This window comes from Pinus tabuliformis, chromosome 8 (assembly GCF_031772625.1).
Source record: "Pinus tabuliformis cultivar Carrire ecotype Pingquan chromosome 8, CPIR1, whole genome shotgun sequence".
Taxonomy (NCBI): Eukaryota; Viridiplantae; Streptophyta; class Pinopsida; order Pinales; family Pinaceae; genus Pinus; species Pinus tabuliformis.
The window spans coordinates 1,146,285,332-1,146,429,510 of NC_142294.1; positions in this window are offsets into that span (position 1 = coordinate 1,146,285,332).

Here is a 144,179-nt window from a genome sequence, read left to right on the forward strand (position 1 = left end):
TGTACTGAGAGCTGGCTAGCTGTGAGAGCTAAGGCTTTGTATAATTCTGATGTATTTCCACCTTGTATGATAATACAGATAGTGGGGTTTTTAGCTGAGGCTTTCCCTTGAGTATTTTATGTGTTTCATGTGCATTGATTCTTCTTCTTCTGGTTATATGTGTTCAGCTCGATCTTGCTCAATATTTAAGCTTCCACAAATTGATAGTAGAAGTAGATTATAGTATTTTTCTTTGGTATATTGCATTATCGGGTTAATCTACAGTCAAATTTTCTACATGATATTAGTGCGAGATTTGTAGAATTTCTACATAGTATCAGAGCTAGTCGATCTATAGAGAAATTTCTACATGGTATCAAAGTTAGATGATCTATTGAGAAATTTCCACACAGAGTGGTATCAGAGCATGGTTCACCCCTTGGATTAGATGGGCAGAATGTGGTTGTCATGCACGTATGTAGGTTGTGTATGTGGTTGATGTGTACGCATGGTGATGGTCACTATTGCAGTTGCATTGTCATGAAGAAGTGGAAGGTGTTGTTGTTGGGACGTGTTGTCATGAAGGCATGTCGGTCAAATATGCATTTGTTGTGTATGACTATTGTCTAAGTGGATGTATGCATGTATTGTCATGGTTATAGTTGTCATGCACGAGGCCATGGTATGTGTTTGGTTTGATCATGCATGGTAACTGGATGATGATTGAGATGATATTTATATACTGCTATGGTTATGTTTATACATGTATTGAGATAATTTGGTTGATCTTGCAGACGAGAAATCCTCCCCTGAACTATACTGAGGTATGTTGATTATGTTTATATTTTGGTTAGCTGAAATGGTATACTTGCAGGAAGAATATCAAATATGACTAGCAACATTGCAAAATACAGTTCACGAGATTCTCCCTATAGATCAAATGAGCAACATGGTGATGGTCACTCTCCTGACATAGCAGACACATTGAGAAGTTTGAAGGCAGAAATAAGAAGTTGCAAAGAAGATAATGACAAAATCATTCAGGCACAAGAGAAACAAGCAGAGGTTAATGCAATTATCCTTCAGAGTTTGTCATAATTGCAAAGACAAGGACTGTTTAGGATCAGCCATGGGCAGGAGGATAGGACTATTGGGGAATATGGAAGTAGGTCTGATGGTGGGCATAGGTAGGATAGGATGACATGATCAGAGATGGCAGGTTATTGGAAGCACTTGAGATGAGAGGTGATGGACATAAGTTCTATTCTATTTCTGGTTTTGACAGGTATCATGGTCATCATTGTTATCATCCTTACAGGAGGAATGACAGGGGATATTTTCCAGATGAGTTCACGAAATAAAAATCACCTACCTTTGATGGATATTTGAAGAAACCGGAAGATGCAGAGGCATGGTTACTTGGGATGAAGAATTTATTCGAGCTACATGATTACACAGAGAATATGAAGGCCAATGTAACTATCTTTGGCCTTAAAGGGAAAGAAAAATTATGGTGGGAAGATGTGAGGTAGGTTAGAGATACCAGGACATAAGATTTGAGTTAGCATTAATTCAAGAGACTTTTCAAGAAGAAATATTTTTCAGAGAGGTACTATGACAATAAATCCAAGGAATTATATGAGCTAAATATGAGATCGATGACAAATGAGGAGTATACGACCAAATTCCTAGAGCTTTTGAGGTATGTACCGTATCTTAAGGATGAAAAAGCCAAAGTTCATAGATTTGTTAGTGGATTACCATTAGCATTTAAACATTGAATTGAGTATGATGAAACTCGGTCACTTGAAGAAGTCATTGGTAAATTGAAGCATTGTTATGGGCAATCAAAGTGTAAGAAAAAATCTCCGCAAAAATGACAAGGGAAAGACAAAGCTAAAGTTAAATGGTAGCCGAAAAGAACAAGACCTCAAGATGCAGGTGAGAAAGAGAATGTTTCACTTTACAAGAAGTTTAATAGACCCCAACTTGGAGGGTAACAGAATAAAGGTGATGGTAAGGGACAATTGCAGTGTTGGACATGTGGTAAGGAGCATCTCAAGAGGGATTGTCCACAGAATCAGGGTGGTAGGCCTCATATCTATAGTGCACAGGAAGTGTAGACAGTTGGGGATGCTGGGAAGAGCATTCCACGGATCTAAGCAACATTGGATAACAAGCAGGTAGATCACCAATCGTCTATTATCGAGATGGACGATAATATTTGTGATCGAGTTATTTCTATTTTGATTGACCGAAGATCTAATTATTTTTATGTTAATCCATGCAGAATCTTAGTTAGTGTAGTTGACTACAGGTACAAATTTCATCATTGGGTAAGAACTTGTGCATTTGAGTTGAATGGTATGCCTATATTAGCGCATTTGAATGTGCTTTCATTGGGATCATATAGTATGTTGTTGGGTATCGACTGCTTGTATCTTCAGAGGACCAAGGTGCATTGTTATGACAAGGCCGTTGAGTGCTTGGATGACAATGAGAACAAAGAATCTTGTAGGGTAAGAAGAAAGCTACATAAATCATAATGGTTGCAACTATGCAGGAAAAGCACAGTCATAGGAAAGGGTGTGTGTTATTTGTAGTACATATTTCTAGTGATACAGGTAAGGATGTTGAGGATGCAAAGGTATTGAGCAGGTACCCGATTTTACAATAATTTTAGGATGTATTTCTTGTTAAAATATGAAACTATGGTCAAATTCCAATTTGGAAAACTCATTTGATGGAGATAATGATTGCATTAAATTCCTCATTTTGATAGGACTAAAATCGACCTAAATATCACTCAAATTGGATAAGGGAAAGTGTACTTATGAAGAAAAACCCACATGTGCATATTTTATAAGGTTGGTCCTAAAGTAAATTGGACACCCTTGGAAGGCTATAAATACAAGTGTCCTCTACCTCATTTGGAAATTATCATGAGACACTCTTCTATCTTCACTTTTGGCTCGCACAGGTCTGAGGCTCATCTGTAAAGGAACAAGTTCGCTCTGAGATGAAATTGTAGGGTTCGAAGCTTGCATCTTAGTTTTATGGATTTGGACCTTAGTCATTGGCACAACATAGGAAGAAGTCGACACAGTCGCTCACACAAAATCTCATATGTGTGATTGGAGCCTTCTAGTTGCACAAACAACTCTCCATCCATACAACTAGGAGTTAGGGTTTCAGAATATCAGTGGCTTGCTTGCCACGGTCCATATCTGACCCCAATGGCTCGCATGCTAGGCTTAAGGGGTCAACTGGGCTGCTACAGTCACTCAGATAACTCCTCCACCATGGGACTAGGACCTAGAAGTTGAAGTTACAGTCTTCCAAAGTTTTCACTCGTTGACCACAAATAGAGATAGTTTATTACAGTCTTCAAAATCAAAGTTTTGAGTATAAGCATTGTTGGGTTCATTTCATGAATGTTGTGTTTTAGTTGGATAGTTGTATGGATGAAGATATGGATCATTTTACTCTCTATTTCTTAATCATTTGATGACAATATAATAAGAAGAAGAATTTGAAAGGGTTTTCCCCATAGTGGATTTTTTCTGTGGTCTCCGACCAATCTTGGTGTCTCTATGTGTGAGGATTTTCTTCTATTTCTCCTTTATGTTCCACTACATTGATGATGATAATATTGTTCTTTCTATATAGTTTCATATGCTGTTGAATAATGATGTAAATATAAATAATGTTATGATGTTATGGGGTGAAATTAATGTGTTAATGGAGAAATGCAATTATTAAAGAAAAGAAAAAGAAATCCCTAAGAAAAATTAACATTTCCCGTAGAGATTTTAGAGTTTCCACCTCACGGAAAATTTAGTACCAAGGAAAATACCAACATAAAATTCACCATACATGATGAGCACAACAGAGTTAGTAGAGTTGAAGTTGTAGTTGAAGGAAATGTTTGATAAGGGATACATTAGGCTAAGTGTATCACCTTGCAGTGCACCAGTGTTGTTTGTGAGGAAGAAGGATGGTACTCTCAGGTTGTGCGTCGATTACAGGAATTTGAAAAAGGTAACCATTAAGAACAAGTATCCCTTGCCGAGGATTGATGACTTTTTTGCTCAATTGAAGGGAGTAGCAGTGTTCTAGAAGATTGATCTGAGATCAGGATATCATCAACTACACATCAAAGAAGAGGACATATATAAGACTACTTTTAGGACCGGCTATGTGAATTATGAGTTTGTTGTAGTTCCATTTGGTTTGACTATTGATCCATCTAATTTTATGTGCTTGATGAATAGTGTGTTGTGTCCTTATCTGGACAAGTTTGTTTTTGTGTTCATTAATGATATATCAATGTATTCTAAGAATAAGGAAGAGCATGCCGAATATTTAGCAGTAGTATGAGGTTACTAAGAGATAATCATTTGTATGCCAAGCTTAGCAAATGTAATTTATTTCAGAAAAAGGTACATTACTTGGGACATGTTGTTTCCAAGGAAGGCAAAATAGTGGATCCAGAAAAGGTAAGAGCTATAATGAAATGTGTGACTCCTAGGAATGTGGATGAGGTAAGGTCATTTATGGGGTTAGTAGGTTACTATAGGAGGTTAATTAGAAACTTATTGCAGATTGCATATCTTATCACATCATTGCAAGAAAAAGGGAAGAAATTTGAATGGATAGAGGAATGTGCAACAAGTTTTGAACAATTGAAGCAGTTGTTGACAAATGCTCTAATTCTTAAGGTTGTAGACCCAGATAAAGAGTTTTTAGCGTGCACCAATGCTTGCAAGAGAGGGCTTGGTAGAGTCCTTATGCAAGAGGGACATGTGGTATGTTGTGAATCAAGGAAACTGAATGAGCACAAGCAGAATTATGTTACACATGACCTTGAGTTGTCAACAATCATCCATGATTTGAAGATGCGGAGGAACTATCTTCTTGGCAAGAGGTTTGTATTGATGAGCGATCATAGTGGATTGAGATACTTGTTTAAACGACCGAATATGAATGCTAGGCAATCTAGATGGTTGGCCGTGATCAGTGAGTTCGAATTTGAGATCAGGTACATTAGGGGAAAGGAAAATAGGGTTGCAGATGCTCTTAGCAGAAGGGTGAAGGTGAATCATATAACAACTATGAGTTATTACAGGACAAATTTACATGATCAGATCTTACAAGTAGGACAATAAGATGACATGTACATGGAGCTTAGGCACATGTTACAACAAGGTACAAGTGATCAATGTGTGGACTATCATCTTAAAGTAGATAGTTTGATCAGATTTAGGTATAGGATATATGTGCTAGACAACAGTGAGCTCAAGAAACTTTTCTCTAGGGAATTTCATGCTAAGTCATATTCAGGTCACCCAAGATATTAGAAGACATTGACAGTGGTGAAGAAGTTCTATTATTGGTTGAATCTGAAGAAGGAAATAAAAAATTTTGTGGCTAGATGCTTGGATTGTCAACAAGTAAAAGCAAAGTGTAAGCATTTAGGTGGATTACTATAACCGATTCTGATTCCATAATGGATATGAGAGGTCATTTCCATGGAATTCATTACAGGTTTGCTGAGGAAGTCTATGTATTTAGCTAGTGATCTAGAACAGGTCTTGATCAGAGATATAGTAAGGTTGCACGGTTTTTTGAAGAAGATTGTGTCAAACAAAGATGCCAAGTTCACTTCTAGATTCTAGAAAGAGTTATTTTTAGGTTTAGGTACAAAGTTGGCCTTAAACACAACTTATCATCTGCAAATAGATGGATAGATGGAGAGGGTCAACAAGATTCTAGAGGACATGTTGAGAATGTACATTATGCATCAACACCGAAAGTGGGAAGAGTATCTTCCACTAGTATAGTTTTCTTACAACAATGGGTATCAGGAGACGTTGAGGATGAGTCTATTTGAGGCACTATATGGGGGGAGTTGTAATACTCCCATCAATTGGAGTGATCCAATGAAAAAGGTGTTGATGTGACTGAACATGTTGGTAGAGATGGAACATGAAATGCAAGTTATCAATAAGAATCTAAAGGTAACACAGGACAAGCATAAAAGTTATGCAGATCAACATAGGTTGTTTAAGGAGTTTCAGGTTGGGTAACATGTGTACTTGCGCATCAAGCCCATGAAGAGATCCTTGAGGATTGGGTCATGTGCGAAGCTAGCACCTTGGTATTGTGGGCCTTTTGAGATCCTTGAGAGGATCAGACCAGTGGCTTATAGACTTTCACTACCTCTACAATGAAATTCCATGATGTTTACCATGTTTCATTGCTTAAAAGATATGTAAAGGATGTTGATCATGTTATTGATTGTTTTTTGTTGTGGGTGGAGCCAGAAGGAGAATTCCAGCTGAAACCTCAGTGTATTTTGTAGAGAAATATGTTCATGCTACGGAACCGAGCAATCAAACAGGTTAATGTGCAATGGAAGCACTTTGGCCTGATGAAGCTACAAGGGAGATAGCTGATCAGACGTGGGTTATGTATCCTTCCTTATTTTCTAATTGAGGTAAAGTAGTTTTGGTATATGTATATATGTATATGGATGTAAATACCGCCATGAGATGTGTTATACAGCTCCAATTAGCGGTATGGGTGTCATGTTATTATGTTTGTCACATTGAATTTCTTTTCAGCATGTTGTTCATTGTAAATACTGCATCGAGCTAAGTTATAAAGCTCCATGAGCAATATGTTTTGCTTTTCAGCAGTCTTGCTGGTTGCAGGTATCATTGAACACCGAGGATGGTGTTCGCCTAAGGGGGAGGGGTTTGTAATAGCCCCAGGTTAAAATTCCATGTAATAAAGTTAATAAAGGCAAAATAATAACCAAGGTCATGGGACAATTATTCCAAGATGAATGTTGGGCAAAACATCCTAGTGTGGGTGTTCATTTGGTTTATTACGGCTAAGGAAATTGGCAAAGGCATTGGAAAAGGAATTGAAAAGGAAAAGTGGCATTAACTGTCATTTTATTTATGAAAATAATGATAAATAGGAGAAAAGGAAGGTGAATTGTCATAGGTTGCATGTGAGGATGAAAATGAATGAAAAGTAATGTAAATTGAAGAAAATAGGGGCCTCATTAATAAAAAGGCTTCTGAGGATCAGTTCACAACCTTTTGTCACTTTAGTGTTGGAGCCCTCTTTCTATTATTTCTACTCTCTCATACTCTTGGACACTTAGAGCGTTCTTGGAGCACTCTAGCATTGGAGGAAGGAAGGAAAATGAAGGAAAAGAAAGCAAAGGGAAGCAAAGATCAAACAAGGAAGAGAAGAATCTAGCGTCTACAACAAGATTACTTACAAGCACCGAGTTGCATGTATGATTTCCTTACTAGTTTTGGCATGAACGTTACATTCATGTGTGTATTTGGTTCTCTTGTTGCCATTGGTATGGGTTTTTCTAGGTGTGACAGTGGTTTTTAGCCTTGCCTTGCCATTTTCGGATAGCCATGGTGTGATGGGATTTCTTATTTGGTTGAGCTAGATTGGCAGATGGTTTCGAAATCGATTGGGGTGGTCTGAGGGGAGAAAGACAAGGCCTAGGAATCCTTGGACTGGTGAAGGTGGGATTGCGGTAAATCTTGATTGTGTATGCCCTCGTTGGGCCTAGGAATCCTTGACCAATGAATGGTGAGATATATAGTAAACCCTAGAGGGTGGAGACAAACAAATTCCTCGCGGTTTAGAGATCTGGAGGAATCCATGCTTGTATGGGCCTAGTGATCCCTGGACCGGTATGTGGTGGGATTACTGTAAATATTGGTAGTGTGTGTTTCTTGTTTGGGCCTAGGATCGCTTGGCAGGATGGCGGTAAGCCTGGTTGTATAAATGAGGGCTTGGAACTAGGAATCCCTTGGTGGACTGCGGTAAAGCCCAAGGAAGCCCTGGTTGTTTTTTTGTAAGTCCCACATTCATGCTTGGAATATGGCGCGGGGGTGATTGACTAAAATAACTATTTGTTTCAGCCCAATTTATGGTTGGGTGGTATGTGGAAGTCCCTGACTTGGATGTCTTTTGCATATGTTAATAAGAGCTCTTTTCCTCTTGTGTTCCATGTGTAAATTTACTTTTTATTATGTGGTTTTAATGGGTGTGATATCATTTTTATTCTGCTAGTTATATGATGGTTATAAGCATGGTTTTATAACATTAGTCATGTCTCTCATCATGTTTCGATTAGTAAATGAATGAATAATTAATGTATGACCTAATAGATAATATTGCAGCTATTTTGAGAGGGAATCAATCCTTCTTGGTGAATACTCAGGTAAGCATGAGACCCCTATGTTCAGATTTGTTATTATGACTTGTAGATTACATGTTCATGATGTATTTGACAAAAAGTTTGTCATGGCTGGTAGGGATTAGGTTAAGTCCTTGTTCTAGGGTTTTGCATTAGTAGCCTTGTCTCAATGTTATTTATCATTTCTGGAAGTTTCATGAAGTTCTAGGTAGAGGCATGAGTCCTAACCCTGAAAAGGTTGCTCATAATCTAGGGTCGCTGGCACAAAATTTCCTGAAAAGGGCCACATTCGCATGGAAGCCTAGTTGTGGGAGTGATTGGAGGGTCTCACTCGTATGGAGGGCTTGTCATGGGAGAGAATCGAGGTCTAGTTTAGTCAAGAAGCAAGTTATCTTAGGGGTTGGATAGCTAGAGGGGTTGGTTGGCTCCTGAAGGTTTTGTAGCTCCTAAGGAAGGTCATTTTGGTTTTGTTTTGTCAATTCCACTTTATTAACTGTACTTGGGGAGTTGAATCATGTCATAGTAACTCTTCATCACATGTTTATCTCTGTGGACCAGTTAGCCTGGGCAAATGTGGGAGGAGGGTGTTACAAGAAGAGCACCGTGCAGAAGAGTCGACTAAAGATCAATGCATGTAATGCGGAAAATAAGGAAAGACTTTAGACTACTTTGTGGGTTTTTTCCCATGGTAATAGGAATGTACCATAGTAAAAGCATTGGAATTGTAGTAAGAAAAGGATTCATTTGTCTTGTGCCTTAGTCAAATAGATAAATTCAATTTTCCACATCAATAAGATGACTTGGATTGCAGTTAGCTTGATTAACATGGCCTTGTCACTTATTTAGATCAACAAATTCGAGTTTGTAGGCTAGAAGTAACGATTGTGCATGAGTTGATTGCCAAGATCTAGCAATATAGTTGAGTTATTGTTAGTTGAGCTAAGTTAATTGAGCTCTAGTCATTAGTTGAGTCAGTTGAAGGTCAGTTGAGTAGTTATCATTGTTGTTAACTCATTGATCTCTCAGTTAACTAGTCAATCAACTAAAAATAGACCCAGTCATGCATGGAATTCAAATTTCCTAGTTGAGTGGATGGAAAAGGCATATAACAATTTCCTAGCTCGTTACCATATTGAAAAACTAATTAAAATATAATAATGATTTTTTTTAAACAATTGAAACTAAAAAACTATACTAAAATAAAAGAAATATTCTACAAATCAATGAAATATGATCCTATTTTGCTACTCTTACACTAAACACATCATCACATTCACAATTATGTGAAATCATAGAGCCAATGTAATCATTAAAGGATACTTATATTTCCATGATTGTTAGTGCCAATTGTTATTGTGTGAGATTGGTATATTAAGAAATGGATCATTGAAAAGATTAAAGCATCTACAATTCTTTCACAACAAGAAGTATGAGATTCGTACCACGATGTAAATACATTCAATGATATCATATGCACTACTATTGTAATTCTCAAAAGAAAAAATGGAATTTGAAAACAACTCGTTTACCTCATCACCATCTTGTTTGTTTAGATACTCTATGGTTATACTCAACGCAGTTACCTTTTGTCTAGATGAAATGTTTCTCTTTCCATAAGTTCTAGGTGTTTTTTATTTGCATTGTAATCCTCAGTAGAGAGTAAAGATAAATATATGTTGGAGCAACAATTTTAAGGAGGTTTTTTGGGATTTGTGTAGAGGCGCAACACACAAAAGGATTTCATGTGAAAGAGTCATCTAAAGATCAACGGAGAAAATGTGGGAAAGAAGGAAGGACATTAGAATAGTTTGTGGGTTTTGCCCAAGGTAATAGGAATTAGCCATAGTAAAAGTAGGATGTTTGTCGACTTTTTTCCCTATTGTAAAATTATAAATAACTAAAGTCTTTGAGCAAAATGGAGCAGTTAGATAGAAAAAAATACATATATGTGTGTTATGTAAAGATTCACATTGTAACTTGATGGATCATGATAGTTACAAAGTAGTGAATATTTTTCTGATGTAAAAGAAAAAAAGGAGGGGGGAGTATTTTTATAAGAAAACAAGAAATCACGCATAAGTACAAAGACAAGAGCACAACACAGGCATGCACTGAGCTAATCGATTGTTATTCAACACGAGTAAAACTAGGGAGCAAAAAATAGATGAAGTACCAAGAAATGTCACGTTAATCCATGTTGGAAGGACACCATGCATGTGGCAGGAACAAAAGGCCACTTCACTATTGGTCAAATGAGCAAGCTATCATGGAAAGGATATACTCAACGCAAAAAATCTAACATAAGAGGTTGCAAATAGGATGTCTGATGGCCCTAATATGCATATTAAGGTCATACGTATCGGGGAAATGAAATGCCATAGAAAATCGAACCAGATTGGACATATTTCAAATTATACTACAGCATGGCAAGCAATTTATAAATTTTAGAGAAATAGTTGGATGATTTCATTGTGTCTCTGAAGAATGGAAAAAAAAAAAAACAGCGACTAGAGAAAGTTAGAATTTTATGAATTTTAGAGTGAGAGAGCACTGTAATTTTCAAGTAGGAGCTATCAGGAGAGGAGCATCAAAGAAGAAGGCCAAAACTAAGCCATCAGGGTTAGTCGTAGATCTAACACAATCTATAGGAAGAGCAATAAAAATTCTAGTTCCAGATAATGAAATGCATAGAAGGGTTTTAAAATTATATGTATCACCAAATAAGTTGAGCACAACAATAGTTCAAAGAGTTCATTGGGACCTACACTAGGCCCGCAATGGAGTATCATTATCAAAAATCAAGGTTGAGATGACCAAGTTGTGAGGATTAAAATATTTAGAAAGAATAGACCCTGAATAAACTGAGAAGAGGCATGCATATCTTTGTGGAAAAGAGAGGTGCAAGATCTAGTACTTGCAACCTCAAGGGAAAGTGTCACAAAAAAGGAAAATAACTGAAGAAGGATTAGTGCACCAAATTTTGTAGCTAGTATAGAAGATGTAGAACAGACTCATTATGATGGTGGAAGCAACATGGAATAGTAGAAGTATTGAGTGGCTCCAGATGAGCCACAGGTGAGAGTTGGGGCTTGTTGGAGCAATAATTTTAAGGATTTTTTTGGGATTTGCGCAAAAGTTTAACAACCCCAAGTTAAAAATCCATGTAATAAAGCTAATAAAGGAAAAATAATAACCAAGGTCATGGGACACTTATTCCAAGATGAATGTTGGGCAAAACATCCTATTGTGGGTGTTCATTTGGTTTATTATGGCTAAGCAAATTGAAAAAGGCAATGACAGAGGCATTGAAAAGGCAAAGTGGCATTAATGGGCATTTATTTATGAAAATAATGGAAAATAGGAGAAAAGGAAGGTGAAATGTCATAGGTTTCATGTGAGGAGGAAAATGAAGGAAAAATAATGGAAATTGAAGAAAATAGGGGCCTCATTAATAAAAAGGATTCCAAGGATCAATTCACAACCTTTTTCAGTAAGTGTTGGAGCTCCCTCTCTATTCTCTCTATTGTTTGATACTCTCAGACACTTAGAGCATTCTTGAAGCACTATAGCATTGGAGGAAGGAAGGAAAATGAAGGAAAAGTAAGAAAAAGGAAGCAAAGATCAAGAAAGGAAGAGTAGGATCTAGCGACTGCATCAGGATTACTTGTAGGTATCAAGTTGCATGTATGATTCCCTTGCTAGTTTTGGCATGCATGTTACATTCATGTGTGTATTTGGTGCTCTTATTGTTGTTAGCATGGGTTTTCTTGGTGCGACAGTGGTTTTCAGCCTTTCCTTGCCATTTATGGATAACCATGATGTGATGGGGTTTCTCTTACATGGTTGAGCTAGATTATCGGATGTTTTTGAAATTGTATGGGGTGGTCTTAGGGGAGAAACACAAGGCCTAGGAATCCTTGGACCGGTGAAGGTGGGATTGCGGTAAAGCTTGAATTTGTATTCCCTCATTGGGCCTAGGAACCCTCAACTGGTGAATGGCAGGATATATGGTAAATCCTAGAGGGTTGAGACAGACAAATTCCTCATGGTTTAGGTGGAGAGATCTGAAGGTATCCATGCTTCTATAGGCCTAGTGATCCCTAGACCGGTATGTGGTGGGATTGCAATAAATCTTGGTAGTGTATGTTTCTTGTTTGGGACTAGGAATCCCTTGGTGGGATTGTGGTAAATCGTAGTTGTATAGATGAGGGCTTAGTCCTAACAATCTCTTGGTGGATTGCGGTAAATCCTGAGGAAGTCCTTGTTGTTTTGTTGTAAGTCCCACATTCATGCTTGGAATATGGCATGGGAGTGAATTGTTGGAAGAAATATTTGGTTCATCCCAATCTATGGTTGGGTGGTACATGGAATTCCTTGGCTTGGTTGGCTTTATCATATGTTAATAAGAGCTCTTTTCCTCTTATGTTCCATGTTGAAATGCACTTGTTATTATGTGGTTTTAATGGGTGTGCTATCATTGTTATTTTGTTGGTCATATGATGGTTATAAGTATGGTTTTATGAGAGATCTTGGTCATGGAACTCATCATGTTTGGATTAGTAAATGATTGAATAATGAATGTATGACCTAATAGATGATATTGCAGCTATTTTGAGAGGGCATTAGTCCTTCTTGGTGAATCTCAGATAAGTATGAGACCCCTAAGTTCATATCTGTTGTTATGACCTGTAGATTACATGTTCATGATGTGTTTGACAGAATGTCTGTCATGTCTGGTAGGGCTCAGGTTAAGTCATTGCTTAATTTTTTACATTAGTATCCTTGTCTCAACGTTATTTATCATTTTTGGAAGTTTCATGAAGTTCTGGGCAAAGGCTTGAGTCCTAGCCCTAAAAAAGTGTCTCAAAATATGAGGTTGCTGGCACAAAGCTGCCTAAAAAAGGCCACAATTACATGGAAGCCTTGTTGTGGGAGTGACTGGAGGGTCTCAGTCACATGTAGGTATTTTCATGGGAGTGATTGGGGGTCTAGTTCAGTCAAGAAGCAATTTCTCTTAGGGGTTGGACACCTGGAGGGGTTGGTTGGCTCCTAAAGGTTCTGTAGCTCTCGAGGAAGGTCAATTTGGTTTTGTTTTGTCGATTCCACTTCCTTAACTGTACTTGGGGAGTTGAATCATATCATAATAACTCTTCATCACATGTTTACCCTGATGGACTGGTTAGCTTGGGTAAATGTGGGAGGAGGGTGTTATAGAGTGGTATCAGAGGATGGTTCACCCCTTGAAATAGATGGGCAAAATGTGCTGGCCATGCACGTATGTAGGTCGTGTATGTGCTTGATGTGTATGCATGGTGATGGTCATTATTTCAATTGTGTTGTCATGAACAAGTAGAAGGTGTTGTTGTTGGGGCGTGTTGTCATGAATGCATGTAGGTCGAATATGCATTTTTTGTGTATGACTATTTTCTATGTGGATGTATGCATGTATTGTCATGGTTATAGTTGTCGTGCACGAGGCCATGGTATGTGGTTGGTATGGTCATGCATGGTAAATATATGATGATTGAGATGATGTTTATACACTGCTATGATTATGTTTATACATGTATTGCGCTAATCTGATTGATCTTGCAGATGAGAAATCCTCCTCTGAACTATACTGAGGTATGTTGATTATGTTTATATTTTGGTTCGCTGACATGGTATACTTGTAGGAAGAATATCAAAGATGACTAGCAATATGGTAGACTACAGTTCACGGTATTCTCCCTATATATTAGATGAGCAACATGGTGATGGGAACTCTCATGACATAACAGACACATTAAGAAGTTTGAAGGTATAAGAAGTTGCAAAGAAGATAATGACAGAATCATTCGAACACAAAAGAAACAAGCAGAGGTTAATCCAAATATCCTTCAAAGTTTTTCATAATTTCAAAGACAAGGATTGTTTAGGATCAGCCATGGTAGGAGGATAAGACTAATGGGGAAAATGGGAGTAGGCCTCATGGTGGGCATAGGTCGAATAGGGATGACACGATCAGAGATGGCAGGTTCTTGGACGCACTTGATAGGAGAGGTGATGGAAACAAGTTCTATTCTAGTTCTAGTTTTGATAGGTATCAAGGTCATCATCATTATCATCCTTACAGGAGGAATCCGAGGGGATATTTTCTAGATGAGTTCAAGAAAGAAAAGCCACCTACCTTTGATGGATATTTAAAGAGACCGGAAGATGCAGAGACATGGTTACTTGGGATGAAGAAGTTATTTGGGCTGCATGGTTACACAGAGAACATGAAGGTCATAATAACTATCTTTGGCCTTAAAGGGAAAGCAAACTTCTGGTGGGAATATGTAAAGTGAGTTAGAGACACCATGACAGAAGAGTTGAGTTAGAATGAATTCAAGAGACATTTTAGGAAGAAATATTTGTCAGAGAGGTACTATGACAATAAAGCCAAGGTATTATATGACCTAAAGATGAGATCGATGATGAATGAGGAGTATATGACCAAATTCCTGAAGTTTTTGAGCTATATACCGTATCTTAAGGATGAAAAAGCAAAGTTCATAGATTTGTTAGTGGATTACCATTAGCATTTAAATATTTAATTGAGTATGATGAACCTTGGTCACTTGAAGAAGTCATTAATAAGTTGAAGCATTTTTATTGGCAATCAAAGTGTAAGGAAAAATCTTAGCAAAGATGAAAAGGGAAAGACAAAGCTAAAGGTACATAGCAGCCGAAAAGAACATGACCTCAGGCGAGAAAGAGAATGTTTCACTTTACAAGAAGTTTAATAGACCCCAGCTTGGAGGGTAATAGAATAAATGTGATGGTAAGGGACAATTACAGCGTTGGACATGTGGTAAGGAGAATCTCAAGAGGGATTGTCCGCAGAATCATTGTGGTAGGCCTCATATCTATAGTGCACAACAAGTGTAGACAGTTGGAGATGTTGGGAAGAGCATTCGAAAGATCTATGCAACATTGAATAACTGGCAGGTAGATCACCAGGCGTCTATTATCTAGATGGACGGTAATATTTGTAATCAAGTTATTTCTATTTTGATTGACCGAGAATCTAATTATAGTTATGTTAATCCTAACCCTGTGGATAAGTGTGGTTTGAATAAATAAGTGCATGCAGAATCTTAGTTAGTGCAGTTGACTATAGGCACAAAGAAAAAAGTTCATCATTGGGTAAGAGCTTGTGCATTTGAGTTGAATGGTATGCCTATATTAGCGCATTTCAATGTGCTTTCATTGGGATCATATAGTATGTTGTTGGGTATTGACTGGTTTTATCTTCATAGGACCAAGGTGCATTGTTATGACAAGTCTATTGAGTGCTTTGATGGAAATGGAGAACAAAGAATCTTTCAAGGTAGGAAGAAAGCTACATTAGTCAAAATGGTTACAACTATGTAGGAAAAGCACAATCACAGGAAAAGGTGTGTGTTATGTGTAGTAAATATTTCCAGTGATAGAGGTAAGGATGTTGATGATGTAGAGGTATTGAGCAAGTACCCAATTTTACAACAATTTCATCATGTATTTCCTGTTAAAATATGAAACTGTGGTCAAATTCCACTTTGAACAATGCATTTCATGGAGATAATGATTGCATTAAATTCCTCTTTTTGATAGGACCAAAATTGACCTAAATATCACTCAAATTAGATAAGGGAAGGTGTACTTATGAAGAAAAACCCACCTGTTAATATTTTATAAGGTTGGTCCTAAAGTAAATTGAACACCCTTGGAAGGCTATAAATACAAGTGTCCTCTACCTCATTTGGAAATTATTATGAGACACTCTTTTATATTCGTTTTTGGCTTGCACAGGTCTGAGGCTCATCCATGGAGGAGCAAGTTTTCTCTAAGGTGAAATTGTAGGGTCCGAAGCTCACATCTTAGTTTTAGGTTTTTGGGCCTCAATCGTTGGCACAACACAGGAAGAAGGCGACCACAGTCGCTCACACAAAAGCTCATCAGTGTGACTGAAGCCTTCCAGTTGCACAAACAACTCTCCATCCATGCGACTAGGAGTTAAGGTTTCATAATATCAGTCGCTTGCTTGCCACAATCCATATCCGACCCTAGTGGCTCTCATGCCAGGCTTAATGGATCAACTGGGCTGCTATATTCACTCAGATAACTCCTCCTCCATACGACTGGGACCTAGAAGTTGAAATTTTAGTCTTCCGAAGTTTTCACTCGTTGATCACAGAGTTCGATAGTTCACCGCAGACAAAGATAGTTTATTACAGTCTTCAAAATCAGAGTTTTGAGTATAAGCATTGTTGAGTTCATTTCATGAATATTGTGTAGTTGTTTTATTTGGATAGTTGTATGGATGAAGATATGGATCCTTTTACTCTCATTTGCTAAATCATTTTCCCCATAGTTGGTTTTTCCCTGGTCTCCGACCAATCTTGGTGTCTCTATGTGTGAGGATTTTCTTCTATTGCTCCTTTATGTTCCACTACATTGATGATGATAATATTGTTCTTTCTATATAGTTGCATATGTTGTTGGATAATGATGTAAATCTAAATAATGTTATGATGTTATGGGGTGAACTTAATGTGTTAATGAAGAAATGCAATTATCATAGCAAAGAAAAGGAAATCCCTAAGAAAAATTAACATTTCCCGTAGAGATTTCAAAGTTTCCGCTTCACAGAGAAGTGGAATTTTCCATTGATTTAGTACCAGGGGAAACACCAACATCAAAGGCACCATACATGATGAGCACACCAGAGTTAGTAGAGTTGAAGGAAATGCTTGACAAGAGATACATTAGGTTAAGTGTCTCGCCTTTGGGTGCACCAATATTGTTTGTGAAAAAGAAGGATGGTACTCTCAGGTTGTGCATCGATTACAGGAAGTTGAACAAGGTAACCATCAAGAGCAAGTATCCCTTACCGAGGATTGATGACTTGTTTGATCAGTTGAAGGGAGCAACAATTTTCTCAAAGATTGATCTAAGATCAAGATATCATAAACTACACATCGAAGAAGAGGACATATATAAGACTACTTTCAGGACCAGGTATGTGAATTATGAATTTTTTGTAGTTCCATCTGGTTTAAATAATGATACAGCTAATTTAATGTGCTTGATGCACAGTGTGTTGCGTCCTTATCTGAACAAGTTTTTTATTGTGTTCATTGATGATATATCTAAAATAGATATAAATATCCATATTCATATATAATTTGGATATTTATACCTATTTTGTGTCTATAAGAGTTCTATCTTATATCATCTAAAATAGATTGATATATTTTAAGAATGAGGAAGAACATGCCAAACATTTAGCAGTAGTATGAAGTTAATAAGAGAGCAGTAGTTGTATGCCAATCTTAGCAAATGTAATTTATTTTAGACAAAGGTACATTACTTGGGACATGTTGTTTCCAAGGAAGGCATAATAGTGGATCCAGGAAAGATAAGAGCTATTATGGAATGCACAAATCCAAGGAATGTGGATGAGGTAAGGTCATTTATGGGGTTAGTAGGTTACTACAGGAGGTTCACTAGGAACTTATTGTAGATTTCATATCCTATCACATCATTTCAACAAAAAGGGAAGAAATTTGAATGGACAAAGGAATGTGCAACAAGTTTTGAATAATTGAAGCAGTTGCTAACAAATGCTCTAGTTCTTAAGATTGTAGACCCGGATAACGAGTTTTTGGCATGCACCAATGCTTGCAAGAGAGGGATTGGTGGAGTCCTTATGCAGGAGGGACATGTGGTATGTTGCGAATCAAGGAAACTGAATGAGCATGAGGAGAATTATGTTACACATGACCTTGAGTTGTCAACAATCATCCATGATTTGAAGATGCTGAGGAACTATCTTCTTGGCAGGAGGTTTGTTTTGATGAGCGATCATAGTGGATTGAGATACTTGTTTGAACAACCGAATATGAATTCTGGGCAAGCTAGATGGTTGGCCATGATCAATGAGTTCAAATTTGAGATCAGGTACATTAGGGGAAAGGAAAACAGGGTTGCAAATGCTATTAGTAGAAGGGTGTTGGTGAATCATATAACAACTATGAGTTCTTACGGGACAGATTTACATGATCAGATCTTATAAGTAGGACAATAGGATGACATGTACATGGAGCTTAGGCACATGTAACAATAAGGTATATGTAATCAAGATGTGGACTATCATCATACAGTAAATGGTTTGATCAGATTTAGGCACATGATATATGTGCTAGACAACAACGAGCTAAAGAAGCTTATCTCTAGGGAATTTCATGCTAAGTCATATTCAGGTCACCCAGGATATTAGAAGACATTGACAACAGTGAGTAAGTTCTATTATTGGCTAAATCTGAAGAAGGAAGTGGCAGAGTTTGTGGCTAGATGCTTGAATTGTCAACAAGTAAATGCAGAGTGTAAGCATCCAGGTGGATTACTACAACCGATTCCAATTCCATAATGGAAATGAGAGGTCATTTCCATGGAATTCATTACAGGTTTGCTGAGGACATCTAGACAACATGGTTCTATCATGGTTGTGTTGGACAAGTTGAAAAAGGTAGCACACTTCATTCCAATGAAGTCTACGTATTCAGCTAGTGTAGCACAGGTCCTTATCAGAGATATAGTAAGGTTGCACTGTGTTCCGAAGAAGATTGTGTCAGACAACGATGCCAAGTTCACTTCCAGATTCTGGAAAGAGTTATTTTCAGGTTTAGGTACAAAGTTGGCCTTCAACACATCTTATCATCCGCAAATAGATGGATAGATGGAGAGGGTCAACAAGATTCTAGAGGACATGTTCAGAATGTACATCATGCATCAACACTGAAAGAGGAAATAGTATCTTCCACTAGTATAGTTTTTTTACAACAATGGGTATCAGGAGTCGTTGAGGATGAGTCTGTTTGAGGCACTATATGGGGGGAGTTGTAATCCTCCCATCAGTTGGAGTGATCCAGTGAACAAGGTGTTGGCATGACCGAACATGTTGGTAGAGATGGAACATGAAATGAAGGTTATCAAGAAGAATATAAAGGCAACGCAGGACAAGCAGAAAAGTTATGCAGATCAACGTAGGTTGTTTAAGGAGTTTCAGGTTGGGTAACATGTGTACTTGCGCATCAAGCCCAAGAAGAGCTCCTTGAGGATTGGGTCATGTGCGAAGCTAGCACCTTGGTATTGTGGGCCTTTCGAGATCCTTGAGAGGATTAAACCAGTGGCCTATAGACTTGCACTATCTCCGACAATGAAATTCCATGATGTTTTCCATGTTTCATTGCTTAAAAGATATGTAAAGGATGTTGATCATGTCGCTGAAACCTCAGTGTATTTTGCATAGAAATATGTTCATGTTACGGAATCGAGAAATCAAGTAGGTTAATGTGCAATGGAAGCACTTTGGGTCTGATGAAGCTACATGGGAGATGACTGATGAGACACAGGTTATGTATCCTTCCTTGATTCTCGATTGAGGTAAAGTAGTTTTGGTATATGTATATATGTTTATGGATGTAAATACCACCATGAGATGTGTTATAAAGCTCCAATAAGTGGTATGAGTATCATGTTGTTATGTTTGTCACATTGGCTTTCTTTTCAGCAAGTTGTTCATTGTAAATATTGCATTGAGCTAAGTTATAAAGCTCCATGGGCAGTATGTTTTGCTTTTCAACAATATTGTTGGTTGTAGGTGTCACTGAACACCGAGGATGGTGTTCCCCTAAGGGGGAAGGGTTTGTAACAACCCCAGGTTAAAACTCCATATAATAAAGTTAATAAAGGCAAAACAATAATGTTGGGCAAAACATCCTAGTGTGGGTGTTCATTTGGTTTATTATAGCTAAGGAAATTGGCAAAGGAAATGGAAAAGGAATTGAAAAGGAAAAGTGGCATTAACTGGCATTTTATTTATGAAAATAATGAAAAATAGGAGAAAATGAAGGTGAAAGGTCATAGGTTGCATGTGAGGATGAAAATGAATGAAAAATAATGTAAATTGAAGAAAATAGGGGCCTCATTAATAAAATGGCTCCCGAGGATCAGTTCACAACCTTTTGTCACTTCAGTGTTGGAGCCCTCTTTATATTCTCTCTACTCTCTCATACTCTTGGACACTTAGAGCATTCTTGGAGCACTCTAGCATCAGAGGAAGGAAGGAAAATGAAGGAAAAAAAAGCAAAGGGTAGAAAAGATCGAGTAAGGAAGAGAAGCATCTAGCGTCTACAACGAGATTATTTGTAGGTGCTGAGTTGCATGTATGATTTGCTTACTAGTTTTGGCATGCATGTTACATTCAAGTGTGTGTTTGGTTCTCTTGTTGTTGTTGGTATGGTTTTTTCTGGATGTGACAGTGGTTTTCAGCCTTGCCTTGCCATTTTCGGATAACCATGGTGTGATGGGGTTTCTTATTTGGTTGAGCTGGATTGTTAGATGGTTTTGAAATTGAGTGGGGTGGTCTTAGGGGAGAAAAACAAGGCCTATAAATCCCTGGATTGGTGAAGGTGGGATTGCGGTAAATCCTGATTGTGTATTCCCTCGTTGGGCCTAGGAATCCTTGACCAATGAATGGCGAGATATACGGTAAATCCTAGAGGGTGCATATAGGAAAATTCCTCACAGTTTAGGTGGATATATCTGGAGGAATCCATGCTTGTATAGGCCTAGTGATCTATATACCTGTATGTGGTGGGATTACGGTAAATATTGGTAGTGTATGTTTCTTGTTTGGGCCTAGGAATCCCTTGGCAGGATTGCGGTAAAGCCTGGTTTTATAAATAAGGGCTTGGGCCTAGGAATCCCTTGGTGGATTGTGGTAAATCCTAAGCCTTGGTTGTTTTGTTGTAAGTCCCACATTCATGCTTGGAATATGGCATGGGGGTGATTGACTAAAAGAACTATTTGGTTCAACCCAATCTATGGTTAGGTGGCATGTGGAAGTCCCTGACTTGGTTGGTTTTTTCATATGTTAATAAGAGCTCTTTTCCTCTTGTGTTCAATGTGTAAATGTACTTGTTATTATGTGGTTTTAATGGGTGTGTTATCATTGTTATTCTATTGGTTATATGATGGTTATAAGCATGGTTTTATAATATATATTAGTCATGTCTCTCATCATGTTTGGATTAGTAAATGAATGAATAATGAATGTATGAATGTATGTAATAGGTAAGGTTTAGGTTAAGTCATTGTTCTAGTTTTTGCATTAGTAGCCTTGTCTCAATGTTGTTTATCATTTATGGAAGTGTCATGAAGTTCTAGGTAGAGGCCTGAGTCGTAGCCCTGAAAACATTACTCATAATCTAGGGTCACTGGCACAAAACTGTATGAAAAGGGCCATAGTTACATGGAAGCCTAGTTGTGGGAGTGATTGGAGGGTCTCAGTTGCATGGAGAGATTGTCATGGGAGAGGCTCGAGGTCTAGTTCAATCAAGAAGCAAGTTATCTTAGGGTTGGATAGCTGGAGGGGTTGGTTGGCTCCTGAATGTTTTGTAGCTCCTAAGGAAGGTCAATTTGGTTTTGTTTTATCGATTCTACTTTCTTAAATGTACTTGTGTAGTTGAATCACATCATACTAACTCTTCGTCACATATTTACCTTAGTGGACTGGTTAGCTTGGGTAAATGTGGGAGGAGGGTGTTACAAGAAGAGCACCGTGCAGAAGATTCGGCTAAATATTGATGCATGGAATGTGGGAAAGAAGGAAATACTTTAGACTACTTTGTGGGTTTTTTCCCATGGTAATAGGAATTTACAAAAGTAAAAGCATTGGAATTGTAGTAAGAAAAATCTTCATTTGTCTTGTCCCTTAGTAAAATGGAGAAATTTGATTTTCCACATCAACAAGATGACTTGTAGGTTAGCTTGAGTGACATGGCCTTGTCACAAAGTTAGATCAACAAATACGAGTTTCTAGGCTAGAAGTAATGGTTGTGCATGAGTTGATTGCAAAGTTCTAGCAATCTAGTTGAGTTATTGTTAGTTGAACTAAGTTAAATGAGCTCTAGTCATTAGTTGAGTCAATTGAAGGTCAGTTGAGTAGTTATGATTGTTGTTGACTCATTGATCTCTCTATTAACTAGTCAATCAACTAAAAATAGACCCATTCATGCATGGAATTCGAATTTCCTAGTTGAGTGGATGGAAAAGGAACATTTGTATTTATAATTGTATATTATTGAGTGTACAATGCTTTTTGCAATGAGTAGGTGATGAATTCCGAATTTACACAAGGAAATAAGGAATTACCCTATTTTTTAGGAGCTTAATTCCTCCAGGATTGCGTGCAAGGAGTAGGAATTTGGATGAGGCTTGAATTGGATAAACATTGGCCAGAACAGGTCATAAAGCAAGAGAACAATTTTACAGTGCAGGGTGTGCTTTAGAGTTGAAGCAAGATATCGTAATTGTTTCTCTCTCTCATATGAAATAATGCAAAGTAGAAAAGGTATTTTTCCCAGTTGGGTTACTCTGTAAATCATTGTTTTCCTTGTGTTTTGATAGTTACATGTTATTTCATGTGTTTCTATCGCGTGTTTTCCTTTTCGCAAAATAGTAAAATAAATTTATGTCTCTTGATCTTAGTCTAATTTCATTAACAATAGAAAATTTCTTGCAGTTTCTACATGGTATCAGATCTACAAAATATAGTTACATAGAAACCTTGTTCCATATCTTCTCTCAGAGAAATTTTGATTTGTGGAGTTTTTGGTGTAGATTTTCTTAAGTGTAGGAAAAATGTATTTCAATGGATTGAGGCTTGAGTATGCATTGGAGGGCACCTCGAATTTTTGTGCTTGGAAAGACAAGATGGAAGTTGTCCTGGATGACAATGGAGTATGGGAATATACACAAACTGATATTCCAAAACCAACAACATCATATGCACAAGCACTTTCTCAGTGGAAGAAAGACACAACAAGAGCCAGGAGGATTATTTTGGAGGGTGTCAGAGATCATGTGGTTTTGAATTTGCATGGAAAGGAGACTCCTTTTTTAATGTGGAAAACTCTCACAGATCTGTTCTAGAGTAGCTATGATTCTAATAAATTGGCATTAAGAGATCAACTTAGGAGCATTTGAATGCATAAAAATGAAACCATTTCACAAATACCTCTCCAAATTCACTTAGGTTCGAGATGAACTTGGAGGAGCAGGAGAAAATGTGCCATCATTTGAACTTGTGAGATTAACACTCTTGGGCCTTCTGAAATCCTAGCACAACTATTTAGATTCATTTAATGGAAAAGACAAGCTACCATATTGGGAGAGACTTTGGTATGATTTGGTGCAGGAGGAGATTGGAAGAAACAATAGAGATGGTGTCACATCCACTGTAGATGAGGAAGAATATTATGCTTTAGTTGGAAAAGGAAAGAAGGCCAAAGGCATGAATGCCCAAGGTGAGGCAGAATCCAACCTGAACCATGGAAAGAAGAAATACCTCAGTAAAATTAAATTCTTTCACTGCCATGAGTATGAACATTATGCAACCGTGTATGCACAGGAAATCTAGTAAGGAGCCTGCAACATCATCAACAGGAGATGTTCTTGCATCACAATTAGAGTTGGATTTCACCCCCATTGTTTGCATGGTAAGAACAATAATAGGGAGTGAGTGGTACCTGAATTCTGGTGCCTCATATCATATGATAGGAAGTAAGGAGTTCTTTAGAAGCCTATAGGAGAAGGACACACAATTACACATAGAGTTTGGAGATGATGGAAGGTATAGTACCAAAGGGATTGACACTATCAACTTTAAAATGGAGTTAGAATCCCCAGCTTCACCTAAAGGATGTAATGTATGTGCCTGGTCTAAATAAAAATCTAGTTTCTGTAGCTATACTTGAAGACCATGGATATGATGTGATGTTTAGTAAGGGGAAAGATCATTTGAAGAATGTTTCTACTAGAAAAAGTAAAACAAATTGGTGTTTGAGTTAAAAATATCTACAAGATAGAGGTAGATTTCGCCATGCATGCAGTTATACCTCCACGAGTGAGGTGGGATGATGTAGAGCCTTAGTCCCAGAGTTACAAAGACTTGGGCAAGGTCCATAGGAGAGTAGTAACAGTTGTAGTATACTCTTCTCATGGATCATTACCCTTGGTATAGGGGCCAAAAATATTCAATAGCAGAACGGTCAATGTCAATTGATGCAGTAAGACCTTGAGAAATAGTTACTGACTAGTTGCAATTAGATACTGAGGAGCATATAGCAGTATTGATAACAGTGCAGGAGGCACAATGCAAAATCAACAACAATCCAGTTTTCCCAGTAGATAATGCAGATACTAGTAGCAGCCAGAGAACCAGGATACATTTGTAGCTTAGAGACATAGTTCGTTCAACATTTTGGATGCTTCTTAGTTGTAGTTATTGCATTAAACAACAATAATGAGAGGGATTTGTGTTACAGTACATTCCTACAAGAGTAGGATTGGGGTTGTGAAAAATATTTTTCTTGCTAAGAGGGAGAGTTGGAATTGTAGCAAGAAAAGGCTTCATTTGACTTATGCCTTAGTCAAATGGAGAAATTCAATTTTACACATCAGTAGGATGACATGGATTGAAATTAGCTTGAGTGACATGGTCTTGTCACTTGGTTAAATCATCAAATTTGAGTTTGTAGGCTAGAAGTAGAGTTGTGCATGAGTTGATTGCTAAGATCTAGCAAACTAGTTGAGTTATTGTTAGTTAAACTCAGTTAACTGAGCTCTAGTCATTAGTTGAGTCAGTTGAAGGTCAATTGAGTAGTTCAAACAATAATCTCTTAGTTAACTGGTCAATCAATGAAAAATAGACCCAATCATGCATGAAATTCAAATTACCTAGTTGATTGGATGAAAAAGGCACATTTGTATTTATAACTTTATAATGTTGAACGTACAATGTTTTTCGAACTAAGAGGGTGATCAATTCCCCTTGGATTTGCGCAAGGAAATAGGGAATTTCACTATTTTTTAGGAGCTTAATTCCTCCAGGATTTCACAAGGAAATAGGAGGTTGGCTGAGGCTTGAATTGGATAAGTATTGGCCAGAGAATTCAGGAAGCAGGAGAACAATATTCAATGTAGGGTGTGCATTAGAGTTGAAGCAAGACATTGTAATTGTTTCTCTTTCTCATCTGAATTAATGCAAACTAGCAGAGGGTTTTTTTTCCTAGTTGGGTTCCCCTATAAATCATAGCGTTCCTTGTGTATTTAAGGTTGCATGCTATTTCATGTGTTTCTATCGTGTTTTTTCCTTTCCACATAATAGTAGAGGAAATTTATCTCTCTTGATTTCAATTTCATTTCATTAGTAGTAGCAAATTTCTTGCAATTTCTACAACAAGTAAGATGTTTGTTGGATTTGTACCCCAATGTAAACTTATAAATAACTAAAGTCATGATGCAAAAGAGAAATGTTAGATAAAGATATATATAAATATGTGTGTGTTCTATAAATATTTTACACTGCAACTTGATGAATGAGGCCGGTGAGCCATGATAGTTGCAATGTAATGAAGGATTTTCTAAAGTATTAAAATTGTTTATTTGGGTTCATTGTCTATTGTTACACATTATGGTGTGAATGATGTAACATATCCCTTATATTCCATTAATGATTGATTTATTGCATGAATTAGGGGTATACTTAAAATCTAATTTATGTTAAGAATAACAATAACATAGGCTCCATATCTCTTTCATCATTGTAGAACTGTCCAAGTTCTTGTATTCCCTCATACGATGCCTCAGGTGAGACTTCACCTACTTGTGAGTGATGCTGAAAGGGATTGTGTCTGAGGTTTTTATTGATTATTTCACTCTAAACCCAGGTCCTCCCCCTATGCACTAATAATGTATTTCAAATTAAAACCTAGAATATGTATTCAATAATATTCAACTTAGTCATTTCTTCGAAACGAAAGTCATTTTCATCTAGTAACATGTCCTCATTGACAATTTTTCCTTGAGTAAAGAAGCATTGTCATTGAGTAACAAGATGAAATCCACAATCTTTTTGTTACAATCCTGCCTTTCTACCCCATGCTTTTGTATATGTGGTCATAATTATAAAGGCCAACATGGCAAACATGACTAAAAGTTCAAGTATTAAAATAATTTTATTGAAAATAATAAAAATATGAAATGTTGACTTGAAGAGAGAGACATACTGATATGAGTCTAAGGGAGTGCAATAAGAGGTCGCATAAATAGACTAAGCCACCATCTGACACATGGCTAAGACACAATTGAATGGAGGAAAGTGTAGATTTTTTGTCCCATGACGCGAGGGAGCGAAAAATGGGCAGTCTCATAAGAGGCAGAGAGCCTCAAAGAAAATCAAGAGCAAGAAGGAAAAGCAAGCGTGAAGGGAAGACAACAGAGAGAAATAATTTGGGAACACTCAAAAGGGATCATAAGAGTAATATTGGAGAAGCAACTAAGCTTGGTGCTCTGAAAATTTTGGGTGTTTCCCTTATATTGATGTGTTGGGCCGCTGGAATGTGGTGTCCAAGCTTGAATGGCCAACGGGAGGCTCAATGGAGGAATGGGCTATGACTTCTTGCTAAGTAAGTTGATAAACCACCAAGTGCTTTCTTAATAAGTTAATAAATCACTAAGTTCTTGCTGAATAAGCTGATAAACCAGTTAATTCTTGTTGAAAGGGCTAATAAAGCACTCTGGTGGTTGTTGTAAGGTTGATAAACTACTAGGATAGGTAGTTGAACCACTGTGATGTTTGTTGGGAAGGCTGATTAACCACCTAGAAAGTGGATCACGGGCCCTTGCAATGCTTGCCTTGGAAATACAACAGATAAACCGCCTAGATAGTAGATTTAGGCACTTGGAACTGAATAATACCCCAATTGAGCCTTGGATGAATTCCATGAGCAAGCATACCCTTAGACTTTAGATTCATCTTAGGGGTGGGCAGCTACAAGAAAGTTGCATTATAGTTGGCCTATGGTTGGGTGGAGAGTTAAAGCCCCTCCTTAAGTTTCCAACTATTTCAAGTTATTCAAATGTGTAATTACTTATGCATAAAAGAAGTATGGATGATAAATTATTCGATATGTTATTGGAAAATCTATGGTTCAACACTACTCATGGAAGGGTAGGATTCATTTCATGTTCATGGTGAATTCATTGCCTTATCTTTTCTTATGGTTATGTGAACTTCTAGCATCATGCAATGGTTATTATCTTCTTGAAAGGCAAGGTTATTTGTATGAATCTATCTGGCTGAATGAGATATTTCTCCTAATTCATTATTTCAATTGTTTCCAGCTACCTAGCATGTTTGAGAATTTAATGGTTCATTTCCATACTTAAGATTGTAGCCTATCTCAAATGTTGTGGGTTAAATGGTGAGTCAGTTAAGTAATAGTAGTGACTTGGTTATTAAAAGTGATGTGATGATACTATGGTTTATGCACTTCTATTTTGTTGTGAAATCATTAAGCTCACCGATTAAAGCTTAGTGTGAAGTTTTCTTGGGAAATCTGACTTTTTGATGCCAAAGTGGATGCTCCCAAATATTTCTTGGTGAGCCAATATGATTTATTACCAATCAAGATTGTTGATAAAATTTTGTTCATGCACAATGTATCGTTATAAGTGTTTTTCTTAACTCCTCCTAGGAGTTGCAACAACAATGCACACTCCCTCAAATTTTATATAGCCCCAAAACCTGGCTTATCAAATCAACCATGTGATCATGGGTGGTGAGAGAGTGTACGAGATTGAAAATTTCGGTTATTGATACTTCCTCCATATTGTAACTTGTTTCTTTTACATTTCCTCGAAGTCCCGAGAAGTGACACAACAATTGATGAGAATATTCCCATCTATTGGAGTTGTCTACTCATAGAACTGCCCGCCACCATCAACACTTGCAACTTTCCACACTTCCCTAGCATGACGGTGGTAGTATAAAAAATGCCACTGATGAGAATGTATCCATTTGTAGGACTCGTTAGTTGATAGGATTTATCAACACTTGTTGGCACTCCTAGTTCTTCAACATCACTCGAAGGTCTGTGGCGACAAACTAAACAATAGTTGATGTGAAGAATTCCATCGGTTGAAGTTGTTAGTTTATAGAACCCGTACCACTGCTCACTGCCAATCAACCAATTTTGAATATTTATTAGTAAGGAAAGGAGAGTTGCATTGGTCTAGCATGATGTGGGTTTACATTTGCCACCGATATTGGAAGATGGGATCAAATGCATTTAATGGGAAAAGCCTTGCAAGCACATAGGAATAAGACCTTATTGTGCTCATGCGTTGGATGACGTGGAAGTACCATGTTGATGTGGACGCACACCTGAGTTGACATGGTAGTGACATTTGGAAACTCAATGCTAACATAACCTAATATAATTGACCAAATTTTAAATGGACATAACTTTCAATATGGGAGTCAAATTGATATAAAATTTATATCGCAGGAAAACTCTCAATGAGCTGAACATGATGGTGGTATGTGTTTTGATATTTGAATAAATTGTGAAAGGAGGATTTTTGTAGCCCCATTTTCATAATAGGCCTTAAAGGTTAGATTAATTCAATAAGTAACACCTCCCATAGCACGAGGTAGTACAAGAGAGTGGAAGAGAGTGTTATAAAGAGGTATCAAAGCGAAGGTTTAATGTTATACCTAAAAAGGATCAGACACACACATATAGGATAAACACTTAAATTGATATTTTAATTGCTATATGTTCATGTGTATTGCTTGTAGACTTATAGTTGATATGATTTATGGCTTGACAATTTATTTATTTATTTCTAGCTTTCATGTTAACATAGGGTTCGATTTTACGAACAATTTCATATTAGCATGATTATTGCAAACATACCAAGGTGATGTGTAAATATGATTATTTATGTTTGATTTAACTAACAACTATGTGTGTGTAACAACACTAAGAGATACATATGAGAAAACATAGAATTTTATCGAAAACATAGAAGAATGAGCAGTAGAAAGGTAAAGAACAACATGAGTAGATCCCCACATGATCAAGAAGAGGATTCAGTGGGAATAATTTGGAGGAAAAATCCCTTGATTGGATGGATAGTCTTAGGAGCTTGAGATTTGAATTGAGAAGTTGCAAGGCATGCAATGAAAAGATCATCAAGACACAAGAAAGGCAAGAAGAGGTAAATGAAACCATTTTGCAGGGCTTATCAAACCTACAAAAGAAAAAACAACATGAGATAGGTGCCATCTATATAGGTAGGAACAAATCTTAGCAAAGGCCATCAAAGATCCATAAATAGGGATTGGGTAGAAGGTAGAAAATCAAGGAAAAGAAATAGTAAAGTGAGGGAAGACACAATGAGAGGTGAAATTCCACTCAAAACTCTAGAAAGAGAGTCAATTAGCGATGATCGATCATCAAATACTGCACTTAGAAGCCAACATCAACAAAGGAGAAGGGAGAAGAACTGAATTCCAAAAGATTCAAGAAAGAAAAGCCCCTTACCTTCGATGGAGAGATAAAGAAGGTTGATGAGGCAGAGCTTGGTTGTTGGGAATGAAGAAATACTTCAAAGTGCATGATTAGTTTGAGAACATGAAGGTCATAGTATCTGTTTTCAGCTTGAAGAGAAAAGGTGATAAATGGTGGGATGATTTTAGAAACGTTAAGGACATTTGGAAAAGTGAACTATCATTCAGAAATTTTATGAAATATTTCTGAGAGAAATACTTCTCTAAGAGGTAATATGATAGTAAGGAATTCCATGATCATAATCTAGGGAAACTTATTGTTGATGAGTACACTAAAATATTTTTGGATTTGTTGAGGTATGTACCATATATTGGAGATGAGAAGGTGAAGATTCAAAGGTACTGTTACCTGCTCATTTGTATATAGCAGGGAACTAGATCCCATTTTCCCAATGGACATGGCATCAAGAATTTTTTCTTTTAGAAGATCAGAAGTCCAACAGGACATCTTGCCCATTCTTTCTCTTTCTTCTCTCAAATTTCGTACCCCATGGGGGAATTGTAACCGACATGTGTGGTTGTGATATATAGTATTGGGGTTAGAATGGCTATGTACATTGGGACCAATTACAAAGAATTTCAAAAGGAAGCTATATGGGTTTACAAACTCTTCAAGGGTTGCAAAAAAGTCCCCCTAAAATACCTAGCTTTCATTGTGTGGAGAAGTTGTTAAAGAAAGGATACTTTGGAATTGTTTCCCAATTAATGCCATATATGTCATGGATAATATGACACACAAAATCCACTTAGATTCATATCCGATCCTCGACAAACATCATCAGGCCTTTGAAACACAAAGGGTTTACCCCCATCATCCTGATTCTAAGTAGTCAACCAACAAATGTATGTCCTTATTAACATCCTTTTGCACAAAAGACTGAAATTGAAAAGATCATTCAAGAAATATTAGAGGCATGGGTCATACTTCTTAGTACAAGCCCTTATTCATTACCAGTAGTCATGGTGCTGAAGAAGGAAGGAACTTAGTGCATGTGTCCAAATTTTAGGCTCTCAATAATTTGACAATCAAGGAAAATTTTCTCATCGTAATTATTGATGATCTCTTGGATGAACTTCATGGAGAAATTTTTTTCACTAAGCTTGATCTACATTTAGGATCCCACCAAATCAGGATGAAAGATGTAGACATCTCAAGGATAACTTTTAGAACACATGATGGTCATTAGGAGTTTCTAGTGATGCATTTCCATGTTTATAATGCTCCATCAACTTTCCAATGCCTCATGAACAAAAACCCTTCCTACACAAGTTTGTACTAGTGTTCCTTAATGATATCTTGATCTATAGTAAATCATGGGAATCACACATAGAAAGCATGTTGATAATTTCTTGCAACTTTTGAGATAAAATAAATTATTTTTGAAGCACTCCAAATGTTCTTTTGGGGTCTCTGAGGTTGAATGTTTATGTCACATTGTAAGGCAAGAGGGAGTACGAGTTGATCCCAAGGAAGTGGATGCTATGCATTGATGCAAGTCTGGACATGACCCAAAACATTGATGAGTTTGAGGGGATTCTTAGGACTTACATACTATAATAGGAAACATGTGAAGAAATATGGAAAAAATATAAATGCCTTATCTTCACTAAAAAAATGCCATTATCTAGAGTGAGGAAGCCACACAATCATTCATTTATTTAAAGGAAACCATGTGTACTAGTCCAATATTACTAGTAATTGACTTTAATAATACCTTTGTCTTAGAATGTGATGCCTCAAGAAGAGGTTAAGGGGCAATATTGATACAAAAGGACCACCCTTGCCATTCACGAGTAAGCAATTGATTAATGAACAAAAAATTTAAAACTACACGTAAGAAGACAAATGAAATAAAACTATTATGTGTAAGGTAACCATCTTAAGGGAAAATTAATTGAAATATTGCTTTGGAGATTCCTAAGCATCCTTTTATATATTGCAATTATTATGTGCCAATGCCAATCTTCTAATAGCCGCTTGAAAACATCCAAGCCAAAATTGTTAAAGCTTTATGTATTTTCCTTTTAATACACACTTTTGCTTTATGTATTTTCCTTTTAATACACACCTTTTCCCACTATAAGACAAGATTAACATATTGAAAGTCTTTGTTAATAAATGCATGCTTAACATATCATTTGAATTTTCATTGTAGAGGAGTGTTCACTTATTGTTACTTGAGATAATTGCAAAAATGGTAATGAGATATTCAATGGAAGGAACATCTCCTTACCTATAAAAGAAAGTATGGTGATATTCTCTCCCTCTTTTCACATCTAAGTAAATAACATAAATCCATGTGGGAAATACTATTTCAAATTGTGATATCATGAATACTTTCATTTAGATTGTTAAACACACATGGACAGCAAGAGAGATATGAAAGATAAAACATGCAATACAATTTTTATTAACATGAGATATACATTTATAGTACAATATGTGACTCTTGGGTTTCAGATCCCAAGGTCTCTTGGACTGCTTTGGTCTATTCGACTTCCACACTAACCCATTTAGGATTAGGTGTCCAACATTCCCCCCCTTAATCCGAAGGGTTATGTATGAGTCCAAGAAGAGAGCTGTAATACAAAATGTGCAAATATGCATGGCAGCACTAGGCTGAATTTGCTCTATGAAATGTTGGTATAAAGGGCGGTGGTTTAAGGATGACCACCAACACTGGAATGCTTAGTGAAGTTCCCGGAACTCTTCCAAAACTGGCAAGAAACTGAAGTTTTCTGCTAGAGGAAGTGATCCTATTGTTTTAAAGAGGGAAACCTTCAACCATAAAAGGGAGGTCTCACCCCGCATAAAAGGTAAAACTTCAACCTGAAAAGGGAAGTCTCAACTTGTGATGGTTTAAGGATGACCAACAACTCTGGAATGCTTAATGCAATTCCTGGAACTCTTCCAAAACTGGCAAGAAGCTGGAGTCTTCTGCTAGAGGAAGTGTCCTCAATTTTGTTCCTGGAATTCTTCCAAAACTGGCAAGAAGCTAAAGTCTTCTGCTAGAGGAAGTGTCCCAAATTGCCAACTGAAGACATGTTCAGGGGCATCTTTGTCTCTGGCTCCAACTCTGAAACTGGTGTGGCAGGTTGTGGCTCAGGCTCGCTTGATGTGACTTTGAAGATTGTAGATGACCATCATTTCCCCCCCTATCAGATACAAGGTGAGAAGATGGAGAAAACTCAACTGCAAGATTATTCAATACTCTGGAACAAGTTCTGACATGTGTTTTGAATATCTTCTTGGTTGTTGATGCCCATTGCCAAGAAGCGATCCATCCAAGATGAATCTTTGTTCTTGCAGGACGTTTGTTTCTGAAGCATCTGTGTGAAGAATGGCTGGTTTTATGACAGTGCTCACATGGATGAAGATCAAAACAGTGATCTTTCAGATGGCCAACTCGGTCACAATGTTGCCATTTCACGATCTGTTGTTGTTGTTGTTGTTGCTGTGGAAGAGGGGCAGAGTTTGGAACAGCTGAAGATGAACTGTCATGAGGAGCAGGTGAACTGTCATGAATAAATCCAGCACTCTCAACTGAATGGGCTTGGAGTAGTCTGGAATATGAAAGGACAAGTCCTTGTCATATCCAAGACCAGTTTTGTACTTGTTGTGGACAAGCTGTTCCCAAGGTCTGATGATGGGCTTGGGAAGTGCAGACTGAGTTTCTGCATCTGCATGTACAACTGCTGCTTTATTTGAATGAACAGTAACATTATTGACTTGCTGCTGATGGGTGGTTGTATCAATGTTCTAAACAAAAACAGGTTCAGAATGATGTCTATTTTGATGTAGCTCTTCTTGCTGTAGCTGTGATTCAAGCTGCAAAAAATCAATCTTTTCTTGTGCATTTTGTATACATTTTTGAATGTCAGCAATAATGTCTTTATTGATTATGATTGCGCTGTCAGCAGTGGATACGATTAGAGTTCTCAATAACTCTAATATTCTTTCAAGCTTAGCCATTTTTCTACACCTTAAAAAACCTCCAAAATCCCACAGAAAAAATGTCAGCTGCTAAATATCTTCAAGTTACACAAGAAAGCCCTGTAGCTTAACGGGAAAAAACCAACCAGAGATATCTTGAAACTATGAAAATTATACAAATATCACCGAGTCCTTCTATATTTAGCCAACAGTTACCCAAATCCTCTAATATTTTGAAGAAATCCCTCGACTGCTGCAAAACTATCAGCTGCTAAATATCTTCAAGCTACACAAAGAAAATCCTGCAGATTAAAGAAAAACGCAGGGCAAGCGCTGGTGGCTTAATGAGCAAACTATTGCAACTGTGGCACTTTTCATTGCATCCACAACAAATATTTTAGTTCCAAAATATGGTGGCAAGATTATTGATATTGTCAGCAGAGATTTGAGAACGGAAGAAGAGAAAGCAGATGCTTTTAATACCATCAAAAACACTCTTGTGGAAATTCTTCTTATAATCTTAATTGGTTCATTTGCTACTGCACTGTGTGGATGGTGGTTTGCATCATCAAGTGAGCATGTTGTTGCTCGACTGAGAAAAGATTTATTTCGACATCTTATTAACCAAGAGATCGCATTCTTTGATGTCACATGAACTAGGGAACTTCTTAGTCGTCTTTCAGAAGATACAAATTATTAAAAATGCAGCAACGACGAATCTCTCAGAGGCTCTCCGCAATCTCACAACTGCATTGATAGGCCTTGGATTTATGTTTCAAAAATATAACTGAACCATCCATTAAACTGCTGCAACAACGATATACTATGATTGTGCCATATCAGAGAGCGTGTAACTTGTCAAAAAACAAGTGTCGTAAAACTGACTATCAAACCAAGAGTAATGAGGGCTATCATGAAGCAATATTCTCCTGGCTTGACCAGATTCAAGGCTTTCGGAATAATTAAAGCAAATTTTAAGCTCCAGCCCCGGGATTATTGAACATGATTAACCAAATATTAAAAGCCTTGTAAATGCCCGCATCAACACTTGAGGATAGCCAGCAGTGATGATGCACATTGATTGCGGATTGAAGGCCTTTCTGGGTACCGAAATCACATTTGAAGACCAATCACAATTACAGTTTAAATTCTTGACAATTTCATGGACCTTTACAGTACCAAAATCAGACCCTAAGGGCTCTGACAATGTAAATACTTGATCAGAGATTGAAGTCCTTTTAATTACGAAAACAAAATATTCGGGATACCCAAAAAAGATTCAAGTTCTTCCAACTTAACAATATGTGATTTCTGGGGATTGAACACTGCACAAACTGATTTCAGATGTACAACAACATCGAATAATGTCTGGAATAATTCTTATGTATAATGATAACTCAGCAGATCAAATTGTGGTACGCATTAATGAACCATATTACTCCTCGATCACAAAGCCCACGCCATCTTTCTCGCTAAAGAAATGCGTTGTGTGATCCACCTCCTGTGGGACGGGGATACACCTCAGGATCCATGGATATTCCCTGAGCAGTCACGTACTTGAGAAACAGAGCTTGCGGTCCGATGGCCTCCGGGTTCTGTGGCCTAAGAACAATGTTGTGAGCCTTTAATCCAGATATCCTCAACAGACTCGAAATCACTTCATTTTTAGAAGAACAGCTCGCCGAGGAGCTCCAACAGAGCTTAGGTCCAAACTGAATCACCCGCCCATTATCAGGCTTCCAGAGATACCATATGCGCTAGATCTTCAACCACGAAACAACAAATCTTGTGCACATTGTACACGGCACTAAGAAAGGTTCGCACCACATCGATTCTGTCAAATAACTGAATGGCCCCATCTCCACATAACAAACGTTCTTCTATACTGTCTCCAGAAGGTCCGGTTCAGGAATCAAACGCCCTCCGGGGAAAAATTACAGAAGGTTTATTACTCACTGGTTTATGTAGCATGTGAATTATATACCATTCAGGTGCAACGTATATACCAAAGCATTCAATAAAACTGTTGATATTCCACAGAGTATAACATTTCAATAAGCGCATAGCAGTTCATATTCCATTCAACGTTCAATAAACCATTCAATGAACCAAACGATGATTCCACTGGACAGCGTTACGCATACCATTCAATATCGAACCATAACGCATTCAACAGGAGCAATTCAGGCATTCAAACCAGGCAGTCAAAGAGCGCAGAGATACCATGTCAGAGGAATATCAAACAGAGAGCGTAGGGATGGCAGATAGAGGTCAGGTAACATTTATCTAACAAACCAGAATGTGTCGGAGTGCTCAAGTAACGTTCAACTAATACAGAATTTCATAATGGAAACGCTGGACGTGCAGGAGTGCTCAGGTAACGTTCAATCATATATAGGCTGAGGAGGCGGTATAGGTCGGGCGTTAACCAAACAGCTCAAGTCATAAAAATTTCGACATTTCACACTCAATCATGCCATTCTCGCAGCAATGCACGCAGTCTGATGCGCTCAGCTTCAATGTTTTAGGTTGTCAGGGGCGTTAGGTAGTCAGGAAAGTTAAACCCTGAGGAAGAAAACAGGCCACACATCATGGCTCTGATACCATGTTAAACACACATGGACAGCAAAAGAGATATGAAAGATAAAACATGCAATACAATTTTTATTAACATGAGATATACATTTATAGTACAATATGTGACTCTTGGGTTTCAGATCCCAAGGTCTCTTGGACTGCTTTGGTCTATTCGGCTTCCACACTAACCCATTTAGGATTAGGTGTCCAACATAGATGAAAAGACGATGTTTGTTGTATATAATGATGCACATTATATCTGAACTTGTTTCTTCAATATCAATTTGAACTTTGTCCCATCAGTTGTTGGTCTTAACATAAATCTTATTTAGGAACAATGGATATAGGATTAATTTTAGGATTGTAATCCTTGATGACAATCCTCTTGTTTCTTCACGTTCACCAAGCTATTTCTAAATAAAGTGAGACCTAACAATCGAATGTGGAGCAATCACCTTTAAGCGAATTTAAAAAATATAAGGGCTAAATTATTTAACCATTTTTCTCGCAATTATTGCCAAAAAAAAAAACTCAGTGCAACACCTTGGAGACCCATGTTCATAAAAGATATTGAAAAACCACGCCCTTCCTCATCTTTTTGTCTAAACATAATAGTATGTAAGTGATCAAAAGCAAAATTCTATGAGTATACATATTTACCAATTTGGAATATTCAAGGACGATGTGGTAACAATGGCCAACTTGATTTTCCTTATTACACTAAAAGGATCCATTCTTTTAATCTAAATTTTCACGAGTCCTTGTGATGGATGAATATTTGTCGCCTTCATTGAAAGGTATATGTTAATAAGTATCAAAAGTTGTCATCTTTATATTGCATACCTTCAAGCCCCCATACATGTAAGTGAATATATCTTTGCACTGATTGAATATTTTGATGTAAGACTTTCTTCCAAGGTTGACATAACAATATCCAAGTTTGTAGTCTTAATAAGGCTTTGCTTCAGTATCCAGAGCTACACCCTCACACATATTATATGTTTTCATGAGTAGATCTTATAAATTGAAGAATAACATAGTTAAGAATCTGATCAGAACTATGATCTCAAAAGAGAAATGTAGTCGTGAGAACCCATATTTTCTAGTTAAAAACACTAAAGTCAACTTTCAATTAGAGAAGTAATGCTTTGGGTAACATTTTTTTATTTTTGGGGTTAAAATTACATCTTCATGCAATTACAGCCTAAACAACATCATAATATTGTTGATCAAAACTTTAAAATGAACCACCAAATTTAAAAGTGGCACTATCCGTGATACCATTTTTTTACGGGAGAGTTAAATTATGACTTATTTGATACCATGACATTATTAATTGGTAACATTGCAATCAAAATATTTAAATTAACTCTCTAACTGGAAAAGTGGTACTACTAATAACAACAATATTACTATTATTATTATTTATTTATTTATTCGATTTTATGATTGCAACATCTTTAAACCATGTTCTTAATAACTAATATTGTTGTAAAGAAAACACTAAAATCAAATCTCCCAAATAAAAAAATGACTACACTAGAAACACCGTCTTTTTTTTAGGTTTGAACTTATAACAATTTTGAAACCGCTAAAATACCCTTATGTTTGCAAAAAAAAAATCATAATAGAGAAAAAACTAAAAGCAAATGCCAAAAGGAAACAATTTAAATAATTTAAATGGGAAAAGACAAAAATTTTAAAAGAAAATGAGAAACCTAGATATTAAAAACCCACATTTTAAATTCATATATATATATATATATATTCAATTTCCATTAAAAAATTAAAAATAAAATAAAAAGTGAAAAAAATAGTTTTAAGTTTGACAAATTTTTGGATTTGGGATAAAAAAAGTTTTTTTTAAACTTTTGTAACTCTTATTATCTTATATGGATATAAGGCTGCAATACATCTAAAAAATCGTGGAAGAAGATTGAATAAATCCAAAAAGCAGTTTATAACATATACAACATCAATACTAAAGGAAATACTCTTCATCCTATCTTTCTGATTTAAGCAAGCTTTTCCTCCATTGAAAGTATGGCTATGACTTCGTATGTTATGTATAAGAAGTTATATAACATGGATGCTAAGAAGTTCCTTAAAATTGCTTCTAACTCTATTAAAGGTAAAACTCCTCATCCTATCCTCTTGATTGAAGCAAGTCTTTCCTCCATTGAAAGTATGGCTATGAATAAATACCTTATGTATAAGAAGACTTTATATAACATGGATGCCAAGAGGTTCCTTAAAATTACTTCTAACTTTAGCCAAAGCCCCCACCTTCGACTCAAGCTAGGGTGGCATAAGGATGCTAAGTCTTGGCTAAAACATTAGGGAATAAAGGAGGAGATCATCTTGCAGATCCAGACAATATTAAAAATATTATTACTTCTAATTCTAAGGAGAAATTGTGGAGAAATATAGAGTTGGAGGGAAAAAGGAAACTATCATATTATAAGGAGGTGATCAACTCCAATCTCGAAAACCAAAATTATCTGTCTTGACTAGTGTTAAGAAGAAAATGAATATTGTCAAGATTAAAACTAATTATCATGAGCTTTATAGTGAAACTAGGCGTTAGTCAATTCTTAAAACACAACGGATTAAAGAGTTTGTCATTTGTGTAATCCTAGGAGGGTTGAAAATGAAAATCATTTTCTCTTAGATTATCCATCTTGTACTTACGTTAAATCTAATTTTCAAAATATGTGTCACACTATCAATCTTCTTGACCTTTTAAAAAATACTAATTAGTGTCCTACCTTCTTTCAGTAAACTACATAAATCTTGATAAATGTTAATCATTATCATCATTATAAATTTTAATAAAAATTAGAAAAAATCAAATTATAAGAAAACAAAAAGAAAAAAGAAAACAAATATAAATTAAAAACAAAAAATATTATTGAAAAATAATAATGAAATGGTAAAATATTAAAAAAACACTAGTTAGAAAAATTAAAATTAAAAATAGAGTTAAGTTTAAAAAACCATATTGATAAGCAGTCAGCCACTCTTTTTTGGCGTAGGACATAAGAAGAGCAAGTGAGCGACAACAACCAGTGGGAAAAGGAGTTGTTTTTAGTGAGACTTTTTGGAAGCTTTTCCGGTGGGTTTTTCCAGTCAAATTTCTCTAAAATCCAGTCAACGATTTATTGAAATCGCAAGTTTGATAGCTAATTTCTGCACAATCAAAGCGTCCTAGGGGTTTTCAGGGTGCTGAATCCAAATATGCAGTTAAAAAACCATTTTAAATAATACAAATCAAGATTTAACCTCAATTTTTTCCGCCGGATTCTGTCACCGGAATCTCCAAAATGTCGCACGAAATACAACTCCGTGGGAAAAGGGGTGTAGGGCGAGGAGCGAGACAAGGGGTGGGGGCAATGGTCGCCACTCTTTTGGGTAAGTGGCCAGTGAGGTGGTAAAGGCCACAGGACAGAATGAATGAGGTGGGAAAGGCCATAGGACAAAATGAATGGGGTGAGGCCAATATTTTATTTTTTTAATTTTTATTTATTAATATTTTTATTATTTTTTTTAAATGTCATTTTGATAGGTATATTTAAAATTTAATATAGATATATATTTATTTATTTTTATTTTTTATAAAATAATAAAAATATTTGATTTTTTTATAAAATAGAAAGTAGTTTTAATAATAATTTTTTCATAAATGGAGAATTTGATTTATTTATTTATTTATTTATTTATTTTGTCCAGAGAAAAAAAACGAACTTTTTATAACCATGATAAAAAGTTACATATACATGCCGCAACTTTCCTTTTGCTGTAGTACATCATAAAAACCTGCTAGAAAACTATTATGAGCCTAAGCAGAGCCTCCTCAAGAGAGGAAAAACAACTCCCTTCCTCAGCATTGTCAAAAAGAGTCAACAGTTTCCTTATGTTTGATAGCAAAAATAGCAGCTGGCATCTTTCCCCGGGTTTCCTCTGTCGAGGAAAGCAACCCAAGACGAAAAAGAATGCATAGCATAAAAGACTAAAACAGATTTTTCAGATGAAAGACTTTTCAGCTGTATACAAAAAGAAAACTAGTATGACCAGTTCTGCTATGTGCCAGGATCATGCAAACTGAATATAAGGAGGCTGGTCCGAGAGGTGGATGTCTCCATTGATTTCCTCCACTATTCTCCAGCTGCCCAAATCTTGTTGAAGACCTTCTTTAGAAAGCTTGTCTGCAGAGTCGTTTCGTTCCCTGTAGATATGATGAATAGAAAAAGTATTAAAAGATAATTTTAAATGTTGTATTTCTTCTAATAAAGGATGCAAGATATAATTATGACAGCTGCTTTGATCATTTGTCCATTTGATAACATTTAATGAATCCCCAAAAATCTGAACTGTGAAGATGTTCCTGTGTATCAGCCAACATAGAAGAAGCTTAAGAGGAGATAATTCTGCAAAATTATTTGAGCCACTGCCCAAGCCTATGGAAGCTTTTAGAGAATGTCTTTCATTTATGTGGATGATTAAACCTGCTCTAGCTTTGTTGTTTTGAGAGGCTCCATCAAAGTAAGCCCATGGCACTCCATCCTTGATTTGTTCTTCTCTAACCTGTCTGGGCATCCTTTCTTCCTCTGAATCCACGAAGAATTTGATTTTTTACATAGTTATTAAAATAAAATAACAAAATAGAATTAATACTTTAATATTGACGGTTTTTTAGCCCCCGGTTTTGACAACTCATGGGTTTTCCCATGGTATTTGTCATTATGAAGCTTTTAGAGGCTCAAGGAAATCCATTATGAAATGTAAGAGTAGTGTAATCCATTTCTATATATCAATTGAGTTAAGCACAACAACACAATCACTTGATGCAAAATATGTAAGTTTTAATCTTTTCAACTAGTTTAGATTTTCTGTAAGACAGTCTTGCTTCTTGATGCAAAATATGTAAGTTTTAATCTTTTCAACTAGTTTAGATTTTCTGTAAGACAATTTTGCTTTCTCAAAGATTCATTTATTTTGATTTGAATTAATATTAATGAATTTTATTTAATGTATGCAGGTTGTTAGTGACTATGAAGCTACCAAGTTACTCAAAGGAAAAGTTGTAGCCAAAGGAGAGGAGAGGTCTAAAGAGGAGCATTATAAATTGTACTTGTGAGTTAATTTGAAGTTATTTATTTCTAAAGTCATGTTTATTCATAAAAAATAATGGTTGTGTAACACTGAAAGTATGCTTTAAAATCATTGTAAACTAGTACAACCACATTAAAAATATTAATGTGATTGATATAGCTGAAGGCTTCATAAATATAACAAGAAAAACTATTGCAACGGGAAGAATGTCTTACCCATGCACACATTTACCTGATTAACCATGTATAAAAAGGTTATGGGACAACTTTAACTTGAGAAAAAAAATTACACATTGTATTGTAAAATCAACCATTTTGCTAAATAAATTTTCTTATATATAAATGAATGTTATAAATAATAATAAGGAACTTATCATGGAGGAACTTGTTAGAATAATCTTAAAAGTCAATGCAACTTAACAAACTTGTAACACACTACAACTCTTGATAAGCATTCAAACTAAGCATATTTTGAGCATATTCCCTAGAATCAATCTAGGCCGTCAATTACAAAAAATTTAAAAAAGTCAACCAATCCTCATCCACCTTAAATTGAAATAAGAAGCCTTCTGGCAATAATCTAACAAGGTAAAGATGATTATTCAATATAAAGAGCTAAATCATAATTTTTTTTTATTATTATTTAATTCATCAAAATAATTACCCTCTCTAGTCTCATACCAGAGGCTATAATTATACAACGAATCTTTCCTGTGAGTCTCATAACTTACCCCAAAAACGATTATACTCATAATTTGAATTTATTTATTTCTAAAGCCATGCTTTTTCATAAAATTTTAATGGTTGATTGAGAGTGAAAGTATGCTTTAAAATCATAGTAAATAACCTAATAAGATAAAGATGATTATTCAATTTTTTTTTTATTTAATTAATTAAAACAATTAGTCTTTAATGTGGAATTCTATTTTTCTCCTTAGGCAGGTAGGAGAATTTTCTTGTTTAAGGAAAAGAAAAAGAGAAGTGAGCTCCTTACCATTCACGAAATTAAATACAAAGTAAAAAAAAAAAACCTTTCTATGATAAAAAAATAAATTATTTGATATTTTTAAAGTAATATAAAGCATAGATATATATGTTATGATCAAGCCATACTTTAAAAATGTATACTACCAAACACGAAACTTATACTAAAAAAATATTTTTATACTCACAACAAAAAGTAATAATTTTAAACATGTAATACATGATATTTAAATGATGGATAAAATTAAAAATCAAATGTCATGTGAAGGAAAATTTTAAAAAGAAACCAGTGATAAAAAGAATTCTTGATGAATAAGAGTGTCGGTCAAATTTATACAATAGAACCTCCACCAATATAACAAAAAAAGTGTATTATTTTTTTCCAAATATATATTTTGTTAATATTTTTTATTTTTTATATCTTAATTTTATCTTTCTAATATATGTTTTCTTTTTATTTTTATTTATTTATAATTTTTTTTCTTTAAAAATACATTTTTTATTTTTATTTTTATAATATATGTTTTCTTTTTATTTTTATTTATTTATAATCTTCTTCTTTTTTCTTTATAAAATACATTTTTTTTATTTTTTTAAGTACTACTTTTTTTTTATTTGTCAAATTTATTTTTTATTTAATCTTTAATTAAAAATATGTTTTAAATTTTTAGTTTCTCATTTTTTCTATTTTCTTTAATTTTTTATCCCTTTGTTTTTATTTTTTTATTATAATTTTGTTTGCACTAATAAAAATATCTTACAATATGATTTTGAAACTATTGTAATTTTAAACCAAAAAAAGGTGCTATTAGTGAAGTTTATTTTTGATTTCAGGGGTTGATTTTAGTGTTTTGAGCACAATAGTATTAACTTTAAAGTTCATTATTCAAAATATGTTGCAATTCTAATAGAAAAAAGGAGGAATTCTAGTAGCATTAGAGTTTAATATGAAGGGTTGATGTAAAGATGATATTTGCAACAATAGTTGTTATTAAAAAAAAAAAAAAAAAAAAATCACCACTCCATAAAAAAAGTATTATTGGTAACATAACTTTTCAATTCCATGGTTTATTTTTAAATTTTTGATTAACTGTAAAAGAGAAAGGAACTACCAACAACACCACCTTTCAGAATATAAGTAAAAACATCCATTAAATGCGATCTCTAAAAAAAAAATAAGAACTTTGGAGAGTCCTCCTCAAGTTGGTAATTGTGTTCAACTTCTCTAAAAACATGACATTCTTTGATATCTTATTTGTTCAATCATTCCAATTTGCAATCATCTAAATATTTCATATGTTCTTCACCATTAATGACCATAAAGTATGCCCTTATTCATCAACAAGTTTTGTATTTCAATATTTCATTGATTCTTTTTTATCTAATACCAAAAGCTTAAAATAAAGTTCAATTTTATTAATTAAATGTTCCTATAATGGGGTGTTGTATTGGCTACAACACCCCCCCCCCCCTAAAATTTCACTCTGTATATTTAAAATTTTTGGGCCCCCCTTGCTTTGAAAGTTTTCACAATTATCCCTATTGCATTGCTTAGACAAACCCTTGAAAATGTCCTAACTATCGCCTAATGCAGTCCATGAATGAATCATTGTTATGACAAGAAGTTTTGTCTATCCAATGATGTGCATTATCTTTCAATACTTAATCTTTCGTTCTTGGACTTATATAAAACTTGGAACTCATATTCATCTTTGAACATCAATTTCAATGCATGTGTTTGAATTGCTAAATTGACCTTAGAGGACAATGACCATGGTTCTTTGGATTTGTGTGAGAAACTTGCTAGTTGCCTTGATGACTTTCAGACATCTATTTTTCTACGTAAATTGAAGGAAGAAACAACACTTAGAAATAAAAATCCTTATTTGAATTTCTACTTCCTTATGAGGATTGGAATCTATATATCACTTTGTTGCAAGCGATGTTGGCATGATGGGTGCTTCAAATTCTAGTTCTTTGCTCCAAACAAGATGAAGCATATCTATCAAAGAGGCAAATAATTGATGTTGTAATTTATCAAAAGGGTAGAATGAAAATGGATGGTTTAAATGATGATGATGAGGATTCCCCTCTCATTTTCAGATGGTCCAATCCAATTGCCAAGCCAAAACAATCCAATGCTTACCAAAATAACACATCTATTGTTGAATGATATCGTCATTGATGCAAACATCAGACTTTGAATGTGCTTAATATTCATCTATGGATAACATTGATTGGAAGCTCCATCAGTCAAGAAACCATAGAAGGATGAGGAGCTCATGTGGTGTGGCCATGATGCCCTATTTTTTATGAAAAATTTAGATGAGAAGCTCGGTACTTCTGCATGTTGGACATTGTATAAAGCAATGCTCCCTGTGTGTTTCGTGACTTGGACAAACTGCCTCTCGTGGATCCTTATCTCTGGCGATGCGATCGTTGACTAATACCTGTGGATTTCAGTCTAACAACAATCGTGATTCCCAACAATTGGTATCGGAGCATAGGTTATGGGTTCGATACACAACCGACTCACGTTGGGAGGGTGATATTATTGGACATTGGATAGGTGTTTCATGACATGGACTAACTGCCTCTTGTAGATCCTTATCTCTGGCGATGAGATCGTTGACTAACACCTGCGAGTTTTGGTCTAACAACAATTGTGATTCCCAACACTGCAAACAAGACCATATTCATTTGATATCCCTCGTCGTGTCGATTCTAACTGTAATATCCCTATAAGTCACACACACATTGGAATTTATGATTCTTTTGGAATATTATTATTATTTACTGTGTTTAACGAATCAAGAATTCGTTAGGTTTCAAACAATTTTGAACTTAACTTATGATCCATTATCAACCCTCCATGTAGTGGAGAAAAAAAGGAATTTGGTTATTTGTATGCCACAAATAAAATTATTTTTGTTAATTACCACGTTGAAGGTTTAACGAAAATTGTTGAAATGAGGAACCATTGTGAATTCGTTGGTAACTATATGTGAAGTTATCTTTCTCCATGGAAAAAAAAACAAGAAAAAGAAGGCTTCACGTAGGGTGCATATAGGAGGTAGCTAGGGTTTGAAATTGGTCAATTATTACCCAAGGTGTGGCTCAACCATTTTTCTGTACAAGGTTGACAGCGTTATGCTTCTTTAGGAGGTAGCTAGGGTTTGAAATTGGTTAATTATTACCCAGGGTGCGGCTCAACCATTTTTCTGTACAAGGTTGATAGAATTATGCTTTTTTATTTCAACTTCAACGAAGTAACCCCTTATTCAAAAGTTAGAGTAGAAGGAAAAGGAATCTTTGTGCGTCCATGAGAGGATAAGAGACAACCGAACTTGAGAACGCGGGGAGGAGAAGTGTTGGATAGAAAGTGCCTTTGGAGACGATGCCAAGAAGAAAGATTATTTTTAGTTTGTAGCATGACGGATCACCATTGTCATGCAATATGCTATCAATTGGAAAGTGTCATAGTAGAGAACACACTTGCAAGGGTTGGAGGCATAGCTTTTACTTATGGTCTCACTATACCAATATCTCCTCGGATTAGAAGTTTTGGTCGAGTGTATTTTCTCTTGGAAATATGCTTAAGGAGGTTCTCTTTCCTTTTATGCACTTGTTATTTCTTTTTGGTGTTGGAATCATAAAGAGAATATGTGTTTATCTGCATATGAATAATATTTATTATATTTCATCTACTGGAAATGAATATGTGAATTTACATGCATGGGAAGCTCTAGTTGTGTGGAAAGAGATAAGTAACTTTCTTGAGAAATATTTCACATAAAGCCTTTGCATAAAAGATAATTGTTTGTGTTATTTGAGAAGGATTTGTTATTCATGCTATTTCTTGAGGAAATATTGCATATGTATCTAATGTGTGAAATGATAGAAAAATATTTTGTATATGCATACATAATAGCTAGTGAGTTAGCTATCTTTTGGAAAAATAATAATTAGTGTGTTAGATTCTTTGGAAAATAAATATATATTTGTATGCAAAGAAAAAAAAGAGTATTGTTGTGTGAGAACTCTTAAAAAAAAGAGAGAAGAGAAAACATGTCCTTGCATGCATTATTGTATTAGATTAGGGGAAAGGAGAACTTGTAATCACATTTCTCAGTTACATTAAGCTTCCTTTTGGAAGATTCTTTAGAGAAACATATGCACTTGCATGTATGGAAAAAAATAGTCTTGATATTATATTTATTGAGGAAATAAAGGTGCAATTGCATAATATTTATTTTCTTAGCCTTCTTTTGGAAAAAAAGAATATGCATTTGCACACATAAGGGGATTAGCTATGGTATTAGCTTTCTTTTGGGAGAAGATATGTGTAGTTATTGGGTAAAAGAAAAATTCTTGCATGCATGAAAGAATGGATGTTATGCATTTTATCCCTTGGAAAAGAAATGTGTTTTGTTTCCATGCAAGATTTAGTTAGCTTCCGTTGAAAGGAAATATATGCTTTACATGTAAGAAGAATAAGCTATCATGTTATTTTTTGTTGGAGAGTTCAAGTAGTTGCATGCAAGAAATTATAACTATTATGTAGTTTTGTTTGAAATAGAGCTTATATTTTCGTGTATAATAGCCATTGGGAATAACTCTCCTATGGAAAAGATGGTTTGTTTGGAAAAGAAGCATTCACATGGATAATAATATAATCTATTGTGTTAATACTTTTGGAAAAGAAAGCATAATAGTATGCACAAAGAAAATATATTGAGGGGATAGTTCTTTTCAATAAAGTTATACAATGATATGTACAAGATCATAGCTAATATGCTAGTTTCCTTTGAAAGAATAAGGATAGTTGTAATAGTTTTTATTTGGAGAACAACATAGACTCGTGTGTGAAGGGAATAACAATTAAAGTGGCATTTATCTATAAACATGCTTGATAGTTATATGATTTTTATTAATACATGTGCAATGATGTTAAAGAAGGTATGGCATGATATTTTGTTTATATTTTATGTATGCACCTGAAGAAATGTTGAAGCGTTATTGATAAAGATTGACTAGTGGTTGATTAATACTCTAACTAATCATGATATCGAAGTTTGCTAACGACGGTAATGGCAGGGAAGGATGATGACATATGTCAAGGAAAGATTATGTTCAACATTGTGACTGATAAAATATCCATGTAGATTGAGGAATATCAGTTGTAGGATGATCCATTGATGGGAAAAACCAAATCGCAAAGACTTAATGTTCAAGTGTAACACCCTCCTCCCACATCTACCCAAGTAACTGACCAACCGGGGTAAACATGTGACGTGAATTTACTATGATATGATTCGACTCCCTATGTGTCAGTTTAAGGAAGTTGGACTGATGGAAACACACCATACATACCTTCCACATCAACAACAAAACTCCCAGGAGCCATCCCAACCACTCAGATAACTAGCCCCTAGGTGCCACTGAATTTTTAGACCATTAAACCCCCAGACGCTCCCTTGATATGGACAAGAATGCACCTAGGAGACTCCAGACACTCCCTTGATATGGACAAGCATGCATCTAGGAGACTCCAGATGCTCCCATAGCATGGGTATGCATGCATCTAGGGAATTTTCTCCTCATACCTGTGCATGCGACTTTAGGATTTGTGCCACTTTTTCAGGCACAGAGCCCAAGTCACTACCTAGAACTCAATGACAAGCTCAGAAATGATTTTACACGACAGAACAATGATACATCTAAAAAAACATTGACAAGGACTATACTGGACCCCTACTATCCATGATAGGCATTTTGTCAAACATGTCATTATTTTTCTTCGTTTTCCTCCTCACATGAAACCTGTGACCTTTCCCCTCCCTTTTCTCCTCATTTCCATTATTTTCATAAATAAATGTGCCAAAATTCCCCTTTTTCTTTCCAAATCCTTTTCCATTGCCCTTGCTAATTTCCTTAGCCATTAATCAATAACCAGTGATCCCCATCACTATGCTTTTGCCCAACATTCAACTTGGAATAAGTGTCCTATCAACCGTTGTTATTATTTTTACTTTATTAACTTTTATTACATGGAGTTTTCACTAGGGTTGTTACATAACCCTCCCCGTTGGGGGAACACCATCCTCGGTGTTCAACAACACCTACAACCAACAAGGTTGCTATGAGCAAAACATACTACCCATGGAGATTTATAACTTAACTCGTTGCAGTATTTACAATGATCATCCCGCTGAGAAAGAAATCAACATGACAACATAACAAATATAACATCATCAGGACATGATACTCATACTGCTTATTGGAGTTTTATAACATAGCTCATGGTGGTATTTACATCCATATACATATGTACATATACCAAACATCACCAAAATATGTACCAAATACATATACCAAAGCACCCACTCAACCAGCGAATAAGGAAGGATACATAGCCCGCGTATGATCCGCCATCTCCCATGTAGCTTCATCAGGCCCAAAGTGCTTCCATTGCACTTTAACCTACTCGATTGTTTGGTTCCATAGCATGAGCATACTTCTCTGCAAAATACATTGCGATTTCAACTGGAATTCTCCTTCTAGATCCACCTGCAATACAAACCAGTCAATCACATGATCAACATTTTTAACATACTTCTTAAGCAATGACACATGGAAAACATCATGTAATTTCACTGTCGGATGCAGTGCAAGTCGATAGGCTACTGGCCCCAATCCTCTCAATAATCCTAAAAGGTCCCCAAAACTAAGGTTCCAGCTTGACACATGATCTAATCTGCAAGGAGCTCTTCTTCAGTTTGTTGCGAAAGTACACTTATTCCCCAACCTGGAACTCCTTGAACAACCTATTCCGATCCGCATAGATCTTCTGCCTATATTGTGTTGCTTTCAAATTCTTTTGTATTATCTGCATTTCTCGCTCCATGTCTACCAACATGTTCAGTCCAATCAATACCCTATTAACTGGATCACTCCAACTAATGGGAGTATTAAAACTCTTCCCATATAATGCCTCAAATAGACTCATTCTCAAGGATTCGTGATACTCATTGTTATAAGCGAACTCTACCAGCGGAAGGTCCGATGTTGATGCATCACATACATCCTCAAAATGTCCTCCAATATCTTGTTGATCCTCCCTATTTTTCCATCTGCTTGCAAATGAAAAGCTGTATTGAAGGCCAACTCTATGCCCAAACCTTCAAATAAATCCGTCCAAAAATTGGAAGTGAACTTCACATCCCTGTCTGACACAATATTCTTTGGAACTCCATACAATCTGACCACATCCCTATTGAAGACCTGTGCTACATAACTCACTGAGAATGTTGACTTCACTGGAATGAAATGCGCTATTTTTTTCAACCTGTCCACCATTACCATGATGGAATCATGTTGTCTCATTGTCCTCGGATAACTTGTGATAAAGTCCATGGAAATGACCTCTCATTTCCACTTTGGAATCAGAATCAACTATAGCAGTCCACCTGGATGCTTGCACTTTTCCTTTACCAAATGAAAATTGAAGCACCTAGCCACAAACTCTGCTATGTATCTCTTCAAATTCGGCCAATAATAGAATTTATTCACTGTTGTCAATGTCTTCTGATAACCTTTGGTTGACCTTAATATGGTTTCGAATGAAACTTCCTCAAGAAAACCTTCTTCAGCTCACTGCTATCTGGCACATATATCTTGTCCCTAAATCTAACCAATCCATCTATCGTGAGACGATAGTCCACATCCTATTCACCTGCATCTGTACCTGTACCTATACCTATACATGTACCACTACTTGTACCACCACATGTACCTATACCACTACATGTACATGTACCTTTACCACTACCTATACTTGTATCACTACCTATGCCTGTACCTGGACTCTGTTGCAACCTATGCATGATCTCCATATACCTACCATCCTGCTGACTTGCCTGCAAGATCCTATCCTGTAAATTTGTCCCATAGGATCTCATAGCTGCTATGTGATTTACCTATATCCGCCTGCTAAGAGCATATTCCACCCTATTCTCTTTACCTTTGATATACCTGATCTCAAAATCGAACTCACTGATCGTGGCCAACCACCGAGCTTGCCTGCCATTCAGATTCGGTTGGTCAAATAGATACGCAAACCACTATGATCACTCATCAATACAAACCTCCTACCAAGAAGATAGTGCCTCCACATCTTTAATGCATGTATGATCGTTTCCAACTCAAGATCATGTGTCGAGTAGTTCTTCTCATGCTCATTCAATTTCCGTGACTCATAACATACCACCTGTCCATTTTGCATAAGGACTCCACCAACTCCTCTCTTGCAAGCATTTGTACATACTAAAAACTCTTTATCTAGATCTGCAATCTTTAACATTATTGCATGTGTGAACAACTGCTTGAGCTTCTAAAAAATGGCCACACACTCCTATGTCCATTTAAACTTCTTACCTTTCCTCTGCAATGATGTGATAGGATAAGAAATCTACAAGAAGTTCCTGATGAACCTCTTGTAATAACCTACTAACCCCATGAAAGATCTCACCTCATCCACATTCCTAGGAGCTTCCCACTCCATGATAGCTCTTACCTTTTATGGGTCCACTGTTATGCCATCCTTGGAAACCACATTTCCTAAGTAGTGTACCTCAGTCTGAAAGAAATTGCACTTGCTAAGTTTAGCATAAAACTGATGCTCTCTCAACAATCTCAACATTACTGCTAAATGCTCAGCATGCTCTTCTTAATTCTTTGAATATACCAATATATCATCAATGAACACAATAACAAACTTGTGCAAATACAGATGCAACACGCTATTCATCAAGCACATAAATGTAGCTAGAGGATTAGTTAAACCAAATGGAACTACGACAAACTCATAATGCCCATCCCTGGTCCAAAAATTTGTCTTGTAGATGTCCTCTTCTTTAATGCGTATCTGATGATATCCATATCTCAAATCAATATTCGAGAACACTATTTGTCCCTCCAAATGATCGAGAAAGTCATCAATCCTCGATAATAGATACTTCTTCTTATGGTCACTTTGTTCAAATGCTTGTAGTCAATTCACAACCTGAGAGCCATCCTTATTTTTTACAAACAGTACCAGTGCACCCCGTGGTGATACACTTGGCCTAATGTATCCCTTGTCCAACATTTCCTTCAACTACAACTTCAACTCTACCAACTCAAATGTACTCATCTTGTAAGGTGCCTTTGATGTTGGAGCTACCCTTGGCACCAACTCAATAGAAAAGTCTACTTCCCTGTGGGGTGGCAACTCCGAAATATCTGCAGGAAATACATCCTAAAATTTTTGTAAAAAGGGTACCTGCTCAAAACATCTGCATCCTCAACTTCCTTACCTTCATCACTAGAAATGTGCACTGCAAATAACGCACACATTTTCCTGCAATTACGCTTGGCCTACATAGTTGTCACCATTCTAACTGATGTTGCTTTCTTCTTACCCCACAAAACTCTTTGTTTCCCATTGTCATCCAAGTACTCAATGGCTTTGTCATAACAATCCACCTTGGTTCTATGAAGGTACAACCAAATCATGCCCAAAAACATGATGTATGATCCCAACGATAATGCATTCAAATGTGCTGAGGTAGGCATATCATTCAAATCAAATGTACAAGCTCTTACCCAATGAACAACCTGCTTCTTTGTACCTATAGCCAACTATACTAACCAAGACTTTGCATGCACTTCTTTATTCAAACCGCACTTATCCACAAAGTTAGGATTAGCATAACTATAATTAGATCAAGGGTATATCGAAATAGAAACAACTTGATTACAAATCTTACCGTCCATCTCAATGATAGATGCTTGATGGTTAGCCAGTTTGTTGTCCAACACTGCATAGATCCTAGGAATACTCTTCCCAACATCTCCCACTGTTTGTGCTTCCTGAGCACTGTATATCTACGTTCTACTACCCTAATGTTGTGGACAATCTCTCCTATGATGCTCTCCTCCACAAATCCAACACTACAAAGGCTTCCAACCTTGATCCTTATTGTGCTCCTCAGATCGAAGTCCCTGTCCTCTGTCAGATGTATTGAATTTATTAAACAACACTGCATTCTCTTTATTACTTGTACCCTGAGGTCTTGCTTGCTTCTTGTCCCATTTTCCTTTGTTCCTTGCATTATATTTTCAGTCTGGCATAGTCTCAGATCCGCGCTTCAATTGCTCATAGAAATTTTTTAGATTTCGGATGGCCTCCTCCAATGATCTAGGCTCATTGAACTGAATCCTATCTTTGAATGTAATTGGTAACCCACTAGTGAATCTTTGAATCTTGGGCTTCTCCTCCTTGAGGTAAGGCACATACCTCAGTAGCTCTAATAACCTGCTAGTGTACTCCTCATCTGTCATCGATCCCATCTTTAGCTCATAGAATTCTTTTGTCTTGTCATCAAAATATCTCTCTGATAGGTATTTCTTCTTGAATAGTCTCTCGAACTCATTCCAAATCAAGTCCTCCTCATGAATATCTTTGACATTCTTCACATCTTCCCACCAAATATTTGTTTTACCTTTGAGACTAAATGTAGCTATTATGGCTTTCATGTTCTCTGAGCAATCAGATAACCTGAAGAACTTCCTCATACCAAGAAATGATGCCTATGCATCATATGATTTCTTCATCTCTCCATCAAATGTAGGTGGATTTGATTTCTTAAACTCATCTAGAAAATATCCCTTGTCACTCCTCCTATAAGGATGATAATGATGTCGATCATAATGCTTGTCAGAACCAAAACTAGAATAGTACCTGTGTCTATCACCTCTCCTATCCAGAGTATCCAAAGACTTTCCATCTTTGATCGTGTCATCTATATCTGACCTATACCCACCAAGAGACCTACTGCCATATGCCCCATTAGTTATGTCCTCTTGCTCATGGCTGATCTGAAGGGGTCCCTGTCACTGCAATTCTGATAAAATCTGAAGTATCATTGCATTTACCTCTGCTTGTTTCTCCTATGCTTATATGATTTTGTCATTTTCTGCCTTGCAACTCCTTATTTCTGCCTTTAAGCTTCACTTGGTATCTTCCAAATCAAAAGATTTCCCAACACCACGCTGCTCATCTAATCCATAGGGAGAGTCTCGAGAACTATAGTCTACCATCTTGCTAGTCATCTTTGATATTATTCCTGTAAGGTATATCATGTCAACTAAACCAAATCACAATAAACCAATGTACCTTAGCATAATTCGGGGAGGATACCTCATCTGCAGGATCAACAAATCAATGTAATACATGTATAACATAATCATGACAACATATAGAAATATAACACATAAGCATATAAGCATATAACCATCATTCTAGTTAGAGTCCAGTCATTATTGCGTGACCATATAACCTACACATACCATGACCTCATGCATGAAAACAACCACCACACCATTGTACACTTGACCACATGTCAATACTAACATGCATACACAATGCATAATCAACCATACACTCATGACGAAACATTCCACAATGACACCATCAACTTCCCATGGCAACCTCATAGCAACCATAACCCATACCATACAAATGCAACAATCACATGGTCTTACAACACAAGAAACAAATATGCAATTGACATGAATGTATGACCAACACACAACCCATCCAGTCTGAGGGGTGAACCATGCTCTGATACCACTCTGTAACACCCCCCTCCCACATGTACCCAAATAACTAGCCAACTGGGGTAAACATGTGACAAAAAATTACTATGATATGATTAGACTCTCTATGTGTCAATTAAGGACGTGGAACCAACGAAAACACACCATACAAACCTTCCACATCAGTAATAAAACTACCAAGATCCATCTCAACCACTCAAGTAACCAGCCCTAGGTCCCCTGATATTTTAGACCATTAAACCACCATATGCTCCCTTGATATGGACAAGCATGCGCCCAGGAGGCTCCATACGCTCCCAAAACATGGGTATACATGTGTCTAGGGGATTTTCTCCTTGGACCTGTGCCTGCAACTCCGAGATTTGTGACACTATTTCAGGCCTAGAGCCCAAGTCACTACCAAGAACTCAATGACAGGCTCAAAAATGAATTTACACAACAGGACAATTTTACATCCACAAAAACATTGACAAGGACTAGATTGGACCCCTACTAGCCATGACATGCATTTCGTCAAACATGTCACAAATATGAAAGCTACGGGTCTTAACAAAAGAACTAGGCATAGGGGTCTCATATTTATCTGAAAATCACTTAGAAGCATTGATGCCTCAACACATTAGTTGCAATTTCATCTATTAGGCCATAAATACATTGTTCATTCATTTACAAGTAAAAATATGATGAGATCCATACATAGCCACTGTCATAATACATATTCATAAACAACATAATAACAACAGAAATACCAAGGAAACAACAACCATATAATCCACATATAAACTAGTATAATACTCATGAAATAACAAGGAGAAATAACCTCATATTAATGATGCAAAGGCCAACTAGGTTCGGGACTTCCACGAACCACCCAACCATAGACATGGTTGAGCCAAATCTCTCTTTAGCCAGTCACCCCCATGCCATATTCCAAGCATGAATGTGGGATCTCATAAAAAACATCAATCAAAACCATCCAGGGCTTCCAGAGGCCAAACCACCTCAACCCATCAAACAATGATTCCACCTCACGATCAGACATCCCAAAACAATCACTAGATTGGTATCTACCCAAGCCTTCCAGCACTCCAAAGCATTTGTTCCACCCAAGGCTTCGAGGACTAGTAACTTGATCCAGGTGGATGTTGCTGGCCACCACCTATCCAACTTGGACCCCCACAACTATCTCTTTCAATATATCAGTTTCCATAATTGTAGCATAATTTACTATTTTTCGTAGTTTTTCGGGTCCTGAACTTCTTGAGCCGTTTTGAGGCCCTAAACGATGTTTTTGGGAAATTTGGAAGCCACATGAGGCTATGGTTCAATGTTTCTCTTCCCGAAGTTGTATTTCTCAAATAGATCTTTCCAACAAGATATTGTATGCATAAGACGGATATCGTATGCCAAAGTTACAACCCCGGGAAGTTGATGTACCAATTTACCCAAAACGAGGCCCACAATTTGGCGTTTCATCTCCTAGAGTTAGGTTAAAGGATGTTTAGGGTTTTTCATTATTTCTCACCAATAAATAGGCCTTCAAACCTCATTGTAACACAGTTCAGAGGCATGTAGCCGCCACATCTCTTCTCAGAGATAAGCAACCATTACCCTAGCTAGTTTATTTTCATTTCTGTTTGTAAGCATATTTCAATATTTTACAATAATGAAATGAAGTATTATTTCTACTGCATATCTATGTGTATGGTTATATTTGTAATTTGTTATGTTCCTTTTTAAATATGGATCAGTGGTATCAGAGTGGTCTGCTCTTTCTCTGTCTTTATTTGCATGTCCCCAACGAGGTCAGGATATAAGGAGTTAGGGCTTGAACTGGTCAAACCTTTGCAAGACCAACCTCGTAAATCCCAACAACCTCCAATGGAAGATGAAAAGAAAGATGAGGGGGCAGGAGATCCTATCAAAATCTTGATCAAAGAGGCCCTCAAGCGACAAAGGAACGTGATGATGGACAACTTTGCCTAGATCCTTCAGTGGCTACCCGGGGGCAACACATCTACTTCCAGTAGCTACTCTGGAAGTGCCACACCCTTTAAGGTACAAGTTAACTTTGACATTCCCATATTTGAGAGTCATATAGATGCAGATGTCGTAGATAAATGGTTAAGTCTGATAGAAGGGTATTTTTCTGTTCATGATTTTTCCAGTTGGGAAAAGAGTATTTTCTCTCTTCTCAAAGTAGCCCCCCATGTCAAGGACTGGTGGGAAGCCTACTGCGAGCAGAAGGATGAAAGTACGGGCTCACTATTTTCAGCCGCACCCACTTGGAATTCATTCCGAGATGCCATCAAGGAGCATTACTACCCTGTCAAAAGTTATGAGGACAAATACATAAAGTGGACCATGTTGCGGCAGTGAAGCGATCAAGATGTGCCAGAGTTCACAAACATTTTTCATACCCTTCGCACACAGTTGGGTATCAAGGACTCTGAGCTACATTTGTTACTCAAATACTGCGGCTGCTTACATAGATACATATAGGAAGAGATGGAGATCCTGAACATCTCCTCACTCGACACAGCGTACCGATACTCTGTCAAAATCAAGCAGAAGTTCAAACAAAAGAAGCGAGACTTTCGATCTGCGAATCCGAAGCAAGGGAAAGGCTTCCCCAAATTGTATAACCAAGGACAAAACCAAGACGGGGCAACCAAAGACAACCCGTCAAAGCCACAAGAAAATAACAACACCACGAAGTCGAAGAAGGACACAAGAAAGTGGTGTGAGTCCCATAAGAGCCCTACTCAGAACGCAAGTGAGTGTTGGACCAAGAAGTCGCTGGTGGCCGAGTTGAAGGCTTCCAAATCAAATGCATGTTCTGACCTTGAGTTAGAACCTGACAAGGGGAATGACAAAGGGAAGCGGATCATTGATGCGGAGCCCAACGCCACCATTTCCACCGCCAAGATCCAGAAGAATGAGCCCGAAGATCCAGAGGAAGGGGAGCATCTTTTCCACTCACAGATGTGGGTGAAGGGTTCACCGTTGCAATTCATTGTCGACAAGGGCAACCAAAAGAACCTCATTTCAGTAAAGGTCATGAAGCGGTTGAGACTACAGACCATACCACACCTGCAACCATATAGCATCGAATGAATTCACCAAAGACGAGATCTCTGATTTCACCAGCAGTGCGGCCTTCCCTACAACATCAAACCCTTCACAGATGAGGTATTGTGTGATGTTGCACCTCTGGATGTTTGTGATGTATTATTAGGCCAACCATACTTGTGGAGGCGACATGCTGTGTATGAGTCAAGGCCTCTTGTTGTCATTATTTCTTTGTGTAATTCATTATACAGGATACCGAAGGTAGCCCACCTACTTACACCTCTTTGATCACTGTTAAGAAATGCAGCAAGCTCATCTCCTAAACAAGGAAATTCATTTTTTTTCTAGTTCGCTCATAAATTAAGGGGAAGATTGTCACCGCATCCATGACCCCCACGAAGGGTTCCTCCACGTAGCAGCAACAGCGGATGGATACGATCATGAAAGAATACAGGAACAACTTCTCCTCACCCACAGGGGTACCGCACAAGTTTCAGGTGGGCAACAAATTTGGTTGCATTGGCAGAAAGAACGCCTTACCAAAACCCATCAAAAGATCAGACCATTCCGACATGGTCCTTACACCATTACCAAGGTTGTGGGAAACAATGCTTTGGAGCTCAAAATTCCCTCATTCCTTTGCCTGCACCAAGTGTTCAATGTGTACCACCCTCAACCATGCTTCCCATCATTACTGGACACATCTGAGATTGTAGAACGGCTCACCAGGGATCAAGTTCAGCGGATGAGGGAACTCAACGCAATGGGGCTCATTGCTTCCTAAGGGGGGAGGAATGATCTAGGTGGATGTTGCTGGCCACCACCTATCCCACTTGGACCCCCAGAATTGTCTCTTTTAGTTTTTCAATTTCCGTAATTGCAGCAAAATTACTATTTTTAGTAGTTTTTCGGGTCCTGAACTTCCGAAGCCGTTTTAAGGCCCTAAATGACATTTTTTGGGAAATCTCGGAGAAACATGGATCCATGGACTGATGTTTCTTTTCCCAAAGTTTTAGTTCGTAGATAGATATTTCTAACAAGATATTGTGCACGTTAAATGAAGATCGTATGCCAAGTTACGACCCCAAGAAGTTCATGTACGAATTTACCCGAAACGAGGCCCACAATTTGGCATTTCATCTCCTAGGGTTAGGTTTTTGGATGTTTAGGGTTTTCCATTGTTTCTCAATAATAAATAGGCCTTCGAACCTCATTGTAACACAGTTCAGAGGCATGTAGTCGCCACATCTCTTCTTAGAGATAAGCCACCATCGCCCTAGCTAATTTATTTCCATTTCTGTTTGTAAACATATTTCAGTATTTTACAGTAATGAAATGAAGTATTATTTCTGCTACATCTCTATATGTATGGTTATATCTGTAATTTGTTGCGTTCCTATTTAAATACGGATCAGTGGTATCAGAGCGGTATGCTCTTTCTCTATCTTTCTTTGCATGTCCCCAACGAGGTCGGCATATAAGGAGTTAGGGCTTGAACTGGTCGAACCTTTGCAAGACTAGCCTTGCGAATCTCGACGACCTCCCAAGGCGGATGAAAAGAAATATGAGGGGGCAGGAGATCCTATCAAAATCTTGCTCGAAGAGGCCCTCAAGTGACAAAGGAACGCTATGATGGACAAATTTTCCCAAATCCTTCAGCGGCTACCCAGGGGCAACACATCTACTTCCAGCAGCCACTCTTGAAGTGCCACAGCCTTTAAGGTAAAAGTTAACTTTGACATTCCCATATTTGAGAGTCAGATAGATGCAGATGCCATAGATAAGTGGTTAAATCTGCTAGAAGGGTATTTTTATGTTCATGATTTTTCCAGTCAGGAAAAGATTATTTTCGTTCTTCTCAAACCAGCCCCCCACGTCAAGGACTGCTGGGAAACCTACTGCGAGTAGAAGGATGAAAGTATGGGCTCACTATTTTCAGCCGCACCCACTTGGAATTCATTCCGGGATGCCATCAAGGAGCAGTACTACCCTGTAAAAAGTTATGAGGACAAATACATAAAGTGGCCATGCAGAGGCAGGGAAGGGACCAAGATGTGCCAGAGTTCATAAACAATTTTCATACCCTTCACACATAGTTGGGAATCAAGGACTCTAAGCTACATTTGGTACTCAGATACTACAACTGCATACACAGATACATCTAGGAAGAGATGGATTTCCTGAACATCTCCTCACTTGGCACGGCGTACCGATACGCTGTCAAAATCGAGCAGAAGTTCAAACAAAATAAGCGAGACTTTGGATATGTGAATTCGAAGCAAGGGAAAGGCTTCCCCAAATTGCAGAACCAAGGACAAAGCCAAGACGGGGCAACCCAAGACAACTCGTCGAAGCCACAAGAAAGGAACAACACCACAAAGTCGAAGAAGGACACAGGAAAATGGTGTGAGTTCCATAAAAGCCCCACTCACAACACAAGTGAGTGTCAGACCAAGCAGTCGCTGGTGGCCAAGTTGAAGGCTTTCGAATCAGATGCATGTTCTGACCCTGAGTGAGAACCTGACAAGGGGAATGACAAAGGGAAGTAGATCATTGACACGGAGCCCAACACCACTATTGCCACCGCCAAGATCCAGAAGAACGAGCCTGAAGATCTAGAGGAGGGGGAGCGTCTTTTTCGCTCACAGATGTGGGCGAAGGGTTTGCCGCTGCAATTCATTGTCGACAGTGGCAGCCAAAAGAACTTCATTTCAGCTGAGGTCGTGAAGCAGTTGGGACTATAGACCATACCACACTCGCAACCATATAGCATCGGATGGCTTCACCAAGGATGAGATCTCCAAGTTCACCAACAATGCCACCTTCCCTACAACATCAAACCCTTCACAGACGAGGTATTGTGTGATGTTGCACCTCTGGATGTCTGTGATGTATTATTAGGCCAACCATACTTGTGGAGGTGACATGTTGTGTATGAGTCAAGGCCTCACACTGTCATTATTTCTTTGTGTAATTCATTATACAGGATACTAGATGTAGCCCCACCTACAGCCACTTCTTTGATCACTGCTAAGAAATGCAGCAAGCTCATCTCCCAGATGAGGAAATTCATTTTTTGTCTAGTTCGCTCCTAAAGTAAGGGGAATATCGTCGCCACATCCATGACCCCCGCGAAGGTTTCCTCCATGCAACAGCAACAGCAGATGGATACTGTCATGAAAGAACACAGGAACAACTTCTCCTCACCCACAGGGGTACCACACAAGTTTTAGGTGGGCAACAAAGTCTGGTTGCATCGGTAGAAAGAACGCCTTACCAGAACCCATTAGAAGCTCAGACCACTCCGACATGGTCCTTACACCATTACCAAGGCTGTGGGAAACAATGCTTTGGAGCACAGCATTCCCTCATTCCTTCGCCTGCACCAAGTGTTCAATGTGTACCGCCCTCGACCATGCTTCCCACCATTACTAGACACATCTGAGATTGCAGAACAGTTCACTAGGGACCAAGTTCAACAAATGGAGGAACTCAACACAATGGAGACCATTGCTTCCTAAGGGGGGAGGAATGATCTAGATGGATGTTGGTGGCCACCACCTATCCAACTTGGACCTCCACAACTGTCTCTTTTAGTTTTTCAATTTCCGTAATTGTAGCACAATTTACTATTTTTAGCAGTTTTTCGAGTCCTGAAATTTCGGAGCCGTTTTGAGGCCCTAAACGATGTTTTTCAGGAAATATTGGAGCATCATGGGTCAATGGACCTATGTTTCTCTTCCCAAAGTTGTATTTCTCAGATAGATATTTCTAACGAGATATTGTGTGCATTAAATGGAGATCATATGCCAAAGTTATGACCCCGGGATGTTGATGTACCAATTTACCAGAAATGGGGCCCACAATTTGGCGTTTCATCTCCCGGGGTTAGGTTTTTGGATGTTTAGGGTTTTCCATTGTTTCTCACAATAAATAGGCTTTCGAGCCTCATTGTAACACAGTTCAGAGGCATGTAGCCGCCACATCTCTTCTTAGAGATAAGCTACCATCACCCTAGCTAGTTTATTTTCATTTCTGTTTGTAAGAATATTTCAGTGTTTTACAGTAATGAAATGAAGTATTATTTCTGTTGCATCTCTATATGTATGGTTATATCTGTAATTTGTTGTGTTCCCATTTAAATCCAGATCAGTGGTATCACAGTCGTCTACTCTTTCTATGTCTTTCTTTGCATGTCCCCAACGACGTTGGGATATAAGGAGTTAGGGCTTGAACTGGTCGAACCTTTGCAAGACCAGCCTCACAAATACCGAAGGCCTCCCATGGCGGATGAAAAGAAAGATGAGGGGGAAGGAGATCCTATCAAAATCTTGCTCGAAGAGGCCCTCAAGTGACAAAGGAACGCGATGATGGACAACTTTTCCCAGATCCTTTAGTGGCTACCCAGGGGTGACACATCTACTTCCAGCAGCTACTCTGGAAGCGCCACACCCTTTAAGGTACAAGTTAACTTTGACATTACCATATTTGAGGGTGAGATAGATGTACATGCCATAGATAAATGGTTAAATCTGCTAGAAGGGTATTTTTCTGTTCATGATTTTTCCAGTCGAGAAAAAATTATTTTCGCTCTTCTCAAAGCAGCCCCCCGTGTCAAGGACTGGTAGGAAACCTACTGCGAGAAGAATGATGAAAGTACAGGCTCACTATTTTCATCCGCACCCACTTGGAATTCATTTCGGGATGCCATCAAGGAGCAGTACTACCCTGTCAAAAGCTATGAGGACAAATAGATAAAGTGGACCACGCTACTGTAGGGAAGGGACCAAGATGTGCGATAGTTCACAAAATATTTTCATACCCTTCGTACATAGTTGGGTATTAAGGACCCTGAGTTACATTTGGTACTTAAATACCACGGCTGCCTACACAAATACATCCAGGAAGAGATGGAGTTCCTGAACATCTCCTTGCCCGGCACGTCATACCAATACACTGTCAAAACCGAGCAGAATTTCAAACAAAAGAAGCAAGACTTTGGATTTGCGAATCTGAAGCAAGGGAAAGGCTTCCCCAAATTGTAGAACCAGGGACAAAGCCAAGACGGGGTAACCCAAGACAACCCATCGAAGCCATAAGAAAATAACAACACCACGAAGTCGAATAAGGACACAGGAAAGTGGTGTGAGTTCCATAAGAGCCCCACTCACAACACAAGTGAGTGTCGGACCAAGCAATCGTTGGTGGCCGAGTTGAAGGCTTCCAAATTAGATGCATGTTCTAACCCTGAGTCAGAACCTGACAAGGGGAATAACAAAGGGAAGCAGATCATTGACGCGGAGCCCATCACCACTATTGCCACCGCCAAGATCCAGAAGAATGAGCACAAAGATCCAGAGGAGGGGGGAGCGCCTTTTCTACTCATAGATGTGGGTGAAGGGTTCGCCGCTGCAATTCATTATTGACAGTGGAAACCAAAAGAACCTCATTTCAGCAGAGGTCATGAAACGGTTGGGACTACAAACCATACCATACCTGCAACCATATAGCATCGGATGGCTTGACCAAGGACGAGATCTCCGATTTCGCCAGCAATGCCGCCTTCCCTATAACATCAAACCCTTCACAAACGAGGTATTGTGTGAGGTTGTACCACTGGATGTTTGTGATGTATTATTAGGCAAACCATACTTGTGGAGGTGACATGTTGTGTATGAGTCAAGGCCTCGCCCTGTCATTATTTCTTTGTGCAATTCATTATACATGATACCGGAGGTAGCCCCACCTACTACCACCTCTTTGATCAATGCTAAGAAATGCAGCATGCTCATCTCCCAGATGAGGAAATTCATTTTCTGTTTGGTTCGCTCCCAAAGTAAGGGAATATCGTCACCACATCCATGACCCCCGCGAAGGGTTCCTCCACGTAGTAGCAGCAGGAGATAGATACAATCATAAAAGAACATAGGAACAGCTTCTCCTCACCCACAGGGGTACCACATAAGTTTCAGGTGGGCAATAAAGTCTGGTTGCATCGACAGAAAGAACACCTTACCAAAACCCATCAAAAGCTCAGATCATTCTGACATGGTCCTTACACCATTACCAAGGTTGTGGGAAACAATGCTTTAGAGCACAACATTCCCTCATTCTTTCGCTTGCACCAAGTGTTCAATGTGTACCGCCCTCGACCATGCTTCCCACCATTACTAGACACATCCGAGATTACAGAACAGCTCACCAGGGACCAAGTTCAGCAGATGAGGAACTCAACGCATTGGGTACCATTTCTTCCTACGGGGGGAGGAATGATCCAGGTGGATTTTGGTGGAAACTATCTATCCCAATTGGTCCCCCACAACTATATATTTCAGTTTTTCAGTTTCTGTAATTGTAGCACAATTTACTATTTTTAGCAGTTTTTCGGGTCCTGAACTTCCGGAGCCGTTTTGAGGCCCTAAACGATGTTTTTTTGGAAATTTGGGAGCAACATTGGTCCATGAACAAATTTTTCCCTAACCAAAGTTGTATTTCTTGGATAGATCTTTCTAGCGAGATATTGTGCGCATCAAACAGAGATCATATGCCAAAGTTACGACCCTGGGAAGTTGATGTACCAATTTACCTTAAACGAGGCCCACAATTTGGCGTTTCATCTCCTAGGGTTAGGTTTTTGGATGTTTATGGTTTTCCATTGCTTCTCAACAATAAATAGGCCTTCAAGCCTCATTTTAACACAGTTCAGAGGCATGTAGCCGCCACATCTCTTCTCAGAGATAAGCTACCATCACCCTAGCTAGTTTATTTTCATTTATATTTGTAAGCATATTTTAGTACTTTACAGGAATGAAATGAAGTATTATTTCTGCTGCATCTCTATATGTATGGTTATATCTGTAATTTGTTACATTCCTTTTTAAATCTGGATCAGTGGTATCAGAGCGGTTTGGTCTTTCTCTGTTTTTCTTTGCATGTCCCCAACGAGGTCGGGATATAAGGAGTTAGGGCTTGAACTGGTCGAACCTTTGAAAGACCAGCCTTGCAAATCTCGACGGCCTCCCATGGCAGATGAAAAGAAAGATGAGGGGGTAGGAGAACCTATGAAAATCTTTCTCGAAGAGGCCCTCAAGTGACAAAGGAACGCAATGATGGACAACTTTTCCCAGATCCTTTAGCGGTTACCCAAGGGCAACACATCTACTTCCAGTAACTACTCTGGAAGCGCCACACCCTTTAAGGTACAAGTTAACTTTGACATTCCCATATTTGAGGGTCAAATAGATGCAGATTTCGTACATAAATGGTTAAATCTGCTAGAAGGTTATTTTTCTGTTCATGATTTTTCGAGTCAGGAAAAGATTATTTTCGCTCTTCTCAAAGCAGCCCCCCACATCAAGGACTAGTGGGAAACCTACTATGAGAAAAAGGATGAAAGTATGGGCTCACTATTTTCAGTCACACCCACTTGGAATTCATTCCTGGATGCCATTAAGGAGCAATACTACCCTGTCAAAAGCTATGAGGACAAAGACATAAAGTGGACCACGCTGCGGTAGGGAAGGGACCAAGATGTGCCAGAGTTCACAAACATTTTTCATACCCTTCGCACACAGTTGGTGTTTAGTCAGTTTAGTATGTCCTAAATTGCTACATTAATTATCAATCCGGGAGTCGTAAACTGATGAAGTGTGGCGCACTATATGTGCAAGACAACCTCTTTCTTACTTTTTATTGTTTTCAATTTTATTTTGTTTTTGGGGGTTTTATCTTGGTTAGTCTCCTAATGCGAATGGAAATCCTATTCCTAAGTTTTAGGAATACTTTAAAAGGCAAGTATGGATATATATTTTAAGGCAATTATGTCCTTTATGATGACTTCCAGAGCTTAACACTTCAGAGGATCTCAAAACATACTAGTGATGAAATTAGTACTTGAACAAGAATGTAAATGTGATGCTATTCAAATCAAACAAATGATAAACTATTGATCATGAAATCACTATCTCTGCTACTCATCTAAATACAGAAATAAAATTTAAGCTATTGCACTCAAACAAATCATAAACTGCAAACTAATAAAAGTAAAACCAATTCACTTCACTTATAGTCCGATAGCTCGCCAAGTATCTTTTCAGGGTTAAGCCATGGCTCTGGAGATAGCGTCAATAACATGAGGAATTGATATCTAAATTACCTACTTGCAAATGAAAATAAAATCAAGTCACTTCACTTATAGTCTGATAGCTCGCCAAGTAGCTTTTCGAGGTTAAGCCATGGCTCTGGAGATAACGTCAATAACATGAAGAACCTGATATCTAATTGCAGAAATGAAAGTAAAATCAAATCACCTCACTCATAATCCAATAGCTCGCCAAGTAAATTTTCGGGGTTAATCCATGGATCTGGAGATAACGTTAAATGATATAAAGAATTTGATATCTAAACTAACTATCAACAACAAATGAATAAGACTAAAATCAAAGCATAACCGAAATTGAAAGCTAAGAAAAACAAAGTCAGCAGAGAGGCCAATCTCATGTCACTATTTATTGCAAAAATTGTATGAAAATGCCCGAGCCTAGCCTATCCTGAAACACATTGATCAGTGTTAGCAAAAATATACAATGCTTGGAAAATCATGTACAGGAATGAAACATTAACACCATAACTAAAATATGAAATATACACAGGTGAACAAACTATGAAATATCTACAATGGAAATAAGACAACAACATATAAAAACTTTACAGAAATAAAGAAACGAAACCTTAGCCAACAGGGGCCCTCTGCACGGCCTTGGTTAACACGCTGTCAGTCCGAAATTACGCTCACACAGTCATATAAAATAGAGTCTTGTTATATTGCAAAACAGAGGAAGGATCCTCTCGTTACAACAACAGGACCAATGTCACAACATAGTACATGAACTAACAACAAGACTACATAAAAAACTAGCTACATGCGTTTGCAAACGCGTTATTTATAAAGGAAATTACATAATTGTTTTTCCTATGGAACACCTTTAGCAGAGGACACATAAAAATATAGCACCCGTGAGATTAACGTGTTGGTTGCCATGATCATTCAATCTACCAAAAGGTGGCTATTGGATTTGCGTCGTGGAGGCAGTCTACAACTGTCAAAATGAATCCATGGATCTAGGAATGGTCTCGGACCCTTCACGTGTTGAAAACAGAGACTTGTTTGAAGTAGAACTCCTCGTTTGACCACCGTTTGACCAAGGCTTTCCTCTACGAATCTAGCTAAACCAATAGGACCTAGTCCATGTCCAGATCATTTCTGAACTGCCCACGTGCCTTGTTTTGCTTGCTGACACATGTAACCTAGAGATAAAAAAAAACAGTTGCAGAATCTCAAGTCAGCTGCGAAAATTGGCTGCACTCCATAGCTGATGAGCAAAATCTAAGTCAAATAGCAAACACAAAAATATAGTTATAAAACCACTTAAATGCACTCCCAGAATCAATATGTAATGATCTTTGATAGCTTATGAGGCACTGGTGAGGGGAAAAAGTCTAGGAAAGTGTGTAGAAGAGATGTAGTTTCAGGGCTCAACATACCCCCAATGTGAAAGTGTTCCATGTCCTCATGCAACCAAAACTGTGACCATTCTCCCTTCATTTCATGTGTTATGAGGCCTCTACTAACACATCCAACCTTCTTTTCTTCTTTCTTGGTACCACTGTCATCCTAGGCTTTCTCATTAGGCACCTGAATTTGAGGTTAATAAGAGCTCTGTTCAACCTCCTGTTCTTTTTCTTCAATTTCCTATTTTTCTTCTGCCACAGCCCATGATGCAACATAGTGTTGTCATGAATAATTTTATCCAACCTACTCTATGCTTTCAATGTTTCATTTTCTCTTTTGATGTGTCTATTCAGGACTTCCAGTTCAAAAACTTCCTGTTTTAGTGATTGGATTAGAGCTTCCTGGGTTGTATTAGGCTGGGTAGATGAAGTGCCTTGATTTGTGGCAGTCTTCTCCAACGACTCAAAAAAATCATACATTTCTTGCTGGGTTGGATCTATCTCAGGTGTAGCCTTTCTTGGGCTATCCCCAAAATCTGGCTAAGAATGACTGATCTCAAATTCTGGTTGAGAAGGACTGATCTCAAAATCTGGTTGAGAAATAAGAGAATGTTGTGGGCTACGGCCATGAGGGATTGCTGGAGACTGCCCTGGTGTTTCCCCTCCTAAGTCAATGAAGTGGGCCCCTTTAGTTTGTACTTTCTTCAGTTTTCTTTTAAGTCTGGAGCTACTCCTTAGATTCTGTGAGCTAGTGTCTCCTTTCTCCACACTATGTTTTTCTTTCCCTTTTCTCTTTGCTACAACTGATTATTCCTGAAGGTAAATTAGTCTTTCAGAAAGTATTTGATCCTCTTCTGAGGAAGGTTCTGGGGTTTGATAGACAGCTTCAATATTTCTTTTCCCCTTTAGTTTTCCTTGCTTCCTAACCTCAGTTCTTTCCTTCCTACTTTTAGACAACTTCCCTTCCTTATTAGTTTCTTTAGCTATGTTAGTAGGAGTATCCTGAATGTTCACACTCATTTTCCTTCTCCTACTTTTCTTTGCTGAGCTACTCTCGGGTGTTTCAGGTGGATCCTGAAAGAAGTTTCTAATCAAAAACTATTCCCAAGTATCCTTCCTTTCCTTCAACTATTTTTCAATCAAAATTTTTACAAGGCCGTGATGGTAAAGGTGGGGTTCTATGTCATCCAGATTCTTTTGTACAGTTATGGACATCTTTTTCAGGCTATTCAACAGAAAGTAAGGCAAATTGATGGTTTGATTTTCTAGAAAATTCATTAGCAACTGGATGTGGTACATGTACATGGACCCAAACCGTCCTTCACATGTAATAAACTTCTGGATTATCAATAATAAACTAGTCCACAATTCCTCTAGAGAAGAGACAGGGATTCCACGTTTGAAAATGGTTATATCCATACCTGGATTGTGTAAGATAATCCTCCAAGCCCTCTCATCAAAGTTTTTGTTTTTGAACCACCATTCCCCCTCCTGTGGGAGTTTCGTTGCTACTGCGATAGATGCCTCTGTGACTAAAAATTTAATATCTCCAACCTCAACTTCCACGTCATTAAAAGACCTTGCAAATTTCTTCGTGACTTCTTTATTGTGACCTCTGAATTTCTGGATGAACTGCAGCCACCGTGCCTTCCTTAATATGCTTTTCAATTGTGGATAACCCTCCATGAATTTAGGCCTGTCCGGCTCTACTCTTAGTAGAAGGCCCATTCCTTCCTCCTGCCTTAAAATACGTCTGTGAGTGATGGACTGTGAGTAATGGATTGACAGAGGTGAAACGATTGTGTTAGTGGTAGATGGAGAAGGATTGTGGAGAAAAACCAGTGGTTGTAAATGGAAGAGCAAAGAACAGGTAGTGAAAATGAGTTCACGGAGCGGAGGCTTATGTAAACAGGCCAGAAATAACAAACGCAACTTCAATGGGATAGTATGGAAATAGAGTGAGCCCGGCAGAACTTTGAACTAGAAGGCTGCGGAATAAGCGTTAGCATGTTCTCAAAATGACTGCAGATTTGTGCGGCAGGAAAGAGCCGTGATCAAATAGATTATGTCCTCATAATTACCCGATTAAACAGGTGGAATGCCAACGTACAACTAAACACGAGTTAAATTCGGAGGCGAATCATGAGGCCGTTAAAAATTAATGCAAAGTTCATGGTGGAATTATGTAAATTCCATGGAGCGGTTATGAAAGCTATCAATGCAAATCATTGCACATAATGGAGCTAGTGGTTTCATAAATATATAGAATGTGCTTTAAAATGCTATTTGAAATGAATCTTGCTTATACCTTATAATTTTACCACTTCTGTCCACTAACCTTTGGTTGGCTGCTTCCTATTGGTGCTTCTGGTGCTTTATATCTTCAAAATATTTTCCTTTGTCATACCTGCATTTGGTTCTCATCATTATTTGGCTAACATCTGACTGTCAGTGCTGAATAACAAAGTGTTAGCTGCGGAATCAGTTTTTAGCTGTGGAAACAGAATTCAGCTGCGGAAACTGACACAGTGAACATATGACTGAATGGAGATGGAAGGAAATGAATGATGATTTAGTGAATGATATATGAAAACTGGTCATGAAAGGGCTTTTATTGGCGAAATGTGATGATGAAATGGAATGAAATGAAGTGAAGTGACATGAAACTATGAATAAAATGAGAGGGATTTTTTTTGGAAAATATAGGGCGTCAGAAGTTTCTGATTTTCACCCTGTATTTTCTATATAAGACTGCCAATCAGTGATTGGTTTTCAGGCTTATACAAATTATTTTATTTTAATTTTTTTTTTAATAAAACAGAAAAGAACAAAGACTAGGCTGGTGGAGAAGAAGGATTCTTCTTCACCAGCCTTATTGTAGAATTATCTTGAAAGATTTTGAAAAATTCCTCCTTTGAGAGTGGCTTATGATAGATCTTTAATCTGTGACCATTCACAATAAGAGGAGTTTGATATTCATCAATGGTTTTGATTCTTACCGCTCCATTGCTAAAGACTTTATTAATCTCATATGGCCCAAAGCCAATGAGTCTGAAATTTACCTTTGAAATATTTGAACTTGGAATCAAATAGCAATGCCCAATCTCCTTCTTGAATTTTTTTCTCCTTGATGTATTTTTCATGCCACTTAGCTCTTTGATATTGAACTAGATCAGTTCTTATGATTGCTTCTTGTCTGATCTCATCTAGTTCATTCAACTGCTCCATTCTATGCTTTTGGGCTTCTGATAGATCCATTTCCAATTGAACTGCCATCTTGAAGGTTCTAACTTGGAACTCAATGGGGAGCAGAACTTCGTTCCCATAAACAAGATCATAGGGAGAATGTCCTGTTGTATTCCTCCATGTAGTTCTGTAGGCCCATAAGGCTTCAGGAAGCCTTTCTGCCCAATCTCTTCTGTGTAGATGAACAGTCGTGGTAATGATGCCTTAAATAACTTTGTTTCTAGACTCCACTTGACCATTTGCTTACGGATGGTAAGGAGTAGATTTTCTGTGCTTGACCTTATACTCTTCCATCAGCTTCTCCACCAGTTTGGATGTGAATTGACCTCCCTAATCTATCACAATTTATCTTGGAACACCAAAGGGAGTAAAAATATCCTCATAAAGAAAACTAACAACTGAATGCTCAGTAGCAGAAAATAATTCTTTGGCTTCTACCCATTTAGTGACATAATCATTACATACCAATATATACTTTCTTTGTTTAGATGGTGGGTTAATAGGTCCAATGAAGTCTAAAGCCCATTTTTCAAAGGGTTTGATGAGTACCTATGGTTTTAGTGGCATTTCATTTGAGAGGGTAGGTTTCCCTACTCTTTGGCAGCTGTCACATCTTTTGACATATTGTTTTTAATCTTTGAGAGGATTTTATAGGCTGTCCTTTTGTCAGCAAAGTGTCTGCCGCATGGTTCATCATGACATGCTTTGAGAATATCAGGCATCTCATCTTCCCTAACACATCTTCTGATCACAAGATCTAGCCCTATTTTAAACAATTCGTTAGAAATCCATGAATATTTTGAACTCTCCTGAATAATCTTTCTTCTTTCACCAGGAAATAAATGTGGAGGTAGTTTCCCTATAACCAAATAGTTAGCTATATCTGCATACCAAGGAGTCTTAGTAGTTATTGCAAATAAATATTCATCAAGAAACTTGTCCTCTACAGGAGAATCTTTTTTAGTATTATGAATCCTAGACAAGAAATCAGCTACTATGTTTTGTTTCCCTGGTCTATCTAACACAGTAATATTGAATTCTTGTAAAAGTAGGAGCCACCTTGTAACTCTGCCATTAGTAATGGGTTTGTTCATTAGATATCTAATTGTAGAATGATCAGTATGAATAAAAGTTTCATAGCCTGTTATATAATGTCTGAACTTATTGATTGCATGAACAACAGCTAAGAACTCTTTTTCAGTCACAGTATAGTTCAACTCAGTGGGAGTTAAATTTTTACTGGTATAGTAAATGGCATAAGGAACTAAATATTTTTGTCCCAATACAGCCCCTAGAGCTGTATCTGAAGCATCTGTAGAAATATGGAAAGGAAGTTTCCAATTTGGTCCTCTCAAGATAGGTGCTTCAGATATTCTTGTTTTCAAAGTTTCAAATGCTGATTGGCAATCAGGACCCCATTTGAATTCACAGTCTTTTGTAAGCAGTTTGAAGAGTGGAGATGCTATTTTGGTGAAGTTTTCTATAAATCTTCTATAATATCTAGTAAATCCCAGAAAACTTCTAACATCTTTTTGACAATTTGGAATAGGTAACTTGGAGATGACTTCAACTTTTGATCTATCAACTTTAATCCCATCCCCTGAAATATGATGTCCTAAAACAATACCTTCAGTAAACATCATAAAGCATTTTTCATGGCTTAGTGAAAGATTTGTTTCTTTACATCTTATAAGGACTTTTTCCAAATTTTCTAATGCCTCTTCAAACGATTCACTATAAACTGTAAAATCATCCATTTATACCTCTACACAATCATGGATTAGATCAGAAAAAATTCCTAGTACTGCTCTTTGGAATGTTGCGAGTGCATTACATAATCCAAAAGGAAACACTTGATAGGCAAAAGTTCCCCATGGACAGGTAAATGTGGTCTTATCCTGATCTTTAGGTGCGACCTGAATTTGATTATAACCACTAAAACCATCCAGAAATGAAAAGTACTTTTTTCCTGCTAATATATCTAATACTTGATCAATAAAGGGCAAAGGAAAGTGATCCTTCAAAGTTGATTTATTCAATTCCCTGTAATCAATGCATACCCTCCATTTACCATTATTTTTGGGTACTATAACCAAAGGAGAAACCCATCGGCTATCTGAAATTGGGTAAATGAAATTTACATTGAGTAGTTTTTGGAGCTCTTCTTTCACTATCTCCCTAAGATTTGGATTCATCCTTCTCTGAGGTTGTCTGATTGGTCTATTATTTTCCTCGATATAGATATGATGGATGCAAGTCTTAGGGTCAATACCTTTCATATCAGTATACTCCCATGCAAATGTAGTAGAATGTTTTTGCAAGATTTTGGTTAGCTCTTCCTGTTGTGACTTTTCCAAATTTTTGTTGATATTCAGTGTTTTTCCTGGAAAAATTTCAATGGTAGAGCTACCAAACTCTTCCATAGAGTAAAGAGACATTTTTCTTGATGATAAATATTCAATATCAGAATCTAACTGAAATTGTGTGTGGTCATATTCTGAAGATGTTTCAAAATTTTCTAATGTGTTCAAAATTTGACTATCTTCACTAATTTCAGAGATGGTAAAGACAGGTTGTATAATATCTTCATCGTTGACCCATTCATTGTCTCCTACTTCTGTAATTGCCTTTGCTGGAGGATACAAATTGAATTTCTTTATCGAACTACCATCAGAAATATACATATCCCCAGATCTACAACTAATGAAAGCATCAGTTGTGGCTAGCCAAGGTCTTCCTAAGATGAGTGGATGCCCTCCTAAATTACTCTTGGGAGTCAAAATCATGAAATCTACTGGATATTCCCAAGAATCTAAGGAGACTGAAATATCTTCTAGTACACCATCTGGTTTGATTATTGATCTATCTGCAAGTTGCAGTAAGGTGGGTGTAAAAAGAAAATTAGGAAGTTTAAGTTGTTCCATAATTTGTCTACTCATAATGTTTATAACAGCCCCTAAGTCAATCAAAGTGTTTGGAATTTCTATCCCATTTATATGTGTCTTGACAATTGGACTACCTGGATCCACATGCTTCTGCATGGTAATTTTTCCCATCATGATACCTGCAATTTTTCCTACCAGGTGGATTCTTCTTGTATTTGTTGGTTTCCTTCCTGATCTTTTGAGACTCAACTCCTTTATTGTTTTTGCTAGAATAGGAATCTCTCTAATGGCTTGTAGCAAGGGAATCTTGATACAGACATTCTTTAATTCATCTAGAAAATTATAGTCAGGCAACAAGATTTGTTTTTCCACCCCTTTGTCAATTTGTAATCTTTCAGGGAAAGGAGGCATGGATGAAGATGCAGGTTGCTCAGCTATAGGAGTTGTGGGGGTTGACTCTTTTTCTTTTTCTTTTTGAATGATTGGGTTTTGAAGAGATGCTTCCTCAGAACCTTTATTGACTTTAAGAGAATCCTCCTCAGAGGTACCTTGCTCTTGAACATATATAGAAGGTTTTTCAAAAACTCTACCAGATCTAAGTTGAAAATCATTAAGAGGAACAATCATATAGGTAGGAAAATGTTGTCCTTCTACCATGTAAGCATTCTGAGGATTTTTGTTGTTGGGATTTGGCAATGGCTAGGCTAGTAGTTGATTTGTCTTTTGTTGAAATGGAAGCAAGAGTTGAGAATTTGGATTTTGTTGAGAAGGTTGTTGTTGTGGAAATGGCAATGAAAGTTGTGAGTTTTGATTTGGAAGTTGTGGATTTTATTCATTTTGAAAAGATGGAGGATATTGATAAAATTGAGCAAATCTCCCATAAGGATTTTGCATCCCTTGTGCCCATGATTGGTATGGACTTTGAGGTTGGGGCCAAGGTTGTTACCAAGAATTCCAATTTGGCGGGAGCTGAAAGTTCATAGGATTGTTAAATCCTTGATTTTGTTGCCCCTGCCACGGTCTTCTTGAAACAAAACAAAGAGACTCTATTGAATTTGGATCTTCCTGAAAGACAACTTTGAGCCCAGGAATTGAAGGACAATCCTTGGTCTCATGACTTTCTGAGCAAATCATACATGTTTCTACAACTTTTGCATCCAAGGGGCATTCCCTTAGAGCATGTTTCTTTCTACATTTTGGACAAAATATGGCCAAGGCATCAGCTTCTACTTTCTTCTTGTTTTGTATTTTAAGGGTGTCTAGTTGTTCACTAAGGCTCCCTAGAATATCAGTTTTGAACTCATCAAGCATATTGCCAATCTCTGCCCTACTTACTGATCCAGTTGCAAATTTGTTTGCTCTAATAAGAGAAGGATCTCTCGGCCCTTTTCCAGTTTTAGATTTTCCCCTTGAGAGATGGACACATAGTTCTGCCATATCACGAAGTGGAAGTTGAGAAACGTCTCCCTTCCCCATCATGTTTAAAATATCTATCCATTCATCTCTAATGGCTTTCAATAGAAGGGCTTTCAAGGTTTCCTCATCTAAATTACTCATTTTTTCTCTCTTTAAGTTGTATTGAAATCTTTCAAGTAAATCCTCCAAGTTTTCATCTTCTTTTTGCATCATCTTGAGTACCTCATCCTTATGATTGGTGGACATATAATAATCCAGGTATCTATCCAAAAATGTTTGTTTCATATCATTCCAAGTCCTAATAGATTGAGTGACTAATCCCATGAACCATTTCAAAGCAGCTTCTTTCAATTTTGAAGGAAACAGTTTGAGTTTTTGAGAGTCTTCCATATAGTCATAGGTTCGGCACAAGACTTCAAATTCAAATAGATATGTTTCAGGATCCTCACATCACAACCCATAAAAGTTTGGGAGGATAGATGGTGAAATGTTTTTCATTGTTGTATGAGTTTCCTCATCGGCTATAGGGAATCCAAATGAGTTATCTCCTTCCCTATTTCCCCCATTGTTACCTCTACCTCCTCCATTATTTCCTCTTCCTCTACCTCTACCCCCTCCTCCAAATCCATCTACTACTTCCTCTGTCATGATAGTTTCCTCAAAGTCTTCTAGTTCTTCTATTAATGGTGAACGAGAGAGAGTTTCTCCCTTTCCCTCTTCTTCAGGTGATTCTACTTCTTTGATTACAATATGTTCCCCTGTAGAAGTGAAGAAAGGTTCTTCTCCTAGATCAGATTTAGTAGATAGTGTAGGAGAATCTCCTAATTCAGCTGTTGCCCCTAGAATTCCAGGAATTCTAAGGCTAGGAGTATGAGTCAGAGATGGAGGTGTATCTTGTCTATGCCTTGAAGTAGCTGGAGTTGTGAAAATCGAACTTTTGGCCCTAGCTATAAACCTTCCCCTAGAATCTCTTGCTCTATGCATGTCATTTTTTATTATTTTTTATTATTTTTTAAGTCGGGCTAATAATTCTCTTTCTGATCTTCCAGGTCACACTAGGTGCAAGAAGAGAGCATAATCAAGAAATTATTGAACTAATAACTCTCTTTTCTGATCCTCCAGATCACACTAGGTGCAAGAGGAGAGCATACTTCAAGAAGTTATCAATTTTTCCCTTCCTTTTTTTTTTTTGTAAGAGATTGGCTACCTAGTTACACTTCCCCAGCAACAGCACCAAAATGTTTAGTCAATTTAGTATGTCCTAAATTGCTACATTAATTATCAATCCGGGAGTCGTAAACTGATGAAGTGTGGCGCACTATATGTGCAAGACAACCTCTTTCTTACTTTTTATTGTTTTCAATTTTATTTTGTTTTTGGGGGTTTTATCTTGGTTTGTCTCCTAATGCGAATGGAAATCCTATTCCTAAGTTTTAAGAATACTTTAGAAGGCAAGTATGGATATAGATTTTAAGGCAATTATGTCCTTTATGATGACTTCCAGAGCTTAACACTTCAGAGGATCTCAAAACATACTAGTGATGAAATTAGTACTTGAACAAGAATGTAAATGTGCAGCTATTCAAATCAAACAAATGATAAACTACTGATCATGAAATCACTATCTCTGCTACTCATCTAAATACAGAAATAAAAGTTAAGCTATTGCACTCAAACAAATCAAAAATTGCAAACTAATAAAAGTAAAACCAATTCACTTCACTTATAGTCCGATAGCTCGCCAAGTAGCTTTTCGGGGTTAAGCCATGGCTCTGGAGATAACGTCAATAACATGAGGAATTGATATCTAAATTACCTACTTGCAAATGAAAATAAAATCAAGTCACTTCACTTATAGTCTGATAGCTCGCCAAGTAGCTTTTCGGGGTTAAGCCATGGCTCTTGAGATAACGTCAATAACATGAGGAATTGATATCTAATTGCATAAATGAAAGTAAAGTCAAATCACCTCACTCATAATCTGATAGCTCGCCAAGTTGCTTTTCAGGCTTAAGCCATGGATCTGGAGATAACGTTAAATGACATGAAGAATTTGATATCTAAACTAACTATCAACAACAAATGAATAAGACTGAAATCAAAGCATAACCGAAATTGAAAGCTAAGAGAAACAAAGTCAGCAGAGAGGCCAATATCATGTCACTATTTATTGCAAAAATTGTATGAAAATGCCTGAGCCTAGCCTATCCTGAAACACACCGATCAGTATTAGCAAAAATATACAATGCTTGGAAAATCATGTACAGGAATGAAACATTAACACCATAACTAAAATATGAAATATACACAGGTGAACAAACTATGAAATATCTGCAATGGAAATAAGACAAAAACATATAAAAACTTTACAGAAATAAAGAAACGAAACCTTAGCCAACAGGGGCCCTCTGCACGGCCTTGGTTAACACACTATCAGTCCGAAATTACGCTCACACAGTCATATAAAACAGAGTCTTGTTATATTGCAAAACAGAGGAAGGATCCTCTTGTTACAATAGTAGGACCAATGTCACGGCATAGTACATGAACTAACAGCAAGACTACATAAAAAACTAGCTACATGCGTTTGCAAACGTGTTATTTATAAAGGAAATTACATAACTATTTTTCCTATGGAACACCTTCAGCAGAGGACACGTAAAAAGACAACACCCATGAGCTTAGCGTGTTGGTTGCCATGATCATTCAATCTACCAAAAGGTGGCTATTGGATTTGCATCATGGAGGCAGTCTACAGCTGTCAAAATGAATCCATGGATCTAGGAACGGTCTCAGACCCTTCACGTGTTGAAAACAGAGACCTGTTTGTCGTAGAACTCCTCGTTTGACCACCGTTTGACCAAGGCTTTCCTCTATGAATCTGGCTAAACCAATAGGACCTGGTCCATGTCCAGATCATTTCTGAACTGCCCATGTGCCTTGTTTTACTTATTGACACATGTAACCTAGAGATCAACAAAAAAAGCTGCGGAATCTCAAGTCAGCTACGGAAAGTGGTTGCATTCCACAGCTGATGAGCAAAATCTAAGTCAAATAGAAAACACAAAAATATAGTTAGAAAACCACTTAAATGCACTCTCAAAATCAATATGTAATGATCTTTGATAGATTATGAGGCATTGGTGAGGGGAAAAAGTCTAGGAAAGTGTGTAGAAGAGATGTAGTTTCAGGGCTCAACAGTTGGGTGTCAAGGACTCTGAGCTACATTTGGTACTCAAATACCACGACAGCCTACACAGATACATCCAAGAAGAGATGGAGTTCCTGAACATCTCCTCACTCGGCACGACGTACCAATACGTTGTCAAAATCGAGCAAAAGTTCAAACAAAAGAAGCGAGACTTTGGATCTGCGAATCCGAAGCAAGGGAAAGGCTTCCCCAAATTGTAGAACCAAGAACAAAGATAAGACAGGGCAACCCAAGAAAACCTATCGAAGCCACAAGAAAAGAACAACACCACGAAGTCGAAGAAGGACACAGGAAAGTGATGTGAGTTCCATAAGAGCCCCACTCACAACACAAGTGAGTGTCGGACCAAGCAATCGCTGGTGGCCGAGTTGAAGCCTTCCGAATCAGATGCATGTTCTAACCCTGAGTCAGAACCCGACAAGGGGAATGACAAATGGAAGAATATCATTGACGCGAAGCCCAGCGCCACTGTTGCCACCACTAAGATCCAGAAGAATGAGCCCGAAGATCCAGAGGAGGAGGAGCGTCTTTTCCACTCACTAACGTGGGTGAAGGGTTTGCCACTGCAATTCATTGTCAATAGTGGCAACCAAAAGAACCTCATTTTAGTAGAGGTCATGAAGTGGTTGGGACTACAGACCATACCACACCCGCAACCATATAACATCGGATGGCTTCACCAAGGACGAGATCTCCGAGTTCGCCAGCAATGTCACCTTCCCTACAACATCAAACCCTTCACAGGCGAGGTATTGTATGATGTTGCACCTCTGGATGTTTGTGATGTATTATTAGGCTAGCCATACTTATGGAGGTGACATGCTGTGTATGAGTCAAGGCCTTGCGCTGTCATTATTTCTTTGTGTAATTCATTATACAGGATACCGGAGGTAGCCCCACCTACTGCCACCTCTTTGATCAATGCTAAGAAATGGAACAAGCTCATCTCCCAGACGAGGAAATTCATTTTCTGTCTGGTTCGCTCCCAAAGTAAGGGGAAGATCATCGCCACATCCATGACCCCCGTGAAGGATTCCTCCATGCAGCAGCAGCAGCAGATGGATACGGACATGAAATAACACAGGAAAAACTTCTCCTCACCCACAGGGGTACCACACATGTTTCAGGTGGCAACAAAGTCTGGTTGCATCGACAGAAAGAACGCCTTACCGGAACCCATCAGAAGCTCAGACCATTCCGACATGGTCCTTGCACCATTACCAACGCTGTGGGAAACAACGCTTTGGAGCACAAAATTCCCTCATTCCTTCGCCTGCACCAAGTGTTCAATGTGTACCACCCTCGACCATGCTTCCCACCATTACTAGACACATCTGAGATTGCATAACAACTCACAAGGGACCAAGTTCAGCAGATGGAGGAACTCAACGCAATGGGGACCATTGCTTCCTAAGGGGGAGGAATGATCCAGGTGGATGTTGGTGGCCACCACCTATCCCACTTGGACCCCCAAAACTGTCTCTTTCGGTTTTTCAGTTTCCGTAATTGTAGCACAATTTACTATTTTTAGCTGTTTTTCGGGTCGTGAACTTCGAGAGTCGTTTTGAGGCCCTAAATGACGTTTTTTGGGAAATCTAGGAGCAACACGGGTGCATGGACAAATGATGCTCATCCCAAAGTTGTAGTTCTTGGATATATCTTTCTAACAAGATATTGTGCGCATCAAACGGAGATCGTATGCCAAAGTTATGACCTCGGATAGTTGATGTACCAATTTACCCGAAACTGGGCCCACAATTTGGTGTTTCATCTCCTAGGGTTAGGTTTTTGGATGTTTATGGTTTTCCATTGTTTCTCAACAATAAATAGGCCTTCGAGCCTCAATGTAACACAATTTAGAGTCATGTATGTTACACAAAATATTGTCACCATGACTATTTGCAGTCAGTATGGGTCTATCATCATTCATACTGTCCTCCTAAGCAAGTCTCAAACCTCAGCTCTTCATGTCAAGCTTTGAAAATGAGAGAAAGACCTTAAAAATCATTAAAGCTCTGGTTCTGCACTTTCTCTCACTGTTGCCTGCAGTCCCGCACCCTTTGTTCGTGTTACCTGCGGACCTGCCCGCTCTGTCTCTAAAGGAGTGGGTGCGGACCCCTGTGAAAGTCAAAAAGGTGCAAGTTTATTCTTAAAAACTCACTTTGGGTTAATTCTAGATGATTCTAGAAGGAATTTTGACGTGGATGGTTCGCTCCTAGGTGGTTCATGCATCCCAAAAGTGAAGGAGCTAATCCCTTGATGAGAGGAGCTATCCCTTTGAATGAGGGCTTTATCCCTTTGAAAGTGGACCTAGTAACTTCCCTCCATTGCACTATAAATTAAGGCATTGGGCTAGTTGCTAGAGAGGTTAGAAGCTGAACATTTTTTAGGGTAAATGCTGGTGGAATTGAGACTTCCTAGTTAAGCTTGAGAGGAGAGATCACATACCTTTTGGCTTCATTGGGAAGAGAGTGAAACTTGTCAAAGTAGAGGAGACTTCTTATTGGACCCTTGGAGGAGCTTGTACATCATCAAGGCACAGGTTGTAAAGTTCTTCTTTGATTTGAATTAATACAATCAGATTCATTTTTCTCAACAAATTGTCTTATGTGATTTGTTTCATGAATTCCTTGATCATCATGATAAGTATGCTTTATTATATTGGCTTTTCAGGTGCTATTTAATTTGTGTGCTTGTTTGTGTTTGCAGATTCGCTACAAGGGAGCTCATTTGGATCAAAGGAGCGAGGCTTCCACAAACTTGCATTGGACCCAAGGTACGCCTAAAACACTTGTTTGCCTTTGTTTATAAATTTCATATTTAGAGAAAGATAGAATTTGGTTGGCTTGCTTGTCACTAGATATCATTAGATACTAGGGAGGTCGGTCTTGTCCGTAAGAACGACTCATTCCGTGTGACAATGTAGTCGCCACATCTATTCTCAAAGAGGTAAGACAATTATCACATATTTTGACATTCTTTGGCATCCTTGAAAAGAGAAAGTCAATAATATCCTAAAAGAAGGATCTTGTAAGAAGTTATTTTATTAGCAAAGTGTCCTCCACATGGTTCATCATGACAAGATTTCAATATTTCTGGTACTTCATTTTATCGAACACACCTTTGGATGATTAGTTCGGGTCCGTTTTTGTATAGTTCTCCATCTATCCAAGAATAAGGTGCACTGGATTTGATAACTTTCTGCTTCTCTTTGGTTGAGAATTGCAGGGGTAATTTTCCTGTAGCCAAATAATTAGAAATATCTACAAACCAAGGAGTTTTAGTAGATATTGCAAAAAGATATTCGTTTGGAAAATTATCCTTTACAAGAACATCACTATTGTTATTTTGCATTCTATAAAGGAAATCAACATCTATGTTTTCTTTTCCTGGTCTATCAAGAATAGTAATATTGAATTCCTGCAATAATAACAAGCATCTTGTAATTCTACCATTAGTAGTTGGTTTGTTCATTAGATATATAATAGAAGAATAATCTGTATGAATGAAAGTTTCACTGGTGATATAATGTCAAAACTTATTGATAGCATGCACAACAGCTAAAAACTCATTTTCTGTTACAATATAATTTAACTCTGTAGGAGTCAATTTTTTTCTTGTGTAATAAATAGCATAAGGAGTTAGATCTTTCTATCCCAGCACAACTCCTAAAGTTGTATCTGAAAGATCATTTGAAATGTGAAAAGGAATAGACTAATTAGGCCCTCTTAAACTTGGTGCTTTAGTGACTTTATGCTTCAATGTCTCACATGCTTTCTCGCAGTAAGAATTCCAAACAAATTTGAAATCTTTTGTAAGAAGTTTGAAAAGTGGAGAGGTTATTTTTGTGAAATTTTCTATGAATCTTCTATAATAACTAGTGAAACCAAGAAAACTTCTAACATCTCTTTGACAAATAGGAATTGAAATTTTAGAAATTACTTCTACCTTAGATGTATCCACTTTAATTCCATCACTTGAAATATGGTGGCCTAAAACAATTCCCTCATTAAACATCATAAAACACTTCTCATGACTTAATGAAATATTTGCTTCTTTACACCTAATGAGAACTTTTTCTAATTTTTCAAGAGCTTCTTCAAAATTATTTCCATAAACAGTAAAGTCATCCATGTAAACTTCCACACAATCATGAATTAGATCAAAAAAGATACCCAAAACTGCTCTTTGAAATGTTGCAGGTGCATTACATAATCCGAAAGGAAGTACCCTATAGGAATATGTTCCCCATGGACATGTAAAGGTTGTTTTGTCTTGATCTTTTGGTGCCAGTTGGATTTGGTTATACCCACTGAAACCATCAAGAAATGAAAAATATTTCTTCCCTACTAAGGTATCTAATACTTGATCTATAAAAGGTAGTGGAAAATGATATTTCAAAGTAGCTTTATTCAATTCCCTATAATCAATACACACTCTCCATTTTCCATTATTCTTTGGAACAATCACCAAAGGTGATACCGATTGAATGTATGATATCGAATAAATGAAATTCACATTATGTAAATTTTGTAATTCCTCAACAATTTCTCTCATATTTGGAATTTTTCTGAATATAAATATGATGCATACAATTTTTGGGATCAATTCCTTTCATATTAATATATTCCCATGCATAAGTAGAGGAATGCTTTTATAGCATCTTTACCAATTTTCTCTTTTAAAAATATTCCAAGTTATTATTGTTGTTTAATGTTTCGCTTGGAAATATTTCTACTAGATAATTGCCAAACTTTTCCACAGAATGCAAATTCATTCGATGAGATGATATATATTCAATATTACATTGTGCTTGAAAACTTTGATCTTTTGTATAGTATGAAGAAGAATCATTACCATTCAATAAATTTATTAATTTATCTTCTTCATCTATTTGTGAAAGAGTAAATACTCGTTGAATATCATCAAGTCTTCATTATCATCGTTTATCTTGACTTCATTTTCTACTTTAGTTATTATTTTTGCAGGTGGATACAATGTGAATTTCTTATTAAAGTTTTCATCAGAAATATGCATATTACCAAATCTACAACTTATGAATGCATCAACTGTAGCTAACCAAGATCTACTAATGATCAATGGATGTCCTCCTAAATTATTCTTAGGAGTTAAAATCATAAAATCAATAGGATACTCCCATGAATCCAAAGAGAGACACATCTTCCAATATACCATCTGGTTTGATAACAGATCTATCTGATAATTGTAATAATGTAGGGGTATATTGAAGATTGGGAAGCTTCAATTGATCCATAGTTTGTTTGCTCATGATATTGATGGATGCCCCTAAATCAATCAAGGTGTTTGGAATTTCGATACCATTGATGTGAATTTTTACAATAGGGCTACCTGGATCTAGATATTTTTGAACTATTGGTTTCCCCATCATAATATCAACAATTTTTCCTACCAATTGGATTTTCTTGACATCTTTTCTTTTCCTTCCTGGTTTTCTAATGCATAACTCCTTAATGGTTTTTGCAAATATTGGTATTTCCTTTATAGCTTGGAGCAAAGGAATTTTGATGCAAACATTTTTTAGTTCATCTAGCATATCATATTCCGGTAAAACAATTTGCCTTTCTATTCCTTTATCAATTTTGAGCCTTTCAGGAAAAGGTGGATCTTGTAAGGAAATAGAAGGTTGTTCTACTAGAGGAACTATAGGAGCTGGGTTTATTTGGTCATCCTTCAAATGTATAGGAACATATTCCTTTGGAGGAGTCTTTTCTTGATCAAGAAGTGTTTCTTTTTCAAGAACCTCATCCTCTTTAGATTTTTGGATGACAACTAGTGGTGACTTGTTTTGCAAAACCCTACCAGATCTAAGTTGAACATCATTTAGACCTAATGGGGCTATCATACAAGCTTGAAAATTTTGACCTTCTATATTGTAGACAACTTGTTGATTTTTATTATTTGGATTTGGGAGTGGTTGAGCAGGTAGTTGATTGGATTTTTTAGGAAATGGAGTGGTTGATTTGGTGGTTGGGCTTGGAATTGAGGAGATTGGTTTGGTTGAGGAGGGTAATATTGAGGTGGGTAAGGGAGATAAGTTTGTTGGAATTGAGGATATTAAGGATTTTTTCCATAATAATTCTGCCAACCTTGTGCCCAAGATGGATTTTGAAGTATATAAGGTGAGATATTTTTCATTGTGGTTGTGGCATCTTCATCAAAGATGGGAAATCCATATGGATCTTGTCCTCTATTTCCTCCTCTGCCTCTTCCACCTCCAATCCTAAGTTCACCATTTACATTGTGTACTTATCCTTCCCCTTCCCCTGCCATTGTAGATTCTTCAAAGCTAATATAAGGTTCAATAATAGGATTATCTAGCTCTTCCTCTAGTTCCTCTACTAATGGTATTTCAGAATAAACTTCCTCTTCTTCACTAGGTACCTCTAACTCTTGTCCTAAGAGTTGTTCTCCAGTTGAAGAGAGAAATATTACTCCTTTAGTTGGGGATGTAGGTTCTTCAACTACAACTTCAGTGGAAGAAGTTGGTGAATCCCTAGGTTGGATTTCAGATCTATGCACCTTAAGAAGTCTATGTCTACCTGTTATGGATGGAATGCGAGTGTCAGTGGATGGTGTGGCACTATGTGGTCTAGCGGAAGTGAGTGGTGATGTTGGTATTGAACTTTGTCCTCTACCTCTACTTACAAATCTACCCCTAGAATCCCTTTCTCTATTCATGCATTCTAAATGATTTTTATCATGCTTTAATTATGCATCTATAGGATTGAATGCATCTAAGATGATATGCAAACCCAAAAAAGAAATCCTATATACACTTCCTCGGAAACAACATCAAAATGTTGGGTAATTTAATTGATGGTTAAATTACTTCATTAATTGTCAACCAAGGTTCGTGTACTTATGAAGTGCATGTGCACAATATATGCTAGGAGTTCTATTTTTGGTTTTAAAATATGAAATTGATCTAAATATGAATGAGGTTAAATCAACTCAAAGTATTCCCACACACATGTTCTTTCCATTAAAATTACTCTTTTCAAAGAAAATTAAACTTCAAGGCAAGATTTAAATCAAGATTCTAGTTACTGAACTGAACTAGAATTTTAATCTATTGCAACATGAATTCAAGATTATTCTATTTGAACTGAACTACAATGAAAATCACAACTTATTCTAATTGGTACTGAATTGAGAAATCTATTCTAATTGCAGAATGGAAATTCTAATTCTAATTGCAAGGAATCAAAACATTCTAACTACTTTATTCGAAATTCTACTCTTCTTGACAAAAAGAAATAAATGGAAACCATACTTCTTCAACAAAATATCAAATTGAACTATAACTTCAAAGGATTACTAGTGTGTGCAGTTATACTTCAAAATTTCTCTATCCATCATCCACGAAATCACTGACAGAAATCAACTGAATTACTAAATGAAAATGTTGAATGGAATGAACTATGAAAATCAAATATTTTTGTATTTTATGAGCGCTCAGCCTATTAAAAGTAATGAAAATTAAACTAAAAATCGATGGACAAAATACCATTTAAAAGCATCAACAAACTACAGTGAAAAAAAGAGTTTTTTTATCAAATGAATTGCAACAAACATAATCAAAATATATTCTAGTCTTATAGCTCTCCATGGGGGCCTCCTATTGAGTGCAAGTGTGTAATTAAATATCAAATCACTTAGCCATGCATTGGTCACGAAGAAACATAGTATTTATATGTTAAAGTCTTCAACACAAATGATTGCAGAAATTAACAACAATAATAATTGTCCATAGCCTCGCCTCAGCGATTTTTATACTCTCTTATTAAATAATTGTCTTAAGAGTCATAGGCCGAGAGGTAACTTTGCTAATCTAACAACTAAGAAGTAAAAGCTAAATTAAAATCTTTCTTCTCACTACTTTCTATTGAAAGAGAAAATCACGAGATATTTAATCAGACATGTCAGCTTCGAACACTGCTCGGTCACTTCCACGCTTGCTTGATCCCACCACAAAATGCCTTCAAAGTCTACTCATCCTTGGAGTGTCATAACTAGAGTTGACTTCTAGTTTGACTTCCAAATCTCTTGGGCCATGTGACTTTCCATATTGCCAAGATAGGTGGATATCCATGTATTGACCATTTTCTATCTTCCTATGCCTTTTATTCATTCTCTAATGTACTAGAACCTATCTAACCATGAAGATAGTTATAGAATTCTTGGTTAGTTATAGAATGAATGTGATTTAGTAGCTATAGGAATGTTTAAATTAAACTTCATAAAGAGACAACAAATTATAAATCATGGATGATTGATACCTTTTTGGATGTTTGACAATGTCTAATATGACCTTTTAGCTTGAGACTGCAATAGAACAATTATGGAAAAAGATGGAAAGGAAGGAAAAAGGGTTGTCAAAAAGAGGACAATTTCGGACTTCAACACTTGATTTATAGGGATATTTAAAATTTGGGAAAGAATTGGACTAATTCCTATCATCTTATACCACTATACCCCTTGCATAAAATTTATTATGCTTTTCATGTATTTATATTACGACATTTTGTAGCTAATCAAACTCATAAACTTAAATGGAAGGAATTGTAGGTTTTGAATGAGGGAACCATCTTGGTTGAACCATTACATGAATTTGACTATAGGGTTCAACAAATTAGACACCACTAGTTTTCTAGGTTTAGGTCCATTGGGACAAGTATAGCCCAAGATCTACTACCTATGAGTAAAAAAAGTCCATGCATTGAGATCATTCCACACTTTTTTAACTATAATTTTGAGATGAGATTTTTCAAAAGGTGGGTGTATGTAACACCCCATTTTGTCTTGGGCGTCTAAATTGCATTATGATATATTTTGTAGTACTTGTCTTATTATTTGTTGAATTAAATTAGAATGATAGAGATATAACATATGGACATATGGATCTACCTATATGTGGAAGCTATTTTTAATTTTACTATTTATGTTATTAATGATGGTTGTTGTCTAATATACTCTAAACATACAAATTTAAATGAAATATTGTATTGTATGGATGCTACTTTGAATTATATGTTGTAATGAATCAATAGGTACCATTCATATGACAAATGAGCTAACTTGTTTATGCCATTTGTTGGTAATCACATGTAGATAGTTATATGGTTATGCATTATCTTGTGTTTTGCTAAACTAACCTGCAAGTTAAATGGGCTAAGTGATAGCTTGATAATTGTGGCACTAAAGTGATAGAAATTTTGTGGACATTGAAAGAATATTGTATGCTATGAAACATTGATTTATTATTTATATATTGGTTTGATACACTGTTATGATATGTGAAACTATAAGTTTTATAAGAAGCATATCTTCCTAAATTGATTACTCGATGATGTGGATCAAATAACCACAACAACATTTTAATATTGTCTTAAAAGGAGGTTGGCCCTAGTTCTAGCAGGAGGGCTAGAGGTCTTACCCATCTTTTATCCTCAAAAATACAAATTCATAGGAGGGTCATGCTAAACCATGCCCACGTAGGTGTGTGATGGTCATTATTGGTGGCTTGTTGTGGAAGCATGGTTGATATATTTAACACTTGTATATACGGGTTTTATTTAGGGCTAGATCAACATAATTATGTTCTAACATATTCTAGTAGAGGAAATGATAAGATGTGGAAGATGGAAGTAGGTTAGGAAGGAGGGGAGATTCAGAATAGCTAAGGATCTTATGGGGGATTGGAAATGCCAAATCAATCCATACTTAGTTTTTTTGTGTCTTAAATGCTTGTTTAATTCATTTATGATGATCTTAGTGTAATATTTAGTTTATATTGGATTATTGTGACTTAGTAAGATTACTAGATGTTGTGTTTAAATGATTATTATCATGCTTAGATGACAACATATAGGAAATATGCATTAGAGACACCATGATCATTATCATTAATACATGCACAAACTATGTGTGCTCTAGCTACACATACACACATTGTGTGCATACACTAGTATCATTTCAGAATATAGTAGTTATTAAGATAATGTTATTAAAGATGGATACATCTTGGGTGTATTAAAAGATAAAATTGCATGCTTGTGATTTAACATTCATTTGAATTTATTCCCTTTCATTTTAGAATTTAGTTATATTTTCCTTAAAGATAAAATTCAATTCATTTAGAATTTAATTTCATTTAATAGGAAATAGATTTTCATAAGTTACCCAAAATTTAAATTTTGGGTAGATTTTATGTTGAGTTTATTAATGATGGAATAAGTGAAACTCATTAAATTTTGACCTCCCTAAGACTCTTTTCAAGAGGTTGGGAAGGCAGTGGGGAAAGAGGGAATAAAGAGGATCTTCGATAGAAGGGTAATTTTTGGAAGGAATTGGAGGGAAAACAAGATTTTGAGTACTTTGAACTTGGCAAAATTTCCAAGTATTAATAGTTTCTTAAATAATTAGCATTGTTGTGGTTGGTATAGACATGGATAGATGGTTAGGAGGCCCAAGTTTCTTAGAGCTAGCAATTAGATAAGTTGCTAGTTAGCTAGGAGGAATATTTCTAAATTGGGCAATACTTGGTCAATTTAGTAAGTTTCCAAGGAGTTGGACTACCATTAGATTCCCAAGGGATTGGATTTATAAACCAAATAATATTAGAGATATTTTGGATTAATTTTTTCTTGTTGAAAGGTAATTAAGGATAATAGAAAGGAAAATCATGAAAATTTGTGCATACAACTAATAAATTATGTTATCACAAAGAAATAAATATATTTGCTTTGAATTTTGTATTAATAATATAAATTTATGTAAACAAATTAATTCATTGGTTAGATGATCACATTTAATAACACCATTGCATTGAGGATGGGTGTTAGATTATTGAATAAAAACTTGGCTAAAACATAAAATAGGATGAAAAATAACTAGATCAACATCATAGGGAAAGACACTTTGAATTAGGGGATCAAGTATTTCTAAGACTTAAATCATACATACAAAACTCCCTCAAGCAAGAAAAGAATGACCATAAATTAGCACCCATGTCCTGTGGTCCCTATAAAATGGTGCATAATATTACCAATATGGCTTAAAGAGCAGAGGTGCCTCCTATTAGAAAATCGATAGTGGTAGCCATTAATCTTATTTTCCTTAACCTTGATAGTGCTTGCGAGTCTTTAGTTATCTTCTTTAGTTAGATATTTCATCAAACAATATAAATAATGTAACAGTAACAAAAAGAGGACACATATATAAGATCTCAGCTAGGGAAAAACCCCTCCAAGGGGAAAACCCAAAAACTCTTCTCTTCTTATAATTTGCTTCAAATGAGATACAAAGTCCCAATCCCTTGACCATCCTTCTCACATTACCAAGTTGTCCCTTTCTCAACTCCTTCATTTATTCTGAACCATACTGCTACATCTTGCAACTTCACCCTGCCAACTACAACATTGTTCTCAACCTACGATTTCGGTTTTGCAACTTTCAAGGAAACCATAGATAAACCTCCTCTTGAGACCTTCCTAGAGCAATATAGCTCCTCCTAAAGTTAATGAGGTCTAGATCAAGTATCCTTCCTACCAACTACAAGATGATGCAATTTGTCCTATAGCATCTCATACGTGCAACTTCGGCCTCTTCCTGCAACCCAAAAACCCTAGAATTTCGCATGTGTGAGAGAGATAGAGCCAAAAAACAATTGATTTTTTCCTTCCCACTTCTCCTTGACTTTCACTCCTCTTCTTCTTGCTTCCAAGCTACATATCGAAATCTTTCCTGATAGATCGAACTTGTGAATGTGTGTGTTCAAATGTGATCGAGCTACTCCTTTATATAGCCTTCTAAAGGGATCAAATTCCATTCTTTAGGCCGAATTGATGTCCCCAGGGTTGACTTGTACTTTACAGCTTCCATGGTTTTCTAGACCAAAAAATAATTCTTTTTACAAATATTTTTTTTCCTAGAAGCGTCTTATAAACATGATGTTGACTCCTTTAACTCAAGACAATAAATCCTAAGACCTAACAAACACTAGAAGCACGAAGAATATGATTTTACCTAGAAGACCATCAATAATGAGCATGAAACCCATGCATTAAAAATAACAACTTTTCTTTTCTTTTATTGGTTGTTACACAAGATACATATTGAAATGAGTACAACAATTATAAAGACCGAAATTAGTTACATTTTCAACCCTCCATATTAACTAGGGAGGTATTCATAATTGTACAACCAGTACAACATCATATCTCAAACTGAAGATTTCTCAAGAAGATTCATATTGATAAGTCATACTATAAGCATCATCATGATGACCAACATTTTCCCTGAGGCCTAACTGGAGAAGCTCAAATTTAATCAATAGCATTGTGTTGGGAGGTTTTACGTGTGATACTACACTACCTCTACAAGGTACATACCCCCTTTGAATGTCTAAAAGGTATGTACTTTTAGGACTATTCTTATATTGGATCTCCAATATTGAGTCCTCAAAGAATACCAATCCTCTTCAACCACTCTTTTCTTGGATACCTATCACATCCTCAAAGAGTGTCAGTCCCTTTCATTTCTTGGATGTTATATCCTTAAGGAAACCATAGATGTTTATCCAATCCTCCATGATTCTCTCTTCATCACATTAAGAGGAGAATGCACAAGTTATGTCCAACATCACTCCCTCTCAAACTTATGGGACATCCCTATTATCTTTTAATCTTGAGAATAGAAACTTGCTCCAATGCAAGGAGACTCCTTTACTCCCTCAAAATCAAAGTAGATCTAGATTTACTTTCTATTTGGGAAGTCATCATCACAAGCCTTATAGCTTATCTTTATAAGAGTATCAACTACCAATTCTTCATAGTTGTTTGACTCCCTCTTTCCTCTACATCATCGAGATTTCTTTCTTTCAAGGTATCATGGAGCCACGAGTCGTCAATCTTGTGACATGTTCTAGGCCAATATTTTTTCTCATCACTTTATTCTTTGATATGAAGGAATTACATTGAGCCTTCCCAAACTTCAAGTTGATCATAGCTTCTTCTTGAAAGTGATCTCCTATATCAACCCCTGGTTGATTTTTCATGTAAATAAAATAAAACCAAGGTCATGGGACATGTATTCCAAGTTGAATGGTGGGTAAACATTGTAGTGGGCATCACTTGTGGTTTATTAATGGATATGGAAATTGGCAAAGGAAAAGAGGAAATAATTGGCATTTAATATGAGAAATAAAGGGAAATGGGAGAAAATGAAGATGATGAGGCAAAAATATGCATGCAAGTGAAATTAGAGAGGAAATGAAGGAAAATGAAAGAAAAGGGAAAAAGGAAAGGAGGCGACTAGACATCAATGATAAAAAGGCATTAGAGAAACAATTCACAACTTTTGTTAGTTTAAATTTTGGCTGTTTTGGCTCAACTCTTGTTCATTAATGTTCTCTTACAGTCTTACACATTTAGAGCGTTCTTGGAGCATCCTAGAATTCACTTGGACATAGGGAGAAGTAAGCAAAGGAAAAGCAAACAAATTATGGGCAATGGAAAATAAGTTTGGATCAACAACTATAGTTGGAGTTCATTGTAGGAAACATGTTGCATGTGTGATTTCCTTGCTGAGATTTGGATGCACAACACATGCATGTGGTTATTTGATTATTTTGTTTTCATTGGCATGTGATTTGCCTAGATTGACAGTGGTTTCAGCCTTGCCTTTCCATTTCCTGAATAACCATGTTGTAGTGGGTTCTCTATTTGATTAAGCTTTGGATGGGCTTAGACTTGGATCCTGGTTGAGGTGATCTCAGGGAAATTCCTAAGGGTCAAGGGTGGATATGGGATTTCTCATGGAACTATTAACAGATGGGTGGAGATGGGAAAATTTCTCTGGACCTGGTGAAAGAAGTCGGAGGCATCCAAGCTCGTTTTGATATTAGTGATTTTTGGACTGGTCTAGGTGAAATGATAGTGGTTGAGGGTTAAGGTGGTTTGGCATCTGGAATCCTTAGTTGGTTCTATTTTGGTTTAACCAATATGATCCCACAGTCATGCTTGGAATAGGGCACAAGGTTGATTAGTTGAAAGAGAGATTTGGTTCAACCCAATCTATGGTCAGGTGGTACGTGGAAGTCCCTGACTTGGTTGGCTTTTGCATATGATTAGTATGAGTTATTTTATAGTTGTGATTGATGAGCACATGTACTAGTTATTATGTTGATCTTATGGTTGGTTTGTCATGGATTTTATTCTGATTATATGTTGGTTGCAGGCATGGTTGAGTGATGTACTCTTACTATGGATATTGTTCATGAATTGACTAGTTATGGAATGGTTAATGTATGCATGGGCTAACAAGTGTTGTGGTAGCTAGATTGATTATGTTTCTCTAATGAAGTTAAGAAGATCTTGATTGGATATGCATTCATGACCTATAGCTACTATGTTTACTATATGTTTGATGAAATGTATATCATGTATTAGGCATGACTTGGACAAGATACAAATCTAGTATTGATTGATCAGAATTTTGATTATCCTAGATCCGATTCTATAAATTTTTGGGCTATTATGGGCAGTGGTATGTAGGCTAGCCTTGAAAAAGTGGTACAAATCTCGCAACTACATCCTCTACACTAGAGAATTTTGGTTATAACCACATGCAGTGAGGCTCATGAGTATGGCTGGAGCCTTCCAACAACATGCACAGTGTGTCAAGTATGTGGTTGGGGTAAAAAAAATAAGAAGTGAAGTTTCTAGCTCAGGGATTGATCACTATGTTGAAAATGCAATAGGAAAATCTAGTTTTGACTTTGCCTTGGTCAAACTAGATTAAAATTCAAATTTCAATTTCAGCATAATACTTGGAGGTAGTTAATTGAGGTGACATGGCTCTTGTCACTCAGTTAACTCAATAAATTCGAGTTGGAGACACTTGAGTTCATTTCTACATGATTGATTGCTAATTTTTAACAATCTATTTTAATTAATTTGAGTTATTGTCAGTTTAACTAGTCAGAAGAACTAGTGGAGGTCAAGTTGTGGATGTGTAACTTCAACCACACTCAATGATCAACTAGTTAACTGATCAATCAGCCCAAATGCAAAGAATTTGAGTTACCCAGTTGAGATTGGAGTTCAAGGGCAGTGTACTATCAGTTGTAAACAATAACAAGTTGTACAGGTGGTGCGTGCAGTCAGAGGATTGACCTATGGTAATTGTGCAATTCCTTGGTGTGAAATTCCTAAATAATAGGGGAAATTTCCCAAGGGAACAACGCAAGGAAATAGGAGCTTGGAGGCTTGAAAAAGTGGCTAAGTGTTGGGCAAGGTTTAGTCAGTTAAGCAAGGGGATAGAATATACTAGTGCAGGGTGTGCTCAAGATTGAGCAAGCATTGTATCTCTTCTCTATTCATTGATTAGTGTGATACAGATAGTAAGGGGTTTTGAACATTTTCTTTCCCCTAGATAAATCTCTATGTATGTGTGATGTTTCCTTTTGCATGTCAATGATTCTTGTTTCAGATGGTGAATTAATTTCCATAGATCAGTAGAGTAGCTTAAAATCTTGTGATTTAGCAAATTTCATGAGCAATTTTGAATCTACACATTAATTTCTACATGGTATGAGAGATGGAATCATTGTAGAACAGAGATTTCGAAGTTGTCACTGTAGGAGGTTTGGGGTTGTAGATCAGGTTGCAAGTTTTCTTCAGGACTTAGAAGATGGATTTCAATGGTCTAAGACTCGAGTATGCCCTTGAGGGAATCTTGAATTATGTTGCATGGAAGGACTGGATGGAGGCAATACTGGAGGAAAATGGGTTGAAGGAATTCATTGATAATGATATTCTGAAACCAATAGTAGTTGATGCTCAGAATCTAGCAGATTGGAAGAAGTGTGTTTCCAAGGTGAGGAGGATCATATTGGAGGGAGTACGAGACCATATTGTCTCCAATATCCACAGGAAAGAGACTCTATATGCAATGTGGAAAGCACTAAAAGATTTTTTCCAGAATAGTAGTGACCACAGGAAATTAACACTCAAGGACAAGCTTTGAAATATCAAGATGCAGAGGAATGATACCATTCCACAGTACCTGAGCAAGTTCACACAGTGTCGTGATGAACATGGTCAAGTTGGTGGTATTGTATCACAGGATGATTTGGTGAGCCAAGCCCTTCTAGGCCTTCCCAAGAGTTGGAACAACTACCAAGATTTGGTGAACGAGAGGGAGAAGCTACCAAATTGGGAACTCTTGTGGTCCGATTTGGTACAAGAGGAGATACAACGGAGCACCATAGACAAGACCTCATCCAAGGGTGAGGATGAGGAGAACTATGCCTTGGCTAGAAAGGCAAAGAAAGGGAAAGGGAGGAAATCCCAATCCAAAGAAGATTTGAGCCAAGGGGCAAGAAGAAAGACTTATCCAGAATCAAGTGCTTTCACTGTCACGAATTCAGGCACTATGCAACGAAGTGTCCACACAAGAAAGAAAGAAAAAAGACTGAAAAAGAGCAGTGAGTGAAGCCTTGGATTCACAATTCAAACTTGATTTTACCCTCATTGAATGCAAGGCAAGCTCAATGATGGGTAATGTTTGGTATCTTGATAATGGTGCCTCATTCCACATGACGGGCAATAAATAATTGTTTAGTGACTTGGAGGAGAAGGATCTAGATTCACATCGAGATGGGAGATGATGGAAGGTATAGCATGACTAGTATTGGTACCGTTACTTTTTACAGGGAGTGTGGCTCCCCTCTCAGGCTCAAGGATGTGATGTTTGTACCAAGTCTGAAGAGGAATCTAGTTTCCATAGCTTTGTTGGAGGACCATGGCTACAATGTGATATTCATCAAAGGGAAGGATTTCCTAAGACATATCGCCACGGGACAAGTGAAGAAGATCGGGGTTCGAGTGAAGAACCTCTACAAATTATATGTGGAAGACTACGCAACATTTAGCATAAAAAAATGGAGAAGGTGCAAAGTCGAGATGTCGGTGAATTATGACATAAAAGACTTGGCCATTTACATCATGGCGCTTTGAAGATCATGCAACATATTTCTACAAGCCTCCCCAAAGGAGCACTAGAGTAGTAGGATACATGCAAAGGGTGTCCATTGGGGAAGTACACAAAATCCACCTTCAATGATTGAGACAACAAGGAACATGCAATCCTTGAAAGAATACACTCTGATGTCTGTGGACCTTTCTCGACAGACTCTACTACCAAGCACAGGTATTATTTTATATTTGTAGATGGTTTCTCACGAAAGTGCTAGATTTACTTCATGCAAAAGAAAGACAAAATGTTCTCCAAATTTGTTGAGTTTAAAGCACTTGTTGAGAAAGAGATTGGCAGGAAAGTGAAGGCTCTTAGGAGTGATAGCGATGGTGACTATGTGTCGAATGAGTTTACATTTTTTTGTGAAAAGCAAGGCATTCGATGGGAGTTGATAGCACCACATAGCCCACAACACGATGCGGTGGCTAAGAGGAAGAACATAAGTATTATGGGAGCAACACAAGCGATGTTGCATGACCAATCCTACCTCTACACTAGTGGGTTGAAGCATGCAACATAACGATCTATTTGTAGAATAGGATTCCTCATAGGACTCTTGGAATGAGTACACGAAATGAAGCTTTTTTAGGGAAGAAACCAGATGTGTCACACTTCAGGATTTTTGGAACATCATTTTACTATCATGTTTCCAAGGAAGTGAGGAAAAAAATAGAACCGACAATAGAGTTGGGCATATTTGTGAGATACACAGACACACCTCACAACTATCAGGTGTACTTGTCATCCTTTAAGATGAAAGTGGTCAGATGGGATGTGAAATTTGATGAGGAGAAGGAAATGAGGTGTTCTCTTGAGAGGGAGCTTCAGTTGCAGCTTGATCAGGAGCTTTTGGCTCCAAAGGAAGAACCTCAGGAAGTTGTGGAGCAGCCATAAGCAGAGGAGCAGAGAGTGGAGACATCCACTCAAGCAAAGACATCCAGAGAAGGAAGGAAAAGAACCAGGGAATCTAACCTATTATTGCAGGATGCTAGAGAGAATGTGGGAGCACCCACATCACAATGCAGGCAAAGGAGGTCACCAGATCGTACATTGGCTATATGGCTCTAATGAGTGAGTTGGTAGAGACAGAGCCATCCTCATTCGAGGACTTTGTAGAGCATCCATTAAGGGTTGACGCTATGGTAGAGAAATATGATTCCATTGTCAGAAACAGTGTTTGGGAAGTGGTCCCAAGACCAACAAACAAATTAGTGGTTGGTTTGAGATGGATTTACAAGGTAAATAATGCAACATACATGAGCATAGAGAAACACAAGGCCAAATTTTTGGCCAAGGGGTTCTCTTAGATGGACGGAATTGACTATGAGGATACCTTTTCTCTAATAGCAAGGTACTCATCCATCGGGTCAATTCTAGCATTGCCAGCATAGATGGGATAGAAGATCCACCATATGGATGTGAAGACAACATTCCTCATCGAATTTATTGAGGAGGTGTTGGGATGGAGTCCCCTGGGTTAGTTTTGGGGTTAAAATAACCCAAGTTTTGATGTATTTTTTGTAACTAATGTAAAGTCTCCACGATTTGTGGATGCAGAGCACATAGATGATTAGGAGTCAAAGGGGTGTTAGCCCCTTGATTATGTAAAGTTGTAGTCAGTTATGAGACCCACCCGTGGTCGGCGGACCATGGGATTGTATGTAAAAGGATATAAAAAGGTGTGTCTTAGAGAGTCTAAGGTCATGTTAGAAGATATCTTGGATGTAATGGCTCAATAGAAGAGAAGGGATAGCGCAGAGAAGTGGGTCAGATAGGAGAAGAAAGGCTCTGTAACTGAGTGCGCAAAGGCCTAGGTAGAGTCCGCAGTTGAATGCGCGGACCCCTACAGCTGAGTGCGCAAGGTGGTTTTGAGTCTGTAATACTTTATTGAAGATCAATTGAAAAAAGTTATCGAAGAAATCCTGTGTATATATGTTTATCTTTGTTTGCTTATGTTACGATATATGTCATTGATGAATAATGCATCTATGAAATAATGCTCTAATGATGCGCGATTCTCTTGAATAAGTCTTAATGGATGTACACAATACATGTTAAGTAATTTCGCGAAGACTGTGATGAATTTTGTTACGTTTACTAAATAACTTAAGTAGATATATGCAAACACTACTTAAGGGTGTTCTCTGATGCGTGTAAGTAGATTAAACGATTATTAAGGGTCCACAAAGGCTGATCATAGACCTTTGCGAAGGTCTGATGACTGTTTTAGTAGAGTTATAGTACCGAGCCTTGAGTGCTTATCGATCTGTGCGAAGGCAGATATGAGGTGCTGAAAGACATCACACTCCTCTCTAAATGCAGAAACTTGGTTCTTTTATCCCCCCATAATGCTTCGGGTGAGACTGCAGCCTGTGCTACGCGGGTTGTTTCCGAAAGGGCCAGTAGTGTATGGATTTGTTGGTTGGTGCAACTAACTCTGAACCTAGGTCAGGACCCCCTAAGCCAACAAATGGTTCCATTGTCAGGACAGGGATCTGCGTGAAAGAGATGTCTGATGTCGCATCACTAGAAGCTGACCAAGAAAGAAATTGAAAAGTGGTTGGATTGGGAGATTCACGAGTTTTTAGCGCAAGAAAATAGGAATCCGCGCTTGTCAAAAGAAGAGTGGTTGAATAGGTATCTGTACACAGGGATACACGAAATCTTCTTCTGTACTTTTCCCATTGAACTGTACGAGTGGTTAACTAAATTGATAGCCAACAAAGGAAGGTGGAAGCTTGATAATCCTATAGTGTGGACTCGTGAATTAGTGCGACGATTGGAAACCTCTTAAAACTAGATCACGCAGGCTGTTGATCATTGGCTTGATTGGATTCTGGGAGGATTTGTTACAAAATTCGCAGTTGATACTTCAGTCAACTACAGCAAAGTGGAGTAGAGATTGTTCAAAGGACCGTGAGGTAAGTATTTAATATCTTCGAATACTTGGATTAAAATGATGTTGTGTGAAAAACAAGTTATGTCATTTCCTTGATGTTCAGAGATACGCGAAGTGGAAGGCTCTTTAGAAAATGCGAAGGAACGGGACCGGAGTATAGTACATTGATTGGACCTTCTTTAAGTGGCAATGAAGGGGCTGGATGAACTCCACCACAAAGCGTTATTCAGCTGATAACACAGGGTTTTCTGTGAACACATCAACCATCCACTCCGCCTCCACCTCCACCTCCACCTCCACCGCATACACCTTCGCCCACACCTCCACCTCCACCACCACCATCCAACATGGCGAACACCATGAAGCTGTCGATTTTCAAAGGCATAGGGAGTGAAGACACAGAGAAGTTCTGGTTTGTTGTGAATGTTGTGTGGATAGCGCAACAAATTACTAATGACAATATAAAGAAGGCACAATTGGTTACCGCTCTGCAGGATCACGCACTGACTTGGTATATTAAGTATTGTTCTGATAATCCTCTAGCATTGCTAGCAGATACTAAGGTTGCTTTAAACAAAGAGTTTAGTAAGCCTAAGTTTGACTCACAGTCAGTAGTTGGATTTAAGGAAATCATGATGAGGGTTGATGAGATGCCTTGGGAATTAGATCAAAGGTTGAAGTGTGTGATTCAAGAAGCTAACATGTAGCTCACAGATGGTCAGCATCACGAATGGTTTATAGCTTCGCTTCTACCTCACCTGAGGATTTCTCTAGCACAACACAAGATAGGAACTCAGGCAGAATCCCTGGAAATAGCGATGAGGTTGCATGAAACGCCCATTCAGGATGCGACCTTGGTGGTACAACAAATTCACTCTCAGTTACAGAGGCTCTGCTTAGAATTGCAGAGCTTGAAGAAAGACAAGGAGACTAAACCAGAGGTGTGCACAGAAGTCTAGTGTCTGAAGTGTAAGAGCTAGGGACACGATAAAGACCATTGTCCCGTATTCATGAATTATATTACAAGAGGGGAACCATTCCCCTAAGACCAGAAGCTCCAGCAGGACCGAGCATGGGGCTACGCTATGGTGCGCTATTTGTCAAGTTGTTAGACAACATGTGAAGAACAATTGTCATTTGCTTCAAAAGTTTGTCCAAATGCCCCCAACAGTTGTTCTGTACCTTTTTCAAATCAGTGGGCCACGATGAGTGCCACTGTCGCAGCTATGAACTGAGGATGGAAAGAACACCTACATACAGATGCAAGCAGAAACTCGGCCTCCAGAGCAGGGCGCCGGAGGAGCGCGCGGAAGTTATCAGGGATGAGAATGAGGCCGAGGAGGAGGGCCTGGTAGAGGTCACGGTCAGGTTATCAGCTACAACTGTAGAACACCAGGGCACTATGAGCGGGAGTGTCAGAATCAGACACGCCCATCATGTCAATACTGCAGTCATTTTGACCATATCATAGAAGAATGCCTAGTGCTGATAGCTAAGATGCAGGAAAAGAAGGCACAGGCTCAGCAACATATGCAGAACTTACAAATGATGAGGTTTGAGCCCCGCAAGGAAGATCAAAGCGTGAATATAGTGCTGAGAAGCAGAATAATGACTCCCGACGATAAGGGTAAACATCTTGAAGAGGATGGATGGGTCTGCAAGGCCCCAAAAAAGGAAGTGTGTTTTGATCTGGCGCGCACTAAGGAAACATTTATGGAGGCCAACAAAAGCCTCGTTCAGGCATCCACCTCAGGAAGTCAGGATAAGGTGCAAGAAACTAGCGCGCTTGCAGAGGTTGACCACTTTGTTCTTACTACATTTTTGGAGACCTGCATAAAACTGTTGCGTGACAGAAAATCTGTAGAAGGCCTATAGGAGTTGATAAAAAAATGCACCAACAAAGAGAAGGTCCCTGATGGATACCGGGTGGTCAAAAGAATCAGCAAACATAAGGTAAGGACAGGGCGCGATATGAGCCTCACCACACAGATAGGATATTATGAGATGGACCAGGTCATTTTGGATGTGGGGTCTGATGCTTTGCCAAAACAAACATGGGAAAGAATGGGGAGACCTGTGCTGCAGTGGTCTCTGATTCAGCTCAGAATGGCGAACCAGTAGAAGATCATCCCTATGGGATGATTATGCGGAATCACAGTTGATATAGAAGGTGCGAGCACGATGGCTTACTTTGAGGTGATAGAGATCGTTGATGACAGTAATCCATACCCCACGCTCCTAGGAATAGATTGGGCCATTGACATGAATGGGGTCATCAATTTGAAAAAGAGGACAATGTCCTTTGAAAAGAAATCACTTTAGGTTATAGTACCGCTGGACCCTACAGAGGGAGCGTGCTACACTGACCCAGTCCGTGATTATGAGGAAAGTGAAGATGAACTGCATCAAATCTATAAAATAAGAGTGTGAGACTAGGACTAAATCAATTCAACGACAGATGTATGGGTTACATGGGACTAGGAGAGTTCTTGCACCTCTTATTCAGATGAAGAGTTGGAGCATTGGCACAATCGTATGCATGAAGTATCTACACTGCGCTACAATATGATGACGAAATCACAGTGCTGTGTTTTGTCAGAGGTAAGGAATTTACCTTATTATGATGGTTTAACTGATGTGGATAAGTTTTTGGATGCATTTGAGCATGAAGTACCTGAGCATCACCGCTTCCAAGCATTATATTTGGCACTACGCCCTACGCCCGCACGATGGTGGGGTACACACAAGGATAGCTTTGATGGATGGCGGGATTATAGAAGAATGATGAGGCTACGTTTTGGGTGCCCTAACACTAGATTGACTGGGAAATATAGCGGGAAAGATGATCCGCATGATCACCTAGCAAAATGGACTAAAGCATGGGGGACAGAATAACAACTGGACCGAGTACACATATTCTTCCATACTTTGGACACAATCCCCATGAATTGGTATTTGGAAATGGAGCTCTGCCATGGCACTGCGGATTGGGATATATTGAGAGAAGGATTCTTATTTACCTTTAGTTTTGAGGACAACTTCGCAAGCATCGATGAAACTCTATAGGAGATTAAGGCAGTTATCTTCATAACGACGCAAGAACCTATGGAGTGGGTCCAACCAGATTAGAGCACCCGGCTGCGCCATGCGTTGGAATGCTATAATGTGACTGCTGAAGAGGAGGATGAATATTCAAGAAATATTAATATTCCAGAGGCAGAAGGGCATTGCGAAGTCAAGGGCCCATAGATAGACAACCTGGACATCATCGCACCATTGAAAACAAAGCAAGTAAACATTGGTATTGAAGCAGAACCGAAGTTTGCAAAGATTGGAGATTATTGGGACGATGCTACTGTGGATAAAGTTTCTAAGTTACTCTATGAATATCAAGATTTATTTCCTACCAAGTTTTCGGACTTGAAGGGCATAATTGGCAATTTGTGCATTATGAAGATTACTCTAAAGCCGGACGTGAATCCTATTAAGAAAATATCGTATCACCTCAATCCTAAATACAAGGAAAAGGTTCGCCTAGAGTTGGATAAGATGCTGGAAGCAGGAATCGTAGAACCGATTGAGGAATTTGATTAGGTGAGTCTGATGGTGGTTCAGGAAAAGAAGTAAAAGGGAAAGATTAAGATTTGCATAGATTTGCGGAAGCTTAGTGATGCATGTGTCCATGATCCATTCCCAACGTCGTTTACCGATGAGGTATTAAAAATGTTGGAGGGTAGGAGGCCTACTCTTTCACTGACGGGTTCTCTGGATATCATCAGATTAAGATCATGCTTGAGGTTAGGAGAAAAATGACCTTCGCGACTGAGTGGGATTGTTTTCAATACACTGTAATGCAGTTTGGAATCAAGAATGAGCCTATAATATTTTCTCACATAGTCATTGCAGCGTTCAAGGAGTTCATTCATAAGTTTTTAGAAGTGTACTTTGATGACTAGACTATTTTCGGACTAGTAAAGTGCCATGTAGCAAGTCTGTGCCTGATGTTGGAAACATGTCGCAAATATCAGATGGCGCTGAATTTGAAGAAATGCCTCTTCCGTGTTCCCTTTGGGATACTGCTGGGTCATGTGATATGAAAGCAAGGGCTGATGGTGGACCCTGCCAAGATTGTGGTGATAGTGAATCTGGAGGCCCTGAGAAGTGTTAAGCAACTACGCGCGACGCTAGGACATACAGGATATTACAGAAAAATTATCAAAGCATATGCTAGAATTACCGCGCTTATGGAGAAACTACTGAAGAAGGACACAACATTCTGTTAGGACAAAGAATGTTAGTGTAACTTAGATGTCTTGAAAGAAAAGATGGTCATCGTGTCGATCTTGATATTCTCAGATTTTTACAAATCCATTTGGGCATATCACTCCCATCATCCAGATCAGTGTTTTAGGGCTCATCAAACCTTAATTTCAGTTGCTACATGCCCTAAACAAGTCACCCGTTTGAATGCCTCCTTCCCAGACAGTTTCATGACTTGAAGACATCCTGAAATGACCTCTAAAGGGACCAGCGCAGGTAGGCCCATGTAAGGGTGCGCTGCAGAGTAGTTGAGTCCATGCCAAGGTGCTCTACAGAGCACTTAGGCTTTCTTTCACCTGCGTGGGGAGAGATTTAGCGAAATTCACATAGGGTTTGGGGAATATTCTTATCTCTTGGAGTCATCTAGAAGTTTCCCTCACTTATCAACTCCTATGAGCTCAAAAATGGATGAGGAATGAGTTAAGATGCATCCTATACTCTCATCCCTTCTGTTAGTGTCAGTATCTTCATCCCTCCATCAGTGATCAAAATTCTCTTGTTGCATTGCATTTTAGGTGTCTCCTCTAATCAGCTGCATTTCATTAGGATCATGGATCATCTTATGGTAGTGGCATATTATCAATTTTCCCTCATGATCTTTACCTATTGGCCTATTTTCACAAATTCAGGTCATTTACAGTCATTTTTTGTCTTTACACTTGCAAAAGCCATTTTTAGGGTTTTAGGTCTCATTAGGTCTAGGGTTTGTCATCAAAGTCTTGTAAAAGCTCAATAATGGTCAGCAGGCCCATGAGGAGGTCTAATAAGGTCTCGTGATCAAAAATTTCAATAATCACATGCTCAGTGATTGATTTTTCCTCACAACCCTGTTTTGAGGAAAAACAGAGTTTTTATTCTCTATGTATAAAATTTCATGTAATTTCATTTTTCCTATATGTAATAAGTCCGAAAATGCAGCCCTGGTCACCTTGCCAAACTCCTGCACTCCAGCTCCTGCAAAAGAGACAAGAAATTCAAAGCATTAGTCCATCAAAAGTCAAAAAGCAAGTCAAACTGCCAAAACAAAGTTTTTGAAAAACAAAGTGAAAAGCAAACATTAGAAAAGTGGGTTTCTTTTAAATAAAAATTAAAGTCAAATGGGTATAAAGTGTTTTTCATGCAAAAGACTTCATTTGTGCCTAAAGAGAGAGAGAACAAAGCAAAATCGCGATTTGATGAGCAAAAGGAGAAATCGCAGCAAAATTGTGCAAAGCTTCCTGGCGCGGCGCACCTGGGTAGTGGCGTCATGCACCTGAGCGGCGCAGCGCATAGAGCGTAAAATTTACATTGGCAGCTGAACTGGCATGGTGCACCTGTTAGTTGGCGCGGTGCACCAGTCCTCCAAACATAATTTCACTCAAATCGACTTGCCCAAGCTCCAAAAACTTGCAATCTTCATTCCTCCAAGTAAGTAAGGCTTCCTAAGTGCCTTTGCAAGAGATTTGATCATCTTTCATGGTGTTTCAATAGGTGAAAATTCAAACCCTAGTTTACTGCACAGTGCATTGAAAAAATTGTCTAGGGTTTGCAATTTTGTCATTGTTGCTGTTTGCTCCCCTGCATCATTTTCATTTTCCCCTCCACTGTAATTTCATTCATTTCATTTCCCTTTTTCCTCTCTCATTTCCACTCATCCTACCCCCTATCCCCAAAACCCTAAAAACCCTAATACCTAATTCCCACTATTCCCAAACCCTAATCTGTATACCAAAACCCTATCACTTCCCAAAAACCCTACAACCAGCATCAAAATCCCTCATTCACTGTCCCCCTCATCAGTCCCATTCATTAAACAGCAAACACCTATTCTTGATATAAAATCTCTTCATACTCATCATTTTACACCAAACAGTGGCCAATATGAAAAAGATTAAGCTTATGAAAGGGATGAGGAAACTGTGAGTGATTCCTCCCAAGAGATCCATGCACCAAGAAAACCACACAAGGGAGGAAAACACATCTGGGAGGAGCCCACTACACTCACAGAGTTATTGGCTTGTCCTCTTGCAATAGCTTGTTTCAAACATTAGTCTTGCTACCAATTTTGTGAGATGGTGGAAAGGGTGAAAAACCACCATGAGCTTGCTAGATTGTTTGTCCTTCATCTTCACAATGGTCAGGTCAATTTAGCAGGTGTTACCTTCACTTTGACACCTGAAACTATAGCTGAAGCAACAGGTATTCTGAATGTGGGTGAACAGTGGAACAAAGGACAGTTGGTGGACAAAGATCACTATGAGCCTTATATCAAGGCTAGCTATTAGAAGCAAATCAATAGGGTCTTCCCTTTCAGATACCTACAAGACACACGTGCTCCACTCATGAAGCTCATTATCAAATACTTCAGCTGTGAAGGGAGATTTTCTCGCTTGTACACTTATCATGTTAGACTATTGATGCATTTCACTAGCGTGAGGATGATGAACATCCCCTATTTCATATGCAGAAATATTGAGAAAATGGCCACATTGGTGCAAACAAAAATTCATCATCAACAGTACAACAGCATCTATAATTTTGCATTGATCAAGATTGTGGTTTTGCATCAGCTGAGCTTGCTGAATGTTTCATGGGATGATTTCATTTCACATGAGGTTTTCACAAGTCCTCAAGTGACCCCGTCATTTTTTCAAGAGGCAGGAGGGAATTCAAATCAGCAAGAGGTGCATGAGACTCAAACCACCAGTGTGCCAGTATTTGTCACTTACCAAAACGGCACAAGGAGATTATTTGCAACTTCCAAACGAGTACTATCTCCACCCGGGGTGGAAGGGGTCTCGTTTCCTTCATCAGACCATAGGCAAATGCTATCTTCACCCAGGGTGAAAGAGGCTTTGCCTTCTTCTTCAGCAAAGCAAGTACAGGACAAAGGAAAACAACCAATGCATGATGAAGGGCCCTCTGAAGGTCAGGAGAAAGATTTCATTTTGATTTAGGATGAGGATACTAATTTGGGCTCTCAAAGCTCAAAACTCAAGGAGATCATCAAGGAACAAGAAGCTGACATTCATGACTTATCTCTTAACCTTGAAAGAGCTAAGTGGATCATAAACTACCTTGAGCAAAGTAACAAGCAATTGGAAGACCAACAGACAATCATGGAGTTACAAAACATAAGAGAAAATAGGCAAGCAACGAAGAGGAGGAAAGTCAAGTTGACACCGCTTGAGCAAGAGGTTGATATTGATCAGGAATCTTGGATAGAGAGGGCAAACATACACTTGGAGAAGCTGCTTGACAAGGCCAACAAGGAGAAAAATATGTTGAGGCACATGGCTTTTCATTATTTGGCATGAAATAAGAGTTGCAAAGCGAAAATAAGAAGCCTAAAAGCCAAGTTGAGGAAGACTTTGAGGAGCAAGAAAGAGCAAGATAAGCTCAAGATCTTAGCTGAAGTTTCCTTGGCCCAGCATATTACTTGATTCAGGTCACTCATCCCAAATTTCAAGAAATTTTTCACACTTTTTGACAATTTTGAAATTTTGAAGGAAAAAACAGGTTTTTTTGCTTGGTGCGTAGCGCCACCCGGCGCTCACTTTTGCTAGGGACCTCCTCTAAAGGAAAACTCTACATTTTTGGATTCCTTGTGAAAAATCATGCATACCCAAAAATTACTAGAAATTTTTGTCAAGTTTTGGGCCTCCAAAAGGGTCAAAAACACCTCAAAAATGCCATATCTGCCCCTTTTTGGCCACACAAGAAGTAGTGTTGGGAGAACTGATTTTTGGAGGGGAAAATTGACACCAAACTTAGAAATTCCACTTTTTTTGGAAAGTAGACAGATAGACCTTTCCAACAAGCCCACTTGGAGCAAATTTGGTGCACAGGAAGGCTTCCAAAATCAGCTGCAAAAAAGCGCTATGCACAGGGAAAGTGGCGTGGCGCACAGGATGGAAAATTGCCATTTTTGCCAAAAAAACTCTGTTTTTCGCCTAGTTTTTTCTCAGTTTGACTTTTTTCTCTCTCATGGTCAAACTCATGATGTAATTTGATGTAAATGGATGGACTTTGATGTAAAAATGATAAAAATTCACTCATGGAGGTAGATACATCATGTATAGGTGGTTTTGAACTGAATGAATCAGTTTCCTAGGTTTTAGAGGCAAGTTGTTCCACTACCTACTTTTCAGTTCTTAGTTTAGATCTTGTTGAAACAGCTCCTAAACTCATGAATTTGACCCCTAAAGGCTAGCATGAGTTGTTTTTTTCCTATATCTAGTACTTTTTCAGTCATTTGTAAAGGTTGGACTCTTGTGAATGCTTTGAGCATTATTGTACATTCATCTCTGCAGTTTGGCAAGGAAATAGACCAGGGTTTGTAGCATTTTGTGGGATTCTTGTGGAAAGGTGATTTAGTATTGTTTTTCCTTCTGTGATTCAAGTTTACATGTGTTTATGTATGCCATAATCTCTCTCTTTTCAGTTTAACTAAATGAATCAAGGATAAAGGTAGAAATCATTGATGTTGCAGTGCTCTACCTAGGGTTTGTTTAGCTATTCATGTTTTAACCTGTTTGAAGAGGATTCCTGAGACTTTCATGCCCTCTCCAACTCCTCACCAATCTTAAGACTCTCCATCTCACTCAATTTAAAGTACTAAAGCATTTTCCTACCTCGCCCCATAGAAACCTCTGCAAGACTGAGTCCATTCCCCGGACCCAAATCTGCCTGTCACATTTGATCCAGTAATCAACCATAAAACTAATCAAAATCCTCTGAGAATATACCTAGCCTAAAATTAGTCTTTACATAAGTCATCTCAAGCCTCACTTGCTATATTTTCCTAAGATTGACAAGGAGAGAGCCCTCTCCCGACCTGGTAACGCTAGCTACCAGGTTAAGCGTGGTTTGATGTTACCCTATACCTGCCTTTCTTAGCCTGAGGTAGATTTATGCCATAACACCTTCCTCCATGGAACTAATTATAAGTATGGAAGGCCATTCAATACCCCCATTTATGACATAACCTCTTTCATCCTCCTATAAATTGAACACTCATCTAAGTGATCAGGGGTTGGACTATGTTGAATTGTAAGGAGATAATGTTGCTATGAGAATTGGCTTTGCGACTAATTATTGTTATGCTACAAGTTTGTCATGCTTTTGATGTGATGTGGATGGGATCCAAGCTGGAGGAATCACTTTGAATCAAACATGATGATTGTAATTCTTTCTTCTATTCAATAAAGTCTTTGAACCTTTTCCCCATATGCTTATCTTGCTATATGATGCTTATATGTGTGAATATATCTGATTGCATTTACTTGTATTCAATAGATCTTTTGCTTTGATTGGTCCTTTGTCTTTTGTTGATGTTTACAGGTACTTCTCAAGCGTGTTAAGTACGGGAAGGAGCGACAGGATCGATACAAGGGAGACAAGAGGAAAGTGGAACTACAAGTAGGTCTTCTCATCTTATTTGTCTTATCTATTGCTTATAGGAAAAGGCTAAAGTGTTTTAAACTATTGTTCTAGATATGGCTACTTATCTAGGGAATTAGTATTTATCCATAGATACCAAATTCTCCAAAAAAAATTGGCGACTCCGCTGGGGAAGATCATCCTTCCTAGTAGCTTATCCACCTCCTAGGACACTCTTGCAGACCCTACTTGTGTTCATTGATTGTATTTCAGCTCGTTTATATTGAGTTTTGGTCAAAACTGTGTCAAATTGCCTTTTGAAATGGCTCATTGTCACCAGTGCAGGCTTGTGAGGGACACAGTGCGCTGCAGAGCACCCTTGGCTTAGGGACAGTGCTTTGAAGTGCATTTTCTCCCATTCAGGGCTACGCTGATCCTCCTAGGGTTAGTTTCCCACCTTTGGATTGAGTTTTTGCAAACTTTCCTCTGTTTGATTGCTTGTTGATTGATCAATGAATGTCATGTTTCAGAAAACAAGTTTCTATCTCCTTTGCTAGCGCTACTTTGACTCGGTTGATTAATGCTTCTTAAATGGTTTCTTTGTCATTATCGATCCATAATCAAAGTTAGATTATAGTTGATTAATCTTTGTTCAAAAGAAAGTTTCATAAAAGTCTTGTTTTCCTTCAAAACAGAACTGTCGTAAAGTCTTCATTCTTATTAAAGATTGATTGATTGTATGTGAATTAGTTTCCTTTTTGTTCACATTCACATTAAGGAAATCGAAAAGAAATACATGCATGTTGCATTGAAAAAGTTTGTGTGTGCTCATAGGAATAGTTTAGGGAAATTGCATTAGATTGTGCTCTTTGCTCTTTGATCAAAAGAAATGTGATTGCTCTATCCCTAGTAGCTAAGATTTTCATTGCTAAATTGAATGGAAAGAATGCTTATCATAATAGTTTCATTCCTAGAAATTTCATAATACATCACATGGTGAACTTGAAAGGCAAATTCCTAAGCAATATCAACTTAAAATTAACATCAATTTACCTAATGGAGCATTGTCATTAACAAAAAACATTTAGTGGTTCTAGGCTAGAGACGTGTTTCAGAGTCATAAAACAAAGCAGTTGTCGCTAACTTGTCTGCAATACATCCCGAGTGTAATACCTCATTCCATGTATGTGAGTATATCGTAGCTCGTCCACATACCTTTGGGTATATAGGGCAGTGTTACAGTACGTAAAGTATATGAGAATGCTCTCATCGTACGGTTTAGCATTAGACAACGCTTATACAAATTGGGCCTCCACGTACTTTCGGGTATATATGGGAGGAAAACACTAGGTTGCTATCCATCCTTAGGTAACCAAGTCGGCCACCTTGTACACTGTGATACACCAAACACAACATTCGAGGAGATTGCCTGCCCGTACTTCTTGGTTCGCCAGGAGGTATTCTGTAGTTCACAGTTGCTTGGTAAACCTTTTGCCTAGCTTACCCCTTTTTGTTTATTTCTTTTTGTAATAAAATTAATCAGCAATCGTGGAGGAACATCAACCCTTACCCCATCGTTCACGAAGAATAGCGAGTAAACCGCCTTTGCCACCCGAAGCTACACCTATTTGGTCAAAGCAGTCTCGCTTAACTGAGTCAAGTACATCAAGAACTCCTAGTTCTTCATCTGAATTACCAGAATCATCCATTTCGGTAAGTACTGAGACTCCAGTTACTCCAACTATTTCTGGTACATCCGTTTTTGAAGAAGAAGTTTCACAATTACCTGAGGACATTATCACTGATATTAGTGAAACAGTAACCGAAGTTGTTCAACAACAAGTTGATCCACAACTTGAAGTTGCTCAACAAGAAATTACTTCTGAACTTGAATCAGTTCAACCAAAAGTTAATCCAGAACCTATCACAGTTCAATCAAAAATTACTTATGAAATTGAAGTTGTTCAGGAACCTCTCCCTGAAACTGTTGTTCTTTTACCGGAACATTCGAACTTCGAATTTGAACATTCAGAAGTTGTTACTTTACCGGAAGACGATCAACCGGTTAACCCTCAGACATTAGTAATTACTGAAACTCCCACTTTATCAACACCAGAAGTCTATTACGGACCAGACGGTGAAGTTCTTCCACCTGGTTTAATTGTTGTTGAGGAAGAATTAGAAGAAGATACTACACCTAGAACCCCATTCCATTTTGGAACCGGGCTTTATCTTTATCCTTATACTCCTCATTTTACTGCTCCTTTTGATCTTGCTTCTTTTCAAGTACCTATTGATTCTTTAGGACATCTATTGGGTCAGTTAACTATGGCTGAACAACCGTCAACATCCCAGACTGTATCATCTGATGCAGTTGCGGAAGAATCTTCTATCACAACCTCTTCGATGTTTTCTACTACTCTTGAGTCACACCTATATGGTGAATCGTCCATCCCGGTTGGTTACCAATCTTTATCTGGAACCCACTCAGGGGTTGCTTCTACACCATGGTCATCACCCATGTCCTCAACTGAAATTTTACCTGGTTCTTCATTAACGGGAACTCAACAGTTTGATCCTGCATATCAATATCAAATTGGGCAATCTAGTCAACAACGACCTATGTATCCATTACATACTAGATTGCTGCCATATGGAGAGCAATATGCTTATTCACCTTATCCTCCATATCCTGGAGGACCATCATATGGTAGTATCCCGCAGTATTCAGGTCAACCTGGAATGCGAGTCTATCAATGGAAACCAACAATGCCAGTTCAACCAAGGCTTGTGTATCCAACACAACCAATGCAAACTGTGTTAGCTATTCCTACTACACCTGTTGTTACCACTGTACCACATTCACAAGTTCAAACAGTTGTATCTCAACTTGTACAAATTGGTCCTTCTACCTCGCAACCACAAGTTTCAAGTCAAGAGGTCCAAGTTTCTCAAGCTGTTATACAACAACCGCTTGTGTCTGGGGTCCAACAACCTCAAGTTAGTATACCTTTATCCGAAGTGACTCAGGCTTACACTGGTATAGTTTATTCACAACCTGGTCAACCTTTCATTGCTGGGAAACAACAACCATTAAATCAACAATAGTTGTACCAACAACAACAACAGATGATTCAACAACCATGGCAGCCCCAATATCAATAGCCTCAATCCCAACAATTCCAACCCCAATTTGGACCTGCCCAACAGGGTCAACCTAGGTTTTAACAATATCAAGCTTACCAAGGTCCTGGACAACAAGGGTTTGCTGGTTATGGACAACCGCAAATTCAACCTGGTTATCAACAACCACCTTATGCCGGATTTGTTCAGCAACCACCTTATCAAGGTTACCAAATGTAGATGCCCTATGTTGGTATGAAAATACCTATTTCTCAAGAAATTCCATCATATCCTAGGTATGCTCAACCTAACTTGAGTCGACAATTGTCGTTCGTAGCAATTCTTGAATTACCAGATCTAAACCGGCTCACTAATGATTCAATCTTATATGCACCTTGGTGGCTGGTAATTCCGCATAAGTTACCTTCTGACATTCTGAAATTCAATGGAAATCCCGGAGAAGACCCATCAAATCATGTCATGACTTTTCATTTGTGGTGTTCATCAAACTCCTTAAATAATGACTCAGTTAGACTCCGTCTTTTCCAAAGAACACTTATTGGTACGTTGAGTTACCATGAGCTTCTTTCGACAAATTTACGACTTTGGCCACCACATTTTTGACCCACTTCCAGTTACCTATTAGATATGAGACTAGAACGGAACTCCTAACCAACTTTAAACAGACTACTGCTACTCATATATCAAATCATATTCATGAGTGGCAGCGTCATCGTCGAATGGTTAAGACTTATGTTCTTGATCAGCTTTTGGCTAAGTGGTTCATAAAATCCTTGTTGCCATCAATCACCGAGGATGTGGCGAAAGGTGGACTTGTCACGGAAGAGAAAGTAATTTCTCGTGCCCAATATTTAGATTTGATTTACACACAATCTGGCATGCTCTATGACAAGATTCTGAATGCACCCCGACCAGTTTTCACTATTCCTCCTCCTCCACAATTGAGTAAGGACTCTCATGCCAACGACGGTGTGATTGGTTCTTAGAGCACACAAATGGTAGGTAGACCATCTGGTCAAACTCTTGCCATTTCCAATCAAACTACCAATGCATCAGAAAACACTCTTGCTTCCAAAGTCAATGTCGTCTCATCTGACAAAGGCAACAATCCAAAGCAACCAGGGGGCAAGAAGAAGGGGAAAAACAAGAAAGAAAAAAGATAACCTCCCTCAAGAGAAATCATTTGATTCCTCTACTTCAGCAAGGAAACCTTGTTATCCATGTCTAATCTGTAATGACGAGCATTTTACAAGAGATTGTCCACACCACTTAGAAGTCTCTAAGCTTCTAAAGACTTCTAACACATCTGCAGTGTTGACTGATCCATTTCCAAACCTGGAGACACATTTGTTTGCGACAAACCATGCTTCCACTTCCCAAGTTCTTATGTTATCCGTTGCAAAGCCTAAAAATGAAGTTTTAGTGTCAACATGAAACAAAGATTATGGAAATCCACCATCATCGTTGAGTAATCAAGCCAATGATAAACCTAATCCTTCGACTTCGACTTCATCGGAAAATATTTCACCACCTATTGCACCAAAATTGACAATAAAACCACCAAAGGGAGTTGTGCATAAATCGACATCCAACCCTCGAGCTCAAGCAGCTCAGAATTATAACATAGTAGAAGATATTTCTCAATCACCTTCTGTTATGTCGACGCTTGAGGTGTTACAAAACTGTCCCTCCTAGAAGTAGGCTTTACTGTTAGTAATTGGTGGAATAGACCCTATGGATTCCAATCTTGTGGTTTTTAACCATGTGGGATATACAACACAGCTACCGGCACGATTAGCTTTCCTAATTCAAGTAAAGGCTATCGATAAGAATGCATCGAAATATTATTGACGAGGGGGCATCCAATTGCATTATGTCAATGAGCTGCTGGAAAACACTTGGTTCACCGTCGTTTTCACAATCACCAACAACGTTAAAAGCTTTCGACGGACGAACATATACGCCTTGTGGGATTTTTAGTAACCTGGAAATCGAACTAGGGGGAAAAACAATTACTGTTGAAGTTGAGGTAGTTGACGGACCCCTCGACTACAACATTTTACTGGGAAGGCCATGGGTATATGCTATGGTTGTTGTGGTTTCCACGTACTTTTGTATGATTGTATTCCCTCATAAAGGTGGAATCACAGTTATCGATAAGCTTTCCTTCTTTGCATCTAGTTCTCAGGCTACGAGAAGAATTTTGTTGGTACACGGACCCCTGTTGTCACTTCAAAGTGTTGGTGTAGGTCTCTTTAAAGATCCTTCCCTAATGGGTACTTTTACGCTACCATCACCATCTGATTTGGCAAAAGTGGCAAGAGTAGAGACTTGCAACATGATTTCCTCCACCTCATCTGATTTAAGGAGGATTACCAACGATTATGAAGTTGATAGTATTACTGAAGTTATGCCGCTAAGCCCCATTGAGCTTGCATAGCAATCAATTTTTCTTGCTTCTGTGGAAAACCGAAATCCACTTTCACCAATTGTATGGGTAGACCATTCATTAGAATATGGCACTTCTTCAGATCCTTTTTCACTTATATTTTCTAAGGATGAAAGAATCGTCCAATCAATGATGATAGGAGAAGAACCTTGGGAAGATTATCATCATCGTTCCCATCTTCCAGATGAAATCAAAGATTATTCAAATGAACTTAACCACCCTTTAGTTGTCAATTTACTTTCGAATTCTGTTTTCATAGACACAGTAGATTCTGAGCGAAACCTGTAAAATATTGAAGAAACAATTTCTATTAATATTTCGACTAAACCTAATGTTGTAGAAAACATTCATGTCAGCAAATCTTGTTCTCCATTAGAAATTGATAATTACTGTACTCTCTTTCGTGAATTTCAAGATATATTTGCATGGTCATATGAGGAGATGCCAGGCATTTACTCTAGTATTGATGAACATGAAATCAAAATGTATCCAGATGTCAAACCAGTACGACAACGGCTTTGACCTGTTCATACAAATAAAGTCATTGCCATTAAAGCAGAAGTTGAAAAGCTTCTACATGTTGGTTTCATTTACCCTATACCTCTTACTGACTAGGTTTCCAACATTGTTCTTGTCATGGAGAAACAAGGGACAATTCGAGTGTGCGTCAATTATATGGATGTAAATCAAGCATGTCCAAAGTACAATTATCCTACTACTTTTATCGACCAAATTATTGATGAATGTTCCGAATGCGAAATATTCTCATTTATGGATGGTTTTTCTGGTTACAATCAAATCAATATCTGCTCATAGGACCAATCTAAAACATCTTTTATTTGTCCATGGGGCACATTTGCGTATAGGAAACTCCCATTTGGTTTGAAGAATGCAGGGGCTACATTTCAGAGAGCAATGAACTATGCCTTCCATGACATCAAGCACATTGTTAAACCTTACCTTGATGATTTACCTGCTCATTCACGAAAGCAGACTGATCGCCCGCAACATTTGAGAGCTATATTTTTACGGTGCCGACACTACAAGATACGACTCAATCCGCACAAATGTGTGTTTTTTGTTGGTTTTGGTCGATTGCTTGGATTCGTAGTGTCTAAAGATGGAATTCAACTCGATCCATTAAAGGTTCAGGCAATTCTTGACTTGCCTCCACCTTCAAATCTTTTATAGTTACAGAGACTCCAAGGGAAGGCTAACTTTCTGAGGAGGTTCATTCCCAATTATGCTAAAATGGCTAAAGGTTTTACACGTCTTTTGAAAAAGGGGATACCCTTCCATTGGGATCAGGTTGCGCAAGCTTCCTTTGATGCTCTTAAAGATACCTTGATTAGAGCGTCATTAATGTATTCTCCGAATGATCAAAACGACTATTACCTGTATCTCATCTCTGCAGATACAACCATTGGCATGGTTTTAGTTCAAGAGGAAGATGGAATTGAACATCTGATATATTATTTGAGCCACAATCTCAATGATACAGAAAGTAAGTACTCTTATGTCGAAAAACTAGCTTTGGTAGTTGTGCAAGCTGTTCAGAGATTTCGCCACTACATCCTGCTCCGGAAGGCCACCATCATTTCGGATTACAACCCTATGACATACATTTTGTCACATCAATTGCTAGGGGGGAATAATCAAAATGTATAGTCATTTTGCAGGAGTTTGATCAAGAATTCATTAAGTCCAAATCAAAGAAATCTCTCGTTTTCACCGAGCTACTTTGTGACCTCCCCTTGACCTCCATTGCTTCAACATCTAAACCATCAATTTTGGATGAGTCTCTGTTCCTGATATCGTCATATGATCCATGGTATGGAGATATATTGATCTATCTCTAGACCCAAACTTTCCGGCCTGATACCTCTTACTCGCAACAACGACATATCTGATACCAAGCCAAATATTATCTGATCATTGGAAACACTCTTTACGGTCGTGGTATCGATATGATTTTACAGACGTGCCTCACACATGAGGAAGTTAAGAAAGCATTGAATGATTGCCATTCAGGTGTTTGTGGTGGACATTTATCTGGATATGCTACTGCACAGGGAATTCTCCGTGCTGATCACTTCTGTCCAACTATATTCAAATATTATATTATTACCGTCAGAAGCTGTCACGCATGCCAGATCTATGACCGCAAAACTAGATTATCACCTGCACCATTGCATCCAGTCGTTGGTGTTGGACCATTCGCCAAATGGGCATTGACTTCATGACATGTAACCCCACCTCGGCGGGGGGGCATGGGTATATTATAATCATCGTTGACTATTTTATCAAATGGGTCGAGGCAATGCCAACATTAAACAACAGTGGTGAAATGGCTGCTCTTTTCCTTTTTAACCATGTGGTTGCCCAGTTTGATGTACCACAAGCACAGATCATGGGTCGCATTTTTGCAATCACATCATGGTTGAGTTGATTGCTAAGTTAGGACTATCACATGATAGTTCTACCCCTTATTATCCGCAAGTGAATGGACAAGTTGAGGCCAACAACAAAGTCTTAAAGCGAATGTTGCAAAGAATGATAGGGGTTCATAAACGAAACTGGCATTTATTCTTCTACTCTGCCTTGTGGGAATATCGAACCTCGGTGAGAAATGCAACTGGATTCACACCCTTTCAGTTGGTGTACAGTTTAGAAGAAATCTTACCAATACAATGCGAAATTTCACCTCTTAAACTCACGATTGACCTGTTACCCAACACTTCTGAAGAAGAAGCTCGTTTCTTGGAACTTATCCATCTAGATGAAACCTGTTGTGATGTCACATTGGCTAACGAATTGCACAAAAAATGAATCAAGGCGCAATATGATAGAAATGTCAAGCCTTGTATCTTCTCGGAAGGAGACCTGGTCTTGCTTTACGATCAGGAAGCTGATAAACTTGGAGCAGGGAAATTTGAACCAATGTGGATGGGTCCTTATATTGTCAAGCATGTTTTGGCAAAAGGTGCCTACGAGTTAGTAGATTATGATGGGATTCCATTGTCGCAGCCCCGAAATGGGTTGTACCTCAAACGTTACTATGCTTAATTGAGTGTAGTAAAACTCACTGTATATATGCTTTCATTGCATGTGTGTGTGTCAGTGTGTGTCTTTTAGAGTTTTTTATCTGGTTAGTAATCCGCTTTGCATTTGTTGCAGATGTCAGAATCTTCGGAACCATTTGTTGGTTACGCTGATGGTGCTAGTCGTAGTACGTAGAACCTATCTTCTGCAGCATGGGCTATTTTCACTCCAAGTGGCGAGTTAGTGAGTTTTCAAGGGATTTGTATCGGTCAATCGACGAACAACATCGCTGAGTATAGCGCGTTGATCGAACTTCTCTCTGATGCCATTTCACTTGGAATTCGTCGAATCATCGTTAGGCTGGACTCACAACTCATTGTACTACAACTTACAAGTGTGTATACCATCTGAAACCCAACAATTCTTCGTATGTTCCTTAGAGTTCGTATTTTGGAAAGGAATTTTGAATACATTCAATATCAACATATTTCCATAAACTTTAACACATTAATTGATTCTCTAGCGAATTATGTGTTAAATAGACATTTTCAACACATGTAAAAGTAATATTTTCAATTCACATCATCAATTGAATATGATTGCCCATAACCATAAAAAAATCTGAAAGTAAAATGGATAGGTGATTTAAAAGTTTTTACAAAATTTGTGTCCAAGACACATTTGGTCATCTGACCCAAAAACTAAAAATGCATGCAAAAACATCCTAAGTAGACCTAGTGATGCTCATGATAATAGGTCACAGCCTGTGCTATCATGCGCAAAAGCCTCATCCAGTGGCTAGGAACACCAATAGTGTGGTGTTGTAGCCTCATAGGTAACTCCTCGATCCAAACATCTAGAATACCAAGGGTTAATCCCTCTTTGTGATCCTGCAACTCTACCAAGGTCTCGACCAAATCCAAGTCCTGGAGAACTGCTCTCCCAATATTTCTCACCGATGGCCCACTTGCACCTTGTTGGTGTCCCACAGGACTAACAGTGCCCACATCTGCATACATGAGAATGATTTTAGTTTAGTCTTGGAAACATTAAAAACACAAAAAACATGTAGAAACTTGAAAAATAAAAAAACACTTTGGTCAAACAATTTACCTATAGCACCCCATTGTGCTCCAACTGGTAGAATCAATTCTGGATCTCCACAGAAATCCATCCTAAGTATGGATGCTCCTCAATGACAAGGTGTTTTCAATCGAGCCAACTGAAGAATGCAGTGGAAAAAATGATTGTTAACTGACCCGCATGTCGACCCATCAATTTGACCCACCTCTGCATACGTGGATCTCTAGGACTAGCTACACCCAGTGATACATGTTGTGGTTGCATCAATGGGATTCTCTCTAAGGTAAAAGCGATTAAGATCGAACCATAGTAGAAATTCTTCGTCTTACCACTTTTTACCTTAGTCAGTTGTTCTTTCAGTGAAGAAATCACAGCCTCACACCAATTGAATACTTTTGGCTCTAGACACTCAAGTGTATACTGCATACATGATCTATTCATCAGATGAAGTGTCACACTGCCAGCCAACTTTTTGATTGTGAAGAGGATCATTCTCAAAGGAAAATCACCTACATCTCTGATGTTTATTTTCCCATCCTTGCTAGGTTGTGTACCTGGCCGACAAAATTGTCAAATGTAATCCCTCACCAATTCACCTCCACGGGCAAATCCAGAAAGTGAGATGGGGGCACCTCGCCTCGACAGTCCGGTAAGAAAGTAAATATCATCAATGGTAATAGGGACCATCTTGTCCCTTATGTGAAAAGTTTGATCTGTCGGATCCCATGCATGAACAAGGAACTACAATAGTTCTATTTGTTGCCTCATTTTGTACAACTTGAAGTATTTGAGTAACCCACAGTTTTTGAGGACCTCAACTGTACCCAGATTGTTTAGAGAAACCATGTATTGTTCTTCATGCTCTATTTCTTGCCATGTAATCGACATTCTGATGATGAAAGCCTGAAATCTAATCATAAGCTTAGTTAGGATCCTTTCCATGCAAAAAACAGGACAAATTTTGGAGAAAACAGCTAAAACAAATTGGGGAAACTCGCCCAACACAGCCCAAGCATAGAGACAGTGCGCTACAGAGCAGGAAACATTCTATCAAGGTGGTCTTCAGTGCAGTTTCTGATGTGAAAGCCTGCACTGATTCCAAGGTGAGAAAATCAAACCCTAGAGGCCCCAAAAAACCCTAAAACTTGCATGAAACAGTAAAAGAATGACCTGAAAAGAAAGAGGAGGGGTAGATCTCCTACCTGGTCTGGACGGCATGAGAAATGGTCCACATAATCTCTCACAATCAGCTGATGAAGTTCGAGGTAAAAAACTAGCCCAGAGCACAAAACTGAATGGTAAGTCTCAAATGGTAAAAATGTCATGGTAAAAACTTGTTTTATGTTTATTTCATGTTCATTAATCGAGTAAACATTAGTATTTGCCTATTTTTACCTATGAAATAGGTATTTTTAATCCATTTGGTGATGTTTTGAGTAGGTTTTATAGCTGACTTACAGAATTTGACATGCTCGATTGTAAATTGTACCTTTGACCACAGAGCATACTTTTATCTCTTTTTCAAGCTCTGTTAAATAACAAAAAAGGAACCCCCTTGGAGTCCTCTTTAAGCTCTTTTCAGACTCTCTAAACATGAAAAGATTGTTAAGCGCTTGTCCTTTTCAGCTCGTTAACGTATTGGAAACGACATCTACTCAGTATAAGTTTAACCCTTTTTCGAGCTAAGATAGATTAACTACAAAAAAGGAATACGTTGATCGAACATGGTCAATAGGTTCTCTCTCGTATTGTTTTATGCTTTTTTGGGCTTCAGAGACAAATCAACGAAAAAGAACTTGTGGAGTTTTCTTTTTGTCCCTTTTCAAACTCTCTAAACATGAAAAGGACTGAGTTATCTTTGTTATTAAACTCGTTAAAACATCAAATAGCGACAAACTTGTCCATCTAGACAAGACCGAGTTTCACCTTCGCTAGACTCGTTAAAACATCACATAGCAATGGATTCACTTAAAGGGTGGAATTATACAACAAGCATATGTTATCCTCCTCAAGCTTGATAAAAATAAAGAGGTACTGGTCAGTAATGACTGGGGAAAATGGGAAAAAAGGGAAAACCACTTTATGGTAGCATGTCGCTCTTGAACATGACACTTTCACTCCATCACCGTGACTACTTGGGTTGGGTTATCAGCTTGATGGTTATCATACCGTTGGTCTATCATACCATTCATCACTTTGTTTTGGGTCAATGCTACCAATTCATTTTAGTGTCACCGACATGTTCAAGAGAAGTCATCCATTTTAAATTCATCCTTCGCAATACCATAAACATTCATTTTCATGACCGCCATTCCTGATCATTCTGTCGTCAGTCAAATTCCATCTCCAAAATCATTAAACTCATTTCGTGTCATTGATGTGGGATACATCAAGGCCCTCTTGTGACAATTCGCTTCTTGTCGACATCAGCACATCATCCAAGAAGTTGACTTAGAAACACCCTTCTAGTACCTTAAGGCTTGCATACATCAATGGCAGGTTTCTCGCTTTTGGCGATAGGTTGACATCAATGGCCTTCGACCGAAAGACTTTGTATGGTGTTCGACATCAAATCTTCCATTCACACCATGCAAAATGTACTGTAGTACCTTGAGGATCATTATCATTATCAGTGATTTCTCCCACGTTTGTTAACAACTTACATCATTAGCTGGTAATCAGACTGTGTCTTCCCATGTTCGACTTCAAATCACATATTCACATGATTAGAATCATACTTGAGAAAATGATTGAATGAGATAGAAGACCCCGGATCTAGTTTCATCCATCCGGGCTGTGATTTCAGGAGTACTAAATCATATGTACAATGGCTTTACATTGATAGTCATTCTGATCATGGGTCTATATATGTAGACGACTGTCTATGTACATGTAATGAAAGTTTATATGCTGAGCATGGGTATGCCTTCCCTCAGTAATTCATGTAAAAATCAAAATATCATGATATATGTATTGTAATTGATGCAGGTCACCTTCCACTTCGAAACCTCCTCATCACATCGTAAAGCATTTCATTCGACATTTGCATTTTTCAACTTCATGCTTTAGGGGGCAGCTATTACAAATCCATTTGGGAACATCACTCCCATCATCCAAATCAGTGTTTTAGGGCTCATCAAACCCTAATTTCAGTTGCTACATGCCCTAAACAAGTCACCCTTTTGAATGCCTCCTTCCCAGACAGTTTCATGACTTGAAGACATCCTGAAATGACCTCTAAAGGGACCAACATAGGTAGGCCCATGTAAGGGTGCACTGCAGAGTAGTTGAGTCCATGCCAGGGTGCTCTGTAGAGCACTTAGGCCTTCTTTCACTTGCTCTGGGTGAGATTGAGTGAAATTCACATAGGGTTTGGGGAATATTCTTATCTCTTGGATTCATCTAGAAGTTTCCCTCACTTATCAACTCCTATGAGCTCGAAAATGGATGAGGAATGAGTTAAGATGCATCCTATCCTCTCATCCCTTCCTCCATGGAACTAATTCTAAGTATGGAAGGCCATTCAATAACCCCATTTATGACATAACCTCCTTCATCCTCCTATAAATTGAACACTTATCTAAGTGATCAGGGGCTGGACTATGTTGAATTGTAAGGAGATAATGTTGTTATGAGAATTGGCTTTGAGACTAAGTATTGTTATGCTACAAGTTTGTCATGCTTTTGATGTGATGTGGATGGGATCCAAGCTGGAGGAATGACTTCGAATCAAACATGATGGTTGTAATTCCTTCTTCTATTTAATAAAGTATTTGAACCTTTTTCCCATATGCTTATCTTGTTATATGATGCTTATATGTGTGAATGTATCTGATTCCATTTACTTGTATTCAATAGATCTTTTGCTTTGATTGGTTCTTTGTATTTTGTTGATATTTATAGGTACTTCTCAAGCATGTTAAGTATGGGAAGGAGCGATAGGATCGATACAAGGGAGACAAGAAGAAAGTGGAACTACAAGTAGGTCTTCTCATCTTCTTTGTCTTATCTATTGCTTATAGGAAAAGGCTAAAGTATTTTAAACTGTTGTTATAGATATGGCTACTTATCTAGGGAATTAGTATTTATCCGTAGATACCAAATTCTCCAAAACACAGATTGGAAGAAGGAATTTCACGTACCTATGGATGCCTCTTGTATTGCATTGGGTGCAGTGTTAATGCAAGCCGGTGAAGGAGAAATGGACCATCCTATAGCATTCACAAGTACGGAATTATCGAAGGCTGAGAAGAATTACTCAACTATTGAGAGCGAAGGATTAGCCATGGTGTATGTGCTATAGAAATTTAGGCACTATCTGTTAGGAGGGAATTTCAAGATGTACACAGATCATTTTGCCTTGAAATACCTAGTCAATAAGCTTGTGTTGGGGGGGAAGATCTGCAGATGGTTGTTACTATTTCAGGAGTATGACTTTGAAGTCATTGTGAAGCCGGGGAGGTTGAATGTAGGACCTGATCATCTGTCGTGAATCGAAACAGGCGAGGAACCTAATAATCTGGAGGAAGGGTTGCCAGATGCGCAGCTCTTTGTGGTGCGCGTAGCAGATAATCATTTTGCAGATATCATTCACTTCCTGACTACGTGGATGACACCAAAAGGGTATACAAGTAAGCAAAAGAATGAATTCATAGTGTGCATGACAAATTTCTCAACTATTCCAGGACATTTGTATAAGATGGGTGCACATGAAATATTGTGAAGATATCTGCCAGACTTTGACAAGGATAACATTCTCGCTGAAGCTCATGGACGGGCTGCGGGAGGACATTATGCAAGAAAGGCTACTGCGTAGAAGATTTTGCGCACAGGTTTATGGTGGCCAACGCTACACAAGGATTCCAAGGCGTATTGTAAGGCATGCGATGCATGTCAAAGAACAAGAAAACCATCGCGAAGAGATGAATTGCCATTACAGCCTCAAGTATCGTTGCATCCATTTGAAAAATGGGCGATTGATTTTGTTGGGCCAATTCAGCCCCCAGGGAAGAAAACTAGTGCACGCTATATCATCACCACGATGGAATATCTCACTAGATGAGCGGAAGCACAATTGGTTAAGGATTGTACAGGGGCTACAATAGGAAAGTTTTTGGTTGAGTATGTCTTAACCAGATTTGGCTAATTAAAAGTGTTGAGAAGCGACAGAGGTACGCACTTTCTGAACGAAACAATCAGTGAGTTGACTGAAGAATTCCAGGTCTACCATAAGAAGAGTACACCGTATCACCCACAGGCCAATGGAACTGTTGAAGCCTTCAACAAGATTTTGGAGAACGCGTTGACAAAGATCTGCAACACGCAGCGAAATGATTGGGATGTGTGCGTACCTGCAGTGCTATGGGCCTATAGGACTACTTGCAAGAAGTTGACATGACAAACGTTGTTCAGATTGGTCTATTGTGTAGAAGCTATAATGCCAATGGAGTATATTGTGCCTAGTTTGTGCATAGCAGCTCTCACAGGTATGGCAGATCGCAAAGCCTTGGAGGAACAGCTTGCGCAGCTGATGGAGCTTGAAGAGGACCAATTCTTGGCAGGATTCCATCAACAAGTACAGAAGGAACATGAAAAAGCATGGCACAATCGCCACATCAAGCTTCGCATGTTCATGGTAAATGATCTTGTCCTATTATATGATAGAAAATTCACTAAGTTTCTGGGAAAATTCCAGCTGCATTGGCTAGGGCCATATATTATCAAAGAAATTATAGATGGAGGCGCAGTTCAGCTCGCGAAGCTGAATGGAGAACCTTTTCCGGGAAGAGTGAATGGGAGCCGATTGAAGCTATATACAAGGGATCCTACGCAATGACTATATGGCAGCAAGACAGTCTTAGTGCTCTAGACAGTTCCAAGGGAACGCTGGACTATAAACTACATTTCCAGGGCTGGAGGACTACGCAGCAGGTGAGTTGCGCAGATAATGACAACGATGCAATCCAGGGAGCTGCCTACACCATGGAGGGTGGTGTCGTGCAGCACAACAGAAAAGTGACCGTTGGAGTCACTGTTCATGACTTGACATCCAGAAGATAGTTAAGAGGAGTGGGCTGGCGACATTTAAGGAAGAAATATTTGAAGATCTACAGTCAAAACAACATTAATTGTCAAAATTTTGGGGGAACGGTTGGATTCAAATTCAAAGCCCCCTATAAATTACATGTGTCGGTCCAACGAAGAACACTTTGTGCCCTTAGAGTTGTTGTTGAGATTTGTTGTATGTTGCATATGAACTGATCGTATTGGGAGGATTTAGTCACGAGCCCTGCGTTTGCTAAGTTGTCTGAGTTAAATCAGAAGTTCATCCTAGAAAAAATGCTTGGACCAAGCCCTGTAGAAACCGTGAGTACTGGTGACGATGTTGCCTCTGAAGGAGCTGCCCCAGAAGTCGTGAGCATGGAAGCTCCGGCTCCTATGCCTACAGCGCCGAGGTTGCTTAGGCCAAAGCCTACCCCTACCAGACAAACGCAAATAGTGAAACTGAAGAAGGATAAATAGAAAAATCCAGTACCGGTGCGTGAATCACCAAGAAAGAATTCTGCAATGCAGAAACAAAAGAAAGATAAGCAACCGAGAAGGTAGTTGATCTGGAGGTAGAAGAAGGACAGGGTATAGAAGACATAGATGCTGAGGGAGTGGAGCCCATCATGAAGCTACCCGACTATATCCCTCTGTGGAAGGGAAAGGTGAAGGTCACAAAGGACCCGGATTCAGAGAAGTTTTCTATTTCTACGCCCCTGCTACCTGAGAAGGTTCCCTTTGAAGGTTTGTGGCTTGTGCGAATCCCACTACTGAAAATGGAGCATTGGGACCTTGGAGATCATGCTAGGTTTCTACACTTAACAATAGATAAGTACATGAAGCACGTCTACTACGCATAGTCAGGTGTTACTGTGCTAGAGACGGTGGAATGGATCCGCGGTGTGGAGAACTTGAGGTTACTTAATCTGTTGTGGGTGCCCCATTATCACCACACCCCTATCAACACAATTTATGTGCGCCATCTACTCACATTAGTGCATGATGGATGTTTATGGCTAGGAGGGCCTATCCCCATGACATGCTAATCCACAAAATCACGCACCTGCCATACGAAGGATTAAATCCAGCCATGGAGTTTGGCATAAAAACAGGGGCAAAGGACCTTGCAGAGCGAATGAAGAGAGATTATGGACTCGTGAAGAAGGTGTGAGGGTATTCCATCCTATCAATGAATGACCTCATAGTTTAAATTCACCAAAATTTTAGCAAGAAAGGTGATGAGAAAGTGTCGCACGGATGAATTTCCCACGGTCGTAGTATTCCTGGCTACTCAGTGCACGGAAGGCATACAGTTTAATTGGTCCAGATAATTGTGCCAAGAGTTCCTTGCGAATTTCCATGAGGCCTAGGATGAAACCAAGTTGTTTCATTACTCTTGGTTATTGTTGTCTATTGTGTTGGTTGCATGGGAACTTCCGGAGGATAGCCAGTTCCCCCCACTTGAAGGAGGATTACCGGAAGCAACGCAGTTTTCTTCCTTATGGGCTACAAAGGACCCCACACGGATCATAGAGACGAAAATATTTTGGGTCAGACTTATGGAAGAAAGTCTCTGCATGGCCATCAATTAGCAGCCAAGGTTGTCTCCAACCTTGTACATGCAGCTTTCAACCTACACAACATTCAAGGTTGACTTCCACAAGGTATACATTCAAGTGTGGAAGGATCCACAACAGAAATGGCATGACTTGTCATATTTGGTGACGAGGACAAATGTGCAGGAGGTGATCGCGCAATGGCTAGCAGAGTGGCACACCCCCTCAAACTTAGATGCAGGAACCAGTAAGGGTGCGGGAATTTCTGCAGCGCAAAAGAGAAATGAGGCATCCAATCAAGTCACGCGCACACTTGCAGAGAAAAAAAAGAAGGAAGCCACCGAGAAGGCTCGAGTGGAGCAGGAGCACGCTACCAAGGAGCAGGTAGAACAAGAGGAGAGCGAGTCACAAATAAGTGAAAAGTCACATTCGCCAGAAAAAAAGGAGGACGAACTCTCATGACAAGGCAGCAGAGGAGATGAGGGGAAGAGCACCCCCTTCATCCTGAAGAAATGTGGCAAGGGACAGCAAGAAGGTCCAAGGAAGAAGCAGAAATCGGACAAGTCGCAGGGTGATCCCATGGTCTTGATGGAGGGTGATCTCAATGAGATCGAGGATAAGATCAAGGATACCACGACCGAAGTGCTGCAACAGTTCGAGCATCAATATATGCAGACAATGGGGAGCATCCAAAAGGATTTGCGCAAGCTACAAATCTAGGCCAACAGAATACAAGTGGGCGTCGGTTAAGCGAGCGCAGAACAAGCAAGCTTGACACCTAGGAAGAGCCAAGCAGTTGAGCTAGTAAGGACCCTAGACCTTAGGATTGTTGCATTACAAGGTGGGTCCCTTCACGCGAAGTCATCCGATGTTTGCATCATCTTGAGCACAATCAAGAACATCGGGCTAAACATAGCAGCACTCCCCAATGAGATCCTCCATGTGCTGCATGCAGGGGTGAAAGAGGAATTGAGAGCTCGGGAGAAGCGCACTCTCAATCTCATCAACGAGTACAGAGTGAAAAATGAGCAGATGTTCGCCAAGAAAACATAGGCCTTAAAAGAAAAAGAGACGTTGCAGGAAAAAAATTCATGACTAGAGTTAGCAGTCGCAAAGGCATGCAGAACAGTGCCTGAGCTTCATATTCCTGAGGATGCATAGCCAGAAGCGAAGATCAGAAAATTAGCCGCTGGTGTGCACGACGCCAAAGTAGAGGTTGGTCGAGTTTAGTTTGAACTCAATATGAAGATCACAGAGCTGCAATTAAAGTTGCATCCCATGACTCCGCCAAAGGTCCTGGAGTAGCACAGAGCCGCAATTAAGGAAGGAATGGCCACTTTGGATGCCACAGTTGCTAACTGCACAACATTATTTGAGCAGGTGATGGAATTGGTGACCAATCTATAGGAGGACCCACCTTGCAAACACTGAATATGGAAGTAAGGGAGATACAGCGACAATATGGCATGCTCCATTGCACTAGCCTAGCGTCTAGCCAAATTACAAGAGGGAAAGCAGCTCCTCGCACAAGTGGAGGAAGCACAGAAGAAGGAGGCCTTGCTAAAGGCCAGATTGCAGCCATGGTTGGAAGAGGCTTATCAAGTCACGACCACCATCCAGGACAAGCTTAAAGGCTTGCAGCAGATGCAACAGACAATGAGGTTGGCCGCAGAAGGACCAACTACATAAAAGTTAGTCGAGGAGGTCAAGCAGGCAGCTATGCAGAGCACTGCCGAGGTTGCAGTAATTCAGGTAGAGCTGGGGGATCTTCATAGCAAGATCGCAGCACTAGCCGAGTGACTCGAGGGCGAGTCACAATATTTGTGTTGGGGCTTATTGGGATGGGGTCCCCTGGGTCAGTTTTGGGGCTAAAATAACCCAAATTTTGATGTAATTTTTGTAACTAAGGTAAAGTCTTCACGATTTGTGGATGCGAAGCACATAGATGATTAGGAGTCAAAGGGGTTTTAGCCCCTTGATTATGTAAATTTTGAGTCAGTTTTGAGACCCACCCATGGTTCTCAGACCATGGGATTGTATGTAAAAGGCTATAAAAAGGTGTGCCTTAGAGAGTCTAAGGTCATGTTAGAAGATATATTGGATGTAATGGGTCAATAGAAGAGAAGGCATAGTGCAGAGAAGTGGGTCATATAGGGAAAGAAAGGCTCTGCAACTGAGTGCACAGAGGCCTAGGTAGAGTCCACAGCTGAGTGTGCGGACCCCTGCAGTTGAGTGTGCAGGGTGGTTTTGAGTCTGTAATAATGTATTGAAGATTAATAAAGAATGTTACCGAAGAAATCCTGTGTATATCTGTTTATCTCTGTTTACTTCTGTTTATGATATATGTCATTGATGAATAATGTGTTTATGAAATAATTCTCTAATGGTGTGTGATTCCCTTGAATAAGTCTTAATGGATGAACGCAATACATGTTAAGTACTTTCACGAAGACTATGATGAATTCTGTTATGTTTACTAGATAACTTAAGTAGATCTGCGCGAACATTGATTAAGGGTGTTCTCCAATGTGTGTAAGTGGATAAATTGATTGTTAAGGGTCTGCAAAGGCTGATCGTAGACCTCTCCGAAGGTCTAATGACTGTTTTAGTAGAGTTACAATACCAAGCCCTAAGGGCTTATTGATTTGTGCGAAGACAGATCTGAGGTACTAAAAGACACACTCCTCTATGGATGTAGAAATGTGATTCTTGCATCCCCCCATACTGCTTTGGGTCAGATTGCAGCCTACGCTACGTGGGTTGTTGCCGAAAGGGCCAGTAGTGTAGGGATTTGTTGGTTGGCACAACTAACTCTGAACCTAGGTCAAGACCCCCTAAGCCAACATGAGGAGGTGTATATTGAGCAGCCATAGGGGTTTGAGACCTTTGATATAGATTTTCATGTGTGCAGACTCAAGCGAGTGTTGTATGGACTCAAGAAAGCACCCCGTGCTTGGTATACCAGGATCGATAACTATCTCAATGGTTCAAGCTTCACCAAAAGTGAAGCAAATACAAACCTTTATCACATTGTGGTAAAAGGTAAATTATTGATTATTATGTTATATGTTGATGACTTTATCCTTATGGGTGATGAGCAACTGATCAGATCTTGCAAGGAGGACTTTGAAAGAGAGTTTGAGATGAAGGACATCGCCCTCATGCACTACTTCCTTGGATTGGAATTATGTTGAGGAGATGGGGAACTATTTGTCTCTGAGGGAAAGTATTCCAATGAGATGCTTCAGAGGTTCCGCATGGATAGGTGCAAACCCATGGAGACTCCTCTAGCAGGAGATTGGAGGAAAGAGGATGCTACTTCAGGTGAAGTAGTGGATGCTTCCATTCACAGGAAGCTTGTGGGTTCACTTATGTATTTGCTAAACACACAACCGAACATGAGTTATGCAGTTAACCTGTTTAGTCAAGAAATTGTTAAGCCAACCAAACTGTATTGGAAGGCAGAAAAGCATGTGTTGAGATACCTCAGAGGCACTCTTCAGTTTGGTCTTTGGTACAAACGGGCAAAGGGAGTGAAGTTGCAAGGCTTCACAAATGCAGATTGGGGAGGGAGTCGATCAAATAGGAAAAGCACATCAGGAAGAATTTTCAGTGTTGGGTCAGCAATAGTTTCTGGTATAGCATGAAGCAGAGATTTGTGGCACTCAACTCAACGGAAGCATAGTACATGGTTGCAAGTCAAGCAACATGTGAGGCTATCTGGATGAAAAAGATTATTGTTGGGTTATCTGGTCAGAAGATGGATCATATTGTGATTTACCATGACAATCAGAATTATGTCAAACTCTTTGAAAATATAGTATTTCTTGATCAATCCAAGCATATCGACATCTAGTATCACCATCTACGAGATTGTGTGCAGAGGCATATTATGTTGTTGTAGTACATTCTAACAGAGGAACAAGATACATATATTTTGACAAATGCTTTATTAAGAGGGAAGTTCGAGTTCCATAGAAGCAGTATTGGGGTATCTGATAATCTCTTTCTTGCTGAGAGGGAGTGTTGAAAATGCAAGAAAATATACTTTTGACTTTGCCTTAGTCAAAATAGATTAAAAATCGAATATTAATTTCAACAAAAAACGAAGAGGTATTTAACTGAGGTGACATGGCTCTTGTCATTCAATTAATTCAGTAAATCTGAGTTGGAGACACTTGAGTTCAATTACACATTATTGATTACTAATTTGTAGCAATCTATTTCAGTTAATTTGGTTTATTGTCAGTTTAACTAGTTCTAACTGTCAACAAAACTAGTGGAGGTCAAGTTGTGGATGTGTAACTTCAACCACACTCAACGTTCAACTAGTTAACTGATCAATCAACCCAAAATAATTGTTGCATGCAGAGAATTCGAGTTACCCAGTTGAGATTGGAGTTCAAGGGCAGTGTACTATCAGTTGTAAACTATTCCAAGTTGTACAGGTGGTGCATGCAGTCAAAGGATTGGCCTATGGTAATTGTGCAATTCCTTGGTGTGAAATTCCTAAATAATAGGGGCAATTTCCCAAGGAAACAATGCAAGGAAATAGGAGCTTGGAGGCTTGAAAAATTGGCTAAGTGTTGGGCCATGTTCAGTTAGTCAAGCAGGGGGATAGACTATACTAGTGCGGGGTGTGCTCAGGCTTGAGAAAGCATTGTATTTATTCTCTATTCTCTGATTAATAGTGTTGGTATCATCCCAAGACCCTTTTTCCTTCCCAAAAACATATCATTTATCCATACATTTTCATCATATATCCCTCAAAATCCTTGAATATTGATTATTAATAATTTTATAGTTATTAAATTGCATAGAAATTAATTTAGGGGTTTTATGTTCAAGAATTGGAAGTTTTTGATGACATGGTTACAGGAAGTACCCACATCCTATAATGAGCTTATCGTTTGACATGTGGCGCAGCAGATGAGCTAGAACGAAAGGCATGGGCGAAAAGCAGAATGTCCAAGCATGGACAAACACCTATCTCCCAGCCAAATCGAACCTCCTATGTATGCGGTCAACTCAAGTCAAAGCAGGGCACTCTGGCAGATAAAAGCAGCAACAGCATCGTTCCATTTTCATTTTAGTTTTTGTTCTTTTTGAAACACTTAGCATGGAAACATTTTGAAAAGGCTTATGTAATAAAAGCGGCAACAGCCGAATGTACATTCATTGTATCGATGACATGGCTGTGCGTACGCATATGTAAATATAGTCAGGTTAATGTTTGAAGGGTTAATCGTTGAATCGTTTTCTCGGAACAGAGTTTTAAGTTAATACAAAGACCTATTCACAGTCACAACGTGTGTATACCTCTTGCATTGATTTGATAGCTGATCGGTTATAGCCGGTGTACCCTTAGGACGCGGACGGGCCCTGCGTTCTTCGATTGGTATACTGTTCATTTGTTTTGTTACATTTCGGTTATCACATGTTCGCACAGTATTTATATTGGATTCGATTTATATAGCATATGGTTTGCATCATAGTTACGATTACATAGCTTTCGATTTACACAGCCTATGGTTTGCATAGCAGTTACATAGCTTTCGATTTCCATAGCCTTTGATTTTCATTGCATGTATATGGTGTGCGCTTATGAATGGTTTATGGTTATGTTGAATGGTCAGCACTAGGATCTGGAAGGGAGTCTTGTAAGGGATTCGATCCCTGTGTGACTTATAGAGACATTATCATAAACTCTGTTTTGTTTCACAGTTCATTTATGTTCTCTTTATATAGTTTGATAGTGTAAATATCTTTGCATGCTGTGTGTGTTTACCAAACAAGGGTTTTCTGGGTGATATCTCTGTAAGGAGGTTAAAATCATTGTTACAGTCATACACAGTACTTAGGTTCACGGTTTGATTTGATAGATACATCTCATAACAAGCACTGTAATCAAGCATATCAGTAGGGTAATCTAGGTGTGTGAATGATAGGCTACATATTCCGGTCTTCCATAAAGAAGCCTTGTAACCTACATCATAATCACTTGGCCAGAGATTCTTTATGTCTATATATTTTAGACCACGCCTCTAAGCTTACGCACCTCGATCGATATTAAATATAGAGTCTAGTCTAGTACCCTAGCTGGAACCACTACAAACAGATAGTGAGGGGTTTGGAGCAGTTGCTTTCCCCTAGATAATCTTTGTGTATGTGTGATGTTTCCTTTTACATGTCGATGGTTCTTGTTTTAGATGGTGAATTAACTTCCATAGATCAGTAGAGTAGCTTCAAATCTTGTGATTTAGTCAATTTCATGAGTAGTTTTGAATCTACACACCAATGGTTATTGTTAGTCACCTGGGTGATCTTGTGTCCTTGAGGGATGGCATTATGTCTCCAGTTAGTAGACCCCACTTCCGTAACTGGAACTTGGACGTAAGTTCATGTCATAGTAACACTTAACTCATGTTTACCTTGGAGATCTTGTAAAAGCAAGTAAATATGGTACGGGGTGGTTATAGTGTGGTATTAGAGCGAAGTTGTAGCACTCGACCTCGGGGTACATGTAGATGGTTATGGTTATCATGTGTACAATAATTGTTGCAGTTTTCTATTATTATCATGCACGCATCATGATGTTGATATTTGTTGTTATTATATATATATATATTGATAATTTGGACTGAGTTGCATAGATGTGGTAGCCTCCCCTGAGATACATTGAGGTATGAATTTGATTGTGTCTTCTATTTGGGTTATCTAACATGGTATGTTTGAAAGAAATAGAAGATCATAGATGAAGAGTAGAGTGGCGCGGTACATTTCACATGAATTCCCTTATAGGCCTGATGTGAAATAAGTGGAATGGGAAAAGTCAATTGAGCAGCAAGGAGAAGAGTATTCTCCTGATTTAGCAAATACATTGATGATTCTAAGGGCAAATATTTGAAGTTGCAAGGAAGATAATAACAGGTTTATTGAGACACAGGAAAGACTTGCTAGAGCTTAAGAAAAGCAAGTCGATGTTAATACAGTGATTATTTAGAGCCTTACATATTTGCAGAAGTAAGGACAAGTGGGGAAAAATCATGGAGAAGGGAAGGAGGATAAGACCAATGGGGCATATGGTAGCAGGTCTTAGAGGAGATACATTATGGACAAAGATGATACAGTAAGAGGTAGCAGGTCCTTGGGCACACCTGATAGGAGGGCTAGCACTCATGGATTTTATTCTAGCCCTAGTTTTGAGATGCATCATCATCATTACCTCTAACATTCTTACAAGAGGAGTGATAGGGGGTACTTTCTAGATGAATTTAGGAAATCCAAGCCTCCTAATTTTTATGAGGAAGTGATAAAATTAGAATATGCAAAAGCATAGCTTCTTGGGATGAAGAAGTTCTTCAAATTATGTGATTATTCAGAGAATATGAAAGCCAAGATAGCTACCTTCAATCTCAAGGGAAAAATAAATATTTCGTGGGAAGATGTTAAGTGTGTCAAAGGCATCATAGAAGAGGAGATGAGTTGGCATGAGTTTAAAAGACTCTTCAGGAAGAAGTACTTTTCTGAGAGATATTATGATGGGAAGGCCAAGAAGTTCTATGAGCTCAAGATGGGTTCCATGATAGATGAAGAGTACACGACAAAGTTTATGGAGTTGTTGAGGTATGCACCCTCCCTCAAGGATGAGAAAACAAAGGTCCAAAGGCTCATCAGTGGATTTCCTTTAGCATTCAAAGATCGATTGAGTATGATGAGCCTAGGTTGTTGGAGGAAGTCATCGGCAAGTTGAATCATTGTTATGAACAGTATAAGCACGAGCCTAAATTCAAGCACGACTAGAAAGGTAATGAGAAGACAAAAGGAAAATGGCCTAAGAAGCAAGGAAGATCTTAGGATGTAGTTAACAAGTGTTAGAAAGTTATATATTACAGAGCAGTGGAACACATAAAATATATTGCAGAAGTATAAACACAGAAAACACATAAAACAAGAGAGACACATATATACATGGTTCACCTAATTTGGGCTACGTCCACGAGAAATAGCTAGTCCTTCTTTTTATATTATCCAGCAAACTGAAGAGATACAACCTACAGTAGATCCGTTGTAATTCCCTCTTCGCTGTCACACAATCTCCTCTCTCTTTCTCATTTAGAATAAAGATCTACATAGACGCAATACAATTCCCTCATATATAGCAAGGGGTTTCCTTATAGGGAAAAAACCCTAAATTAAACATAACATCTACCGTCAGATCTCTGCCCAATGAACGGCCTAGATTGACTACGAAATTACAACATTTTACAAGGCAATTTTACATCTATTTTTAGCTTCAAGGGCGCTTCCCTCGATCCCCCGCCAGGGCGGGCTCCTAAAGATCGCAGCCGCCCCCCCCCGGACCTCCCTTGCAGAGCAAATATTACGGGTGGCATTGCGGCCACATTACGAACTGGGGTGCAATGCGGTGATACATCTAAATAAAGAAGATAATCAAGCTCCACACCCAACAATCTCCCACTTGGAGACTTATTATAGAAACTCCACTGCTACTTCATTTACTGGACAATGACTCCACTTTGGACGTGGTTGTTTCTCATCTTCTTCATCATACTTGAAGACCAATTGAAACTAAGCAAAATCTCATTTTCTCCCTGATTACAACTTTTGTTAACATATCTGCAGGATTTTTGGCTAGTGTGTATCTTTTTCAACTTCAACTGTCCATCTTCCAATGCTGACCGTATGAAATGGTACTTGAGTTGTATATGTTTAGTCTTGGAATGAAATGCAAATTTCTTTGCAAGATGTGTGGCACTATGGCTGTCATTGTATAACCTGCCCAACTCCTGCTTCTTACCCAATTCACCCAGAAACCTTTGTAACCAAATTAATTTTTTACTAGCCTCTGTAGCAACAACATACTCTGCTTCCGTTGTTGAGAGTGCAACAACACTTTGTAGTTTTGAAACCCAATTGGTAGTTGTTCCACCTATAATAAACACATACCCTGTTGTGCCCCTCCTATTATCTCTATCACCCACCATGTTTGCATCAACATATCCATGTAGAGAAATGTTTGACCACCAAAGCATAATGCTTGATTTGTGGTACCTCTCAAATACTTGAGAATCCACTTCACCACCATCCAATGTTATTTTCCTGGATTGTTCTTGTGCCTGCTTACAACTCCCATTGCATGTGCAATATCAGGCCTTGTGCAGACCATTGCATACATTAAGATTCCAACTATTGATGCATATGGAACTTTAGACATATAAGCCATTTCTTCCTGAGTTTTGGGACACACCTCCTTACTTAGTTTGAAATGGCTAGCCAAAGGTATACTAACTGGTTTTCCATTTTGCATATTAAATCGTTTCAACAACTTTTCTGTACACTCGCTCTGAGACAATGCTAATTTTCGATTCTTCTTGTCTCTAGTTATTCTCATACCAAGGATTTGTTTTGCAGCACCCAAATCCTTCATTGCAAATGAGTTCGCCAATTTTCTTTTGAACAAATTTATTTCCTGCATGTTAGAACCTGCAACAAGCATGTCATCTACATACAATAACAATATAATATAGCTGCCATCATTTTTCCTTTTGAGATAAGCACAATGATCAGAGTGACATCTAGTATAACCGTGTTTAGACATACTCTTGTCAAATTTTAGATACCACTGCCTTGGAGCCTGTTTTAAGCCATACAAACTCTTCTTCAACTTGCACACTAGTTTCTCCTTCCCTTTTACCTCATATCCTTGTGGCTATTGCATATATATCTCTTCCTCCAAATCCCCATGGAGAAAGGTTGTCTTTACATATAACTGCTCAAGATGAAAATCTTCAGCTGCTACTAGACTTAAAATAGTTCTGATTGAAGTCATTTTAACAACAGGAGAAAATATCTCATCAAAGTCTATACCTTTTTTCTGTGCAAACCCCTTCACCACAAGTCTAGCTTTATACCTTTTTCTACCTCCATCTTCTTCCTTCAACCTGTAAACCCATTTATTCTGCAATGTTGTTTTACCTGCAAGCAACTTGACTAAGTCCCAAGTCTGGTTATGTGCTAAGGAGTCCATCTCTTCTTTCATGGCTTGCTCCCACTTCTTCCTGGTTTCTACCTGCACTGCTTCTTCATAACATTCTGGTTCACCATAATCAGTAAACAATACATAATATAATGAAGGAGAGTATTGTTCAGGGGGTCTACTTATCCTAGTAGATCTTCTAACACCACTTTCAGGTGTTTGAGGTGCTTGTTGTTGTTGTGGTTGTTGTTGTTGTTCTGGTTGTTGATCATTATGATTTTCAAGCACCATCACTTTTTCTATGATCTCATCAAGCACTGTGTATTCTCTGTTTTCTTTTTCCTGTTTCTTTTCCTGCAACTGATCCTTATACAAAACCTTTTCATTGAATATGACATCTCTACTTCTAATGATTTTGTGTTTTTCATAATCATAAAAGCGATAACCAAAATCATTAACACCATATCCAATAAAGGTACATTTCTTTGATTTTGCCTCAAGCTTTGTTCTATTTTCTTTATTAATGTGGACAAAGGCTTCACAACCAAAAGTCTTTAAAAATGAGTAGTTTACTTTTCTACCTGTCCATGCCTCCCTTGGAATACCACCATCCAAGGAACTTGAAGGCCCTCTGTTTATTAGATAAATAGCAGTATCTATAACATTTTCCCAAAATTGTAAAGGCAATCTTGCATGCAATCTCATGCACCTTGCATGCTCCATGATTGTCCTATTCATCCTTTCTGACACACCATTTTCTTGTGGTGTTCCTGGAACTGTCTTTTCTTTGTGAATTCCATTCTCTGAATAGTACCTATCAAACTCTTTGCTTCAATATTCACCTCCATTGTTTGATCTAAGACACTTCAACCTTTTTCCTGTCTCATTTTCAAGCAAAGCTTTCCATTTCTTGAAAGTATCAAATACTTCAGATTTATTTTGAATATAATAAATCCAGGTTTTTCTGGTTGCATCATCAATAAAAGTTACATAATAACGAGAGCCACCAAGATATGATACCTGAGCAAGTCCCTATACATCTGTAAGCACAAGTTCTAATTTTTCACTCTTCTTTTCTTTCCCAACTCTGAGGAATCTGACTCTCTTATGTTTTCCATAAACACAATTCTCACAAAATTTTAAATCAACATGCTTCAAAGCCGACAACTAATTTCTTGACTGAAGAATCTGCATCCCCTTCTCACTCATGTGCCCAAGCCTATGATGCCACAATGCCATATCTTCTTATGTAGAGGTTAAAGCATTAACAAAATTAGAAATACCATTGCATAAATATAATGTACCAACCTTTTCTCCTTTTTCTATTACCAAGGATCCTTTAGTGACCTTTCAAGTTTTATCTTAAAAGTAGTTACATAGCCTTCACCTCCCGACTGCCCTATTGAAATTTGATTTTTCTTCAGATCTGGAACATGTCTTACCTCCTTCAAAAGTCATTGATTTTCATTCTGTTGTTTTGTGAAAATTGTACCCATTCCAATGATTTTCCAGGGTTTATCATCACCTAATCGAAACCTATCCAAAATCTCCTTGAACATAATCATGAAAATGTTTCCTATGAGGTGTGGCATGGAATGAGGCCCCTCAATCTACCACCCAGGCATTAGTAATATTTTCTAATGAAAGAATCAAAGCATCTTGCAACACATCACCTGTCACATTCGCTTCATGATTGTTTTCTTGTTGCACATCTCCTTTTTCTCCCTTCCGAGACTTGCAGTCTTTCTTCAGGTGTCCTTTCTTCCTGCATTTCCAGCACACTATCCTCGATCTGGACTTGGATCTGCCTTTCCTTGAATTACTGCGATATCCTGAGCTCTTTCCTCTTTCCATTTTTCTTCCCCTAGTCTCTGCAGTCAAAGCATTACCTGATGTCTCACCAGATATTTTCCGTCGCATTTCCTCGCTAAGGATTGCACCGACAACATCGTCAAACTTTAAAGTACTAGATCCAAAGTTAGAGTTACCAATGGCCATAACTAAACCATTCCAATTTTCTGGAAATGAGCACAGAAATAACAGAGCCCTAACTTCATCATCAAAAGTTACCCCTACAGAACTTAACTGACTGGTAACTGTATTAAATTCATTTAAATGATCAACAACAGATCCACCTTCTGACATCTTCATATTAAATAAACGCTTCATAAGAAATACCTTATTTGAGGCCGAGGGTTTTTCATATAGTTTGGCCAATGCCTTCATTAAACCCTCTGTTGTTGTTTCCTTTGAAATATTAAAGGCTACCGACGCCGCTAGGCACAGTCGTATTGTTCCAAGTGCCTTTCTGTCGAGAATATCCCATTCTGTGTCTGTCATACTCATCGGCTTCTTTTCCTTTCCGCTCAATGGTAGGTACAGATATTTCTGGTACAAATAATCTTCCATCTGCATCTTCCACAGCTGGTAGTTTTGGCCATTAAATTTTTTGACCCTAAACCTACCATCTTCCATCATTGCTCCCACTCGAACCAGGAACCCTTCTCTCCTACGAGTTTATTAGCCAAATAGACCTTCGTCTCTGATACCAGTTGTTAGAAAATTATATATTACAGAGCAATGGAACACATAAAATATATTGCAGAAATATAAACACATAAAACACATAAAAGAAGAGAGACACAAATATACGTGGTTCACCCAATTTGGGCTACGTCCATGAGAAATAGCCAGTCCTTCCTTTTATATTATCTAGAAAATTGAAGAGATACAACCTACAATAGGTCCGTTGTAATTCCCTCTTCACTCTCACACAATATCCTCTCTCTTTCTCATTCAGAATACAGATCTACATAGACACAATACAATTCCCTCATATATAGTGAGGGGTTGCCTTTTAGGACAAAAAACCCTAAATTAAACATAACTTCTACCGTCAAATCGCCGCCTAATGAACGATCCATATTGACTACGAAATTAAAACATTTTACAAGGCAATTTACATCTATTTTTAGCTTCGGGAGCATTGCCCTCGATCCCCCACTGGGGGGGCTCCCAAAGATCACAACCCCCCCCCCCCAAATAAGACCCCCCCTTGCAATGCAAATATTACGCATGGCGTGGCCGCCACATTATGAACTAGGGTCGAAGGTGGTGATGCCTCTGAATAAATAAGATAATCAAGCTCCACACCCAACAACAAGGAGAATGTGGGACCTCATACGAAGTTTAATGCAGCTGAGAGAGGGCATGGGTCTAAGCCTGAGGAGCAGCAAAATAAAGGTGATGGCAGGAAACCTTTGAGGTATTGGACTTGTGGTGGAGAGCATCACAAGAGGGATTGTCCATCACATCAGGGTGGAAAGACTCAAATTTACAATGCTTAGGAGGCACAAATAGTTGGAGATGTAGGCTAGAGTATTCCCCAAATTTATGTAATGGTGGATAATATGCAGGAAGATCATCATGCATCTATTATCAAGATGGAAGGTAAGATTTGTGATCAAATTGTTTCTATTTTTATTGATCCTAGATCTAATTATAGCTATATTAGTCCTGACCTAGTGGATCAGTTTTGGTTGAGTAAAAAAGTGCATGCAGAATCTTGGTTGCTACAGTTGGCTACAGGAAGCAAGAGAAGAGTTCATCATTGGGTGAGATCTTGTGCATTTGATATTAATGGCATGCCTACATCAACACATTTAAGTGTGCTTCCTTTGGGATCATATAGCATGCTTTTGGGTATGGACTAGTTATTTGTTCACAATACCAAGGTAGACTGCTATGACAGGGCCATTGAGTGCCTAGATGACGACGGGGGAAGGATAATATTGTAGGGAAATAAGAAGCCTACATTAGTGAGAATGGTTACATCTATGCAGGAAAAGTGCAGTTGCAAGAAGGGATGTGTATTCTTTGGAATTCATATTTCCAGTGACAAGGGGAAGGAGGATGAGGATGATGAAGTCTTGAGGAGATATCATGTCTTGCAGCAGTTTCAAGATGTGTTTCCTACAGAGATTCCAGAGTTGCATCGTCATAGAGAGGTAGAATTTTCTATTGAGTTGATGTCAGGAGCAACGTCAACATTTAAGGCACCGTACATGATGAGTACTCTGGATTTGGTGGAACTGAAGTTGCATCCTAAGGAAATACTTGATAAGGGATACATTTGGCCAAGTATATCTCCTTGGGGTGCACTAGTGTTGTTTGTAAAGAAGAAATATTGTACTCTCAGATTATGCATTGATTACAAGCAGTTGAATAAAGTGGCTATCAAGAATAGGTATCCATTGTCACAGATTGATGACTTGTTTGATCAGCTGAAGGGAGCTGCAATGTTTTTGAAGATTGATATGAGATCAGGATATCATTAGGTGCACATCAAAGAAGAATACATCTATGAGACTACATTTCGTATAAGGTATGGGAACTATGAGTTTGTGGTGGTTCCTTTTGGTCTTACCAATGCTCCAACCACCTTCATGTGTTTTATGAATAGTGTGGTGCGCCCTTATCTAGATAATTTTGTGATAATCTTTGTTGATGATATATTGGTATATTCGAAGAATGAGGAGGAGAATGCAGAGCGTCTAGTATTGGTGTTGAGGTTGTTGAGAGAGCATCAATTGTATGCCAAGCTTAGCAAGTGTAGTTTCTTTCATACTCAAACTCATTACTTGGGACATTTTTCCAAGGAGGGGATAGTAGTGTACCAATAAAAAATTAAAGTTATAATGGAGTGGCTAATTCATAGGATTGTGGATGAAGTCAAATCATTCATGGGACTAGTAGGTTATTGCAGGTGGTTCATCGAGAAATTTTCTAAGGTTGGCTATCATATCACATCATTGTAGAGGAAAGGGAAGAAGTTTGAATTGACCAAAGAATATGAAACTAGTTTTGAGCATTTGAAGTAGTTTCTTACAAATGCTTCGGTTTTGAAGATCGTGAATCTTGATAAGGAGTTTGTGGTTTGTACAAATGCTTGCAAGGAAGGACTTGGTGAAGTCCTGATGTAGAAAGGGAAAGTAGTTTTCTATCAATCAAGGAAGTTGAATGATCGCGAGTAGAACTATGTGACTCGTGATCTTGAGTTGGAAACTATCATTCATGCATTGAATATGTGGAGACATTATCTCCTTGACAGGAGGTTCATATTGATGAGTGATCAAAGTGGACTAAGGTATCTATTTGACCAACCAAATATGAATGAAAGGCAAGCTAGAGGGTTGGTTACTCTTAGTGAGTTTGATTTTGAGACCAGTTACATTGATGGCAAGGAGAACAGAGTCGCAGATGCTCTCGGTAGGAGAGTGTAAGTGAACCATATTTAAACTCTGAGATATTATGGGATAGACTTGTAGGAGTAGATCTTACATACAAGGCAACATGATGAGAAGTACCAACAACTGAAGTAGAGGTTGCAGCAGCAGGGTGAAGGTGATAGGTATGAGGAGTATCACCTCACATCAGAAGTCTTAGTTAGATTTAAGAGCATGATCTATGTGCCAGATAATAGCAAGTTGAAGAAGCTTATCTTGAGAGAGTTTCACGTAAAGCCATATTCAAGCCACCCGGGATACTATAAGACTTTGAAAATTGTTAAGAAGTTCTACTATTGGTTGAATTTAAAGAAAGAGGTGGTTGAGTTTGATGGAAGGTGATTGGACTGTAAGCAGGTCAAAGCTGAATGCAAGAATCCAACTGGTCTATTACAGCCTATTTCGATTCCATAATGGAAATGGGAGGTCATTTCCATGAACTTCATTACAGATTTTCCTAGGACATCGAGACAGCATGATTCCATCATGGTTGTGGTTGGTAGGCTGAGCAAGGTAGCTCACTTCATTGTAGTGAAGTCTACTAATTCAACTAGTGAGGTAGCTCATATCTTCATCAAGGAGATAACGAGGTTGCATGGAGTTCCCAAGAAGATTATATTAGACAAATATTCCAAGTTTTGGAAGGAGTTGTTTGCAGGCTTGGGGACAAAGTTAGACTTTAGTACAACTTATCATCCATAGATAGATGGACATCTAGAGAGGGTTAACAAGATTCTTGAATATATGTTGTGGATGTATTTCATGCATCAACAGAGGAAGTGGGAGGAGTATATTCCACTGGTGAAGTTTGCTTATAATAATGGGTATCTGGAATACTTGAATATGAGTCCATTAAAGGCTCTCTATGGGTGGAGTTGAAATACTCCTATGTTATGCAACCAGCTCACAAAATAGAAGAAAAGATAGATGAACACCTTCAAAATCAACCTCTTCGAGGGGGAAACCTCCTTTACATTACACAAATGAACAATTCTTGGATGATACAAATGACTAAACCTCCTTTCTATATATAGGAGTGTAAGGGGTCACAATATAATCAAATCTGATGTAAGAGTAATAACATAAGGGCACAACAATAATAATAGTGGGTTTCTATGGGGCACACTAATAACAATATGGGGACAATAGGGGCACAATAATAACAATAAAGGCTACAATGACAATAGTAATGGGGGAATCACTAGTATTATAGGGACCTAACATGCCCCTCTCCTTCAGAAAAGTGTTGTCCTCAATGCTTTAGTAGTTCTGGATGCTTTTGTATAAAATTCTCATCCTCCCATGTGGAATCTTCAGAGGATAAGTTCTTCCACTTGATGAGATAATCCGAAATTAATCGATTTCGTAGCTGTTGAGTTCTTGTTTCTATGACTGCTTCAGGTTCTAATATGATTTTTCCTTCCTTATCAAGTTCTGGCAATATTGTTTGAACTGGGAGCTTGTCACCTATAACCTTATTTAAACATGAAACATGGAAAACTAGGTGCACTCGGGAAGCTACAGGAAGCTCCAATTTGTATGCCATAGTACCAATCTTTTGCAACACCTTGTACAGACCATAATACTTTGGTGATAATTTATTATCCTTCTTAGCTTGCTTGAGGGACATTTGTTTATATGGTTGTAGCTGTAGGAATACCCAGTCACCTATATCAAAACTTATTTCACTGCGATGTTGATTTGCCTGTTGTTTCATTCTAATCTGCACCAACATGAGGTTATCCTTTAAGAGTTGGAGAACTTGTTGTTGATGCTCGACGTATGTTCCACTACTTGAACCTTAGAATTTTCTCTTAAATATGATGTGATGGATGGTGGATGATATCCATAAAGTGCCATAAATGGGGTCATTTTTGCTGTAGTATGGAAGGAAGTGTTATACCACCATTCAGCCAGAGGCAACCATTTGACCAATTGTATCTGTTTATCAGATACAAAGTAACGAAGATATCCTTCCAAACATTTGTTTACTATCTCAGTTTTCCCATCAGATTGAGGATGATAAGATGAGATATGAGCTAACGGAGTACCGAGACAAGAAAATAATTATGTCCAAAAATTTCCAGTGAAAATGGGATCTTTGTCGCTTACAATAATCTTTGGGTTTCCATGTAGCTTTTGAATTGTTTCCATAAATGCAGTAGAAACTGTATTGGCTTTAAATGGATGCAATAATGCACAAAAGTGTGCATACTTGGTAAGTCTATCAACTACCACCATGATGACACTCTTTCCTTCGGACTTGGGTGAACCAATGATAAAATCCATTGAAACCTCTTCCCAATGTTGGCTTGGAATGGATAAAGGTTGTAATATACCTGGGGTCTTAATTGTTTCAACTTTATTTTGTTGGCAAACCAAACATTCCGCCACAAACTTTTGAATATCCGATTTAAGGCCATCCCAAAAAAATCCTTCTTAACCCTGTGGTAATTTTTTAAAAATCCTGAGTGCCCTCCTAAGGGAGAAGTGTGCAATTCCATAAGAATCTTTTGTTTGAGTTGGGAATTCTTACATAGGTATAAGTGATCTTTGTACCATAATGAATCATTTTTCCAGCTAAATGTATCCAATGTACTGGGATCTTGTTGTATCTTTTGAATGAGTGCCCACACTTCTTCGTCATTCTTCCATTCATCCCTTGCTTCGTTTATCTGGTTGGATAATAGAAATGACACACAACAATGCTTCCACATCCTCATCCCTTCTTGAGAGTGCATCTGCCACAACATTTTTCTTCCCTTTTTTGTAGATGATTTCAAATTCATAACCCAACATCTTTGTGACCCATTTTTGCTGCTCTTTAGAGGATAATCTTTGTTCTAAAAATTATTTAAGACTATCATGATCCATTTTTACCTTGAAGTGTCTTCCCATTAGGTAGGGTTTCCATTTCTTAAGTGCATGTAGTATTGCCAACATTTCCTTCTCATAAATAGCTTTGTGTAAATACCTGTCTTTAAATGGACGACTTTCGAAAGCAATGGGTCTTTCATCTTGCATTAAAACACCACCAATTCCATTTCCTAAAGCATCACATTCCACAATAAAGGTTTTTGTGAAGTCCAGCGTAGCGAAGACCGGTGCTTAGCACATTGCCTCTTTAAGATGTTCGAAGGCCTTTGTTGCTTCTAAAGTCCATGAAAATGCATCTTTCTTCATTAATGTTGTTAGAGGTGCTGCTATTCTCCCATAGTTCTTAACAAACTTGTGATAATACCTTGTCAACCTGAGAAATCCTCACAGATGCTTTATGGATGTTGGGATTTTCCATTCCTTAATGGCTTTAATTTTGCTAGGGTCTACCTTAACACCTTCATGAGATACAATATGACCCAGATATTCCACCTCTTGTACTCCAAAGAAACATTTGGAGCTTTTTGCATATAATTGTTTCTCCTCCAATAGTTTGAGCACCCTATCAACATGTTGAACATGATCCTTCCAAGACTTGTTGTAGATTAGTATATCATCAAAAATACTAACACAAATTTTCTAAGGAAGGGTTTGAAAATGGAATCCATCAAACCTTGAAATGTAGAAAGTGCATTGGTAAGGCCAAAAGGCATGACCAAAAATTCATAATGACCCTCATGAGTTCTAAATGTTGTTTTCGGAGTGTCTCCAGTCTTCATTTTGATTTGATGATATCCTGAACGAAGATCCAACTTGGTGAAGTAAATTTATCCATGCAATTCATCCAATAATGTAGGTTTTAACCCCGTACAAAAATTACCTACATACGAATTCTAAAACACAAAAAATAAATAATGCGAAAGCATAACACATAAAACACATTTACACAGATATTTTCCCCTAGATCCCAAAACTGGGACTACCAACTTGATTTTTCATTATGTTCCTTTCAATGTTATAATACATATTTATACATGCCGAAGCATCCAATACCATGGATTGAAAACCATCGCGTCCAGTACCATGGACCGAAAAACCATCAAGTCCAAAAAACATGTGCGAAAATCATGCACAAAACCATAGGTGGGTCCGCCCAACCTAACATAGGGTGTAAAACCAAAATTTTCCGGGGCGCTGTCCCGGACCCCATAAAGTGGGGTTACGGGTGCCCCTCAAACTCCCTGTTAACTACGTGGAAAGAATATAACACAACCCAACATTCTCCCACTTGTTGTTTTCTTTCCACAGGGGGCCACAAGAGAGCTTAGTCATTTTTCTAGCCCTGAAATGCCCATTGTCTCTCTACACCAAGAGAACTTCTTAGAGCTCACAGATTTTGTCAATGCATCTGCAGTATTCTTCAAAGTGTCCACCTTTACCAGCAACACCTTTTTGTCTTCTATCATATCCCTCACAAAGTGATACTGAACATCAATGTGCTTTGTCTTTGAATGATATGCGGGGTTCTTTGCCAAGAAAATTGCACTTTGGCTGTCACAGTCTATCCTTATAGCTTCCTATACTGACCCCATGCTTGAACACAATCTCTGCAACCAAACTGCTTCCTTTCTTGCATGAGTGGCTGCCATGTATTCTACCTCTGTAGTTGATAGTGCCACTACAGATTGTTTCTTACTCATCCAACTGACTGCACCTCCAAA